General features: G+C 43.4%; 1 protein-coding gene and 1 non-coding gene across 7 annotated transcripts; both read right to left on the bottom strand.

Moving 5' to 3' along the window:
- Positions 1 to 5,659: 5,659 nt before the first annotated feature.
- On the bottom strand, positions 5,660 to 5,732 carry Trnav-cac (transfer RNA valine (anticodon CAC)). The gene has a single exon. It is a non-coding gene; the product is annotated as a tRNA-Val (tRNA).
- Positions 5,733 to 30,120: 24,388 nt separating this feature from the next.
- Positions 30,121 to 111,208, bottom strand: E75 (ecdysone-induced protein 75). Of its 6 annotated transcripts, none has more exons than XM_070661940.1 (5): positions 110,189 to 111,208; positions 45,816 to 45,904; positions 38,170 to 38,314; positions 34,896 to 35,137; positions 30,121 to 34,508 (listed from the first exon to the last, which is right to left on the bottom strand). In XM_070661940.1, exons 1-5 carry the CDS (start codon positions 110,379 to 110,381, stop codon positions 32,532 to 32,534), a joined length of 2,646 nt encoding a protein of 881 aa, XP_070518041.1. In that variant the 5' UTR covers positions 110,382 to 111,208; the 3' UTR covers positions 30,121 to 32,531. The 6 variants fall into 6 exon arrangements, with proteins under 6 accessions (XP_070518041.1, XP_070518043.1, XP_070518045.1 ...); XM_070661942.1 differs by lacking the exon at positions 110,189 to 111,208 and adding an exon at positions 96,160 to 96,205; XM_070661944.1 differs by lacking the exon at positions 110,189 to 111,208 and adding an exon at positions 80,364 to 80,559.
- Between the last annotated feature and the right edge of the window lie 8,991 nt (positions 111,209 to 120,199).

The raw sequence follows: 120,199 nt of genomic DNA, 5'->3' as shown, positions 1-120,199 counted from the left end.
CCTTGCCGCACCCGCGTTTACGTGACCCACGACAGACGGCTGTACGTACTCGCTTCAGGGGATCATTAAAAATCAAATGACCCCGTTTTATCAAACAATAGTATTTAAATTATCGTACTTGAATAATTTTAATTTTTTACTGACGCCCATGTGAGATATTCAGATCAAAATTTAATAGTTTTCTGTGATTTGTCGTGTTGTAATTATTGTAATTATTGAGATTGACGTAAATTATCATATATTGTTTAATCGATGACAGACTCGATATATTTATAACGTGTGATTTTCTTTGATGTTTCTATAAAGAAATTTAATTCATCCATTATTCTGTAGATTTATACGGAAATTAATATCTTTTCATTATAAAATGGACGTTAATATATAAGTATCACGGAGGGAGGGTGGTGCGTAAGCTCGGTTGTATCAACGGCAGGTGGTGCGGCACGGGCGATGGTTGACCTCGAAAAGGAAGAACTGTTTATTCGCCACCTTTGTCCGCAGCCTGCGGTTTACTGCATCCAATACTTTGTTGAAAATTAAAATTTTAACTAATAATCAGGCTTGTACCTTTTAATTCTCATGGCGTATCATAGATTTATTTTTTTTTTATTTTATATTTTTTTTTTTACGGAAAATAATTTCGTCAATCGGATTTAACGCGCGCTAAATACTGTTTCCAAGCACAGCCTCGATTTTGGACAGGTGCTCGAAGTACGATATTCGTAAAATATAAAAAAAAACTTGCCAGCCATTTTTGCAGCTCGTATTTGATTTGAATGCGCGTGCAGCTTTTTTCGGTCTTGGACCACCCGAAAATCGTCCAATAAAATCCGAGTAATTCGACACCACGTGTCGCCCATATTAGTCACTCCATATATCTGTACGTGTCTTTTGTCTTTATAAAAAATGCTATTTTATTACATCGGGTGGGAACAGTTCAATGGGAGTATAGAAAAATTTTATTTATTAAGAATTAATTACTTGAAGTCCCTGAAACGATAGAAATAAAATTTCTAGCGAAAAATAAAAAGTTTAGAATAGTTTTGTAGATTTGTATCGTTAAATTCGGCACGTACGCTCGCGGTGGAAAGAAGTCAGATTGAAACAGACCGTCGTCATCAATTGAACGATGCATATTTTATCGGCTTTCCATTTTCAATGACGCTGACCGGTGCGAATCGATATCTGAGAACGTCCGCACCGGGATCACGGTATTTTCCATAATGAGGGCTCGAGTTTATTCTCAGTTAGATCAACAGGTTGGACTGACGCGAAGGTGCGTCCACGTCTCAGGTTGGATGACTCGAGCGCGGGGTGAAGGGTCGGTCGGTCGGTCGGTCGGTCGTTCGTGGCAAGGGTAAGTCCGATCTAATGGCAGCAATGAAGGGGTTGCTGACTGACGTCAGAATGACGTAATTTCAAAGGCTGCCGGCGTTCTCTCGGCGGTCGCATCTGCCCTAGGGCTGACATTGACACTGCTCGGCGCATCGATTTGCTCTTCAACAAGGTAAGAGCAAATCGAGGGTCACCGTGGCCGTTTTACTCGACGCTTTTAATCGGAGGTCGTCCGAGTGATTTACCTTCTCTGTACTCTATTAAGGGAATCGCTCTAGAACGATGAACGATCCTAGAAGGATATTTACTAGGCTATAACTCGCGCGACGGTAAAACGCAGTTGGAGCCCCACGTGCTTGTCGGGCGTGTTGGTTCTTTGATTGGTCTACTTCGCGGCAATTTCTGCTTGGTATAGGAGAAACTTGTAAAATCGGGCGCGCGCGTAGCGTTTTAGCTAAAGCTATTCTATACGACTGATCGATGGTTCGTAGCGTTGTCTGTAGGACAACACGTGCAGCTGCCGTAACGCGAGCTTTAAAGGTAGATATAACACCGCTTATGTTATCGATTAACACCGCGTTAAGCCTAACAATGCATTAAAATTAGATACGGACGAAGATAGCGCGCAAATCTATAACGAGGTACACCTTTCGCGGATTCTACGATTGTAGCTAATCGACAAACAATCGCACGTATTGCCGTATTTTCCTCGTATATCACGCATAATTGTGAAGTTACTCATGTCTTGACTTGTTGTCGCGTCAGTATAAGCTACGGACAGTATAAAGAGGTAGTTTAATTTATTTCTTGATAACCGTTTGAAACCTTGACCTTGTGCGTCATAGCTGACCATATATTCGGATTATATTTCTAGTGACTCATATCACGAATCATCTTGAAAGTCGCGACGTGCAACGCGACGTCCAAATAAAAATCATAACTTCAACAAATTTTCTCTTTCTAGAATGTTTAAATTATTAATTAAGTTTATTAATGTCGTTTGAATATAAAAATTGAAACGTGATTATTGCTTTTGTCTGTCAAGTCGAAATTTTCGAGAGTATTATTTTAATGTCTTTTATTTATTTAAATTAGATATCGCTGTTTACTTCGTTATCTTGCAGATTCTTGTAAAATATTGTAAAAATCGTACGTTTATTTGCGCATTATTAGCATTGTCAACAGAATGCATCGAGTGTGCGATCATTTTCGATATTTTTAGAATCGAGCCGGGACTCGGGATTAACGGTCGGCCGTTCGAGAAATCTGCGATTGACGTCGCGTCGCGGGGAAACAATAGCGTTCGACCAGAATACACTGTTCTTAGGCCGGCACATAATAATTTAGAGTGAATCAGAAGCCCTCGCGTTAGCGGAAAGAGACGCGGGAAATTTATCCACGATGGCAATTCGTACGTTCTGGCAATTCGAGTTGAAAGCTTTGATCCGCCGTTCTTTTTTACGTACTTATTTGCGTCGATAGCGAGTGCATTGTCCTACAGCGGTATCAGTGAGGAGATAAGACGGTCAGCTGGACAGAATATAAATTCATCTGGATCATTGGCCTCGATATTTACGACTGTATTTAATACGAGACGTAATTAAAGTTTAAAAATTAATAAAATCTCCAAATATAATTAGAAAATACTGTTTGCAAACTAATTAAGAAGGTTAATTCTTATTTCAACTGGTTGTTGACCTAAGTCGTTAAAGTTAGTCGCTATCGGATGACGTTAATAGTGAAATACAATTTTGAGAATTTTAATGCTGAGAAATTTTGTCTTTATTTAATTATCGTTGAGTGAAATTTTTGTCAAACTTCTTATATTATTTGAATAATTAATTAATAGTTGTGAAAATAATTTGCACAAATCTACTGCTTTTGTTTCGTTAGTTTTCTTAATTGGATAAGAAATGGCCGCGACGTTGGTAAAAAGCTCTGCACGGGTTACTCGACAATAAAAATAATTTGACGATGAATGAGGGTAGACGATAGTCAGGAGAGAGAAAGACTAACGTAAGATATTTTTATTGGACGTCTGCAGTCTGGATGCACCGCCGGTCGTTCACCCGATGCACTCGTCGCATTATGCCAATCCATATCCTTGCTCTCAATTATTCCTCTCTTCCTTTTTATTTCTTCTCCGCGTCATGCGGTGCATATGATCTAAATCCGTGATCGGCAAACCGTGGATTCCACACTCACCGGTTCTCTAGTTTTTAGCTCGTTTATTTTTTAGTATGCCGAGATCAATCGAGAGATTAATCAAGTAATTATTTTCATACGCAACTTATGTTGTTTTCTTTTGTTTTTGTTTTTTTTTTTTTTAATTTTCAATAAGGTCAGAATTTATTTTTCATACACAAACACTTTGAGGATTTACTTGATTTCGAAAATAATAATTATTTTATATGCTTGGAAAAATTACTTTAACTTGATTGACGTTTACACTCGCGTGATCAACTTAAATCGTGAGATTTCTTTGCGCGGCCCTGAAGTCGAGCAAGATCGGTCGCGTGGGTGCATTTGTCCCGTTGGAGGGGCTTTGGATGCTGAGGGGTTGTCCGAGGTGTGGGGCGGGAGATGGTCAACCATGGAACGGACGAACCAACGGACAGGGATGCACCGACCTTGGGGGGATTTTTGTGTCTACCGTAGTGCGTTAACCCCGGGAGCCGAGAGAGCGAGTGTGGCGTGCAATGCGTTAAAGGAATGAGGGCTCTTTCAGTTCTTTGTCTCCCTTTCCCTCCTTTTCTCGCAGACCACGCCGCCCTTTTTCCCGTCCTACTTGTTCTTCGTCCAGTCAAGGTTCGGCCTATCCGGGCTCGCTGAGAATCGGTTATCTCAACCCCCTCGTCTCTCGAAACTGCACTTAAAATCACTTCAAGAATCAATAAGACAATGTTTATTACAGGCAATCTGCAATATTATATTGTTATAGGAATTAAATTGGCTTTTATAAAAGCTTATTCTTATTTAATAAACGACAGCGTATTTCACCCGATCGAATGCAGGTGAGAATATTATTGAAATATTCCTCGGATAGAAATTTTTCAGCTTTTTTCCGTCTCTCCTCTCCTCTTTTACAATTGAATAAAACAATTTGTCGTGATTAATGGTGCTGCCTATAATTTCGAAAAAGTTCGGTCTGTTCGCCGAAGCAATTTTGTCCCTTTCATCGATAGGACCTTGATCCGCTCGTCATTCCCCGTTGCGTGTCCAATTATGAAGTGATTCGGTATTTCTGGAGGGCGAGAGAAGCGAAGGGGGCACACGTTAGTGGACTTATCTTTCTCTACCCAGCGGCAATTAATGCAATGACAATGCTCGTCGAGCTTCTTACACGAATTAAGACTGACCTTTTAGTCCGGTGGAAAAATTTTTTTTCGACACAATTAGGACTATTATATCGCGATAATTAATGGAGTGATTTTTTTTTAAATCACTTAAAAGAGAAATAGAATTTTATACAATAAAAAAATTATATTCCTATAATAACTGTACGGATTATTCTGTAACGAAAGAAAAAGGAGAAACGAAATATCGATCTGATAATAGAAAGTAACGATGACTAATGATGTTAAATAATTAGTTAATTAATCTACTTAGGCAAAGATTATCATCTGCGAATTGATTCGTCTCTCGTCTCGTTAATCTCGAGCGCCTGAAACACAAAGAGGCTCCCCGGCCGTGTTGACTTGTCGAAGGAAAAATAAAGATGCGTGCGCGAGAATGGGATGGCATGACCTCGAAGGGCGCGGTCGAGTTCACACTAGACTGAAGCTGCCCTTGTGCCTAACTGGCCTTGAGACGGCTCGACCTGCCCTACCCCGGCGATCGGACGTTCTCATAGCACATATGCGATTTCTCGTGCACACAAAGATCAGCGTTTCCTAAATTCACCGGTGAATAGTCCTTGACGCGTAAAACACGCCTACCGACGAAATCTCACGGGAGCGCTAATAATTTGTATCTCATTCTAAGTGAGGCCCGGCAGGGTTTTTGAATTCCGAAACTCGGAGTCGCGCAGCATATTTTACGTCGAACGTAATAAAACAATTGAAATGCACACGGAGAAAAAGCAAGAATTTAATTGAAAAAACCTTTTCAGGTTATTTTTTTAACGTTCATACATTTTTACAACAATAGAGCATTTTAGAATTTTCAGTAGTGTGGTGATTATCACGTGTTCATTGTTCACGAAAACTTCACGCTTGATCCCGGCGGTTTCGATCCCGGACATACTTTGCTCGGCGCTATACTTTCGAATAAATTTATCGGAATAACACATGTAAGCAAAATAAAATTTATGCCAGGCAAAAGATGTTTCCGCCCGGGATCGAACCGGGGACCTTGTGCGTGTGAAGCACACGTGATAACCACTACACTACGGAAACGTTGAGGCTCTTGCTGTTAATTTTAGAACCTGAACCTAGGACGTTTACTCTTATCTCGCACGGCGCGTTAATAACATTCATATATGCTAAATGTTAAGCAATTTTCATGCGCGTAGCCACGTTGTCCTCACGATTTGTACTTTAAATGCTCACTGTTAGATATTTACTAGTCGCGGCAATAGCTCTTGATAGTTTCTAAAATGGATGATAATTAGATCAGCGAATTTTTTTTTATATCCGATCGTAAGAGAAAGCATCATGAATAAGTAAAATATCGAACTCGTTGAATACGCATTTGTCGCAGGCGATATCACAACTCTTACTTTTACTAGAGAGAAAGTGCGCGCTCGTTTTTCTTAAAGACTCTTCAGTAGCTTTACCAACGCGTCGTTACATGTTACAATTATATGAAATTAAATATGATAATTAAACGCGTGTTTTAACGCCTTAATATAAATATTAATTGCACTCAAATTCCCGTGAAGCATTTTAATTCTCGTTACGTTCGGTAAAACTCACCTTACCTTATCTATTATCCAATCCATTGGCTTTGCTCGTTTCTCTCTTTGCAAAACATTCTTTCGGCGGTCATAAACACGAAAAATGGACAGTTTCACTCGAGTTAATTTCCTGGTCGCGGCAACGACGCGTTGCGTCACGTTATTAGTTACGTCGTTTTGCGGTATTTCTTGAAAATTAAATTCTAATTCATGAATATAACAGAAAGAATTATATTCAGAGTCTAACTTCTAATTGTGACTGTAATTGGAAAGGGAACACGGCGCTTGGCGTAGAATTAATATCAGACTCTTGCATAATTTTTTTTTTTTTCTTTTTTTTTTTCCTATCAAATTCTCAATTTTATTTGCAATTTTATTATTATACGTATTTTACATATTTCTTCCTGGATGTCAATCGAAAATGCTCTTAATAATCGGCGCAGAAATATATCTTGGGGAAAGTGCGCTTTCCGCGCGATTCGAATACTCGCGTCGGTATATCTGTGATAACGAACCTCGCAAATGAAGTTGTTCCACAGATAATATTACAGTAATAAAATGTAGAAATGAGTTTCTCGCGCTGGATTACAATCCATATCGGAAGCGGAGCGAATGCTTTTCCCAACGAGCGTAATCTACATACTTCGCCGTGAAATTGTAAAGTACTAATTATCAGAGTATTCGTTGTACTCCCACGTAATATCACAGTCGCTGTTTTCGTTACCCTCGAGTATCGCCCTGGGCGTTATTATCTCGTTATTATTTCGAGTTAAATGTATTTTCGTTTTAGATGCACGCTAAGCTTGATTAAGATATCGCGGAGTCGCTGAGGTTTCGCACGTTGCGAAATTACGATATCGCCTAATATCATCCCGCGACCAAATGATTCAGAATTAATCGCAAGGCCACTTCGGGGAATTATTTATTTCAAATTAATCGATTCAAGGCTGCACGAGTCGTCCACACACGTAGTCCAAGGTTACGATATATGAATTACAACTCTTATCAATTTTTTGCCCGACAAGGTCAGGTCCTTATCTTCCAGCTTTATTTGTACCGGCGTGGATTTTGTTGCGCGCATTAAATGAATATGTCACGCGGTTTGTAAAACAGATAACGTAAATAATATAATTAAAACGCAACATAATTAGCACAATGTATCGCGATGATACGTAATTAAAAGCTAGATTTGTTCATAGCGATTCTAAAAATAGCACCAGCTTCGCTCCGATAGCGAATTTTATTTTGCCACATTGTTTTTTTTTCGCCCGAGAGTGGATGCTGACTGCTAAGTATCTTATCTTCCGCGCCGGTCAATGTCAAAATAACTTTATTCGACAGTTCTGTAACTCGCGTTTTATATAACTCCGATAGCCGACGTTTATTATCCTAATTTTCCATTGCAGTCGCCGATATCGCGCGTCGTGCGCGACATTCGAGAGTGGAAAAAGAATCACAATGCAAACAGGAAGTCGTAATCGTGCGATAGGATGATTAATCCGTGAGCGGAATTTTTTTTTTTCTCTTTTCCTTTTTTTCTTTTCGGCCGACGGGCCGAGATCGTGATGTAATGAAGCGGCGCGGCGGGCCGAAGTGAGTAAAAGCGGGAGAAATAGGCGCGACCTACATACTGTTTAGGTTCGCGTTACACAACCTGCATGTACGTACGACGACACGTAGGAGGGCAATGACCCGGGCATATCGACGCGGAACAGGCCGACTACACGCTTGTGAAAGCGTGAGACGGCGGCGGGTAACCACGTGGCCCACGTGAATGGCCGCTTTCGAGTTTCACGGCGCGTACGGCACGTGGGCGAATATAGTCGCGGCGGCCGCTTCCCGATCGCAACGTCACCGACGCGGGACATACTAATTATCCCGATGCTAAACTGGCGCGAGGGAGCACGGCACGTGCCAGAAACCTCAGCCACGACGCCTGCCTACGTATGGTTTTATTGCGGAACCACGTGTCACGCGTTCGACTCATCTTACGTTTTTTAATCTGTCGACCATACCGCGGGCACATACGCAAGTAGGTATATCGCAACCGGTCTATATTTATTAAACAAAATTATGTAGATACCTCGACGACTGTTGGGGCAATTGTACTTGAAGTTACGGAGCTGCGATATACGTTTAACGGAGTGAGACGTTGATGCTAATAATGATTTGTCAATTGTATGTTTGGCGATTCTTCATTGTTTAATAAGGTTAAGCGAACGATTCATTCCACGCCATTTCGCCACCGTATATTTTGCTTGTAATTATTCTGGCATTGACTCGCCACGGGTAACCAGAGCACGTGTCAAGGGCGCCGATCGATTAGGGTTCCACGCGTTGTTATTCAAGATTCTCTCGCTTCTTTAGATTTGCAACCTGTCTGATCTAATAGAACACGTTCGAAGAAATTTACGAGTCGTAATAAATCAATGGTTGATAAAAAGAAAAAAAAAAAGACTCCTGTTATCGATGACATTACACCCATTTCTCTCGAGCTTAATGAATTATTCTCTTCTCGTTTAATAATACAAGTTTTAAATAAAGCGACACGTACTTGAAACAAAATTTTTATCAATGCCTGGATTGAAATAAAAAGCAGCGAAAGTTCTTTTTTTTGTAGCGATGATTTTTATTAAACTTGATATAAAACGTATCAAAAAAATGGTTGAGATCTTCCGCATTCCGCTAACGTAAGATATTAAATGGTGAACATAATTATAGGATAGATGATTGATTTCTTTGAAGCACTCGTACTTGCGATATAAGCAGCTCTTACTCGTCGGAAATCTATGTTTATCGCGGAGACTCGGTGAAAGTAAAGTAGATTATACTCCCCATCCTTTCCCTCTTCGCGTCTTATTACATTGTCCATGGCGCAGTTTTACAACACGTCGTTGCAACAGCTGATAGGCGAAACTTTCTTTCTTGGTTGCGCGAGTCTAGACTCTAGACTAACGACCGGGTTTATTCAAGCTTCTTTCAAAATACCCTTGGTATTACACAAACGTCATCGGTGAAATTGAAATATTTAATTATAGGCGCGTAACGTTAATAAATAAAATAAAATACGTAAAACGTATTTCAGCCATAACAATTATTATAAATTCTGACGCGTGCACAAAACAATATTTTCATGAAAAAAAAAAAAAGAAAAACGCATAATAATCCTAGGTTTTTCGTATTCGAGTTTTTACAAAGCACAGACGCGATCGTGTGTTGCCGCCAAGAATGGTGATCGTAAACTTGTCAACCGCTGACTTTTTAGAGAATTGCGCGGGCAATCTGAACGAGACAATCGTCTTCGCGAAACGTGACGCGTCTTTTTTTTTTCCCGTCTCTTTCGGCTGGCTCCGTTACAGGGGGTACCAAAAATACCTACCCGCGCAGTCAAAGCTCGAACAATGAGAAAGTCGGCGTTTATACTCCTCGCCTTATTATTATGGCGCGATCGACCGTACTCTGAAGGGTACGCGTGGGCGAGGACCAGCGAAAATGTACCGGCGGCTGAGAGGGCGCGCTGGAATAGTGATGGAATTGATCGAGGAAAAGAGATCCGGTTTGAACGTTTACCTCGGCATTAAGCGTGCTCCTCGGCCAAGAGGCTCCCGAATAAAATTTCACGCCCGCTTTACCACCCGGTTTGTCACCACGCGAAATTTCTCCAGTCGATTTAGGGCCGTTGTTTTTCGCGACAAATCACGGCGATCCAGAGAGAGAGAGAGAGAAAAAGAGAGAGAGTTGACGACGAGCTTGATCCCGTCGCACGGTTGCGCACGCGGCCGAACGCGTCTACGTGCAAATGTCAATGACGTCTAAAAATAGCGGCCGAGTCGGACCAAGAAACGTCTCCGGGCCGATATACTGGAACGGTTAACGTTTAACGGCCAAAGATCCTAGAGTCCGAGGACACGGAGGTACGCGAATCCCCGAGGTCGCCCGCGCCTGATCGTGGAGATTAAAAGCCGATCTGAATACGGAACTGAATACAAATTACGGAATTAAATTAAACGGTTGAAAATTAATACCTTCTAATTGTGCGATAAATTAAGGGAGATTAGTTGACGTTTGCCACCGAGAAAGCGAGTCCTGTACACGATATTGGCGCATTCTTACGGTCAACCTTGAAGAATCGCCGTCAGAAATCAATGTGGAGTCGTATTGTTCGTTTAAATAAACGCGTCACACGGCCTTGAATCCGCCTTGGTTCTTTGAATTATTGGGGCAACAAATGTCGAACGATCGATTTTAATTGGCTGAATAATGCGATAACGCAATCTCGTTTCCACAAGACGAAACCTGGCTCGTTTTCCTTTCGTTACGTCTTCATTAATTAAGTGGCTCAGTTTTTCCAAATTATTCTTGAGAAATATACGCGGCGCGTAAAAACTTGGCAAAAGTTGTAAAAAAAATAAAAGAAAGAAAAAACATTCTCTTAGTCTCCAGATTCTATTCTAACTTCTATTTTACATGAAAAGAGATAATAAAATAGAAAAGGTACAGTTGGAAAGTTGCGTCAGTCTGCAACACGTCATTTACAGCCGCACTATTCTATGCGCATGGCGCGTTGATTGAAATGTTAATTCCGTTGTATACTAAAACGTCTGATAAGCTATGAGTACCTGCACAACAACCGTAAACACGTGGCTAAAAGTCAAGCGTTTGCTTACACGGCGACCTTGATCCTTCAAGCTCTACATTAGTTTTCCAAAGCCAAGTATTGGTAACGCTCAAAAATAAAATTGCTTATTATATTCGCCGGAAAGCGTTGCTCCGCGTATCTGACAAAATCGTACGTTATATTAAAAAAAAAAAAAAAGAAAAAAAATTATTAAAACGAAAACTTAACTAAAATCTCTTTAATATCACATTTTGTCGGTTTCGTTTACGCGACATTTAACCCCCTGTTTTTTTTTTTTTTTTTCCTAATTTAAATTGCAACTTGATGGATCGGGAATCATTCAGACGAGAATTAGTCATCGACGGAAGTGAAGGGGCCAATACGCGGCAGACCTTGAAAAAGTTTGCGTATGTATGTGTAACGAGAGTTTGAGCATTTTTCGAATACTCCGCGCTCCTCTCTCCGCGAGACACTCTAGAATCTGCTTCTCGGGGTGGAATTTATACAGCGTACGCCGATCTAAAGACACTTTCCTGACAAACAAACTTCTTTCGAGACCAGGCGGTTTTTTCACGCGCAACAATCGCTTCGTCAACGTGAAAAAAATGGTTTTCAAGAGAGAGAGAAAAAAAAAATACGAATTCCGTACTTGATCCCGTGTCTCTTTATAACATGTTAAACGCGTGTAAAAAGACGCGCTGGAGTTTTGAAGAAGCGATCTTGCGATTATCATAAACTATTGAATTCGTCTTGGGCATCGACATTGTTACTTCAGCCTATTTAATTCGCAAACGAAACGACCTCTTTACTCAGGTTACGTCGTTGTAGCCTATGTGTGTCAAGGATGCAAAAAGTTTTTAGTCGGAGTAACGTTAGCTTATCCCTTCGTGTCCCGAAACGTTCCGACGATAATTTAACCGCGTTCATAAGAGCAAAACGTTAGATTTATCACCGTGAAAGTCGGAACGTATACTTTTACGTGACATTAAAATCATCGTAAATTCGTTCAACGTTCTGCCAAAAGTTACGTTTTTATTCTATTTAGTTAGACATTGATTAACGTTATAAAAATTCTTATTATAATTTAGAGCGAAGCATAAAATACTTTATAATTTTTTTTTTTTTTTATTTAATATTTTCAGCGGACTTTAATTTAAAAGATCGTACTTATTTGCGCTGTATCGCCACGACGATATTATGCCAATCATGCAACATCGTTACAGTCGCGATATGGATGTAATAGTTAGAAGAACTTTGCAAGGTTTCGGATCCTTGACTCTTCAACCGCAGACATTACTGTCATTGTGACCTCAAGCGATAACCCATTTGTTATGAGTTCAAACTTGCGTAGAGAAACCTTGCATATAGGAGAGTCCCTCTGTTCGTGAACTAGATCGAATTTAGCATTTTAACGTGCGGCGAACTGGTCTTATGTTAAAATCTAACGTAGGCTGCTGTGAAAAGATGCGACACAGTAGCACCTTTGCCAAGAATAAATTCTCTCTAGGTGTTTCGTTCGATACATTATTTTATATAATATGATATAATTATATTAAAAATTATCAGAGCTCTAAAGATAAGGCCTTATAACACATTCGAAGTAACAGTTTTTTTTTTCTTTTTATTAATTAGCTTATAAAATTTATTAAAAGTTTATAAAATATAGTTTTAAATAATTTTTTATGAATTATTTTTTATTATATTTACAAGCAAAGTTATTTGACGAATCGACTATGATAGCAAATTTACCTTTATTGCGCTCCACGATGTAACGAGCGGCGGAATGTCAGTTGTAAGAATTACGGACGATTATGTTCTGGCAAAGTGATTCTCAATAACATAATGGTCTTTTACGGTAACACCTATTTGCAGTAAATTGCATTGTCCGATGATCTATCGTGCGATGACGTGAGATGGAATCGATAAGTCGGCACACGATTTGCATCGACTGACGTCAAGTGACCGCGAATGTACGAGCGAGGTCGTTCGACAAACAAATTGATGATATTTTACTGGACTCGGCTCGATCGTCGGTGCTATTCGACAGGGAATCGAGAAATTTTTCAGCCGTAGCGCTACTATTTCGGTGTCGGTTGCCTTGGTCGAATCGAGACGAAATCTTTTTAACGACGTGTTCGAATTCGCCCGGTAATTTACATAGCGCACGTGTGTAATACTTGTTATGTAGTTATGTATCGCGCGCGTGGCCAAGTCCAGCTGATTAAAGCGGCGAGCTTGAAATTTAGCGCTGAGCAACCAAGGTCTCATCTAAGGTCGCATTTATAACGAACGTCCGTGATCGAATGATCGTCAGGCCGGAAGTAATTAACGCACGCTCCTAATAACACGTTGTTGTATCACGCAATGTACGACGTATGCGGACAGTATCGCCGGAGACAAATTGAAGTTAATCTTAATAGACGCGGAAAGTCAATAGACAGAACCGGTGCCCTCGCGAGTTTTTTTTTTTATAGCGCAAATGATGTCAAAACAAATTAAAAAACAAATTTATTATGTCTCATACTTATAATATATTTCACGTAATTATTTTATTTGTTTTATTTTTTTTTTCTATTTTTTTTTCTTTTTTTATTTACGTAATTATAATAATTTGTTTTTTTAACTGACGTTTTCGCGGAAAAAAATGGCGTTTCTTTAATTTATCGCAGTGGAATTGTTCTTGTTTATCGGGTTGGAAAAAAAAAATTAAAAACTCGGTTCTTTTTCTGTTCGAGCGACACGGGAGAATTTTTCAGCGTCCGCGAGCAAAGATGCACGTGGCGCGTGCGAATACGGAAGATAAAAAAAAAAGAAAAAAGAGGAGAGGCGAAACGGAATTATGCCGCCGTGTTCGCGTAATATTATGCAATCTTTCTACAGTGCGGAGAGACGTTATTTCCTCGTGCCAAGGTCGAGGGTGCGCATGCCCGTCGTTGCGGATCTTCCCGCACTTTTCTCACATTTCTGTCGAGGCGGCGGTTTAAATTGCAAAACACAATGTCTCTAACCTCGGTACCTCGGTAAAAGAATCAAGATTTAAGCCGCAACGTTTTTAAAATTTCGGATCGGAGGGCCGGGATCAAAAATTGTGTCTTTGAAGCTGATCTCCCGTTCTCCGCTTGTCGGCACTTCAATTATATGCAATTTGTATCTGCATTATCACGTATGTCCGATATATTTGCGCATGCCATTATTATCGTATCGGCGATAAGAAGTAATGTTCCGTGAAGTATTGAGCATCTCGGACTTAAAGGACCTCTCTCTCTCTCTCGTCCGCGATATCGAGACGGTATCTCGCCGCGCTTGGAATTGGCCAAGTTGCGCAATACGCTTCGAGCGCAGTTTTAAGTGAAGTTATTGCGCGCGACTCGCGCGAATCCAAGGATCAAAGCTCAAAAGACGACAATGACGCGTGACATAGTTTTTCGAGCGCGACTACGCCGGGCTGATCGTCCGTAATTGATGCACGCGATGCGATCTAAACCGGGAATACGTGAGAACCAGTTGAAATTCAGTCCCTTACCCCGCCCGCCGCACTTGCACCGGCTGATAGTCGCATCGATCGGCCGCCAAGGCCGCGTCTTATTCGGGCAAGGCCAAGGTCGTTGGCTGGCATTGCCAACCGAGGTGAGATTGCAATTTCTCACGTGGGGTTGCACCAGAATTGCAAAAAATTGCGTTCGGTAAACAGTTTGCATAATTAGCAAGTAAGATATAGAAGCGAAGAAAGGCTCGGGAAAGGCTTGAGGCTCTGCGAGTTTCGCGATAGGCTCGGCATCGAGGAATCATTCGCTTTTTCAACATTCATCGATGCACGTACCATAATGTCCATTCATTCGAATTCAATTAAATGTGCAGTTCTTCATCGATCGCAGGGACTGACTTTGTTACACAGGCTATATCAGGGATATTTTTTCTGACCGAGACAGCAATCGTGTAATCACCTTGAAATGATTTTGTGTGACTGAACGATGCGATGTGCCACACGCTGACCCGTCCATCGAACATATTTCCCCGAAAGCTGACCTTGCGATAAGACAAATCAAGGATAAAAGCGCGCGTTCTTCGTCTTTTATCGACCGTTTCCGGGTCTAGTCCCCAGCCTGAACTCGGTTTCGTATCGCTGATATAAGTTTCCGGTCTTAATAAAGTGACAAATAAGTAAGAACTTTATACTTGGCGTCGACATTGCACGCGCATGTTACACCAACAAACACCGAGAGAAATACAATATAAAAATAAAGTAATCCAAACATTGCGTAATTTATTTTTCTTGTCATTTATCTTGTTATTTCTGCGCGGCACCGCTAAGCTGATATTTTAAATTTAAATAGGCAAGCGTCGTGGAGCTCGCTACGTAGAAAACGTTTCTAAAACAATGTGTACGATTTTGTGCACCTTGGCAATAAGTCAATGCATGCGGTTATCTCTGTTAAATTCGCTGCAAAACTTCTCGAACCCTGAAATATTTCAGTCTAATCTCTCGTAATTTCCGTTGGCACGGCAGTGCGGCACGTGGCCTTCTACTACGTTGTCGTATAAACGTGAAATCTGTTCGCAGATAATTTTTCAATATCTATTAACCAGATCGCTTTTTCGCAAAACATATTACGTATTACGTAATTCTGTTTGCGTCCGAAGGAAACCGAAAGAAATTACATTACCTACGTAAATCTCGAGAGCGAGCACGGATCCGAAACGCAAAGTAGAGGGTGAGGCTATTAAAATGTAAATATTTTTAGAAAAACGTTGAGCATTTAGGTCAGTGTTAGGCGTTTTATTTAATCGGCTTAGCCTTAAACGTAATGATCGCGCCGATGAGCGAATATCGGCTGAAAATGTGCGAAAAACTCCGAGGGTAGGTGGATCGATCGCTCCTCCCTCGGTGCTAATAATGGCCAAAGGATCGGCGCATCTCGTCCTTTGTCTCGCTACCGCGTTGCGTGGCCCTGAAAATCCCACGAGACCGCGACGTAGGGTCAAACGACGTGTGCTGGTCGCACACATCGGGCGGTATATCGCTCGGTCGTGATACAGGAATGCGCTCGGTGGTGGTAGTGGCGGCGGCAAGAGGCAACGATGATGACGGGACCCGGGGATAAGAGGGAACGGGGGCCGCGACTAGTAGTCGATATATATCTATACAACGTGTCCGCGCTCCGGCCGCCCGTGACCATGTGGCCTTGTCCTTGTACGACGTCGCATCGAACAGCACTACGTGCCACCGACACTCGTCGGTCGGTGGAACCTTCCTATAATGAGCGCGTGGTAAAGAGAGGAGAGGAGGCAAAGCGTGTGGCACATGTACGTATGTACGAGGCACACACGCGTGACAATAAAATAACGATGAATTGTAGCGCCACGCCGAACGAATTTGCACAAATGACTAATGCGGAAAAGTAATTCTTCTTCTTGTTTTTCTTTTCTTTTTTTTTTTTTTTTTTTTTTACGGTTAATGTTTTGCGGGTGAAGGCGATGGAAAATCTTGCCGATCACTGGCTGATATCACGTATTGTCGCTGACGAAATATGCACTTTTCCAGGTGGGATTGTTGAGTCTGCGAGATTGCGTTGTAAATTTGTTTTCGAAATATCATTTGTTGACGCGGAGTACCTGCGTTAGTTGCTCGTATAAAATCTTTTGCAACGCGCTAGTCTCATTCTTTAAAAAAATCGTATTGCTGGTGTGCATACGTGTTACGTTTAGATTCTTTGGTATTTTATTAATTCATTAATGTAGCGTCGGTATTTTTTCCCGAGACTAAAATTGCCAAGTGTTAGAGGAGGTTCTTTTAAGAATAGAATTTTCTTGCGTGATGCTTAATATCGCAATAATTACATAAAACATGCCGATATGTTGTAACGTACTGTCGTGCTAGATCAAACGTATTGCGCGTTTCTGAACGAGCGCTTACCGAAGCAGAAGTCGGAATTTTCGTCTGATTGCACTTGGCTAGCACGAGGAAGGTTATCTTGTCGTATGCTCGTTGTTATCAAGACCGATGATAATGCGTTGAGTGACTCAGCGAGATGAGTTCAAGTACATATCCAAGTGATCTTCATCTTGAGCGGCGCGATCTACTCATTTGCGATATTCACGACTAAATATTGTGGAGATTCTTTATTTTGATTTTAATTAATTTCTCTTGTACATTTATCATTTAATTGTTTTTTAATTAATCTCTTTTTCAAAGATTTAAATTTACAACAACAATTGCGCCAGGCTTTCCAAGAATTTTATGAATTCCATGAATTCGTACAGCGGCTTGTGAAATATAATGAAAATCGGTGAAATTAATATTCTATTTTACTGAATAAATGAAATAAAATACAATATGTTAAAATATCGTACGTTATAACGGAACTAAAAATCTTGTGAAATATTTAAGCGACATATTTCCCGTGGAAACGTATTACGATTGAAGTAAGTTTCGAAATTCAGAAAGTGTAATCGCAATGAAAGAGAATACATACAACGGAAGACCGATACGAGTTCTTAAATAAACTTTGTACAATGCTTGCATAATGCCGTTCGCGACGAAACTTGGCTAAACAAGGTTTGCAACAATGACGCCGAATGTTCATCCTCAATTGTTCCACTTTTAATATCGTTACCTATTGCGCGTGAAAACTTTCAGTTTTTATCCCACCTGTTCTACGTTACGTACGAATTTCGTAGAGTTTATTCCGAGCCTCGAGCGAATTCTTCGCGTTAGATTTCTCGGTAATTCACGAACTCGTTCTCCCGAAATCGGCAATTTTTATTTAACTTTCCTCGGCGGCGCATAGTCATTATGTCAGCATTATGTATAGATAGCAGCAGACTGATGTTCGATCTTTTTCACCAGAAATCACGCCGAAGGCCAAGCGGCCGAGCACGACGGTGCGCTTTGAGACATCGTCTTTGGTCTACGTCCTTGCGACAGTTTTAGTTTTCGAAAAGTTGGACTCGCTGTTGCGAGGGAGGCATCGGTTACGTGCTACGGCTAGTTTACATTAGTCTTACATATAGCCGGTATAAGGTTGCTCTCTTGCTCGGGTGTCGTGTGCGAGAACACCCAGTCGCTTAAAATTAGAGACATATCGAGCAGGAAGGGAATCGCGAGGCGAAGCTGGGCAGTGAAATAGTTGAGCGGGTAAGCCTCGCACGTCTATTCTCGGGCGTACCTCACTTCCTGCGAGACGTCAGACCGATAATTTAACGTAACGACGAGCGGTGTCGGGTTACTTTGTGAAAAATTGGGGGTTTACTTTAGCGCTATCTAACGATTTCCTCCTTTCGATCGATCACTCGGAAAGTATCGTGATAAAATTTTGGCACGTCTATAAAACGAGCGCCGACGTACCTCGGAATTCTAGTTGACAGTTTGCTCTTGTTGACAATCTCGCGGTGATCGCGGAGGTGGTAGCGGCGGCGTCACAAGGACGACGGCGCACACATCGATGTGTATCGTCACGCATATGCGCAGCATGTTACTACGTGCACGCGTATATATCTCCGCCTCGCGGATTTGTCGCAATGTCTCGTGTCGTTCGGGAGAGGCAGAGCCGGGAGCGAGCGCGACGAGACGAGACGCGGACGCGGCGAGGAGCGGAGCGAAGCGGAGCGGAGCAACGCGACGCGACGCGACCTTGTCCTTGAGCATAATCTTTCCTCGTTATCGGACGGCGTCGAGGCTGCGGTCGCATCGGACCGACTGCGAACGATTAGTATAGCTTCCAGCCGTGCGTCAGCCTTCCTTTTTATATTTGTGAATAATAACGCGCTTGGTATCGAGAGTACGAGCGCGATAATGCATACAAGCGACGCGTTAATCTTGGAAAGCGCGCTCGAAAGAAGCCCCATTGTTCGCAATTAACGTCTCGTACTCTCGTCGTTCTAAAGTCGCTCATCTCGGTCGCGATAACTGATAGGATAACTTTTAATTAGTCGCCTTTGCATTTCCGCTATAAATATCGTCGGTCGCTCGTGGAAACTGTTCTTTGGTCCAGCGGTGCTTTTTTTTCCTGTTTTTTTTTTGCGAAGGAAGATAATCCGAGTAGGTACCTTGAGCCCCGAGTCATCTCGCACGAGCACCATTGGTTATCAGCGATACCCCTCTGATTCTAGGAAGCGAGGCTGCTATCGCTGACCTTGACTAGCGAAATACTTAACGCAGCGGCACGTGTGCGACGACGTAGAAGCTGACGAGGCACAAGAGACCCGCGGATAACGAGCGAGGACGCGCGAACGAAAAGGAGCCTGTAGTTCGCGCGATGTTTAATTAAGTTGACATTATCTATTTTGATATACAGCGCGCGAAGCGTTTTGTTATATGGATTAGAATGCGCCATCGATTGCATCGCTAAATAGCAAAAGCAATAAATATACATTTCTATCTTGTTTTACCATCTTATCGACGCGCGCGTGGACGTTATTATTTATTTGTCACTTCGAGGTAACGTTTCGGAGAGATGAAAAATTGAAGTGACAACGTACAAGCGGACGAAAAATAAAATAAAAAATAGAAAAATTTGGAAAGAGCCAAATAAGAGTTCCAACGATGTTTCCGAACATTACGAATACGCACGCTACATTATTATTAGCCGAATTGAAAGCAGACGCGCGCAAGTCAGCTCTCGTGTTTCATTCCTTTATATTTATTCTACCCCCTTGCCTCCCTACTTCCCTCCTCGTTCGCCGTTACACCCGCTCTCTTAATCATCATCGGGCGTATAAAAATGAATCTACCGTGTTTTTTTATAGACTCTCGTTGATGACAATCGCACGACGTGTTCTTCTTTCGTTCTAGCACGTGCCTCGTCCACGTGCCCGCGCTAAAAAGCTGATCATTCATTGTTCGGAAATGTTCGTGGAAAATTACATGTCCGGTTGATTATTAAAATAATTCCAGCGCGTCTGCGTGGCCTCTCAGTTGTCCTATCGAAACGATAATTAGAGCCATTTAGGATAAATTTCGTAGACCTTGACGCACCCAACTGGTTTATGTGGCGTGACTTCCGGCACGCTTTTATGAATAACTCGTCCCTTGAAGGGCCTCCTCGTTGCCTCACCTCAAACCTCGTGATGGCCAACGTTGTATCGCACGATCGTCCATTTGTACTCCGCGATTTTATTAATCTACGCAGTTTGTACGTATAAACACAACGACATCGAGGGGTTAAATTATTCTACAGGCGAAATTAAAACAAGCTTATGAGTTCAAGATAAAAAAATAATTTATTAAAAAAATTTTTTTTTAACAGTTGCGATATCAAAGCTTTGTACAAAGTCTTCTTTTCATTATTCAAAATCTCGGCAAGTTTGCTCCTGGCAAGGATAAAAAATAAAGTTCATCCAATCTTTTTTTTTTTTATTTGCAAAGTGACGCGGTTATTTGCAACCTCGCGATCGCGCAATTACGCAATTATTACGATCGGATACCGATCTTTTCCGGAAGAACTGGAGTTCCGTTACGATGCAACGAACTGTAGCCACGGCGGGTAACTGTAAAGGACTCCGGTGTGCTAACCTGTTGCAACAGTCAGCAAGGACGCGAGAAATACACACCGTGATTACGGCGAATAGTTTTATGAATCCCTTTCGGTATGAATCAGTTGGTTCGTTAATCGGGCAGATTAGCTCCGCGCTCGTAGCGTCCGGCAATCACGGTAGGTGAGAAAAAGAAAGACCTCGCGTATCTCGAATCCGAGAAGATCTCAGGCGATCCATTTGTTATATAGTGTGCACTCTCGGTGCGAGCGATACGGTAAAAAAAAAAATATCAAACGATCGCGTGTATGCGTACGTGATCGCGATAGCGTTGCCGGTGTCGCTTCGTAACAATCAGTGGGACGCTCCGTCGTGAAATAACAGGAAATCGGATACCGGCAACAGCCGAGAACTGATGTCGTCGTAGCCGGAGGTCTTAGTTTGGTAATTGCGACACCCTCGTCGCGATAGTGCCGACGACGACAGGTGATCGCGCGTATCAAGTGTCTTTATACATCCGTTATTCGCGGCACAACACTGCTCTCCGCGGCTCGATTCGTGATAAAACCCCGGTCGCTCCGAGCTCTTACGATAAACACGCAATTGATATCAACCCGCGGAGTCCTTGAGAGCAGGAAAACGATTTAACGCAATCTCCATACGCGAATCGCTCGCTAATGATTAAAATTATGCGTCACTATCGGCTGATCGGGATTCAATCGGCCGGTTTAATTGGTTCTCGCCGATCCGGGCATCAATCACTGTCACGCATCACTTAAGAATTCGGCGATGCGTATTTTCACGTTAATCGCATTAATCGCTCAATTTTACTCAAGGACGGTGGCTCCGTCGTGAAACGAAAACAGCGTTACGTAATTTGACGCGTTTCAAAGCATTTATTGCCTCGAGAGGTCACGGTGCAATTTTATTGTTCTCCGGAGCTGTCCGGGGCTTACCGGGGATAATGAGACGACTTTATCTAACAAAAAATAAAAACAGTTGCCCCGGTGCACGTTTAAGGTGATGCATTACTTATACATTTTTTTTTTTTTTTCCTCCGCTTAATAATCCCCAAAAATGTTGAAGAGTGAAATCACATGGGCTCGAAATAGACTACTTTTGAGTGAGTACGGGGTTTATTTAACAGCGGTAGGAATTACCGAGCGGCATCGGAGCATCGGCGCTATTTCTGCGCACACACGTATACGTACGTAGACAAGTGTCAACGGCCTCGTCACTATTCAGCGCAAGTACGCTTCGCTGGTCAGGCATTGGCGCGGACAAGTCGAGGCGAAAGAGTGCCAGAAGTGCGACGTCCAATTTCCTTCTCGTTCACGCACGAGGTCGAGCATGAGATTGTGTATAAAAATATAGGTAGACGGTCGAGTGTCTGGAAGCGTAACGCAGACTTTTCGAAAGTTTTACTTTATTAAATGATACAACTTAATAATAGCTTTTCTTCGCCGAACATTTTCTATAGAGCGATAAGAAAAAAAAGAAAGAAAGAAAAAATACAAAACAAAAAAACAAATTTTTACGATGTAGGAAGTAACGTAGGAAGGAAGAGATGAAAAAGTCGGATCGGAAAGATTGTAATAGCCGAGAGACGGTGGCGAACGAGCCATCAACTCGTTTTCGAACGACAGACCGTATAATTATGTACGCTCGTTGCGGTTCAATCGACAAATGGGTCCCGACGGTATCACGTGACGCCTTCAAATTATGTCATAGTCAATCTCCCTGTTCCTGCGTTTATTGAACCATATAATGTATTCGAGCCCGCACGGCGATATACGAATTTATGCGTCTGAGATTATTAATATAAGAGTGGAATGCAATTGGTTTTACAATTTATTATTTACATATCTCACTTAGATTTCGTTGCGAGTCGAGATAAGTGAGAGTAAAGCTTGAAAGTAGCATAGTGCTGCAGATAGTATTTTTATCAATGTAATATATATATCTCGGAATCGTTTAAAAATACATTTTCCAGCACTTATATCCAAAACTTTTTATTACGAAAAATTGAGAAATATTCGTAGGTTTATTATATTCTTAGCATTGCTGTTATTCGCCGCGACGCAGGATTAACAATGTTACACACCCTTCGATTATTGATATTTCTTTCACATGTAACTTGAAAAATATCCAGAGAAACTGATAGCGCACCTTACGGCGATGCTATCGGGACGAACGATACGATCTATGAAAAGTAAATACGAAAAGAAAACAATAAAGTAGATATGATAGCCGAAGAAAGTGTACGAGATCAGCTTCTTGATAGAACAATTATCAGTTAGATTCTTATTAACTACATGAATTTATTCTGTATATATTCTTTTTACCGCGCCTGTATTCCCGGCGAAATAAAAAAGTATCGCTCGCTATAGATACTCGCTAATAGATATTAATGCCATATTAAAACTAAAATAGTTTAAACGAGTTTAATTTTAATCTTTAACGGGCGCTATTTCGCGCGCAGAAATGGAATACTAGTTTGATAGCGAGAGGTCAATGATTCCGCGGTCCTGCGAAGGCGGAATAATCGTCGAGCAAACTAGCGCCAGTTGAAGCAGGCGCAAATGTGACCTAATACGCACGGGGGCAGTCACCTCTGCTCGTTGTTATACCGCTGCAATCGCGAGAGATTCTATTTGTATCTCGTTACTTCCAAGTCTCAACGAGCTCATCCTATGAGTATACTCTTTCTCGGAGCGCGCGGAAAAGCAGTAGAAAAAAATAAAAAAATAAAAATAAAAATATATATATATGAATTATAATTATATTATAAATAGGATATCTGGCAAGTTATTTCCGATAATTGAATATTATATGGAATGGAAATAGGAAAAGTCATTTTAATTTTATTTACCGTCGTTCGGAATGTTTCTTTACACAATTTCTACGCAACGTTTAATATTACAACATTGTGGTAATTATATTACAGGTTTCCAGATTTCGTAATAATAATAATCTAGTATCACTTGTTGCCTTATTTTTCTAATTGCGTTTCGAAGGAATGAGTTAAAAAACGACGGTTTAGCACAGAGTAATTGAAATATACTTAAACCAAAGATAGATATTTAAATTAAAAATTAAATAATTTAGCAAAATGATCAAAGTGATCAGCTAATCAGAATGTCTAAATATAGCGTGTTAGGAAATCCCGTAAATTTTGCACTTTTTTTTTTCCACTTCTTAATAGTTGATAAAAATATGTTCTCAAGGAGAGCGATACCCGGCCCGATTGCATTGCGGGCGTGGAAACGAACCGTTCTGAGATCGATATCGCGCAACGAAACCGATGATCGCCTCCCACCAGATAAACTCTCTCCTTGCAACGTTCCCGTGGTTTACGTGTATCAGTCTTGGGTTCAACGGCCGACACGATTTCGCTCGCGTTCGCGCCGCGCCGCGCCGCGCAGTACGTACGTAGCTTTACTCGACCGGCGAAACGTAAAGACCCCGGGACTGGCGAGCGTTTCGGGAAGATGACGAAAATATACCAGTTAAGGAGCACGGTCAATGACCAGCTCGGCTCTTCCCGCCGTGTCGCCAGCGCTACGTAATCCGATGACGAGTTTCCGGACACCGAAAGCCATCAATTAAAAGAAATGCAAACGTGTTCGTTCTCTCTCTCTCTCTCTCCCTTTCTCCGTTCTGCAGCTAGTACAAGTTTTCATCTTGCTTATTGACATGGTCCAAGCGATTAACGTCTCATCACGAAAAAAATTAATTAGTTTTTATTGAATCTTACACTTTCATTCATTTTCTTAGAAGTTCAAGTATTGTATAAGAATCCAGATCGCGAAAGAGAATATAGGTGATAAGTATGGCAGTTTTATATTGCGTCATGTTGTACATGTGATAAGAGTTACGTGTTCGTAACGCAAATGAAAGTTAATACGTTACAATGAATCGAAATTAAACGTAATTAATCCTCTTTTATTTTGTGTGAGTGTCTTATCACTTATCTTTTCGTGGATTTGTCAAGGTCTATATCGCTCTATATATTTTTTTTTCTTTTTTTTATATCATTGACCTCGAAGGGAATAGCGACGATGCGTAGATGGTGAAATCATTTAAGAGAGCGGTCATTTACCTCGATGTTCTTGAACTTTCAGGGTCGCTAAACGCGAAGCGCTCGACATGAGCCTTATCGTTCTCAGCAAAATGTCGGCTCGAATTACGGCTAGCTTTTTATCGTATCGCCACGACTATTTCTATCAAGGACTGTGCTTACGTCGAATACTGGCCGACACAGTGGCGTACGGCCGAGCAACCTAAATAAACAAGATTTAGGGCCGGTTTCATTAACGGTGATTAGCGTTGGCCGTAATTAACTAAATTTCCTTGTCACGCACTCTACGATCAGGGCAAACCTAAAAAAAAAATGGCACGAAATTGCTAATTAGGGCTAATATTAGAGGCCATCGGGGCAATTGACTTTTAGTCTCGTACGAATTGGTATTCACTCGCTGTATAGTCCGGAGAAAAACTCCTTCGTCGCAAAAACTAGCCTTACTTATATTAATATCAGAATTATGCAATTAGGTATATAAACAGTCTCTTACATATGCAGGTCGTGCACTTTCCCCCCTCGTAAAAATTTCGCAAGAGACGGTTTAATTATTGCCGATAATCGGAACAATCGGCTACTTTCGAATTCGCGGAAGAACACAACGCGGGGATTTCTCGAGGTGGCTCTGGAACTGGAGCAATGACCTTCGAATTTGGTTCGGTCGGCAAGGTTCGTGAACCCTGAAAGGAGTTGGCAAGCCTCGGGAAAGATGGTACAGTTATACCCTCCTCCATCTGCTCTTTCCTCGTTCCTCCTCCCCCTATCTTTCTTCCACCTTCTGCCTCTTCCTCCTCTCTAACAATAAACGCGCGTTCGCGCTTACTCCCGCGCTCTTGCCCGACCGAAAGGAAATACCGTATGGTCACCTCGGCCTCGTCACCGCAGCGAAGACAAGAGGAAATCCCGTGGCGTTCGTCGACCCTGAAGTCATATATGACTTGAATCGAAAGGATGACTGCTAACAGTAACGGAAGCAAATTTTTTTTTCTCCCCCTTATTTTTCACACTATCACGCGCCGGTCTTTGTTACTGAAAATTTTATATCTCGCCGTATCATCGCTGTTCGCAAATTTTATTTTCCATCCCCGCGATATGATTCAACGCAAGGCAAGATAGAGTTTTTTAGGCTTTTGATTAGGCAAGCGAAAATATCACGCGTACGGTGACGCAAAACTCGCGGAGGTTATCGAACCTCGGAGGATATAAAAAAATTGCACGTAACAGCGCGCGAAATTGTACGGTAACACACGAAATGCGAAACTTACCCGAAAGCAACACTCGGTTGGAGGTAAATAGGTCATTGATTCGGATTAGTCAGGGCCACAGTTGGAGCCGATATCAACGAGTCTTAACGGGACTGTGAGTAATCGACTTGTACCGTAAAGATGCACTGAAATGAGTTTCGGAGCGGAAGAAATGAAGGAAGTACTGCAAGGATGTAAAAAAAAAAAAATAAAGCAGAAGAGAAAAATTATATTCGATAAGCGTTAAACCTGTGAAAGTTCTTGAAACTAATCTTAAAGAATGTTTTATCCAACTGAAATTATCCTGAATTATTTCGCTTGTGCTATTTGCGCTACTTATATTGATTACTGTATATAGTAATCGTAATGCAGTAAAGCTCGTATTTCTAATAAAGTAAAGATCTAAAGGTTGACGGCCTTTGCAGAGGAAAGAAAGTTATCGAGATAAATCCATTCCACGAGTAATTACGTTCCTATCATTGTTGTTTTTCCCTATTCGATTGAAATTTCATCCGGCTGCTACGCAAATTATTAATACGCAGATAACGCTCTTGGTATAATTAAATTTAAAAAAAAACCCGCTACGCATTTTACATCTCATTAAATTTTCTTTTCTTTTTTAATGTCAGAGGAAAATTAGCTCGACGCGTTACTGTTAAGTTTGGAAAATACCATAAGATTTATCACTGTTTTTCTTTTTTTTTATTTTTTTGAAAAGGAAAGAAATGCTTCGTCGATACACCTCGCGTTGACGAAATCGATTTACAAATTCTACCTACGCGAGTTCCATGGCGTCGCGCGGAATAAGCGTGTTCGGTATCGGAAAAAGTGGTTCACTCGCGAGAGTGAAAGCGCTGGAAAAGTGAAAACACATTCGTTGCATTCATTAAATGCGCGCCTGCACAGCATATTGCAATTAAATTGTCCTTTCAAGAGGTTCATATTCGAAAGTACGACCGAGCCTCTCGCACGCGAGGCACATCGCAATGCGAAATGACATGCATAATAGTTTAAACAAACTTGACATAACGCTATTTCACTTACTCATTTACCACGCGCATTTTTTTTTTCTTTTTTTTTTCAAATCGGTAATGTTTTTCTAACGTCGGTCGCGTTAAGTAAAAGCTTAACGGATTTCGCGATCAGGCCGAGAAACGGTAGAAAGTGAGAGGAGAGAAACTCTTGTCATTTGACATTGCTCGTGGTTGATAATGAGTGTTTGCTCATTGTCGGCTCAAGGTTCCAGCTTCCCTTCGAAGTGACTACTCTTTATGCGCTCCATCGGATACAAATATTCATCCGCGCTTCGTACGATAGCCAAGGATGATAGGTCAAGGTGTAACTCGTTGCTTCCTATGTGAAGCTCAAAGTCTCCTTTTATCGTAAATTAGGTTTTGATTCTACGAATAATAAGACGGGTTGACATTATTTTGTATATTAAATATCTACTTGAACAAATACATTTTATATATAACTGCCTTTAAATAGTATCGTTATTTCAAAGAATCGCAATTATTAAATTTTTTTCTTTAATAAAATATTTTCTAAAAGTTAGTTTATTACTTAAAACTTTAAGTGACGTTATTTATAAAAAAGTAAAAAGAAAGAAAAGCTTAGTTGTAAGCTATGCGTATTTTTCGCACGTGCGCAATGAGTTTAACAAAGGTAAATTTAATCAAAGTGACTGTAGCACTAAATCTCGTAATAAGACCTATGGTACGTGATCTCGATCTTAAAGGATATCCCAAAAGAATCCCGAAGCATGGCGGAGGAGAAACTCGCAAGAAGGGTAATCCACGTGCCTCTTAAAGACGGTCGAAGGCCATATCCCTCGTAAATTTTCGGGTCGCCGAGGGGTGAAAAAACCCGGGCCAGGGCAAGCTTACTTCATGTGTAAGAATGGTGTGTTTTTCATGAGGGTCGCGACCTTACTACGCAGAAAACTAGAGCGTGGAAAGAGCCGCGAGGGGTGGAGGTTGGCGGGATAAATTGACGAAGGACGAAAGTGCGTTAACCCGGAAGAACATTTCGAGTATAGTACAAAAGTGGCAAAGTATTAATAAAATTAATAAAAATTTAATATAAACTATGTTGCATACTAATTAAAGAAAAAAAAAAAAAAAAAAAAAAAAAAAAAAAAAAAAATACATATATATATATTTTTTAGTCATATTGCGAATTATTTTTAGAAAGGTTCCAAAAGTTCCAGGGATTAAATTAAACGTTTTAATTTTATAGAGAATTATAGAAAATATTTCCGCGCGGTTTAATTAGTGACATTGCACGAAAGTTACGATCGCGGGGCGAATAAATCCGCCGGGAATGGTCCCGATTGCGCTCGCGATCTATATACATTTGCGGGCCGGCTTTATACTTAGAATCCAATTATCGGAGAGCCACGATGGTGGGCATTGTCTTCGCGATGGAATCCTACCGGCGGCGCAGCGGCGTACGCGGCTCGAGGCTGCCTTCCACTGGTGTTAGAGAGAATACGCGTTGTCCCTGGGCAAGCAGAGTACATTCCCAGACTGGGTTTCAGCCTCCAGGACGCCCTCACATTACGAGCCGCGTATCCAGTCCCCGCGTCCCCCGCACTTCCGTCCCCCTTTCACGCATAAAAGCCTTCGCACTCCGCGTCTCGGCTAAGGAGCGCGTTCAAGGCTTCGAGACCGCAGACATATCCAATGAGATCGGCATCCCCCTTGCGATAATGCTCTTCGCCACCGTTCAAACTCTGAACGGAGACAACAATGAACGACATTTGAAACCTGATTATTTTTATTAATTTTTTTTTTTTTTTCTCTCCTTTACTATTAAAAATGAATTAAAATAAAAATGAGCGTCAGTATCAGTAAAATTTTCAGACACTTGTATTTGAGAGAATTGAGAACGGAGGGAAATAACGTCATTCACGAGCCAATATTTTGCGCAATCTACCGCATAGTGTTTATTTAATGCAGACGATGGCAGATTAATTTCACGTTAATCGCTATTGACAGGAAATTCAGTAGTCGATTGTTATTCGACGACTTGTTGTCCAGCCCATCCGACAGCTTCCTCCGTGCTTTCTTTTTGCTCCGCTTAATCTCGGCGATACGCTAACCGGCGAATAGAAGTGCAGCTCGATACAAGTGCCCGACGTCTGAGAATTAATGTGGATTAACAGCCGTTGCAGTCTCGCAACGCACGGCGCAAGCGAACGGTTGCGCCGTGGTCGAAACTCGCGCCGTGATTTATATGCTAGTAAAAACAGTACAAATAACAATTAAATAAATTACTCAACGGCAATATCTCTATTTTTAGTTCACCACGTCACTGAGCACTACGTTCTTTACATAGCTATTACTGATGCCGAAGCTAATTAGATCGTAACGTATTTACGCCGGGCGATATCAAATGTCGCGGCTAAATCAGAGGGGAATGATCAATTTTCGTAATCTAGTAGATATTTTTAGGCAACGGCGCGTTTTTCTTGTCCGCATTATTCGGAAATAACGCCTTCGCGTGACATAGCAATTATGATGAAACGCATCGACACCGGTGATGCGGTGGCGGCGAAGTGCAGAGTTCACGATAGGACAGTTCACGTTAGCGGGAACTAGGTTGCGTGGCAACCGACGCCCACGGGGTGCCACGCGCCTCCAATGTAGGTATTTACGCGAGAGAGCGGGGTGGTTGCCGTTTCTGTTACGCCGCACCTCACCGTAGGCGGATTCGGTGGATCAACGAAAAACATTGTTCGACGTGTCGGGTTGCGCGCTGAAAAATTCACCGAGGAAACGATTACATAATTCTAGATCATTAATCGCGCTCTTGTCGCAATTAATTTCTGCATGTTTATTAAACTCGTGCAGAAATTACATTTATGCATGAAACATAAACGCGACGTCGCTTCTTTTAATTATTATCCTTTCAAATAAAAATCAATAATACATGATTATATAAAAGGCGAAAATAAATATCCTTCTTCCGTTTTATTAATTATTTCGGCGATAGAGAATAATGTGATCAATGATCTTGATTCGAATTTTTGCGATTTAAATATTATATTTACCGAGATTGTGCGAAAAAAAAAAAAAGAAAGAAAGAAAGAAAAAAAGATTAAACGTCAAGACGTTCCGCTTAAATGTATAATATACGGCATGATTACAGAATCGCGCAAGTCAAATGAGAATTTTAATTACGTGATGTAAATTGCTTCTTTTGTGAAAATTTTTTTTTTTTAATTACGACATTTAAAAGATCAGATTTTTATTTGTTAATAATGCAGAAGTTGGAAAAATAAATTTAGAGATATCGATACCGCGATACAATTACTAAATTTGTATGAATAAAATAAAAGTAAATATAGCGCAAAGGGGGATCGGATAAAGATTATCGGATGAGAGGCTGGAGTTGAAACGGAATAGGATCTTAGGTTTCTTGAAAGAATTGGAAGGGTACGCGGATTCCAGGTAAATAAGAAGACCATATCTTTTATTTTATGTATAATTCACCAGACAATGTTTATTCAGACGACCTCACAACTCCCAAGCGTACAAAATGACGTGCTCACTGGGCAATATGCGGGGCTGCATTTCTTGCAATGTAGTAGTACATTTTATCCATATTTTTTCGTTTTTTCCACCAGAAACAACAGCTGTGTTTGTATTCTTCTTAATGGATAGGGAAATATATCATACTTTATGTATCGTTTACTATAATAATTATGTGTAGTTTATGCATAACAAGTATTACGAATATCAACGCTAGGTTGTCTGCAGGGGGGAGGGGAAGGAAAAAGGACAAGAATAAGTGTGTTCGCTCGGTGTGCACATGTGTGTGTGTCGCTGTCGTGTGTAAATGTATCCATTTTTCGTGTGTATTTGCGTGTTCTTGTTAGGATAGTCGAAAGGATCTCTACGAGAATTCACTCGGACAAACAGGGATGCGGCTTGTGGTACACGCGACACGGAGAAGGAAAATGCATTCTCTCTTTAAGTATAATAAATACAGAGGCCTCTAAGCTGGGGGGAGAAGGGATAAGGATACTCTGGCTAGGCTATACTCTAGCCGGAAGATTGAATGTATTTTTAACGCCCCGATACTCGGCAAGTACTAGCTTCCCTTTAATCCGACCGAAATCTTTACTGCGATTTTTGTTTGAATCGTTCTTCCGAGAACCGAGCCAATGCGAAACTCAAAGCGGGCACGATTAAAGCGAGAGCTCCTTCTAGGTCAAAGAACCAAAAGGATTTCCAGTTTGCCTCGAAAAGGGGCATAAAGGGTTTTTATTGTTTCAAGATCGGTTTTATACTTCGCTGACAACTCAGCGTGTGGTGTAGGTAATGCGTATTCGATGCGATGCCGTTTATGCTGAAACTGTAGGGGGGTTTTGCAGGGTGGTTAAAAGAGAGGGGCGGGGCGGACGTCTCAACAACACGTCGGCGGCGGCCCGCCGCGTATCTTCGAACTTTTTTTTTTTCCTCACGATTTTTTTTCTCGAAGCAGAAGAGGTTCACTCGCGCCTACCAAGACATAGCCTTACGAATCTACTATTTACATTGCGTTTCGCCGTTTTCTAATCGGAACTCCGCTTCGCTCGGGCGCTTCGCGGCTTATCTCTTTCTCTATCTTTCTCTCTCTCTTTTTTTCGCTCCCTTTTATCATATCTCTCCCTTTCTCTCTTCCTCCTCTCACTCTTCCTATTTCTCGTTTTCTCTCTTTCGCGTCCCGTCTCGATCTATCTAATCTGACTTTCATGCATGCACACACGACACATAATATTGTATAACGCGTTTAAGCGGGCCTACGATACCTATCTCGCTATACGACGCGATTAGAGGATATAATTACTTCTCGCATCGCCTTCACGACGAAGAGACGCGACATGTAATATAAAGGTACGGTAATTGCAAACTGGTGGCCGCAGCGGGCCGATCAGTCTCATAACAAAACGCTTAATTCTTTATAAAATCGCACGCGCGATTTTTTTATATTCGGTTGCCACCGCGGTCAAAAAACTTTTCGATCTGCCCCGACTTCATTTGCACAAGCACGCTCATCCGTCATTTATTCCTTTCTTTTTTCTGTGGTTTTTTTTTTGTCCCCTCATTCATTCGGTGCCTGCCTCTCGTCATTCGTACAAGAGTATCATACGCGTCTTTTTTTTTTTTTTCCTACACGTACACGAAATGATAATTTTTTTACGGTTATGATACCTTACACATATTACAATAATATTAATTAGTTTTATAATATTTAATAATTATAGTAGAGTAGATGATCAATGAATGAGGTGGAGACTGTACAGGATGCGCGATTTCCATGATTATCACATGTAGATAGATTATTAATTTCTGTAACACTCAACCTTTTTTTTTTTTTCTTTTTCCGTCGCAGACGCTCTATCTTCTAGATGTACACCTAGAGCAAATAGATTTTAGGTAGGTAAACAGGTAGATAGATAGTTTTAGGTGGATAGGTGGCTCTTCTACACGGCACAGTTGCTTCTTTAACAGAACGGCACTTTCATACAAGTGTCCGGCCATCGTCATTGCGCGCACTCAGAAAAAACAACTCGCCACTGAACGTCTGTCTCTTTCGTGATTTTACCGGATATCGGAGATGTACCCTGTCCGTTTTTTTTTTGTTTTTTATTTTCGTAACCTCCACCTCTCTTCTCGCGCGATTTTAGCGATAAGTAGTTTAAATTAATAAATTATTTGGTTTGTCACGCGCTCAGAGCGTCCTGGCACTTTCGTTTTTAGTTAAGGGCCGCGGAAAATTATACCGCGTCACGGTGACGAGGTCCCGTCGATTCATGATTAATGGATCGAATATCCTGGTTTCGCGCGCGCGCACGTCGGTGCATATTACAGGAAATCACTCGAGCTCGTGAGAACACTACGCCTCGAGAGAGAGAGCCTTGCAGGGCCCGACGAGCGGTCTTGGCGACGGTGATGGAGACGGCGACTTCTTAGATAGATTCAGCGGTTGCTGGCTGTCCGCGATATCGACTTGTAGCTCCATCATGTTGCTCGGGCAGCCCGATAGTACCAACGTAGCTGCCGTACTCGAAGTTGGCCTCGGACTCGTGCTTGTACTACTAGTCGCCGCCGCGGATAGGTATCGCGGTGACGAAGCCGGGGAATTTACAACAGCGAGATAGTCCGTGGAAGACTGCTGTTGCTGTTGCTGCTGCTGCTGGTGCTGCTGTCGCGCACCTGTCGTCGTCGTGATCACTGAGGTGGCCGGCCATCTGTTGGAATAACTCGTGGTGGCGCATTGCAGGAGACCCTGAGATCCTTGCGTTGAGCGTGTGGTCGCGGTGGTGGTCGATGCGCACTGTTCCGCGGGCGATGGCGACGCCGTCGGCGATCTCGGGCTAGCCTCGCCTCGCATTATGTAGTTGTGTATGATATCCGTGCGCTTGAGTTGTTCCGCCGTCATCCGCGGGCCTTCCATCAAGCTTCTCGCGAGGGTGGAATGCGTGCTGCTTAATAAACTCGCCGTTTGCGGACACTGAGGTTGCGTCGTTTGCGTGGGTGGACTGCGCGCTGGTGGAGAAGTCAGATGCAGATGCAACTGAGATTGCGTGTGTTGAACTATCACGGCCGGCTCGGCCTCGGCGCTGTCTTTTTGGCGCAAAGCGCGAAATTTCTTGTGAGGCTTGTAAGCCTCGTCCATCAATGAGTTAGTATCGTAGAGAGGTGGCGCCTGAAGTACGCGCTTCAACACCGGCATATCCTCGACTTCTTTATCCTCGGAACGTGGACTCGAGCATACAGATGTAGGCGCGCTGCTAGCACTGCTGCTGGCCGGTTTGTCAGGTTTCTCGGTACCGGATTCGATTCCGCTGTCACTCGGTGAATCTAATTTGCGAAAACTGCGACACTGCGGTGGCTGTGGCGTCTTCGACATAGTAGAACGATGAAGTTCATCGTCCCCGGAACTCGTACTACCAGAGTTAGCGCGTCGTCTATGCGGACAAAGTCCGCCGGCTAGGGTGGCAGCGAGAAGAGGCGCGCTCGACGCGTGGTGACCGCTGGCTGGAGTTACGTGGTGATATTCCGTCAATGAGGCAACTTCACCGCTGCAAGTACTTTCGGTGCTCGACACGCTACCGAGAGGGCTCTTTACCGCTTCGTCTAAAGTTACGTCCGAAGCGGAGCCCCAAGAGGCCGGAGGCTCCTCTTCCATCGGCCAATGCGATTGTTGCTGAGGAGCGATGACATGTTGCGTTTGTTGCTGCTGTTGATGCTGTTGTTGTTGAGCTTGCAATTGCTGTTGCTGTTCGGTCATTTTGAAAGCCAGAAGTTTCTCAGAGTGTAGGGTATTCAAAGTTTTTAGGTCGGGTATCTTCTTCAAAAGTTCACGAAGAATGTCAGGATGCTGAGGATGATTCTGCGCTAGTACCGTCTGCAGTGCGTTTCGAAGTTTATTGTGCATACGTTCAACCAGTTCGGTATTACGAAGCCCAGGTCTGTCGGCGGCGATTACCACGACCGAACAAAATAGTCCCAATTCAGCATCGGATAATCGCAAGGAGTTAACTCTCTCGGCGAAGTCGAACATTGAGTCCATTAGGAATCGCGCGTTACTGCTATTATGGATGGACTCTCGTTTGAGCACTTGGCCGTTTAAGCAAATCATACTGTTCGTATGAGCATCGAACATGCAGGCTAATCGCACGAGTAGCACTTCGAAAACGCCAGCCTTCAATAGAGTGACCTGATCGTCCTGTGCCAGCAGGTTGAACCCAGGTATGCGCTTCGCGAACTCAACGACTCCGCGTATGGCCGGGGAGAACCTCTTGGAAAAATCTTGAAGTAATTCTTGCTGGCCAGTCAACGGTTGTGGATTAGGATTCAAGGGGCATGCCTGTAACAAAAAGAACGAAAAATCCGAGGTGAGGAGATGACGAATCGTTAAATCGTGCCGAAGGTCGCCCAAGTCGCGATCGCCACTAGGAAGAGCGTACCAGGCGTCCTCGCGTGGCGAGACGAAGCACGGCAAGGCGAGGCGAGACGGGACGAGAAGAGGCGAAACGTTTACGCACTCTCGTCGGGTCTCGCTTCCTCCTTTGCGGCAACCGAGGTCGCCTGGTTCTCGCACGATTTCCGCGTAGAACGCTTGGAAGATCAAGACGGCCCAAGGCCCGCGTAGTTATTGACGTCAGCGTAGATGCCGACCGTTCAAATCTTAAAACGACGCGGATGGCTTGCGTAACCCGCGGCAATGTCAAGAGAAAAGGCCGAGCATGTTTACCAAGGTCGGTGGACACGCAGTGTAGTTAGGAGTCTCGCGAGCTCTGGCGAGAATCGGAGCGACTTTGTCCCTGGTGAAGTCGCATGTGTCTAGATGGGCTCGCACCACCGTCGTCAGCAGACGCTGCTCATCCTCCAGCTCAGCCGCTACTGCCTTCTCCTGGGAACGACTGTGGGAGCTCTGCTGCATAGCAGCCAGAATTCTGGCCTTCTCACGCTTGGGCACGCGGCCGAATCGTACCGCTGTAATCAGAAACGGGTAAAACGGATTAGACGTGTGTCGCGAGCCTTGTACGTCGCACGCAAAAGGAAGGACGACGATAAATAGTTAATGCGATCAATGGGTGAATCATGCGACGGACCCGACCGCTATCACGAGCTGACCTTCGCGCGAACGAATGTCGGTATTCGCGTGATGCTCGTATCAGCCGCGCGGGAGAGTCGAAAGAAACGCCACTCTCGATTACGGTAAAACCATCGACCATTCAAAGCGTGAGTATCGTCACACCAGATATGGTTTCGCGCCAAAGGTGAAAAAAAGTCAGAGGGGAAAGCACGCGACTTTCTCGCGGGAGAGATGAAAGTGCCGCGCGCGCAAACGCGTTCCTTGCCTCGCGCGCAATTCCTTGCAGATCTTCAATTAGAAAGTACGTTAAACGTTCGATCGTTATCGAAAGCACTTTTTTTTTTTTTTTTTTTTTTTTTTTTTTTTAATGACACCTACGTGCATTGTGATAGTTGACTACTCCGTTGAGGATCCCTTTTAGAATTGGCAACTCGTCTCCCATGACGGTACAGGGAAACGCACCACGTTAGGTGTCGGATGAATTTTCGGTTCTGTCGCACTTTTCACGTGGTCGACTCTATCGGCACCACTGCCACTCGAAATTCTCTTAAACTTTAACTCGCGCTCTTGACTGATAAGCCACTAACAATCCTCCTGGCTGACTCGCGGATCGCGAGTCACTCCAAACGGTCGCACGGCGCGAGATAATGCGTGCTGCGACGGAGGGATTTGCCGCTCGGAGTTTAAAAAACGAGCGCGACCGCAGTACGCGTGCAAACACGAGACAGCATCACCGCCGACTGAACTGAGTGATGTTCCGCGGTTGCGTTCAACAGCCCCTCCACTTATTCAACCATCAACGACTCCCACCATCGCGAGCGAATGTGGCCTTTGCCGAGCCTTTGGCCTTGAACTTGGTTTCAGCGACAGCCGCGCGAGGCGTACCGCCGACCTATATACACGATATAGCGAGCAAATGTACGACGCGTCAAGCTGTAGCACCCGGCGCGAGGAGCGAGAGAGACAGTTATATTTCTCCATGCGCAGATGCGAGCCTCCTTTGTCGGGGGTAACTTACCCTCGACGACCTTGTGCAACCCCTTGCTCGCTGCCCTGTCACCAGCTGTCGATAGCCAGCCTTATCTATTTGCGGACTATCGATCCTTAATACCGGGAACGTGCCGGTCTCAAAAGCTAAAGTGATTCGGTTCATTTTCATATTGATAAACTTTCGTATCATTCGATTAGTTTGCTCGCTCGAGATCAAGTAACGGAGCATCTCGGCAGAAGGTCGCATCTGACGTAGCATGATGTAACAATTCAGAATCGCATAAGAAAATGCTCGGCGCGAAAGGCAAGGCAATTCTCTCTCGATCGGGTCGTATTCGAAAGCGCGGTTTCTTTTTATAAAGCTTAAAATATGTCGAGGTACGCGCGATCGTTTCTAACAATCTCCGTCCCCGCGGGGCGCGAAAATGTATTTCGTCGATCACGTCTGCAAAGGTTTCCGCGATCGAGAATAGAACGGTCATGACGAAAGTGGTGCGGCGCGACGATGTGCGATTACGAGTTATCCTCGGCAAGGCGTGAAGCGTTATAACTAGCCGCGTACAGCTCTGACCAGACGGTGGCCCGGCGACGGGAGCATGCGCTTACCCACCCAGGTGAATTCAGACGGCGCCGAAGGGAGGGAAGCTGGTGGAGTAGAGGAGCATATTAAAAGGAAGGGAGAACGTAGTTAGGAAGCAAAGGTTCGCGAGGTCTCCACACGGAGTGTAGCGCCACGCGACGGCGCGCCGTCGCCGTCGGTGGGGGACACGGTGGCGTTCCACGACCGAAGAAGCCAAACGATCGTTCCCCGAGGTGGGGAACGAGAAGAACGGCGATGATACGCGGCAACAGGGAGGCGCGCTGCTGGGAAAGGAGGGTGGAAAGAAGGTGGGAGGGTCACCGGAGGACGTAGCGGCGAGTAGCGGTACTCTTTCTACGGGCACGAAGTCACCCGCTGCCAGACGAGCAACGGCCGTCTATTGACCCTGCGTATCGTCTCGATGTTGCCGGACGCGCTTTTCCACGCTGATCTTTCAAACAAGTTAATGTTTCCATACCGCGCGCGCTGTTTTACTTCCGATAAATATATCGATTGTATTTTTTTAGTTATGTGCGAATTGTCGTGGCTATAAAAAAAAAAAAAAATTTCTGCGGTACAAATTAATTTTGAGAATCCGATAAAAATGTAAAGTTTTGCGTTTATTTATGGAAGAGTACGTTTTAATTTTGTTGAAAAAACTAGATGTGTATATATGTACAAGATGTATATATATATAATATATATATATATATGTATACTGGCACCCGAGCGACATGTCGTCGACCTGGGTCAATGATCCGGGCGGGAGATGCTGTGCAGCATCCCGCGCAGCTGCGTTACCGGTTATTTGGCAAACAGCGACTGGAGTTTTATTCATCGAAAAGAAAGCAAAATCTGATTAATAACGTAGTAATTGAAAGATAATCACGATTGCTTTCTCAAACGGCGAATTGGCCACTTTCGCCCGTTGCGACACTCGGTCGTGTCGCGGGGAAAGACGTTACGCAAACGGTCAATGACCCGACAAATTAAATTTTAGAAACTGTTATAAAAAGAATATGCCGCGCGAAAGGAGGAAGAAAGGAACGATCTATGGCGCTTTATCTAATCTAATTGATACGACGACGAATTTCGAACGGGGGATCTTTAATTATAAGCTCGCGAATTACAAAATTGGCGATATAATATTTTTGAAAAAATTTAAATATGCTATCTCGTTACATTAAAAAATGCTGCTCAATGATTCAGCTGAAAAGAAATTTATTTAAATTATTCGGAATAATTTTAAGATAACGTTTTCATTTATTTCAACGGTAAATAATTTCGCCAAGTTTGATCGCAAGATTTATAACGTTCTATAACAAAGTTAACTCGATGTAAAAAATTGAAAAGGCTTACCATCACGACTCATGCCGACGGCGATGCACTTTTTAAGACGACAATACTGACAGCGATTCCTGTTGATTCGGAGGATGCTGCACTGTTGATTCTTGGTGCACGGACGATACTGAATCTTTTGCTGGATGCTCCGGCGAAAGAAGCCCTGCGAATCACCAACAAAACCCTCGTCAATCTGACCGTCGCTGTCCGACGAAGACCCCGATGAGCAATCGGTCCCCGAGCGCGGGGCGGCCAGATCACATTCGCACAAGCACCCCATTAATTCACTCCGGGCTAAGATAAAAATTTGCACGGCGTGTCTGAGCGAGCCGAACGTAATATCACTTGCTACGTATCCTTCAGTTTGAAACTAATGACGCTACCTAAGTGAGAGTATACTCTGCGAAAACGGGAGATCTATCTTTGGCAGCTGGTCACTGTCTTCACGTAATCCGCGTTCACCAAACCCGGCGTCGTCGAATCCCTTCTCGAATACTCGGCTTCACGGTGGACGCACGTATCTAAAGTGCAACGCGAGTTTCGTAGGGGAAAGAAGCGACCGTTTGTATCGGAGCTTGGCTGTGGACTGGCTCTTTCTAGCACAGAGAACATAGAGCCTCGGCACATTGCCTCTGGCGTACCGAGGTGGGGGACACTGTGACCTAATTCCCGGACGTTCACCCGCAGTTCACCGCGTGAAAGTGAGAGTCCCCCTTGCGCGGACTGGCGCTCCTCGGCCGTCTCCCTCTTTCGGTTCTCTCTTTCTCCAGTTCCCAGTTTCTCTCTCTCTTTCTCTCTCTGTTACTCTTTCTCTCTCGCACCGAAGTGAACCTTAGATGATGTCCTCTTCGTCGTATCTACTACGAGTGCTACCATAGAGGCTCGCGAACGCTCTACTAACGGGTTTCTTCCTCCCCTTCTCCCCGCTTACCAACCGGAGGAGCCACCCTCTCCGAACGACCTGCCCTACCTCCACCTCTCGGTTCCTACCCTCGCGTTGATACTACTTTAATATCTGTGAGTATCCGCTCACAAATCAACGCAAATATGCTAATTCTCCAGGCATTCGTACGCAACTTCTATCTTTACTTCCGATTCTATTTTATCGCAAGGCACGGCGAAGATGATGCCAGATTAGAACCGAGTAAAAATTGAGAAAGGGGTAGGTTAGTGCGAAGGTACTTCCCGTTGTGTATCGGTCAGCGACCTCGCGAGACGATTACGTAACGCGGAACGCGTGGGGGATCCTTCGTGAAGCTTCTATGCATTTCTGTGTTCGTCACGTCGTCGTTGTCGCGTCGACGGCCGCGGTTGCGCGTCGACGCACGTACGCATACGAAAAGTTGGCGATGCTCGTCGCCAACGAGTAACTCCACTGTGACGTCAAACGCGCGACCTCGCCTACCTCAACTTCGTGCGGTGCTCATCGAGAGAACGATGTACCGTTGCACCTCCGCGCCCGGGCTGTCAATCGGCGCGAACGTTTGATACAAGTCAATGAACTGTCAGCGTTGCCAATGTTAAGCGTCGCTGCCTTCGATCATTTCACCGACTTCGGCGACGAATGATATCTTAAATCCCGTCGAACGAGAGAAAAAGGACGGCTAATGAGACCGCGTAATAATTCGCAACGATAATATCGTGTAAATAAAATATTACAATTAGTTTCAAAAATTAATTACAAAGCTTCTAAAAAAAAAAAAAAAAACGAAGCATTTCTGTATATTCACGCACGATAGTTAGAATTAATTCTAATTTAAGATCGGGTTTTTTTTTCTTTCTTTTTTTTTTTATTTTACGAAATTTTATTAAAATTGCAAAGAGCGAAATCGTGGCTACAAGTATCGTCACGGATGCCCGGACGAAGCCAGCAACCCCTGTTGAACCTTTCGGTCGGCGGGAATTCAACGAGCGAAGGGTGAAGGAGGAGGTGTGTGGGGGAATGCGGTGCATCGATCTTTCGAACCGTGCATGGCCCGTGACGGGTCAGAGGGCGACCACCTTCGTGCGCTACCTCAAGTAGCGAATATTCCTTTGCGCACGCGTCTTATTCTCAAAAATTTTTTGCGATAAAATTTGCGAAGCTCGCGAGCAATATTTTAACTTTGCTAATTATTTCAGGTGTCATTTAATTTTGGAACTTGTATAATTTTAAATACCGACGATAAAGATGCTTTTTTTTTTTGCCTAACAATTCGAACAGCTAACACTGAATTCAACAAGTTTCGGGGAAAAATGCGTGGAGAGGAGAATCAAACGAAACTTTCGCCTGTCTGAGAAAGTTCTGTTATTCTTCGTTCTCAATTTCGCAATAAGAAAAAGAAAAAAAAATTTTATTTTCGTACGATTTAATTAAGTAAAAAAAATTATTATCATTGTATCTCTGTAACCGCTGGATTAGAAAGAATCGTAAGAAAAGAAAAGAAAAAAAGTGTTCAAGTAGCTGACATTGAAGCTGAGATCGACGTGCTTTAACGCGACTGATAGAGATTGACATAGGCTTGCTCGGATTGAATATATCTATATAGAAATCGCGAGAAAGGATTATTCTGCCGATTTAGTGGAAAAGCCGTCCGGCCACCGGCCGTACAAGTTCCAATTTGATTCTACGTGCAAGTGCAACGACGACACTAGTAGCGAGTAGAAGAGACATCGGCCGGTGACGATGGTACGGGGTTGTATACGCGTTGTACGCTTGCATATACGTGCACGTATATAGGTGAAGAGAGTGTAGGATATATACACGATGTGGTCGCGGGGCCAACGACCGGAGCGCGCGACTGCTGCAACGAACGAGGGGGAGGGTAAGGGAGGGTGGAGGAGAAGAGGGATGGCGATCTGTCCGAGGGACGGTAGGGGAAGGTGAGCGTATCTGCTACCACGCGAAGGGAGTGGGAGCGTGAGGTACCATAGTAAAAGTAGGAGGCTTGATGCCGAAGAGGGAAAGAGGAGGACGCGAAACGGAGTAACGGTGACGTACGTAACCCGCGCGGGTACGCGTGCGCGCCGCTCCAGCAGTCGCGACACTCTCCGCTTTGCTTGGGGGCATTAACCGCTCGCTCGTTCGTTAGCTCGTTCTAGCACTCTCCTACGACCCCAAGAATTTGCCGTTCCGTTCTGTTGCCCGGGCATCGATATCGGTAAAGTCGATCGCAGAGGTCAGAGATGGCTGCTCCCGTGCGCGCACTTTTGTACCACGCTGCTCCGCTTTTGTACTATCAAGCTGCCGACGCACCGGCGATGCGATTTCATTATAACATTACCAAGTTAATGATCTTAATTGTCGGCGCGTAAACAAAACGCTTGACGCGGCGCGTCCCATTTTGAGATTACGATTCGGTCATTTATCAGTATTCGTGGATCGACCTAATCGATAAGCTTTGTTGGTACTCGCATTTCTGTTTATTTTACTTTATTTTATTTTTATTTTATTTTATTTTATTTTATTTTATTTTTTTTTTTTTTTTTGTAGAAGCATTATTTTTATTTTTTGACTATTAACAAACTGTCCTTAATTAATGAAACAGGATTCACTCTTACAAAGTCAAAATCTTTTTAACAATTATTCGCACGCTAATGTGGATGACGCACGTCCCCGAATGGCAGGAATGATCTATTGTGCTTTTCGCCGATAATATTGCGTTTCGCGGATTTATCGGGTGTAAAAATTATGGCGGTCCGATTTCGCCCTGCGGGGAAGCGTTATCTCGAAGAGCTCCCGCTTCGGTGGACAAATACCACGTCGAGCGAACACCTACCACGATAATAAGCGGCTGACCCGATTCTAAAGTAGATGCACCGGGGTCGGTAACCTCGAGCGAGCACCGAAATACTCGCGCAATCAAATGAAAATGAGATCGCGACTCGTTACGACGTCAAAAATGACGGTTACCCGAGAGAGGAGAGGAGAGGAGAGTGGGAGCAGGCTCCCCGCGGGAAGGGATACGCGGCGAGGGCAGCGAGATGAGGGAGGAGAAGGAGAAGGTGGAGGAGGAGGAAGAGGGAGAGTGACGTAACTGGCTCGGAGGGTCGACGACCGGAGGGTTAATGCACCAGTCGCCTGATTTCAACCCTCCGGAAAAAGCGCCAACATGCATCTCCACCGATTGTTTTATATCGCGGAAATTTAAAGAGGAGCTTTACTCTTTCAAAGAATCTTATTCCCTTCTTAAATAATAATTATTACACTTCTCTTCGAAAGATTAATCCTAGCCGCGGCTCTTCGTTACGGCATTTAATCCGACGGCAATTTCTATCGCGTAACACTTTAATTTCGTACTCGCCGATCTCAAAGTAAAAAGTTTTCTTGCTAAAAAGCCGCGGGTTCAATGTTAATTCGTACTCGGATTGTTAAAAATATTTCACGGAAATTGAGCTGCGCCCAAATTTCGTAATTCACCCAGAGCATCTAAAATTAATGGAAAATACTGTAGAAATTATGTTTATTTTAAATCTAATTTGCTGCGATATGGTACCGTTATGCTGGCAAGAGCAGAGCAATAAATAGTGCCATTTCGACTATTCTCAAACTGCAATCGATTTAATTCTAAATTGATCTAAAATATTCAAAATACTGCATCTATTTTATTCCTCCGCATGGTCCTTTAATAAATTGAGAATATTTATTCCCCGGTAAATTAAAAAAAGAGAATAAATTATTCGATATCTCGTTATCACAGCTCTCGTAGGTAATTTTTATCTCATACTGCTTTCTGGAATTTTTGACAATTTATTTCTTCCAAATTTTTATATTTTTTAATACTATTTTTGTCATAGCTTTGAAAGCGTTTCCAAATTTATTAAATAACCACGCGAAATTATTGCACCCGGGCTCACTCCACAGTTATGCGACGGCTTCTCGCGTTATATCGGCAAATGTTTTTTTTCTTTTTTTTTTTTTTCTTCCGGCGAAATTAATATTTCAATATTGCAGTCTATGACGCGCGAAAAGTGGCGTTCTACTCTGATGAGACAGTAGAGCGAAATAGTGCAACTGTGTAGTAGTGTGACCGAGCGACCTAGTCTTAAAGATATCCAACACTCTTCCGCGTTCTCTTCCCTTTCCACAAGTCCCTCTTTCCAGTACCTTAAGACGCTCTACCGCTAGCGGCTAGGTCACTCGGTGGAGACTCGTTCGACTTAGTGCCCCTTACGGCTCCGCGGCTATAAGTTACTGACCTAGTCAACCAGTCGGGGGGCCATGACTCTGTCCAAGCGATTAGTCTCTTCAGTGAATTTCAGTCGTTGTCAGTCGTAGCAACGGCGAGGAGAAACGAGAAAGAGAGGAGTCCGGAAAAGCCCTTAGTCAGGTGTTTTCAGGTGTTACACTATACGATCGATATAGTTCTTTCTTTCGTTACCACAATAGACGCAATGAAAGCAGAAGAACCTGCTGCTGCGCTATAGATCGTGAAAGATCTTCCCCGATTACTTTCGCTTTCCTGGGGATGCAATCATCATTTTGGTTTTTTGGTAGGCCCGGCTCTCTCTTTTATTTGCCTTCTTTAGGAATCCCGTCTGGTTTCTTCGCAGCAAGATGTCTATTCAAATTCTGTTACTTTTTGTACGATTATTTTCAGTGAGAAAAGCCGCCGAAATTAAATTATTTATGTACCCGCAGTACACTTTCAAAAAAGATGCATTTAAATAACATTCGAGTATTATTCTTAGTACAATTTTACAATTTCACGTTCCGTGCATTTGAATGATTGATTTTGCGAAACGACAATGAATATAATTGTTTAATAAATATTCGAAAATTAGAATTACAAATATTAAAAGATGCAAGTTTTACATTGATTTATCATGATTATGTTACAAATTATCTATTATTTAAATTTTTCTTTTTTACGAATATTAGAGAAAAAAAAAAGATAAGTATTTCAATCGTTTGTTTAATGTTTTTTTTTCTTTTTTTGTCAGAGAAAAACGTATTTCTTTGTTATATATTTCTTTGTCACAAAGAAACTTTCCCTTAAATGATTTTTAAGTGAATATTTTAATTAATGGGATACGTTTTCAAAAGCCGGTAATGAAGCGATTTAGAGAAAACATTTGTGGAATATTTTTGAAACAAATATGTGCTACCTGAGACATGGCATAATTCGTGTGACGATTTTTTTAATTTAAATAAGTTAGATTTTGTAAATAATTGCATAAATGCATCTTATGAAAAAAAAAAAAAAGATGAATAAATGTAAAGTAACTAAGATGAAACGGGAGAATGGAAGGAACGACGACGGTCGAAAGTTGCCGCGCGAGTGGTCTACGTCGATCTGCGAGCGCGAACGATACATGGTACCTGGTAGCGAGGCCACCTCGTCCTCCACCACATCGCGTGGTTGATGGAGGTGGTAGAGTCGGCACGGTGGGTAGTGGCGCCGTTCCTTCACTTCCTAAAACGCGCTGATAGCCGGTGTTGACCCTACTATCCGCTTCCGGCCGACTCGACGCATACAAATGAAATAAAAGATGCCGATCTGGCCGGGACAACTCGGCAAGTCTTTTGTAACGACGAAACTTTAACGTCTCTTTGATCACGTCCAGACATCGAGAGGATAATTGAAATGCGAAGTAACGCCAGACTGCACGACATTGTCAGAATTCTCTAATCTTTGTAAGTCTCATTTACAAATTTTCGATGGTGCGTTACCTCGAAATATCCATTAATAAAAAAAAAAAAAAAAGGACTTTCGACATGTCTAACGAGAGGAATTTAACATGTCGTCTACCTGCTCCTTTCGGACCTTTTTTTCCCGAACGTCATTGAAACGGAAATACCGTACGGTACTAAAAAAAAAAATTTGTCACATCTTTTCCGCCTAATGTTATCCCCTCGTCGACCATAATGGAGAATTTTTAACAGAAATGGCGACGAAACAGAACCGACATTGACTAAAGTCCACTAAAAAGTGATTGATGTATTTAACTATGATATATCGGACGCTTTATAGCCATTAAAAAGTACATGACGATCGTGATGACCCTGACAGTACATAAATCGAAGGAGACCTTCACGAGATCCTCTGCCGATGGAGAGGAATTGCTGGATCGTGAAATAACTTCAAGGACCACCTCAAATCTCTTATGATTTCCGCGTGACCAAGGTTACCCGCGCTTGGCCGTTCGTATAGTTTTTATATAGCCTTGGTCTCACATCACCTATTTACATTCACGCACATTCACTCTCTGATCGCGCCGCGCAGCATCGCGCATCCGCGATTTCGATATTTTCAAATAGTTATAACACATCTTTTGCTACGTGTTGAATTAACGTTAACTCTTTAAACAATTTCACGTCGATCTCGAATAATCCTGACGAAAATTTAGTTAAGTTCTATTTATTTAAAAATAATTTTTTTTTTCATAATACTTTATTTTCTAAGTATATTTGTGAAATATTTTTCAATATTAATTTTTTTTTTTTTTTTTTTTTTTTATGAATTAATTGCCGTTTGCAATAAAATCAGATTAATTCTGTCGACCAAACTGAAACGAATTTACATATCGAAATTGCTTGACGCGAAAATGTACGGCACTTCCGATTGCTCAAACGAGATCAGATATTCCGTCGATATTTTCGGTTAAACAGTCAAACGGATTTTCAAAACGCGATTGCCGAAAAACTGATCGCGATGTAATAAGTAAACGATATTGGCACTCACCTTGCATCCCTCGCAGGAATGAACTCCATAGTGAAAACCAGACGCCTTATCACCGCAAACCCGGCATAGCACAGTGGTCCCGTCGAATTCTGAAAAATAAAAAAAAGCACGTTCCGTTAATGCAGGTCGCAACGATATCCTCTCTCGCGGCATCCTTTCTTCTCGCGCTGCGCGAGAGAAAGGTGGGAGAGAAAGAAGAACACTTTCTCCTCTCTCGCGCGTGTAGCGGGTTACAGCATCGCGCGGCATTACAACTTTCTGCTTTCACCCACTGTCGCGGTATCGCGATTCCGCCCGTTTTACGCTTGTATATCAATCAAATTTTATTATCTATCCTGAATTTATTTTTATTAGAAAAAAAAACAAAAAAAAAAGAAAAATAAAGAGAGAGAGAGAAAGAGAGAAAAAGTGTCGCGTACCTATATTGAGTTCGGGCTCGGGTTTAGCGGACGAAACAGTCGAATCCATCGTCGGCATATTGGGACTTAGACGATGATCCGTCAACTGCATTACATGATACGGACTAGACATGCCCTGGCCGGGTACGCGCGGCACGTTAGACGCGCGGGAATCGTGCGATACGCTGGGAATCAGTAACTCGGATGCGGGTAACGTGGCCAGCGTGTCCTGCGCGCTACTGTCCGGAGTAAGAATCATGTTTGTTCGAGAGAGTCTCCGCCGCTAACGCTCTCTTTCCAAACGGATCTAGCATCCGTTTATTCACAACACTACACTGAGAAAACAATTGCAAGTTCACATATTGTTCGAAAAGTTTACGATACCGTCCCACTCGTTCTCATATCGCTCTCACTGGTCACTAGGACGTTCACTGACTTAAATCACCAATGTCGATTCGCGCGCGCGTATACTCGCGTCCACGTGCGAACTGCTGCTCGAGAAACTTTTCGAATATTGATGCGCGTAAACGATCGGCGTGATCTGCGGCTGTGCAAACGTTTACGAACGTTAGAGCGAAACTTAGGCTGGCAACGCGACGGGATCGGCAGAACCGAATGCGAGCGAATAGTAGCCTGAAGAGAGAGTGAAAGTAAGTCTTCGCTCGAGGGAGGTTCGCGTTGGTCTGACTCTTGTTCGGCGCTGCCGAGTGTTGGTTACCTGGGGCCGTGCAGCCCTTACTCTGAGTAACTCTGAGGTGGAGGGGAAGGATTGATGTGCCCGCTCGGCTGCCAAGCTATCAGGCTGCCTCGACCATCTACAATGTCTACGCCCTGGCTACCTAGTATGTAGTAGAGGACACTCAACACATCGCTCGGTGGGCTCTCTTACAGGGCCCCCCGAGAGAGTTCATCGTATTTTCAATGCTGGAGGTCACTGACAAGTCGCTGCGGGCCCGCCGTGGCCGCGACAGCACGGCATACCGCGACGGGCTTAACCAATCGGACGTCGGCCCGGTAGGCCCTGCAGCCGCACGATTGGCCTGGCTCTTCCCTACCATAAACGACAGAGTCTCCTTCCTCCCGGTGGAGGAAGTTCATCGGCCGAAACCTTGACTGAATTACCCCGCAGCAGCGGCCAAGGCCATGCGCCCTCTCGCTCGAGCTAACCGCGAATGTAGCGATTGTCGCATCGCTTCTCTTTCTCTGGGCCCCCTCTCTCTTTCTCGTTTCTTCTTTTTCTTCTTGTCTTTCTTCTTACGTCTTTTTCTATTTCCCTCTCTCTCTCTCTATCTTCCCTCGCTCGTTCTTTCCTCTCTATATCGCCGCTCTTCCCCTCCACTCTTTTCTTCTTCTCTCTCTTTCTTCCTCGTCGGTATACCGCGCGAGTCTCTCTCTTATTATTATCTTTTTTTTTTCCTTTTTTTCTTTTCGGCTATATGTCGCTTTGTTTCTTCGCAATGTGTCGTCTTATTCCCGCGAAAGATATTGATTCCCGCGTGATTTGCGCCATGACCTTTGTGTCATTGTTTTACAATCCAAAGGATTATTCGGAACGATCTTTAACCGTAATAATTTTATTCATTAATCGCAAATAATAATTTAATTTAAAAGTTCTGCACCAAGAATATTTCGCATTCGCCAACGAAGCGCATAATCATGTGTCTGTTTTGCGCGGACAAAAAAAAAGAAAAAAAAAAATTTGATGACGGCTCGACGTGTCCGCTGAATCGGCTGATATAGGAGATCAAGTTAGCCGCGGGTATTCTAACATTATAAATTATACTCGGTGTCCCGCGATCGCATTCTCAGACTGTTTATCAGTTTTCTTACCTCGCGTTAAATTACTGCTGATAAAACCGAACACGATATCAAACTAGTTATCGAATCTCTTCGAGTATGCAACGAAAACGGAAGAATTTCGTGTAAATATTAAAATAAACCGATGTATTTTTTTTCCTCCCCCTCCCTGTTAAATATTGTTGCCGCTGCAAATTATTATAAAAGATAATTTATCGCTTCTGCTTCGAAACATATAGTTTTCCACTTGAAAATTCTTATCCGCTTGCATGCCGGTGAAAGTTAATATTTATACAGCAAATACAGTCCATGAAATAAAGACAAGCATGGATATTTATGAGGCCATGTTTTGCGAAGTGTCTCGGTAGGGTCAGCAGTCAAGTCCCAGGGGGTTGATTCTGGCGCAAAGGAAAGAGTTATACGATACTTTTTTTTCCCATCGATTTTCTTGTTTTAAGAATCGTCGTAGCTCTTTTCGTTACTTAATTTTTTTTTTTTTTTTCTTGCAAAAGTCCGTTTGCAAAACGGACAGACGGACGTATTCGGAAGAGAGTTCTTCGATTAATCGTACGTTTGTTATTCACGGGAAAGCTTCGTCTCTCTGTGAAACGGATGGGATTTATATACATAGATGGTTCGGTAAATATTTCTTTACACTCTCTTACACGACTACGAACTCGGACAGACCTCGAATGTAATGGCCGCGACGACGGAGGTCAGACGACGGCGTTTCCTTGAAATCGGGTAGCGACCTGTAGCCACGCGCATTTATATGCAACGAATACACCATGGTCCTAGCGTCTATTTTAATGGATCGTAACGTATAAAGATTATCGCGGCGCATTGTCTTCGGGTATAGAGCGCCATTTGCTTAACTTTTTTCAATGTTAATTCAAAATCGCGGGCTAATTTACTTTTGGTAACAAAGTTCACGGGGGCATTGAATTAATTTGTTCGGGACGTTACGCTGGCAATTATTCACGTGCGACGGCCGACAACTTTCACGGGAGAAACGAAGCGGTAAATGCATTTTCATTTTACATTCGACATTGAAGAAAATATTAATAACATCGCGCGTATGAATTCGCGTCGCTTCACTTTGGTTAATTGTTGCCCTCGAATTATATATGACTTACCGCCCTCGCGTACGCTCGAGCCGAGCGAGTATATCAGCAATTATGTTAATGGGGATCATCGGTGTTTGCATTGTACTGGGGCGGCTCGCCATTCTTTCTTCTCGCTATAATGGGATAGTAACGCGCAGCGATGCATATAGGGAGGAGAGAAAGACAGAGAGAGAGAGGCGCGGATAAAAATGTAACAAGCAGGAGCATAATTAGAGGTTGCTTCCTCGCGGCAACCAAGACTGCATTGTCTACCGGCCTTGGCACTGAGCGACCGGTCGCCGACTTGATCATCGCTTTGGTGCTTCGGAGACTCTCAGTTTCCAGTTTCGTTATTGAACGGCGCGTTGAAAAGGACCGGTGCCGCGCTTTTCGGCGTAGAGATTGCTCTACACGGGGCATAAATGACATTCGAAAAATTAACGCGCGCGTCGTAATAAATTTAACGAGATACAAAGTTATATTCGATACGATAGAAAGGCGTACGATGCTCGGTTATATTCGCATGTACGCGCGCATCGTTGCACCAGGCTTACAGATTCGCATTTTAACGCGGGTAAGAAGAAGAAAAAAAAGATAGAGAAACGGTTTTCGATCTGGTCGCCGCGCGGATGATTGCGAAAACGCTCGCGGGTTAACGGCGAGCGTAATCGCAGATACATAGGCTCGGTGCATCAGCATGGGCGCCGATCGTCGCGTATATGTCGTACCGCTGAGTAATATGGCGATACTTCCGCAGTGGGCGCTATGGGGCAGGCTATGGGCATAACGGTGCGCACGGCGCGTCACGCATATGCGTGCGTGATGTCACTGAACCTGGAGCAGCGACTTGCAGCAGCAGCAGCACTAACAGCGGGTGCAACTCGCAAGAATACCACGCGACTCTTCTAATTCGACGCTTCGCGCGCCGCATTATGCTTCACTGAACTGGATTCTGCGCTGCACGTGCCGCTCATTAATTTTTACATCGCGTACCGAAGATTGTGTAACGGGTAAAACGATCGCGAGACTCGCGGGATCGCAATTTGATTGCTACGAGCGCGCGTTTGTCGTTCGAAATGTCGTAGATTATACGAGAAAGAAAAAAAAAAAAAAGAGGAGGGACTTACGAAATAATTCAAAAGATGTAGACCGGACTCGGAAGTGTAGGAAACCTATTTAACCGAATGCGTTCCCCCTTAGCACGCCGTGGAGTCAGTTGTCCCGAAAAAGAAAAGAAACGGAAGGATCGGTGGGCGTGGAAAAAGCAGCTGCGTTGCATCACGTGTGCACTCGCCGTGCGTGCATTAACATGCGTGTTGTATTTCGCCGGCGTAATCTTTTTAATGCGGCGCGTGTCTTCGATCATATCACGCCCGGAAAGCAGAGTGACTCAGGATATGTGTCAACGATGCATCGATATGTCGAATGAATGCGTAGGCATCGAGTTCCTCGTCCATTAAATGCACACGTAATATCCATTCCCGATTATTAATTTTATGGAACGTTAATGTCAATATTAATTAAAATTTTTTCCTAACTTCATTACATTACGTTTTGTCAATATTGATGAAATTTTAGTCAATTTTAATCCAAATACGATTAAATAAAACTTATTATTATTTCCCTTTTTCTTTTTTTTTAATATGATAAAAAATAAGTTGCTAAATTTGCTTTTCTTCTGCGCGTTCTGTGCAAACGCGTCAATACGAAATCGGCGCGAACGCGATCGCTGCTCGTTCACTCGTTCGAAAGAAAAATGGAAAAAGTAATTTCTCTGCTGGCGCCTCGCGCTGGGTCGACCGATGGACGACTTGTGCCGCGACCTGCAAAGAAATGCAAGGAGGCCGCTTGACCACTTTGTTGCGCTCGCGAGCGAGCACATGTACACGATCGACTCGTATCTATAAATGGTCGCTGCCGCGAAAGAAGCAGCATTGCGTCCAGGTGGAACCTAGTGGAAGAAACGAGCGGACGGCACATTACGATAGGACGCGAGCTATGTAGATGTCTGCGTCGAGTACAGTTGCAACGAACGGCGATGCGAGATGAGCGCGAGTCCGAGACGCGTTCGCGATTCGTTCGTGCAGTTCATGTTAAAAGAAAACAAAAAAAAAAGCAGCGAAAAAAAAGGGGGGGAGAAAAAAAAAGAAAATGCAGTACCATGTGCCATTCCGATTGTGCGTCCTAGGAAGACTTTGATTTTCAAAGCCTCGGCAACCCGAACCGTTAGATCTTTGATGAACCGAGATGAGCAAGTTATAGCAAAGCACTGTCCCGGCCACAAATTCCCGTCGATTCGGTACAAAAGGAGAAATAGAGCATCGTGATTGAGCATCTTACGTTCATCACTCCTGATCACGGTGCCCGCGAAGATTTCGATTTTCAAAATCTCATTTCCTTAAGTCATTATATATTGTCGATGGAAAGGAGGGGGGGGAAAAAATCGCCGAGCCATAATAGATTGCCGGCGATAAATCGGATCGCGCGGGGTTATGCGAACGCAAGAAGTAGGGTGCCGTGTTATCCTAGCTGTATTCTAGGAACCAAAGAGTGTTTCAACCTGCCAAGTCTTTAGCTCTTTGAACCGTTAGATCCTGCGCTTCTTAAATATCGCGAATCTTTACGTACCCGAGTGTAGTCTGCGCAATTGACTCTTACGTCTCGACATGTTTGAAAATTTACAAATGTTAATTCGATAACATTGGAATATAGCGAACAGTCAAGTCGCCGCTTCGGCCTTAAATCTTTCTTTTCGAGCTATCATCGAAAGTGGCATTTGCGATATTGTTAGGGTGCCGGTTAAAGGGAGAAAAAACATTTTCTACGAGGAAATAACGCGTAACGCGAAGCTTAAAGATGCCGACGCCGATAAAGAAAAAGAGAAAAGTAGAAAGAGAAAGAGCGAAGAACGTGTGCCACTGGGCTCGGGCTGGCCTGCTTCGCGTTGCTACTTCGAGGTGCAAGTTAATTACGGCGAGTATCTTTACCTTAGTCCCACTTCCTCCCGTAGACCGTCGAACGGATGGTCGCGGTAAACTGCTTTTTTTTTTTTTTTTTTTTTTTTTTTTTTTTTTTTTTTTTTCTTTTTTCTTCTTCTTCTTCCACAATTCATTGTGAAAAGCGAGGAGAAACGTGGTCGATTGTACGCGCCTCCTAAGTCGCTAACTGGACCCGTTTAAGAGAACGACGACGGTCAAGTTTCTAAGACTTGATCGCAAGAGTTGGTGTAATCGATCTTACTTTTTTATTCGCACATCTCACCGTGCGTTGCGATTGAAAGAAAGAAAAATTACAAACGTATCTCTTCGTAATTGTAGGCATTCGAAATACATTCCGCGGGTATAAAAGATATTTTCAAAACTTGTCCACCTATCTATTTATCCGTTTATCTATAAATATTAAACGAACGACAGTAAATTACGTACGATAGGTAATAACGTCCAACTGATGAAGCCAACCAATTGGATTCCCGACTCGCGTGCCAAAGGTTAATGCATTTAACGTAAACGAGCAACGAAGAGGGGGGGGGGAGGGGAAAGGTAGTTAAGATCCTGGATTCGCGGTCATCGATCTTGGAACGGCGAGAAGTCCGTTCGCGAGGCGTGGTCTCAAGGAAGACAATGGAATAGGGAGTCGCGCGACGTCCTCGCAGTGCGTTGACCCAGAGAGTAATCTAGATACGATTAATGGGGCCTTTACATAACCGGCCTTGTCGCTCTCGAATCTCGCGAGGCCTCGTCCGCCGTGATCTCGCCCGACGATCCAGCTCGTCGTCTGGCATCTGCATTGTGCGAACCTGACGACAATACGTTGCATGGGAACCGGTTTCGCAAAATGCGGGTACAGCGGTGCACGCCGCGGACGCCGGGTGCATCTGTTGCACCGAACGCAGAGCGAAGAAGAAACTGTATATACCAGTGAGAAGAACGTTTCTGATACATACAATACGGAGATGCTATCGTTTTTTTTTTCGCTTTTTTTTTTTTTTGTATAACAGCACAGCGAGGGACCGTTTCTTGCAAAATTATATAGAGATTTAAGTACATTCGTTTGCTTGACAACTCGACATTTCTTTAATGCCGCGTAGCGATACGGTGAAATTGATAAATGAAGATGAATACCCGTGCAGATCTGGAATATGAATGTTTTATTGCGGGCTTTGCGAGGAAGCCTTTCGTGAGCCGCGGATCATGAAGAAGGCGATCCATAAATTACCGATTGAATGTACAGTAAATTTAATTGGAGTAGAGAACCGTGTCGCGTCTCGATTCACTGTCGATGGCGGCTCTCTCGCCGGGGTCCTTCACCAAGTGGGCCGGAAAGCGAAACCAATCGCGCTCGGCGCGGCGCGGTGCGGTGCGGTGCGGTGCAGTGCGGTGCGTTGCGGCGCGGCGCGGCGCGGCGCGGGCAGCGCGGTCTCAAGTACGGCCGAAAAGCTCAGCGCGATAAGATTCAATGACCTCCGCCGGTCGGAATGCACGGCTTTTCGCGAACCGGCCGATGCAGCAGTCGTTCCTTGAGATTCCGCCGAGCATAGGAAACGGGGTCCTCCACCTCGGCAGCGCGGTGTAATTGGGTATGGCGAAGGGGTAGGGGAAGGTCGGTCACGGGTGTATCGCCGCGAGTGGTTGCTAAGTCAAAATCGGTCTATCCGCGAAGCGAAGCTTCGCTCCGGGGACGGAGAAGAGGCCGCGGGCGCGAACAGGGAGGAGGACAGCGCGCGGCTTCCGCGAATGTTACGGGACTGCATAGCGACGTGGGAGTGCAGCGACTGCACCAGCGCGGCGCGTCTTGCACCGATGTGCACGCACGTGCACACACGTGCACACACGGCCGATCTTGGGAGTGCGCCGACCCCTACCAGCTCGCGAAACGGTCACTGACCTCCGTGCCGTTCGTCCCCATCTCACCCCGCGGCTCACGGCATCGCGCCGCGCCGGGGACAAGCACCTGCGTCTACGCTGACGAAACGACGCCGTGCCGTAATTGCACGAGCGTCGCGACGTCCACCGGCGAGCTCTCAGAAGTTGCCGGAATACGACGGTTTCTTTACCCTTTGACAAAGTTATGTCTCGGTCACCTCATTGACGCATAACTTCAAGTTCGTTTTCTTTTTTTTTTCTTTTCTTTGTTTTTTTTTTTTTTAATATTTTTCTAAAAGACAAAACGAAGCAGGTCAGCGTGACGGTAAATTTAGAGCAAGTCAAAAAAAAGCGAAGAGTTAAAATTGTAATTGTAGAAAAGAAAAATTTCGCACGGTTTACTTCTATCATTCAAGGGGGTCTCGTACATTGTTTAACAATTATTATCCATCACAAAAATCAAATGCCAATTAAACAAACGGTCAAAACTGGACGATTCAGATGTCACCACGAAAGGCCGCGGAGGTCAATTACATTTAGCGCGAGCTTTACGCGGCGCGAACAAAGTCGGAGGAAGAAGGTGAGTTAGTTCTTTGCCCTCTCCCTTCGGCCTCGTTAGATGAACGCGCTTTTGCTTCCCGGTGCTTAGGAACGCTGGATATGCGAACGTGGCAAAGAGAAGAGGAAAAGGCCGTTCGAAAAGTGCGGGAGGGAAAGGGGGAGGGTGGTGGCAGAGGCAGAAAGAGAAGAAGTGCAAGAGGAGCAAGAAGAAAGGAGAAGCAGAAGAAGAGGGGAACGCATCCTCGGGGCCGTCCTAACGGTAGGGCGGGTCACTGCACGCGGCTATGCGAATGCAACTCTTTTGCAGTTGCACTGTGAGCGCCGGGCAAAGACTTCCACCACCGTCTTGCGCACCGGTGCAATGCCCTACCTAGGTGTAACGCTCCCAGCTGCCCTTACATGTATCCTCCGCCGTCCACGCAGAAACGCGTGCTCTTTTCTCCCCTCCTCCCCTTTGGTTCTCGCTTCGTCCTCCGTCTCCTGCGAGTCCTTGAACTCTCTCTCGAAGGGCCCCGGCTCGGAGCACAAAGTGGCAGTCTCCGATAATAGTCTACGAAAACGCTCGTGAGCGCGCCCGACTTCGCGCGACCCTTGCGCGTCCACGTACGAACGAGCGAAGCTGTCCGAAAATAAATACGATCTACGATATTTTTTTTTTATAAATATAAAAATGTACTACGCCCACCCGTAAACTCGCGGACCATTAGGTCTTCGCTAAACAGATCCGTGTCTAACGTCCGCGGGAAAATCTGATCTTGGAAAGACCACGGCCGAAAATCACGAACGGTTACGTCTTGAAAATATGTGACCCGTGTCACGACGCGGACGACGATATGATCTCACGAACATCTCGTCGCCAAGAAAATTCGTCGTCTTTCGTGGCTATGAAACGCGTAACAGTACTTCCACGTTTCTACGCTTAAGTACGCTCAAGTCCACGCGCTCGTACGCTCGCGTAGCAAGAGGTACGTGCGTGCGTAAGAGCATGAATGACATAACGATTGTGGTGTCGGCCGTCGACCCTGGATCGTCGGTACACTATCGGCGTCGCACTAGCTTTTCCGTGCGATTGTATTTCTTTTCTTTTTTTTTATATTTTTTATTTCTCTTTTTTTTTACCCGATTTCTGTGCGAGTGAGAAGGTACAATCGGCGACGTCACGAATGATCAAATTCCGCAGCGTGCCATTTTCTTATCTCCCTTTGTCTCGACCACGTACGCGTTAGAGGACGAATGACACACGCGCGTTCGGCTGTTGACCCTTGGCGAATGCGCTATGCATCACGTTTAAAGTTTCCCATTAAATAAAACAATTTTTTTTTTCTTTTTCTTTTAATTTTATTTTTTTTTCACTTTTTTTTTATACTACAGCGTCAGGTGGGAAAAGTTTTTGATCGTCGTAAATGCAAATGAGAGGACATAAACTGATTTATTCAAGTCTAAATCAAAACAGAGCTTCGTTTATTTTACGAGAATATTTAACATGGCAAATAGTCCGATAATTCTGCTACTAGTCGTAAATGGGCGCCTTGTAGCGAGCCGTACTTGGCGCGCGAAGCCTGTTTTTGTGACCCACATTGTCGAAAGTTCGTTGCCACTGTAGTATAGACATGGCAGTTACCTGCGCAGTTTTGTTAGATGAATGATCTTTTACGTCATTCGGCGTGACCACTGTTTTCGTTGATGTAACGTTCCGTGGTAGTGGAAAGACGTACAGCCGCCGTTACGCGCGCGATCGCAAAGTTGCAAACAATTCTCTAAGTCTATATATAGATTTATTTATATATTTATAAAATATATTCTACATAGCGATATTTTAGAATTTAGACACGAGAATGTCGCATTGTCGTAATTGTAGAATTACATTTTACAGTATCATATACGTAACTACACCTTGAAGTACAGTAACTTATTCTAGTCACTTATTCTTGGCCATATGGCTTTCACGGCAGCCCGTTTTTTTTCGATTTCCTTTTCCGGCAGCTTTCAATGAAAAAGCGAGTCTCGTTTCGCGACTCGCTCGGCCATCGAAGATTCTCGATTTCGGGGCACCCGGCGACGAGAAGGAGGCGATGAACTCGGTCATCGGGCAACAAACTGCAAGCCCCACTAGCTCGCCACCGCGGTTTCCTCTTTGCCTCTCGCTTCTTCCCTCCCTCGATCTTTTACATCGCATTTCTCTTCCTCCTCTGCTCTTCTCGCTGCCTTCTCTTTCCGATTACCTGGCGTACACTTGCGTATATCCTCTATACACGCGGTAACGTTGCTTCAAGGGACGCTTGACCGTGAACTTCTTCAATGTTTCTTCGAGGTTTCTCGTACGGAAACGAGAGGAATCATGTCGACCGCGTGACGCTTCCTTGCGATTTCTTATCGTTATATCGCTTGGAAGAAAAGCGACAGAGTGGATACCAAACGAATCGTCTGGTTCTCAATAATGCGACGTTTCAAGCCCATCAAATTTTGAGGAGAAAATAAGTCTGCCGGTATTTTTTTTTTTTTAATTTTCGCAAGGTTGAATTTCGAATCATTAAATTAAAAAAAAATTTCTTTTAAATAAATTCTGATCTGAATTTTGACCTCATTAATGTGTAAGTAAATTTTTTTTTGCGTTAAGTCGATTCTTTTTTTTTTAAATCCTTAAAATGTTATTCTTGAAATAGAATTTAAATATTGAAAAAATTCTCTGCAAAAAAAAAAGGAAAACGTATTTATAAGTACTTGTAATTCGCAACTTCATTAAATCTATTCTGATCTAAAACGACTGCTGCCATTTTTGGTGACCCAACAACATGGATTGACCATTAACGGTATAATTCGGTAAAACGTGATTTCGATATGAAACTACTCCGCACTTTAGTATATTTCTTTCCCTAATCTTTCTTGTTAACAGATAGACTCGATTGACGTACAAAATACAAATCTTTTTCTCTTTCTCTCGAATAAGCGATAAAAGACAGTTTAAATAATTTAACTCGTTCAATTTAATAAATTTCAACTTTAACGTACAATTACAAATAGTACAAAAAAATTAAAAAAAAAAAGAAAGAAAAAGAAAAACGAAGTACATTGTGAGATTTATAACGCTCGTTCTTATCTCGGCAATCTTCGCAAAATTAACTATAAATTGATAAAACGCGTGGATGCCGCCATTCCCGGAAGAGTCGGCGTTGACTCGGCATCGAGGTAATTCCCTGACGAAGGATGTACGGGAATACGGGAGAAAAGGACGAGGGAGACCGGGGGAAGGTGGCTAGGCAGAAATCTCGTGTGCAATTACTTCAAGGTACACCTAACCAGGGCTATGCACTCCGCGGGGCGAGGGCCTTCTGACAAACGGTGAAAAAGCCCGTAGCGTAACCGTTGCTGTTGCTGCTGCATAGCACATTGACGTCGTTGCTAGTGTGGGTTACCTGGTTAGTGACCGGCCAACCGAGTTCACTGGCATCGGCCCTCTTCCAGGTTGGCTAATCTTGCGATGAACGGAGAACGCCTGCTCGCTTGCTCGCCTCGCTCCTCCGCCTTCCTTCTCGGGCCACCTTTTCTTCTTCCTTCTGCCTCTTTCTCCTTGCTCCTTTTGCCTTCTCTTTGATGGGAAATTCCCTTGACGATTTCTGCCGCGGTTTTCATTGTTTCCGAACGCATACCGAACGCGTAATCAACGATCAGCCTCATCGTGCCGTGCAATTAAATTCACGTACGTATGATAAATTTGATTGCATAATTATTTTAATTGTACGAACGTATAATTAAAAAAAAAAAAATGTCTTGCTATACTCGAGAGCCACGACAGAGACTTATTTCCAATCCGCCGAAGGTCTTCTACTTTTTCTTTCAACAGTCGTCGTTGTTTTTTCATTTTTATTAGTATTGTCCTCGAATTAAATTTACCAATTGGTACACCATCGCAGAAAAAATTTTTTTACATAATTATTAAGCAATAGCAAGACCCGGAAGTCCGGTCGGACGATAAAGAGATTTCGTATGCGTGAAATTCGATGTTGAAGAAACTCGTGTCTTTCATCATCTCATGTTAATCGGTTCGAACTTCGGTGACGCATCAGGTCATACGCTTCAGCGTTTATAGCTTCGCACGTTGCTAGCTGTACGCACGTGCGTGCGACTCGTTACAAGCAGGCTGCAGGTGAAATAGGTGCAACGTGTGATATCCGATTTACCGTACGCGCGGAGTCAGGCCATTGTGGTCCAGCGATCTTTCGCGAACGAAGAGCTTTCCTCGTTTTCAATACGGAGACTAGGTTGACGCCAACGTGACATAATTTTCAAACTGTTGTAAAGAGAAAAAAATAAAAGCTGCAGGAACTCTCGTCGCAAAGTTTTCGCCGGGGAACAACACGCAGAAATGTAATTAGCTCGTCCTATATAATTCCTCCGGTGTTAATTACGATTTAAGCAACGTAACGACTCGCTCTTTAATCTACCATCCAGTCACAACAAGCATTAAATTAAACGACGACCGTGATTCTACTTTTTACGTAATTTTTTATCTATCAGTCCTTGAAAGTCGTCTACCTTGAAATTCGACGATCGTCTCCACGCGAGTTGACCTCGCGAGCGCAAGGATCTGAAAGGACATCAACTACCAGTTCGCCTTTATCCTTTTTTTTCTTTCCTTCCTTCTTTCTCTCTTTCTATACGAGACTTCGATCTACAGATTTTTATCGTATTGTACAACCAATACGGGGAGTCTAGACAAGTTTTTAGTCACTTTTAGATTTAAAACGTAAGACCCAACTGAGATTTTGTAATTTTCGGTCAATGAGATTTATCAAGTTTCTACTACACGTCGAGCCTTCGGTGTTATTAATAGGTACGGTCTCGTTTTCGGCGACTGCTTGCAAAAAAATGTGGAAGTTTCAGCGCTGGGGCGAGAAATGACGAGGACAATGCTCGAGCTGAGCCGCATCGGCATCGGTCAGTGGCCGTGCCTTGGACGGTTACGTATCACGTATTCACAACGCGAACTCTTCTTTGATCGGTCATCGGCACGACCCTCGACCATCGTGTGCACACGCGCGAAGCACCGTCAGGGCGGCGGGTCTCACCAATCCGTACGCATGCACGCTAATGCTGCGTGCGTTCACCCTGCAGCGGCCTATTAGGGGTAGTCGTCGCGTCTCCCGTTCGATTATTAAAGCGCAGATTTTATCACGGGGAAACGACGACTTCTCGCTTCTCCCGACGTTTACTCCGATGACGATCGCGAGACTTCGCTCGCAACGTTTCCAAGTATCGATTTTACTTTCCAATTTAAAAACGAGAAGCGAAACAACCGATTGAAGCGGGCCAAACCGCTGGTTACATTCGTCGATCTGTCGAAACAATGTTTGTTGCGCATAGACTAACGCGGGGCCATCGTCTGGAGGGATCGATTTACGATAGCTATTGCAAAGAGCGAGACGGACGGCCGGAGGAAAAAAATAAAAAATCTCTCGCGAGGTGGGGCGAAACAAAGACCGCGTGCACGGCTAAACCTGACTATGCTCCAGATCTGCCGGGCGCTCTAAATTCATAAGTACCGGCGGTGCGGTGCAATCGAGTCCACTCGGGGCATCGAGTGCTCGCTTATTCGCGTGCTTGGAGTGCTGCGCGACGAGCGCGAGCGCGAAAATGGGAGGAGACCAGCCGTGGCGGCTCGCGGGTGTAGAGGAACGGGAGGAGGGAGGTTAGTGAACGCAACTGGACGTCGGTCAGTCACCTCCAACCATATTGCTCCACATCCAGCGAAGATAAAGCGCGGCAGGGCGGGCGAGAAGGGGACGCGGTGGCTGGACTAGATGATAGAGAACAGGGACAAAGTTATGCACCGGACAAAAGGATGCGCGGCGAGACCGGGGCCGCGCCGTAATCGCGCCAGATTTTCGTTACGAATCTCGTCCCCGTCCCATTTTCGAAAATAGGTTGCCCTCCGGTGCTATTTTCTGGTAAATCGCCTTTCGCGAGCGGCAAAGGAAATTAAGCGGCCGCCGCGCGTCGACCGTCGGCCCCGCCGACGTATTAAGTTACGCGTCTCAAAGATAGAGCGTTTGTATAATTACACGCCGCTTCGTAAGCGGCGAATGCTCGCTTCGCGGCGAGAGTGTCACGAAACAATGTGCGATAGCGTGCTGGAGAAAGTCCCGTGAGAGAGTATATCTGGGAAAGCCAATCGCCGTCGCATGACGAGTACGGTTTGCGACGTGATATGTTTTTTTCTTTTTTTTTTTTTCTCCGAGATAGCGCCAAAGACAGAGAGACTATTTTATTTTCTTCGAACGTATAAGTTCGCGCGGCGGTGGGATGACTATTTTGTTCGCAGAATTAGGGAGCCAATTAAACGAACCTGAATTTTTAAGATGCGAGATGCACTAAACTCGCATGGGGCAATGAGTCGGGCTTGGGTCAGCCGGCGAAGCCGGTATTTTAAATTTATGAACGGCCTATTCCCGTTTGAACGAGAGGACGGCAGCGTTCGCGACTTTCTGCTCGCGAGCGCGTTCCTTCCGGGCTGTTAGGAGGCCCGGTTGCGGTAACGAGCGGCCGATGGGACGGGCACCGGTCGGTCCCCATGGTGCGTTGGCGTGGTCCCGCATTAGCATCGATATAGCGAGGGTCAGGTCGAGTTCACTGAACCCGATGCACTGTGTCGGCGCATCGTGCGAAACACGGCGCGATGTCTGCGCGAAGAATGAAGAACACTGGACGGAACGTTAGAAGAAGCAATTTGTGTGAATTCACCCGAGGAACCACGAGAACCGCGTGGACTGTAGAATAACAGCTGCATTGTAGAACATCGAACGTGAAGACACAATTTTTATCAAAGTGCATAAAAATGGATGATATCACGGCTGAGTTATTCATTTTTAATATTTTAATGAAATCAAACCGGTACGATTTTAGATACTGCACGTTAATAAAATTGAGAAGTTTCAACGCGATTAAATATTTTATTTTATTTTTATTTTTTTCCCGCGGAAAAATTGGAAAGTGACATCCTTTTTTATTCACTTTTTCTTTCACGCTCGGCAGTAAATGATTGTTAATGCGATTAATTATTATTTTTATCAAGAGCCGTAAATGTATAGCAACGGGTAGCACAATAGGATGTGTAATGGGACACATTTGATTGCCATATAGTTTAAAAATACTTTTGAAATTGTAGTAGAGCTGCCTGTGTCAACACGAGAGCACGTGGCGCCTTGCAAAACTGGCCCGTTCTGTGCGCTCATTGGCCCGCGACGCGTGCTGCTGACCGAATAACCAAATTTGCGCTTGCCTACTTCGATCGTTACGTAATCACGTTGTTTCGACTGATTTCGCACTAGCGGTCCCGAAGGACCTATTTTAAACAAGTCTCACATTTCATTATCTATCTATATATTACGATCGGTCTTTACATTCCAGTACAGAAAACTTTAATTTTTCCTAATTACAATAAATTTACAATTTATTACAGCAACAAGAGTGTAAAATGTAAGAATCTAAGGAAATATCTGTAATAATTTTCCCTCCTCCTGGATAACACAAGGGAATATTTTTATCGTATATTTATTAGAAGAAAAAAAAAATTAAAACGTTTCGCGAATTTCAAGAATATAAAATAAAAGAATTAATTAACTTTACTGTTTATATTTTAGCTAAGCAATTTTATTTCTATTCTAATCGAATTATATCCGTCTTCCTATCGGAGAAATATGCAAATTGGAAAAGTTACAGGAATAGCAGAAGCTCATCGGTTGAATGCGGCGAGTCTGCGTTCGCGCATATACATTGCGGTTGCTCCTAACGATGCAACGACCTCTCACCATGTGGCATGTGCACGGCTAGTGCACGGCAGATCTACAGTTAGACGAACCGAATTCGCGACAATGAACGAGGAAGTTAGCCGCGGCTTGTCGACCTATTTTTAGATCACTAACGGATGATTGCATACCGATTTAAACGCCCTATTTTCTCATTTCTATCCGCGGTCATTACACTGCAATTTATTTCTCTGTTACAGCAAAAAAAAAAAAAAATTTTTGTTTTTTTAACAAATTAATTTTCCATAATTTTCTCCGCTTCGTTCAATAAATATTTCTCGACGTAATTCCTTGTTGAAAAAATTATATAGCCAAGTACAACGTTTTTACGATAAACAAGTAAAAATGTGCAATATTAAAATATAGATCTGTGCAGCCATGAATTTTTTACACTTTGCGGGTTTTGTTATCGAATCTCGTTCGCAAATCAGTTGTTTTATTCACGTTGAGACTCGCAGTCCCGATTCGGATTGACCCGCTTTGATCGATTCAGCTTCAAAGCGAGTCCGCATTAGCTCTAATGTACCGCCTACGTGATTCGGCCGACTTCTTTGGCAAAAGGGCACCTGCTGCCAGCGAGATCCTCGATACGAACGAAAGCGAATTCACGAAGGCTGTACGGAGGGATTGTGTTCGGCTAAAGAATTAATCGCGAAATAACTAATAATTGGTGCGATCGCGATTATGAAAGAAAGGAAATTACCGCAAAATGTCACGTGTTTTTTATTGTCATAATCGGTTTCGAGTAAACAAGAAAGCGGGGATATTTTGTAAGAATCGTGGTCAATAAGCGAGTGAAATACTATCGGGCCGCGAGGAGTGCTTACCGAGGTGTAATCGTCTCGGTATTTCGACATCGTAATTCGGTACGATTCGAGAACAACAACAACCGTCGGAGGCCCTTGACCCCTCGCATGACACACTACGCCGAAAGGTAGTTCTTCATTCTGCTCGGTGGCGTAATATATCGAAAGAGTCAGTAGCCCGACTGCGAGCCATTGACCTAACAAGGCCGAACGGAGAGTACCGTGGAAATTTCGTTGTAAATTTTTCAACTACAGTTGCTTTGATTGGCATATTTTTCAAGTAGATTCAATCCCCAATCTTCATCCGTCGGGAACGTGATGTAACCGTCTCTATCTCCTCAGCGATTATCTATTCGGGGTGATTTCACCTACATTTGCGCCATGAGAACGTCCAAACTCGAAATCGGAGTTCTTCCTGTCTGTCGGCGCGGTATTCGCATGTCGAATTAAGCCACGTGACTCGGCGGAATCGTTTCCTTGGCGCGTTCACGCGGCGCGGCCTCCACGCGGAGGACATTGTCGAGGATTTGGCGAGTCTGCTCGGAGCGTGGCGCGAAAAGAGAGACAGAAAGAAAGAGAGAAAGAGAGAGAGAGAGAGAGAAAGAGAGATGGTAGGAGAGGAAAAAAAGAGCGTCCTCATCACGAGGTGTCACTGACTCCCGTACGTAGGTGATCGACCTCCATAGTCTCCCCGCCTCTCTACATTCGTCCCTTGCCACCTTCTTACTCCGTCGCTGCTTCCCGTTGGCACTCTTGCCCCCCTTTCCTCCTGCTTGTCTGCAAACGCGCACCGCGATGACGTAACGCCGGTTATTCAACCTGGTTGGCCAGTGACGAAATGCCAATGGCCACGATCCGGCTCTGCGAAAGTTCTCTCCGCCTCGTGTACTCGCCATGAAATAAGACGCGCTCCCGTTTTTTTTTTTTTTTAATTTATTTTTTTTTTCTCTCCTTTCCTTTCTTTATTTCCTCTCGAAGGAAGCGTGTGTACGCTGTCCGATTAAGTATCAATAATTAATCGTGAGACTGCATTTTCAGAGATCCACCGGGTACGTACGATGAAAACGTAATTTGCGTCAAGCCGGCGCGAGAAAGGAGCAAGAAACAAACTAATTGCAGTACTACTAGAACGACTAAATAGAAATAAAGTTAATTTACGGACGATCTACGCTCGTTGAATTCAACTCGCGTCGCGTGGACTAATGTTGCGAAAACGGCTTCGCAAAGATGACTCGATGAATCACGCCGCGGACCGAAACTTTGGCCGAAAGTGCTCGGTGTTTACGGTGTTGCTTTCGCGCGTTTCCAACCGCTTCATCGTGCTCTGATTAAACGGTGGCGGTACAACATTCGATTGTTACTCCCATAATAGCGGCGAGCCGTACATTTTTTATCGCGTTGAAATTAATCATCCCCGGGAGCACGAAAATATCACGCCGGTGCAGAAACCTCGTCTAAATATTATCGGCTAAATAAAAATGTTCAACGATCTAGACTCGTGCTGCGCAATTTCGGCGGGTTCGAAGTAACGAATATCGAAGGCTACAAATTTTGCCGATTGCATCGCGCGGAGTTGTAAAGCAGGCGAGGTGTTACAATCGTAACATTAATATGAATCAGTTTCACCTCCCCCCCCAATTGCGACACACGCTCGTATCTCGATCGAGATAAATTTCCGGCGGGGAAGCACCTGCCGTCATTGATCAATACGCACGGACTTTACAAATAAATTCTGGCACGTGTGCCTCCACTAAACGAACTCCGGGGGGATTCCGTTATACGTGGAATCCTGGGACGCGAAGAGAGAAGGTAGGTGCACGCGTCAAGGATAACGCGTGGCGTTCGCTGCTCGCTCACCGGCCGTACGTGAGAGTTCACCGCGTGTGGAGGAGAGAACGAGGCGCGCGCCGGTACACGCGCCGGTGAGTGACCTATGGCTCCTCTTATCCCTGCCCTCCGCGAATATCGCGTGTCAACGCACTTGACTCACGCACGTTGAAAGGCAGATATGACGACGGCAGCTAGCGAACGTGACTTTAGCGTCTTATGCGTCGAGTTTCACATGTATCGCATGTATATACCGCGCCGGCCGGTTTGCCGATGACTGATTTCTCCCCGTTCTCTCATCCCCTGCCTCGGTCGCCTAGGATTACGTATGTACGCTAGTTACTAGTCGCCGCAGAAAACGCCATATCTGTTCTTCGGCGTACATGAATCGCGGCGCGATGGTGTACGTTGATCGGGCTGGACGCGCCTTATCGACGAGTCTTTATCTCACGCGCGATTAGATCTCCGGTCTGTCGGAGCCTCGTTTGTCGCGCGACGAAATGACCCCCGCAGTGCAAGCTGATAGACCGATCTGCGATCGTCCGGCACGCGAGAGATCGCCTCTAAACACCCGCCGCGATTTCAACTCGCGAAGGGTATCTCCGAACAAAATTAAGGCCGAGCATGCCGATCTAATAGAGAAGTAGGTTACCGTTATTGAATTGCAAAATAATAGGTGAAAATTATTTAATACATTTAAGCATCTCGCGCGTATCAGCCGAGAGTAGGTACGTGCTCGCGATGAATAAATTAATTCGGAAACAACGCGCGTTGCATCGATTTTGAAGTAATTGAATATCAATTACGAATGATGCGAGTCATTGGATGAACGTTACAGCGCCGTGGATAAAAGAACACGAAAATAAATACTCGCGATATTAATGTGTGCAAAACTAAAGCGGATCCGAGGATGTTGCTTGTAATTTTATTCTTTTTTTTATTTTATTTTATTTTTTTTTTGTCACGCGTTGGTTTAACGGTGAATCCTTGAGCGAGATTATAAGGAGGCGAAGTTGCGGTTCACAGTGTCATTAGCACGGCGAGATAATAATGGATTTTATTCGCGAAGATCGGTCTAACAGAATGTACGCTTATCACGCAGCGGCCGATGCGCTTAGGATACGTCCGCCGAGGCGAACGAACCCGGCCACAAAGAAGGAAGAACAAACGAGCATCGTGTTAATGATTTCTCCTCGTCATTACGTGTAATCGATATAATCTCGCCACGTCGGCCAAACGTGCGCGGAGAGAAGTCTGCGTGATGTCTGAGAAGTTCGACGGCATTTTATTGCCCCCGCGTTCGCATAATGTACAAGTTATTATTCTTATCGCGCACATAGTTAATCGCGTACACGGTACAGTCGTAGGAGCTATCGCCATTTGTCTCGCTTGTGTACTCGTTAATTAATCTGGAGCGCAATAAGAGTTCGATCACCTCTTCTAAAGCCTTTATTTATCTTTTTGTTTTTTTTTTCTTTAAACGAGACGCGAAATAGATTATTCGATTAGCTGCAATTAGGCGTACAATTAAAAATAAAATTAGAAAGATCATATCTTTCCGGCTAGATTGTTTTTTTAAGGGCGGTGTTGTATTTTGCACGGCCCGACGACAAGGGAGGAGAAGCGAAATAGGGGAAGAGCCGGGCTGCCGAGTTGCCGCGCAAATAGGTCGGGGGCAATGACCAGCTCGGCATTGCTGAACTGAAAATTTATTGAGGACGCTGTCGCCGCACTCTCGCACATTGCGCAAGTCTCGTCCGCCGCGCGGCCTGTATCGGACAAGTCGCCCGCGCTCATTAATCGTAATTGAATCCCGGAGAAAAGCAAGAGCGCGCGCGTCTCCGACGCCGAGGCCTTTCCGCGACAAGTCGCCGCCGCGTAAACTACTTTCGATTTTCACTATCTCCGAAAACTTTCTAACACGGCTGGCAGAAGTATCCGCGGACGGGCGGACAAGTCGGCAAAAGTATTACTTCATACAGTCCGACGCGGGCGCGAAGAAACGCGAGGAACTTTCCACGTAAAAGAAGATCGGGGGGGGAGGACCAGAGTTAGAATACGGAAACGGCGGCTGTCCGACTCGCCCCGGCCCCGTTTCGAACCGGCCCGCTGAATCTGGCAGGAAATATTTAATAAATATTCAACGTAGGAAACGCGCCACGACCGTATGTCTTTCCTCTCGGAACCGTACTTTGATAATAACGTCATTTTCATTTTTTTTTTTAATTAATTTTTTTTTTAATCGCTGGGCCATCTCGAACGCGATTTTCCGTTCACCGTTTTGCAAAAGTAAGTGTCGCAAAGGCGAGCAGGATGGACGAAGAAAGGTGCGAACGAAAATAATCGTGCAGGCCGGTTTCGCAAGACGACGCGGTCCAACGCGTAAAGCAAGGCCATCGGGTCGTAGGCATGGCCTGGTTGCGTCTGTTGCCGACACGAGGAGTACGAGCCACTGTTTACCGCAGAGTTAACAGAATACCAGGAGGAGAGGTCTCTCTCCTGACATAAGTGCCAAGTTATTCGTGCTACGTGCGTAATAACCGAAGGGCAAAGAGAAGTTTGACGGTAAAAGACGATTTTTCGTACGCCCTATCGAGCGGTCTAACGTTTTTAATCCCTTAATTACGAATTTAATTCTTTTTTTTTCTGATCAGTTCCATTTCTCTATCGCTAAAATTTAAGACGGACTTTGATCTAAAAAAAAAAAAATTCCAAGACCGCCGATTATTTTTATTTAGCAACACGCGTGGAATAATTAACAGAAAGACCGTTGCAACAATGGTTATTTAGCCGGCGTTGATTTACGCCGATCGTTTAGGTCGATTTGCACGACGTTACGTTCGTCATCGATACGTGGAGTAGAATAAACGCTGTCTAACGCGTGAAAGTAAGAGCCAACGGCGTCGGTGTACCGCGGCCTTGATTCGGCCGGGGTTACCGGCCGACATCCAGGACGGCCGAGGTCCGTTTGCTATTGCTCAACACCGCGTTGGGCATACTCGACTGTAAAAATCATAAAAACGATCGTCTTCACTTATGAGACTGTCGGCGGCGGAGTTCCGCTCTCCTTCAACAGCGCTCTTCTTCAAAAGCGCTTCAAACGCGCTCCTCGAATTCGAGTTTCAGCAGCTCGAGATATACTTAGTCCACGTTTACTCGAGCGGGCCGCTAAAGTGTATCGTTATCACCGCCTGGGTCGTTGTAAACGTTATTTACGAAACGTGTTACGATTAAGAGATTTAAAAAGACGTAACTGTTAACAATCTCGGTCGTTGGCACGTATCAGCACCTGCCACGATTTTGTTTTTCTAACTTGCCGCTCCAGATTAATTTCTAATCAACATTAAATATGCGCGTACGTCGACTGTTCTTGTTTTAACTTCGGAATTTAATTATTGAAAAAAAAAAGAGAAAATAAATAAACAAATAAATTTTGCAACGCGTGACGAAACGCGATTAACCGACGGCGTACTTGTGGCGATTGACTAATCGTTCGCGCTAAGTCGAGAGCCTATTGGATTTTACGAGGAACGCGCTTAAGTTCGGCGATGTGTTTATATAAGCCGGCGAAAAAAGGTGTCACGCACGCGGATAAAGTCCGGCAGAATGTGCGACGGGGGGAGGGAGGGCTACGAGACCGTGACGCAACTCCGTAGGTGGGTCGACAAAATGACAACAAGTGCGCGAGAGGATCAGCGAGGGAACGGGGGAGAGATCGAAGACGGGAAAGAAGAAATGTCGCCGCGAGCGCGCGAGGTCAGAGCTGCAGCTTTCTCCAAGTGGCAGAGGTAGCGCGAGCCAGCGATCGAGAGTAAAAGCTGTCAAGGGGAGAGAGAAAGAGCAGCGCAGGCAGGAGGCGAGTCGCACGGCCGAGAAGCGAGACAACGCTAGAGAGAAAGGTGAAAGCACTCTCACCTCGGCTCGCGGCCGCCTGTAGAGAATCCACGGATTTTTATCGTCCGGGGCGGTTTAAAAAGGAACACAAAGCCACAAACGCGCGACAATAAAAGTCTTCGGAGGGTCTCTGACCAGTCGTCGTTACCTTTTTCGACGGCAACGCTCGAGTCAAATTAACGCAAATGGATACGTATCAACTGAACGGATACGTTATTGAGAGCGGATGTAGACTTCGCGCTCGGTCAACATAGAATAACGCAGAACAACGGCCATGAGGCCTTTGCGAGCGATTACGAAACTTGCGACGGACTGGTACACACTTTCGTATCTATTATGCTAGACGGTTTTTTCTTTTTCTTTTCCCTTTTTTTTTTTCTTTTTTTTTTGCGCTCAGGGACGTCGGACATAACTTTGCGAGTATAACTTTGCGAGCATAACTTTGCGAGCATAATTTTGCATGGAGATTAGATGTCTGAAAGGGAGAGCACTTACCGCGAGAGTAAACCCCTGGGACTTGATAAAAATTGTAATTATTGGCGCAAAACTAATGCCTGTTTGCCTTCGCGTAATGACTAATTAAGATATTTCGATACATCCTTGAAGCGAGAAAGTGCGATAAAAGGGGGAAAAAAAATAGGGGAAAGCGCATTAAACGACTCATTATTGCAAATGGGTTTCTGAAAACAACGATAAACAATGAAGTTATTGTCGGCACTTAGAAAGCCTATTCGACTTGACCAAAGCGATTGATTTAAAAAGCGATTGATTTAAAAAATCTTGGAGTGCGTCTAAGGGAGGAACTTCATGTAATCGACTCTCAGAGGGTCGATGACGCTAAGGATGTGCCCGAGAAAAAAAAAAGAATCTACTTCCACAGCTATTTAAAATTAATAATAATTCTTTTTCGCGCTTCTGCAAATTAGAGGAACGATATCTCGGACGTAGTGGCTGCCATCGCGCGGTATACGATGAAAGTTAATCGTCAGGTGCATGTAAGGTTCGCCGTCGACAGATGGCAGGCCCGCGTCCATGCAAGCCCGCGAACAATGTCAATGTCAACGAGCACGTGAGCTCTCGGCTCGAGGTAAAATCGATACAACTCAGTGTCAAAGCTTTTCCCGGAACAGGCGACACATTATAAATGCATTTAATTGCGGAGAAACGGTGTGGTCCTCTGGTCGAAGAAGCGCACTAATGGGTGCTCGTAGTAAAAGCTAATGGGATAACAAACTCAAACCTAACGTTCACGATTACTGCAATTAACGACGGAGCCTTATTTATCCCTTATTTTATTTTATTTTATTTTTATTCATTTTATTTATTTATTTTTTTTTTGCGGTAATATGTAGCTTACTAAATTCACGTAATAGAGGTACTTTGAAGAAATTTAAAACAGCATCCACGATCGCTTCCGTAGCTCGACATACAAACGCGATTACAAGTGCAGGCCACGATTCGCATTCGCGTGTTGAGAAACATCTCTGATATCGCGTTATATAGTACGGGAGAATTATTAGACCAGTCCAATTCTACACCGGCGATTGATCCTGCGCGGAACGGCGACATTGAGCAATATCTTTCCGGCAAAGAAGTGACCTCGTCGAAACGAGAAAAAGCAGAGATAAAAATAACCAAGTAATTATAACGACAGGACTTTCTCCATGATATTAAAGAACAGAGAAAAAAAAAAAGAAAAAAAAAAATTAATAAATCACCGCTACACCGAGGAGATAAACAGTCGACGACTTTTTCACGATCGCCCGAAAGGTCCAGGGTATTTAAAATCGCGATATCGTGCCGGAAGCCGGTACGCTTATTGACGAACGGTTGCGGGTGAAGTAGAAGGGACGAACCTTTGACGTGTTGATGACGTATCTCGGATTTCTGCGTCTCGGTGATTACGATAGCGGTTGTCTCGGTGATGATTATTGGACCCAGGCTCTCGTATCCGACGATCGGCCCGCGAACGGCCGGCGCGTTATCGCTCGCGTGTTTACGCATCGCGATCGTCGACATGGCAGCGCGTTAAAACGACGGGAAGTTAATGCGTACTCGAGGGTTGATGTGACCATGAATGATGCGGCAGGGTGAACGCGGGCCGTTTCTGCGCAGACGCCGGCTAGGTGCCCACGCTATTTGGGGGAGGCTTATCTCGGATCGCGGATGTGCGCGAACGTGCTTAATACTTTTCCGGATTGTTGCAAAATTAACGAAACGCGGGCTGAAAGCGCGCACGTTGGCCTCGGACGAATTAACATCGAGTTACTCTTACCGCGACAAAGAGAGAGAGAGAAAGAGACCAAGAAGTCTATCGCGAAAGACATTTTTAATTAATTATTTGCTAGTCATATAATCACGATCATTTACCGCGACTCATTCATTTTTTACGATCCCAGATCCCACTAACCGCTGATGCACATTTATAACATCTGTTTACGTGCGATATAAATCTTGCGAGAAATAGCGGCGGTGGCGGTAGACAAGAATAGAATCGAAGGCTATAAGCGGAAGTCATCAATAACTAACATTAAACTGTTAGTATTAAACGCAGGAACAATAGAACTTTCGAGGATATTAATCGATACCGCCGTCCCAGATAGTATCTACTAACGCAGAGTTAACGATAAATGCCGGTGACGTTTTGAAGAAAAAGTAGCATTGATTCTATTATTATATTTTTTTCATTTTTTATTTGCTTTCTATACTACGTGTAGTAGCGCGCGGGCTTGTTGATTGATTTGCAATAAAAAGAAATATTTAAAAAAATAAAAAAAAGATAAAACTAATGTGTAATTTATACGAAAGTATGCGGCAAAACTCGTAACGTGCTATCGAAAGATATAATCAATTTAAAAGTTCTCGTTAAGACACGTCGATTTCTCGCGCAGGTGAATACCTTTATATCTCTCCCGCCATTATCACAAACTTGTATGACCGTACACTGTCGCAAGTGGGACAATCCCACCCGACACTGATCAACTAAAAATAGATACCATATGCAGAAATGCGTTCATCTATAGGTATTGCGTAAGGGTTTAAGCTTGACGTCAATGTATCGCGCAAGTCAGTGTTCTAATTATTTTCTACATTCACCGACCTTTCGCTACATCTGTCCAAGTCCTTGCTTCAAACGATTTTTCCTTTCTTTTTTCTTTTTTTTTTTTTAACTATACTTTCTTATCCTTGATACAACGCGGTTGCATAAGTAAGTCAAACATGAAAACTTAATAAAAGCTCACGTTACGCGTTAATATGAACTTTAGTTTTCGATAGAGAGGCACGGTTACTTTCGATAGACATAGTTGGAATAAAATACCGCGTGTTTGGAATTTGGCCGAGATATTTAAATTATTCCCTTCCTTCTTTATTTTTTTTTTCTCGTATGTAACGTTATCTTGGCTGTTTTATCGTATCGATACCGACCCGCGAGATGTGAATTCTCTGTTGTACCGACTTTTCCGCGGAGATTCGCGAAAGGCAGTGGCGCCTTCGTACGGATCGCACGCAAACCGCGATTGTGTGTATAGGAAATTCGCACACATGTGTATTATATGTATATATAGCAGACGCACACTTGTGCATTTTATAGGACGATTCAAAATTTTAGATAAAAACTTATATCTTCTTTTTTTTTTCCCCTCCGGCTTTGTCATCGGCATATAGCTTTGATCACGTTTGAAGTCGCAACTTTTTATCAGAATTTTATAATTTATTACGTCCCGCGTTTAGTATATTACTAAAATATAATCTGAAAAGGATATCTCGCAGGGTTAGTTTCCCGTTTAATTTTTTTTGAAGAACAAGGGTCACGTAGCTATTCGGAACAAATTGGGATTTTTTTAAGCGACGACACCTTTACTTTCGGTTGAATTTTTAGATTTGATTTATGACGTCGGGCAGCAACTTGTTCTGTGAATAACGCTGCATCTATTTCCACAGTCCCGATAGTTAACTTTTCGTCGCTGGTAGCCTTTTACAACAGGACCACTTCGACGCAAAATGTCTTTCTAGAATCACCTAATACAAGACGATTCTTGTACTTTAAAAAACAAACATGCGACATACGTGACGCATGTAACGAAACCGTTGCGTAACGAGATGCTCGGGAAAAAGTTCGCGACTTTCGGTGTTGCGATATTACGACATAGATTAACGAATCTTAATTTCAGTAAATGTATTGAAGTCAAGTTTATCTGTTGCTAAAAACCGCGCATAGATCTGTTTTTTCCCCCCTTTTTTTTTCAAGATCTTTTTTTTTTTATTCAAAGTGATAAACTTTCATGTTGCGCAGAATTAATAAAATTTTACCGGCGACGTGTAATATCTAATTTATTCATTTATTCGATTATTATTAATATTACTATTATTTTACAAACTTGTGGCATAAATGCGATGGAATCGCGAGCGAGCGCGCATATAGCGTACTACCTTGGAGCACCTACTACATCTACCTACGAGGTCGTTGACCGCGCGCGAAGGAAAGTGGGACGGTGCGAACGCTACCGAACGGCTAATGTGCGAAGGCCTTGAGAGATCACTGACGCATGCCTCCGCACACAAACAAACGCGCGTACATGCACACGTGTCCTCTCGCTCTTTTTTTTTCTCCTCCTTCTCCCGCTTCCCTACCTCCGTTTGTCTATCTATATATTTTTCTCCATTTATGAAACAGCTATTCGCTGACGAAATTCGCCCCTGACTGCCGATATTTTTAGAGACCAGAGGGAGACGAGATTAATTATATCCCGAATAAAAGTAACTTTTCTGCGTCATGGAAACTCTGACGTTTACCGTCTCCATACTTTTCCATCTGTTCGGCGCACGCTTGAATTTTGCAATAATAGAGATTAAATTCCGCTGATTACGGCCGTGGGGGAAAGGAGGGGATTTATTTGAAATTGATTTATTCGCGGGGACATTAGCGGAGACGTATCAAAGTTCTCCGTTACGTTTGAGATATATCGGTCCTTGTTGGCCGTTTCCGGCCTCCCGTTGTCCCGCGGAAATACCACCACGAATCCCGGGGGTTGGCGGTATCGGGTCGTTGGGGCAACGATCTCACCACGATTCCTAACCCGGTCAACCGCGACATAGATTCGAACGCACCAGCCCTCCACCTACCCCTCCCTCGATTATGTGTTGCCGTAACACATCGATTGCTCGGCAGAACATTCGGAATTACCCTGCGGACGATAGCGCGATTTATGCAGATTACGAGGACAAAACGTGATTACGTATCTCCGTGAGATAGGGCGATATATGAAACAGGCGTGAGGCGAGATGACGACAAGAACCTGGCGAACTTGATACAACCGTCCGAGCAATTAACATGAAACGGTAAGGGCAAGCACACGTGCCTATTTCTCGCATCGCGCGCAAGCCTGCGCGCGTAGATAATTAAAAATAATGGGGGAGGGAGAAAAAAAAAAGGAAAAAAAAAAGGGTTTAATTGAAAAGAAGTATGACAGTTCTGGAGCAACTTGCATATTATCGCGCGCCCCGGCTTTTATGCCGATCGTATCGCTTTATCGGTAAGCGGCGGTATTATGCAACGGTTATTATCATATTTATAACTTGCCCAATAGTTGCAATTTGTGCGATTAGCGTCCGCGTAAGAGACAAACGGGTATGCAAATCGTCTCGTGCGCCGATATAACGGCCGATTTGTACGTGAAGTTCGTCGCGGATCGGCGCTCTCGTGTCCTTCGGAGCCGGAATCCGCGTCAAGTGGTTCATCGACATCGAACGAGGATAATCGCTCTGTGTACGCGGCACCTTCGACGTTCACGCCGCCACTCGATCGTGATTCAATATTTTTTTTTTTTCTCCCCCCCCTTCTAAGTCAAACGCGCTCTCGGCGGATACTCGCCGTTGTGATTAAGTGTTTACACGTCACGGCTCACCGTCGTGCGATGCATTTTATTAGCCGCAGATATGATAATCACTTGCAACGTGGAGAAACGCGCGCGTTAAGGAGCGCAGAAGGTAGGCACGACGCGATAAATGTATTTCGTATTATTAGACGAGAAGTAAACGCAGCTCAGTGAAAGTCGCGATCGAAATCGAATCCTCAGATTTGTAACTTTCTCTCTGAGAAACACACGTTACTTTGTAACTCAATTCGTAGGCACTTTTATTTTTTTTTTTTCTTTTTCTTCCTTTTCTTTTATCCGCGTTTCGAACGATTAACAACGACACGTCCGGTCGAAGATAATATTTGATTTATTTTCTCGACGTGACGCATAGTTTCTGATATACTGCTATCAATTAAATCGATGCGGGTCAAACGTGTTGCAACACGCATGATATCTTCCAAATCGATAATAACTAAAGGGAATATCCATTGAAAAACCTAGATACCAAATGTAAAGCTATTTCGTTCCGAGAAGAGTTACGAAAGAGAATAAAAACTCGGATGAATATATGCTATTTCGGAATTATTGCGCGTAAAAGTGAAAGGCGCGGCATTATTTTGTTTCGCTTTTTTATGAAAATTCTCGGGAAAATTTATGACAAAATTATGCTAACCGTAACCCTTTTCTAAACCTTTCACAGCGGCAGAAAAATCCTTTATGTAACTTCGTTTGATCTTAAAAAAAGAAAAAACTATCAGGCAGAATATCTGCGCGATGCGTGTCGTGAGTTTTTTAAAAAAAAAAAAGCTTAGAAATACTGAGGAAAAATCTGAACTAATAGAATTTCAAAAGGACTATTTAATCATTTTCTTTGTACCAAACTTGAGAGGTGACTTTTTTCCTTGATCGACCTTTCGTAAATGTGTGAAAATTTATTGGATTAAAAAAAAAGTTTTAACCAAATTTTGTGCCATAAAGTTCCCTTTTTTTCTACATGATAAAAAAAAGTAACCATTGACTCGCAATTAACTTCGGCATTTCTTCTAATTTTCTTCACACTTGTTACCTTTAACTTTTTTATTGATCCCCGGAGGAAGCTATTTCCAAAAAAAGTTTCGCCTCAAATATAACGGACCCAATACAACTTTCTGCCTAAAATCTTGCACAAAACGAGCGGCAATCGTTGGCACCGTCGTCGTGAAACATTTTGTTGATTAAAACTCTATAATTTTCTTTGCAAAGTAAAACGGGGAGTTTCGTATATTTAAGACGCTGATTTGCAGCTTAATTTCCGGCCTGATCATTGTCGTCATAGTAACGGATGATATTTTCGCTTTCAGTAATAGAAAAAGGATTCGGTCCGCGGGTGTATAAATGATACAAGCGGCGCGAAGTGGTAGGTTGGTTCTCGCCAAGCAGGGTGGAATGACCTCGATAGCGCAAATTATCCCGCGAAACGTAGGTGGCCCGTGTATATCCGTGTCGAGTGGCCCCGCGAAAATAGCAGAACCCGTCTCCGAGAGGTTGTGCGCTCTGGTGGGGACGTGATTATATCGGGTGGGAGAAACGGAGGGAAGGACGTATCCAAGAGAAAGGGAGGTAACAGAGGGAGAAAGAGAAAGACAGATCTGCTGGCCTAGTTAGGGTGAGTGCCACCCTCAGCGGTCGACGACCTCGCGACCTCGACGCTCGCGAATCTTCTCTCGCTCGCTGAAGGCAGTGCATATGGTAGTTCGCCAGAAAAAAAAAAAAAAAGTAAAAAAACGTACGTTATACGAGCAAATTTATTTGCGAGAGAAAATTTATGGAATACTTACTCGATATTTAATTTTAATGATTAAATATTTACACTCAAACGAATAATTATTCTCGATTATTTCCAATTATCGAATATATTTTTGACGAATAAAATATTGCTCTTTCTTTTCACGATCTATCGGTTTCATCTCCGCTGCACGTTTTATAATCTCTCTGTTATAAAAAAAAAAAATTAAAAAAAATAAATAAAAGAAGTTTTTGCGAGATTAAATTTCGTACAACCATTTAAAACAGACGTTTCGTAACGGACAGGTGTATTTTGCGTTATAGTTTCGCAAGCTTATAGCAAGAAGAGTGGAATTAGCGAGTTTTCGAAGGGATGGGCGAGCTGCGGTACGAAGAGAGGGATGCATAAAGTTGGGGTTGATATAATATCTGTAGTGTAGGACGACAGGTTGGTAGAAATGCTATACTTAGCATCGAAGGGAGGGATACCGGGGCTGGTTGGTGGGTCAGAGTTCATTGGCCTCGAGGTTACCGGCCCTCCCTTCACCCCCACGACCTTTCCCTCCCCACACACACCACCTACGTGTCGAGGGTTGGGGCGCGTGAGTAATCGCTCAGTTTGAATTTCCGTAAAATACTTGAGATCGTAAATGGTTATTCGTTTCGCTTCTCACTGATATAATCGAAGGAAAATGAATCGAGTGTACAGATACGAAAATCGAGAACGCGGAGGGTGGCGAAGTGACGACGATACGAGACCTTCGCTCAATCGATTCGTGACAAAAATCAAACGAGATAGATTCGGCCGCGACGTAACAAAACACGAATGACGGGTTAGAAATTTACTTTTTCTTTTTTTTTTTTTTCTGACGGCAAACCGAACGAGACACCGGGAAGAAAGTAAGAGTGGTCTGGCTAGGAAGTTAAGGCAGCGGCGAAGGTGGCTCGTCCGGATGCCAATGAAAGGGAAATACACGTACGAGAAATAAAGATCGTTTTCCTTTTTCTTTCTTTGTCACGCACATTTCACTCCTTTAGTTTCATTTGCGTTACTCTCCCTGAACTACGTACAAAAAGTATGTTACAAAAGGACGGCGAAAAGACGATAGTGAATATCTTTGATTAGTCGATAATTAAAAATATTAATCCGCGCGCTCGGCCATCGAAAGAGAAATCTATCTCAATTTACAAATAGCCGCCGTTGCTCGTTTGATTTATTATCGATCTACGCGAGGCTGTTTGAAAGTAAGTTTCCCGTTCTAATGGATTGATGTTATCTGCATCGAGTCTCTTGACAAAAGCGTGGATATTTACTGCGACTAGTCAAACTGGGTCGTTCCTCAAAGTGTCGCGATACTTCCACTTCTGTGCGTTTAATGCAGGACAAGCGTTTAGCCCGAGAACGCTCGCGTTACGCAGAGTGACCGAGAAAAATTGTCAATTTTTCGTCAGCGATTTGGCGAACTCGAACGTATGTATGCTTACTCGATAAGGGTTCCGAACTTGCGAGCGATAAGAGTACTGACATGATTCGAGGTTGTTCACCTCGGCGGCGGGAGGGAATGAGAGAAAGGCAAAGTGGAGAAGGGAACGAGATGAAATGAGATGAAAGAGAGAGGGAGAAAGACAGCAGGGAACGAAGAGAGAGTGAGAGAAAGAGAGAGAAAAGGAAAGAAGATGCGTGTACATACATATGTGGAAAAAGGATGAGGGAGATCGTACTCTTATCGGGCTTCTCGTCAGTTTGGCGTAGGGACGTTGCGAGATTAGAACGACCCCGAGAGAGCAGCCCGGAGAGTCGACGAACCGGCCTCTGATTGGGCGATGTCGAGTCAACGCTCCGCTTAGAGGGTTACCGGGTGGGAGAAGAGAGAAGGGAGAAGGTGGACTGGGAGAGGACACCGCGCATCAATCGAGGTCACTGGGGACCGGGAGGAGGCCAGGCCATTGCCCGCGTATCTTGCTTTTGAGGTTAGCCAACAGTCGGCACAAACGCAATTAGAAAATATCCAGCCGAGGATGGATACGATTTTATTGTGACAGACTTTTTTTTTCGTTAAATTCAAGTGTTGTTCCCCCGTTCTCTTTTTTTCTTTTAACTGACATCTTAAAATATTCTGAAATAGCTGCTCTTAGCGACTGCTTTCGTTTCAATGTTTTAAGAAATTTTAATTTATAACGTTGAACAATGCAGATTTAGAAACGCGGGTTTTAAGATAATTTCTATCTTAGAGCGTTAAGGATTCGGAAATTATTTCAAATAAAAATTTCAATATTAATAAAATACACGCGTGGAAAACGTAAAATATAATTTTTTTTCATAGAAAACGTAAGAGAATTTTTAAGAAGAAAAACGTGTAAATTCGCGTTTATCATGTTAAAATAAAATAGTAGCAACTCGTGCATTTGACATACTCGCGATCAACAATTCGCCCTTTGCGCGCCGCGTACGGTAGATCAGTGCTCCGAAGACGATAATAATGATGCATCGAGTGGCGAGAGGATGACCGCTCGTGAAGAAACGGTGAAAGCATTCTAGCAGCAGCGAGAGTGATCACAATCCAGCGATGCAGCTAGCTGATACTTTCTCCGTGTGTAGCGAAGACAGTCGGCCCGAGGAGCGTCGAAGGAGGGAAAGGGACGAGAGAAGAGAGAGAGCGAGAAAGAGAAAGAGAGCAGCGGGGGAGAGGGAGGTAAGAGAGATTGCGGCGAGAGGTAGCTTACTGCCGTAATTCACTATCGTGTATGGTTACGTAACAAAACCCATGCCGACGAGAATTCTCAGCCGATGATAGGCTGATGGTGGCGCGTACGCTCGTACGTACATACGTACGTCACCGAAGTACCACCGCCACCGTCGTCGTCGTCGTCGTCGCGCGCTCGTTCTCTCGCGAAGTCACGCGTCATGCACATCGCTTTGGTGTGCGCGTCGTATATGAGAGCGGTTCGGCCAATCTTCAACGCGTCGACGAGACGTCGTCGGTGGTGTTGGTGACCTTCGCTAGTGGGTGTAGGCGGGGGAGGCTTAGCCGTCGACTAGCTAAACTGGGGTGGGAGAGCTACCGGGTAATGGGGCAGGTGGGGAGACCTAGTTGGAGTTCGTTGAACTGGCCCGACAGCGATTGGCCACACGAGTCGCGGAGTTCACCAGCGGCTCTACTTGGCGGACGGCGGGACAGGGAGAGGTACGGGGGGGGAGTCGGACTGCTCGGTTAATTTCATCTTGCCCCAGTTACGGGGCAGGCAGGGTGAACGAACTAGCCTCGCGCCAAGGCCCCGTCGACCCACTTTCCTGTCGGAGTCGGGAGAGAACGAGACGGCAGATCGCGAGCGCGCGACTCGCCAAGAGAACGAGGAGGCGAGAAGGGAAGCCGCGGCGCGAAAGAAAGAAGAGAATAGCGAGAGGAGGAAACGCCCGCGCGTGTGTGTGCGTGAAAGAGGGTGGGAGACTCTAGAGAGGTTCTCGCACTATCTAGGCTAGTGCCGTGGACGAGAGGCGCGTGTGTGGGTAACACCAGGCGGGGATGGAGGAAAACCGAGGGAGCAGGGAGGTAGAGAGAGAGAAAGATAGATAGAGAGAGAGAGAGAAAAATTGCCGGAGCGCCGAGTAGAAGGCCGCCGACCGAGGGCAACGAACTCGGCCTCGTCCCGGGCCCCGCGACCTACATTCCTGCCCGCGCTGGAAAGTGAAAACGCCTCTTTCTCCATTCCTTCCTACATGAATAGCGATTCGTGTGTTACGTTAGGAATCTTTCCGCGTGTCCGTTAGGTGTACTAACGGGTTGAGACCCGCGGACGACGCGTAATATAGCGCGCTGGAGCATCGCCCGTGGGGGGGCACAAACTCTCCCTTTCGTCAAGTCTTTCACTTACCGGCCAAGACGCATCCCAGGAGATTTTCGCTGTCCTGCGGGCCAGTTCCGCGATAGCAATTCCGTCCCGACTGCTCCTTGTCATTTTCATGGGTTTCGCCCGACGGCGAGAGGATGTCCGACGCCGAGGGTTGTTGCTCCTCCGCCGCGGTACCGCGTGGTTTGACCTTCTGCACAGTCATCGCCCGGCACCGGAAAAAAGTCGCGAGTTGCGCCCCTGACAGTCGCGCTATATCGCCCCAATGCGCGCCTCCCTATGACGCCTCGTCCACCCGAACGTAAACAATAGACGGCTGAAGCACATGCCACGCCACGGGGACACGCGGGACCGTCCCGTTTTCACTGACTAGCGGGGCCGTGACAGGTCCAAATCTCACTCAGGGGTTGCCCGATGTGCCCACGCACTTGTCCGTTGATCTCTGCGATCGCTGGATCCGATTAGCTCGCGCGATCCAGATATCGGATTCAGTTCGGTCACTATTTTCTCCTCTTTGATCCAACCCGGTCAATTTCTCACATCGAATTTATTCGTCGGCGCGACCGCGTGGCCGTACTTTGCAAATCGACGCTACTCCGCGCTCGTGGTTTCGTTGATTAGTTGGTGTGCTGTGTGTGCCGTGCGATGCAGTACGCGAGTGAGTTCTTCACAGCGTGGTGTGCCGCCGCGCCGTAGCGCCTGCGCGCCGCGAGCCGCCGGGATCACCCAAGTGCCACCGCCGCTCGTCCACCCCGCTCGATCACTCGCTCTCGTGAATCACCTTTCAGCTTCATCCACCAGATTCCGAATTTCGATTTAAAGAACCGTTCAAATCGGCAAATTTATCGGCCTCGAACTCGATTTTCCGAAATCGCTCAAAGTATTCTTCACTTTCTTTTTCCCTTTTTTTTTCCCCCTATTTCTTTTTCGAAGAATAAATTTTACTGAACGTTTCATTAAAACGTATTATTTTTAATCGTCTTCAATTCGTTTTAAATGTTTAAAAGTATGTTAATCGTTTGCAAATGAATTCGCACGATGAATACACGCAGATATTGAATGCGTGTCGTTCTCACCAACTGGACATAGAATCGATCTTATCAAATCGAGATTAAACCACATCATATCCTCGGAACAGAATTGCTTTGTTCTTACAGCCAATTGGCACAGTCATTAGGATCAAGGATCTCAGCATCAGACAAATTCGATCTAGGTTTCATTGTATTTTCACGATTCCAGAAATGATTACGTTACCCCATTTAACGATGTAATAAAAATTCGGCCCGAACCGCATTAACGATATTAAAGTCATTGAATTGTTTTATTACCTCAGTATGTCAGGCATTACGATTTTTCAACGTAAGAATACTTGTAAAATATTATACCAGATATCAGTTTATCTCAAACATCTACTCAGAATTTTTTTTTTTTTTCAGAATAAAAATTTCCGATTAAAACTTTAATTTAAAAAATTAAAAAAATAAAAAATAAACCAAAAATGTTGAAAAGCTTTTATAAAACAGTAAACTGTTTTACTACGGCCCTGCAGACGTTCGGATAATATAGTTCCCCTGCCAAGTTATCGTTGACTCACCAACACTCAGAGAGTGAAAGCCGTTTAAACCCTTGCACTAGCGGACACGCGTGTATGCGCGCGGCGAACACGTGGGTTACATCTACGGAAAATACAAGTCGGATCAGGTGAGTGGTGAGACCGTAGCGAACAACGGTGCACGGATGCCATTGTAATTTAATTGCAGAAGCCTAACCTACCCTACCCGAAGCGTAATACGTAAATATAATTACGTGGCTTCCGAAATAACTATAAAAAAAATTAAAAAAAAAGAAATGTCTCGTTACAGCTTAACACACTCTAAAATAAATCGATCGCGAGTAACTTCTCGAAAGGCGTTATCATTTTGGACATTACGTAAATATTATTAATTAACGCATCAGTTCCTCAAATAAATTAAAAAAAAAATTGTTATGAGTTTGATGAAGCTTATAAAGTTACGCGGTTTCAAGATTGGCAAATAGTCGAGTGGAGAAAGAAATTAATCGAGCAACTGCAGTTGGAGAAATTTAAATTCATCTTGCATAAATGTTATCCGCGTATCGGCATCACGGGAGAGACGATTTTATTGCATTCCCGTGCCCAGGCCTACTTGCAACGCGGACAATGGACAGGGCTGTGATATGCAGCCGGTCAGAATAGATGTCTATGCAATGTCAGCTGCCTAGCAAAGTTTGCGTGGGACACTTTCCGCGTAGCAATCGCTGCCCACCGTCCGCGAGAAATTTTTCAGGTGCAGTCCGCGCCGCTCGATACACGCGCGAGATAATGTCCTAGAAGTAAGCCTGGTAATTACGAAACTCGCAGCCCAACTCCCACGTGCGATGCTTATTGAGAAAGTGCACAGACGTCTGAATATCTCGCGTCTGATTATTGATTTGAAACTAGTTCCCTGTTTTTTTTTGTTTTTTTTTACGAAGCCTCAAACGGAGCACCGTGGTAAACATTTTTATCATTTCTATCACCCACAAATTGTCCCACGCCGTGCATTCGCAACGCATATTGCGAACGTGTGTACTACGACTCGTACTGTTTCTGAGAAAAAAAAAAAAAGACCGAGAGATAAGACGACTGTTTCAGTTTGTGAATTTAAGCGTATAGTTGCGCCTTTAAACGCGCAAACAAAAACGTAGTTTAAAAGAAAGCGCTATTTTCTGACATTATCGAAAAACTTCGATTTCTTTGCGTATTTTTATGCGCGGCTGTTCGTATTGTAATATCTCGAAATAAGAACGCCAAACCGTCGATTGTTTAATTAGCGAGCAATATCTGGCACAGAATGTGGGTAACTGGGACTCGTACTTGTTTCGCAATGTAACTACAATATAAGAGTGTAGGCTACCGAGGTAGGTTGACTGGAACGATTAGGTCGGGAAAGTCTATCCTACATCCAAACTTGGAAACGAAGCGAGATGGAAATGCATCGGCCAGCAATTTTGCGTGGACTTGGTATAACGAGCGAATGAAATATCTTGCTCGTAACAAAATTAATTTCAACCGCGCTCAATTAAATAAAAAAAAAATTAATTTTTATACGCAGAATAATACAAACATCGTAGATTCTATGTTTCTCTAAAAAAAAAAAAATATTTTTATCTATTCTATCTATTCTTCTTCGCGCTCGTTGCAAGTAACATTGTTCGGCCTACAATTTTCTTCTCTATATTTCACAATCAGTATTCCCAATCGACAATGCGACATATAGAAGCGCGTGAGAACACGCACGCACGCCTGGCCCCACGCGGTTCGAAAATATCCGCGAGATTGTAAAAACAGAATCAATTTGATAAAAATAAAATCGAGCGTAAATATACAACGAGTACTATGCGACAGTCATTAAACGAACTGCGAAATGCAGCATCGATTTCGCAAGAGAAGGCGAGACCGCTTTAATATCGTTGCAAAGCAGATTCGTAATCGTGACGTTGGATTTCCATTCTATTCGTCTTTAAATAGCGCACATTCCTGGGCTTCAAATAGACTGAGGGTGACATAAGCCCCGTTGCATGGTCAAACGGCTCTTGCCGCGCGAAAAAAAAAAAAAAAGAAAAAGAAAGAAAAAAAAAAGCGGCGATAAAACTCAGAGAACCGGCCGAGCGCGCCAGGAGAAAACGGAGGAGGCGAAGAAATTCTCAGATAGATAGGCAGATAGGATATGTCTCGCCAAAACTAGGCCGAAAGTGCAGAAAGCCAGACGTCGTAACTCCTCTACGTAATGCGTTAGCGGGCGTTACGTTATACCAGACGTTACGCTACCGGATAGTCGCCGGTTAGATAAAGTTCCTTCACCCCTTGGGCTGTCAACGGCGCGTTGTCGTAAGTGCGTTTTCACCGCCTTGCAACGATCCGGCCCCGCGCGGCCGTTTATCGACAGATCGAACCGCGGATTTATGCGACTGTCGAAACCCCCCCTGTGTACCAGCCAGTTTCGGTTGCACGGCTTTAACTAGCGCTATCATTATGCCTGTCAATCTGTTCCGCTGATAAAAAAGCGACCCCGCTTTAGGTGGGCCCGGACCCGGGTGTAGTAACGGCCGTTAATTGTGACGCAGTCGAAGATAAAATGCATCTCGTGCAAGTCCGATCGGGCTATCGCGAAAAATTACATTTTCTCAATACCTTATTTCTATTTAAAAAAAAAAAAATTTAATTCGATATCCGCCGTTATTATATTTTTGGTTGTACGCAAATATGAGACTTCGTTTCTACTTTTTTCAGTTGCACCTTGTTATTTTATTCACGTTATTTCGTTACATTCGTTTAATCTATTTCTATTTTATCGTCGAATTTACCGCAAATCGTTTAATCCTTGGTATTAATATCAGTGGCGGGGCGTCATTAAAAAGCGAATAGTAACGCGACATTATTACCTCGTAATACTTATAACGTTACACTTAATTTCAAACGCATCAAGTCCTTTCACTGCGTACCTAACGGTCTTCTCGCGTTGCAATCGTCATGCCTGCGCAAGAATAACAGCTATCCTAGAATTATTTATATGAAAGATACCTAAAGTAGTATTTTCTAAAGAAAAAAAAAAAAAAAAAAGGAAAAAGACAAAAGTAAATTCATTGGAAAAAAATCAACAGAAAATATATAAAGTTTATAAAATATTCGTATTTTATCTAGATACTTAATCAGATAAGTAAAAAAAGTGAAATCTAATTTTAAGTCGTCGTAAGAGCTTTTAAATAGAATAAAAAAAAAAGAATGTATAAAACATTAAATTCAGCAGTAAATCCATTAGGGATCTTTCTCAAATAAGTACCAGAGCAACGACGAAAATGTAGCGATACGCTAATGATTTCGTCAACTCTATTAGCCGCCGTATTTATACTCGCGTGCAGTGTGTCTTATATTAGATACGGTCAAAGTGCAACGTCCTCCGTTCTCCGTCGTCGAGGTCGATCGCGCCGGCCGAGAGCACGGCGTTGGAATATTCAGAGACGGGTCAGAGTATATCTACCCGGCGCGGCAAAATATTTCTATTAAATTTAAGTACAATCGCGCGAAGGCCTCAATAACCGAGAAGTAAGTCAAGTGCGCCCCTTTTTTTTTCTCTCTTTTTTTTTTTGCCGTAATAATCAATCCGATCGGTCGCGAGAAACCTTAGAAGTAAGGCTGAACACGCAGGGAGAAAGGTAAAGCCAGTTCGTTAAATCTCACGTTTGGCTTTTTGCAATTAACAATCCTGCGGCCCCGTGTTATCGCGGCACCTCTTTTGGTTTCCACGCCCGTCGGGAGAGAAACGTGAAGAGATAAATCCGAAAATTGAACTTTGAACAAAAAGAAAATTTTGCAACCCGGCGAAGTAACTCGACTGGATTTTCTCAGGGATCTCGCGGAACCTCGCCTCCGATCGGAGATCTTCGACTCGCGGGGGTGAATGTCCGCGCACTAGGACAGGCTACATCGAAATTGCATACGCGGTTTATTCGTCACGGAACGCAGCCGTGCGCAGGTAAACATGATCCGCCTGAGCAATTGATCGTCCACCTCTTCTCGGTCGGGATTCGCACGTTGGGCCGGTGACCCTTCGCTATTTTTGCGCGCGCAGACACTTCGCTAGAACGCGCCGCTCGATCTCGTTAAAATCCTGCAGCCTTTGATACAAATGGAATATTAATGAAATCATAGATTCGAGACGTTATCTTTTGTCGAAGATTAAAAAAAAAAAAAAGAAAGAAAGAAAGAAAGGGAAAATACAAGAAAGGGAGTTGCATGTGCTGAACCGCGGCTCGAGAGCCAAGTTGGAGAAAGGATATCGCCGCCAACAATTGCCTCATGATTCTAAGAGTTTTCGAATGACAAATGGCTGCACTTTGTACACCGCCACACCCGCTCGAGAGATTAAACTGACGCTAATGCGACCGATGTGTGGTTTAAGACGCGCACGAGATACACGGACAGATACGCGGCGCCCGCTCTCCAGGAAAATTATACGTCGGGCACAAGTGACGCGTAAATTCTAGTGTAACGTCAGCAGAAGGCGGAGGAAAAAATAGAAAAAAAGGAGAAAAAGAAAAAAAAAAAGATCTCAATTACGTTTCGTCACGATCCTTTTCCTCTCCCGCGCGTTACACGTCCCGATAATTACATGCTAAACTAGATAAACGGAATTCTATCATCGCCTTCGCGCTCATAATGAAAATTAGATCCGTACGATTTTCAGTTTACAGGATAGCGACACACAATCGCGCTACGTTATTAATAAACTTCCAACGATCGTAACGTAAGATATATAATTTATCTCTTTCATTTCGTCATCCGATTAAACTTATTATTATAGGCAAAGAGCAAGGAGAGAGAATGTATAAGATATCTGTTTCAATTTATTGGTATACCTTTACTCGATTCGACAAATGGATCGAGCTCTATCTGATTTTCTGAATACGCGAGCGAGAACGACGACTGTCCGGCGATAAGTAAGCGCGAACGCGGGCGGATCGCGGCGAAAGATAACGCTAAAGATTCTCTCGGTACGAGCGTGGCCGCGCGCGAGCATCTGCAGTGAATGCATCTTTGCACTTGACGTACATGACACGCGATTCCGCGGTGGCACAGAGACGCCGAGAGTTCACGGCGGTACATTGTTCCACTGGCGGAAGGTTCTCTTCACCCTTCACCGCGGTTCCACGATCAAACGATCGCGCGCGGTGATCGTCTCCGCGAGGCAGAGCAATTCGTTTGATTAAAAATGAACATGCGCGATCTATAACGAGAACAATTGAGGTAAATAGCACATTTCAATGAGAGATTAGGTAACGCGTTAATCTTCCAAAAAGTCACACGAGTCTCTAACTGGCGTCTCGAATTTCTCGAGCTCCCCGAACCTCCGAAATTCGGACGATCTCACGAATCTCTCAGTTTCTCGGTAAACGATAGAAATATTCCGATGATTCTCAGATGATTTAAAGTTCCGCGAGACTATATTTAGAATATTTTTTTTTCAAATCGATAGGCTCGCCGATCTCGAATAAAAGAACGAGCGGCGCGATATCACGATTCTTAAGCCCTTTGTGGTCAAGACGATCGCACTTCTCGGAGTACCTGGGTGACCTAGAGCATTATTAGATGATATATCGGATTTCCGAGGCTGTAACTCGACGGCCTCCCACGTTCTGGAGACGTGGCCCAGCCTAGCCTAGAAACGGCTAGACGAAAAGCGCACTCGACGCGGAGAGACCGAGGGTACGACCTCGGCGGGCCATCGGCCTGGCACACGGTGACCTCCCTCGATCTAGGGCGCTGCAACTCCGCTCTGACGTCATCTTCGCTCGCTCACTCAACCAGCCGAGTCAACCTGTGCGCATTCAGCTGCACGATGCATGCTTTCTCGAGTGCTGCGGTACAGCTACGTGGCAAATCGACTGATTAGAAACGAGGAAAAGAACAATAGCGAAAATGACGTCGCCCGGTGAAGCTGTCTTCTGGCTCAAGTCCGTACTACGTTAATTAATTTCGCGTGCTCGCGGATAATGCAATTGTAACGTTTACGGCGTAAAATAATCTACTATAGTTATATTTAATGAGCGCCAAATATATATTCAAAAGTCATTAACGAGACGAATAAAAAAAAGGGAGAAAAAAAAAAACTTTTTGACGTATGAAAGACAAACAAGAGGCTTCGTTTAATTTAATTAATTTAATCTTATCTAAGCTAATTAATTTAATCAGGCCTAATTATTAACGTGAAAATTAAGACGAGTGCTAGGGGTCGGACACGCGATGGGGAAGATCGACGAGAAGAAAGCGATTTGGTGTGAGGAGTGCCTTAAGACCGACGGTTAGAACAGATCATTCCGTTGACCGACACTCGGTGCGTTGCCCGAGCGGCCTTCGAAATCGGGGGCGCATATTCCATTTGCGATTAAGGGGTTTGAAAGGACATTGGACACGGACGCACACACGGACGAACGAACGTCATCGACAATGATAACGCGAAGGCGAAAGACAACTTTCGCGCCGTGGCGGCTCGCGTTGCCGCAACCGTGACTCGCGGAAAAAAAAAAAAAAAAAAAAATATGGCAAACTTCTTTTCTTTTCGCGCGGCATTTCAGCCCTACTTTTCAACGCCCCGGCCTCGGTGCCGCCATTGATTTATTCGGACAACCCGCGTCCCTCTCGAGTCGTTACTCCGCCACGGCATATTTGTCGCGTAATATACATTCGCACCATCCAGCTACATTGTGCGCGCACTTCTGACAACTATACGCACCGCCGAGTTATTGCGGAGGAGAGCCGCGGTATACGAAGAAGGGTTGGAGAGAAAGAGATCCCAGACAAATATCGCGGACGCGTACACGCGCGTACTCATCCGCGCAATTAACTCTCAACATCTGAATCTACTTTCGGATGATATAACACCGCCGGGTTTTAGAATTCGCTTAGCACGGCTCCGCGAGCGCCGCGCTTCGCTCGTCGGGTCGTTGGTATAAAACGACAAGTCGGATTGCATGCGATGCGTAACCATAATGTCGCCGGCACTCCGCTTCGGAACGGCGGTAATCCGTTGAAAGCCACTGGCCAGGACAAGGTCTTGCCGAGAGTGCATTGCGCCCTGATAGCGAGGCGGGCAGAGCTCTGCTCCATAGAAGGAGAAACGGATATGTGTATACATATACATGTGTTGAATTGATTCCATCCTGTCTTTTCTGCCTTCTTTCTTTCGGGCTGTTATTCGCGACAGTCGAACGAACCGCCGAGTGAAAACTGTCCCCTTGAAAATATCCTCCCGGTGGAGCCTTCCTTCTTTTTTTTTTTTTCTTTTTTTTTTCCCGGTGCCTTTATCTCGCGTCTTCTCGTCTGTCTTCTTCGCTCCTGCTATCTACCGCTCGTTCCGTCCGACTCTTAATGTCGCTGTCGCCGTTCCTCTTTCGGATCCACGAGACTGCTTGCTAGCGAACGTCCCCATTTCCGAAGGCCGTGCGCGGACGACGAACCACCGCCGTCGAGGACGGGGTGAGCGGCTTGGCCGCGCAATTCGTTTTTGCGCCTTAGGGTGCTTTCACAGTCTTACCGTATCGATAGACAACAAACGTAATTTTTTTTCTTTTTTTTCCTTCTCTTTCCCCTCCGAGCTCGCGTTTGAAACTATTTCCTCGGCCCTTTGCAATAATAAAAATAACTCGAATTTATTTTCGAAGATCTCGAGATGGTTTTTGATTTGATTTGAATGTCTAAATTATAATCTTCACGACCTTTTAAATGTCATTTTTTTTTTTAAATTACATTTTTAAATTACTATCATTTTTATTGTTACCAGATGGTAACGTTCTACTTTTAGAAAGACCGATTTATCCTAATGTGAGCGCGTATCTAAAAAATATAAAAGAGTTTGTTTTGTAGAGCACGAAAGCGTATCACACACGACGAGTGCGATATCCGTAATATATGTACGTGCATGTGATTACAATGTTAGATATAGCAGGAATTACACATCATCGAGTGATTTATTGCAGATACTTTCTTGCCGGATCCTCGAAACTTTAATTACGACGATAAAAATATTAAAATTAATAATATACCCGTGTACCACTCTAATACTCGAATAACATTTAGCGCGGTGGTCTGTTATTGTAAGATATTTGCGTTGTGACGTAAAACGGTAGCAACGACCGATAACGAAAATAAATGATATCTCTATGCAATATTATTAAGAAAATGGCATTCGAGACGGAGAGATTCAACGAGAAGAGGCAGAGCAACGTTTCATTTCTCAATATTTAAACCTTCTAGTGAAGTCATGCGGTTTCCTCTTTTTTTTTTTTTTTTGCGATATAGAAAATAAAAAGAAAAAAAAATTATTAAACGACCTGTCCGATTAATTCCAGAATATTAATCCAACGTAAATGTTTTGCTCGCGCACCGCCGAGATTTATGCGCGACTGGCGTAAATGAATAAAGGCGAGCGGCATTGAATGGATATTCATTTCTTCGCGTTATCTAAGCGGCAGTTTTAGCAATAAGATTGGAGCCTCGCGATCAGGCTTGCGTGCCTGCATTCAGCCGCTAATGAATTTCACAACGGCTGCCTGCCTGTTTCGCGACTACGAACCGCTTCGCCTATCCGTGGGCGGATTTATCCTTGGTGCTTTCTAGCGCGGATGAAACTCAAACGATGAATGCATTGAACAGAATCCGTTTCTCGTAGAGCACTTCAGAAGCGATTAATGTTTACGATCCTCGTTATCTCGTTTGGCGCCTGAGAGAGACCGGGAGAGAAACGGCGGGAGGGCTTTGAAGACGCGGAATCTTGAAATATAATAGAAGATCGAAATAATGATCCGCATTATAATCGAATAGCCGATAACGGACGAAACAATAATCGCGGTGCAAAATTAATAAGTCTATCACTTCGAGAGTGAATTTCTTAGAAATTCGCTGTGGTGTAACAAACGCACACGCGGACTCGAAAGTTCCTGATTTCGTAACGTTGTGAACGGACTTCGAGTTCGACGTCCGCGCTACGGCATGAATTCGCCGTTTCATAATAGTCGATCGAGCACCAACAAATCTATCTTCCACCGAGCGAGAAAGCCGGAATAAGTATTCGCGATTCGAAGCGGCAGCTTACGATTCCGACGGCAAACATTTTTACGAACGACTTCCGCTCTCTTTAATGATACGAAGACGGCGACTCGTTCGATAAACGCATTAATGAAACCGGAATTTTTCAGCTCCGGATTAAAAAGATCGTCCCGAAAAAAAAAACCAACGCAAATCGGTACAAATAAACTATTATACATCACCGTTATTATTTTATTTTAGGTACGTGATACGCTTTTTTATTAAATAAAAAAAAATAATTATTCGATTTCAATTTTTCGATTCCAAATTTTCTCTAAATTGATTTTTCGCAGCTCCACATTCGCGCGGCGTTACTCTCGCAACGAAAGTGTTGGCAAAAACCGAGCGAAATTCTCCGCTAATTCCCGCGAGCAAAACGGGTCGGGCTTGTATCGAGCCGAGCGACAACGACAGTACGTTATTAGAGGCGTTTGATGACGCAAAGTGCGGAGGACGGAGAGGATGGGCCGGGGTACGGGGAGAGGAGAGCAGGGATAGCGAGAGAGACTTGCCAGGTCGTTGTTCTCTCGCGTTAGTGGGACACTTTCGGCGTTACTGGCACGCATCGCGCATACGTACACACGGGCTCTGCTCTCCGTACTTTCCTTCGGCGCTGCGCCGAACTCGCCCCGCTCGCGAATCGCAACGATTAATTCATTTCAATTACCCTCCCATAACAATTAATTAATTGCACGTTTCGGCCTTCGTTTGAACCGAGTGACCGAGCTTGATTCGGAATAGGAAGACTGGGGGGAGGGGGAGGGGGTGGATCATTTCAAAGGGAGCGTAACGACAAATTCGAAGCGAACGGTGCTCGTTTAGAAAATTTTCCAATTCAAAGTTCATTCGTTTGAAAATCCTTGACGATCCTCGATACACTATCCATTCGTTCGCACTTGCATGCACTCACACATCGCACCGGAGCTGATACGTACGTACCGACTCGCGTGTGTTAATACGCTCGCCTTTCGTATACGCGGTGTGTCAGTGAGCTGGCCTAGATTCTCGCGGGTTCAACATTCGCTATCGAGGTGACTGCTGCTCGCTCTCGGCTTGCTCAACGCAACCCAACGACCGAATAAGCTCCCACCGAACGCAGCCACTGTTCGTGAAACGGTGTCCAACAGGACCTCCTCGCTATAAGCGACCGATCGTTCGCGATATCAACGGAAAGTTCCAAATAGTCTCCCAAGGTCTGGAAGAATTTGAGGCGCACCGCGATATAGAAAGATAGATAACAAGAGATAATCAAAGGAATAAAAAAATTTACATAAAATTTCGGATAAGAAAAATAATTAACTGTTACAATTTTCCTGCCGCTTTTTTTAATAACGGCGTAAATTAATGCAAAGCTTGAGGAAAACGTTCAACCTTTGTTTTTCAATGAAAGTTTAATCTATTAAAAGCGTTCGATAAACGACTATGAAGAAAAAAAAAAAAAGAAAGTAAAATAAAATAAAAACTTGAACTCCGAGGGCTTTCATTGATTTTAAGGAGTAAAATGCCGATCAAGTATTGCCGGGAGGTTGAATCTTTTGGGACGATATGTCTCAAAACGTTCGAGAAATTTCTGAAAGCCAAAGCGAAACTGAACTACAGTTACCGGACTGATTGCTCAACACGGAGGCCGGGGTAACTCCTCGTGGTGCAGCGACCGTTCGAGGACGCGTTTCAAGCAGTTCAACGCGTGCTGCCCGCCTACTTTTACTTTCGCGCGCCGGCATCGCGTTCCAACCGTCGTAACGGGGCTACAGAGAGCTATCGATCCTTGATCAGATCAATTAAACCTGAGGAAGCATGATAAATTTTAAATTCTTCCGATAACGGACGCGGGGAGATGTGATTTTACCCGATTGTGACGTAGCGTTAAACATCGTAAGCCCGAGCACTGGAAAAAAAAAAATACTCGGGCAGCTTTTGCATACAAAGTTTTTTTCGTACGTATACGATTTTAGAAAAATAAAACGTTATATTCTTGCGAAGAAAACGCGAATCATTCAAGATTTATACTCGCTCAAAAAAATTTTTTTTCTAATTTATTAATTCCTTTTTTTTTTTTTTTTAATGAAGATTCTCAGGAAGAAATACATATTAATAAAACCAGAGAGTTTGCTCAGTTTTCTCGGCAGCGCCGTTTGACGATTCGATATTCCTACCAATTAGGGATGTAAAAATAAAAAAATCGAGTGTCGATCTCGGTTATATCACTCTACATATAGGTCCTTATGCAATTGGAAGTGTCGAAATTGGGAAGTAAAATTCCATTACCTAACAAGACAACGAATAACGCGGGAGCGTAGTCGACTGTGATTGCGATGGTTGCACAATTTCCGGGATAGAATCCCGTAAGATTAGGGCGCGTTATAGATTTGCGCGGTGCGCGATTCGAGCGCATATCTGTTACATGTCCCGGCAACTCGCGGCGCGTTTCGTCATCGATGGGTGCTATCGATTCGGCGTCTTTATATCGTAAAAGCTTTTCTCGTTTGCATCTTCGCGAAAGTAACGCGTCTACACCCGCGATTGCAATCTACTGTTCGAGAGTAATTTGTTTCCCTTCAATCTTCCGCGCGTCCGCTGAAGTTAATGATCGTTAGAGCATCGTAATTGGCCAGAATGGTGCAAGTAATTATTTCGCTACGTGATACACGTAGCGGGTCGTATTCCGCAACGTACGTACGTCCGTTATATGTCTTGCGGCTTAAATCGGTTACGTTCTACTGTTTTCACCGCGAAAGCGAAAGAGAGTGAAAGCGTTTCATCAAGTACATTAACCTAATGAAGGAGTGGCATCTTGGAGAAATTGCACGACTCGATTGCAACTCGGGGGGGTAAAATTTAGTCGCGCCCGATGACGTAATAAATTCGCAAGCGGATAAAATAACAGCGCCTGGGCGACAAGTTAGTTCCCTCAATTTCGTGCGGTTTCCGATTCGATAACAGGGACAGATATGATAAGAAAAAGATTAATAAATAAATAAAAAAATCTTTCGTACATGCAGGAACACGAGGGAGAATATCTCGCGGAAATTTGACGTCTCGTTCCTCAACCGATTAATAAAATGTCGCGGTGAGTAAAGGTGTTCGACGATTCCGGCGAACGTGACGTCGCGAGACTTTAACGAGAATGAAAGTAAAAAAAAAAAAAAGATTAATAAATAAATAAAATCCTGCCGGTTGAGAATCGCTGGCTAGTGTGTAATAGTTTCGATCGAAAGGAGGTTACGGAGTGACTGAACTTTGACTTCGCTCGTGTGCGAGAGTCGGTTACGTGCACGCACACGCACGCAGGCACGTTTAGCAAATACCATCGCAGACCTGAACAAACCAGCCGGCGCACTGACATCGTATGCACACCAGTGCATCGGAATCTATACAGTTGATCGGCGAACCACTCGAGTCGCCACGTGCCGCGAGTAACTCATAGCGTAAAGGATTCGCAGATGCATCTCGCAAAGCTGCCCGGCAGCCTCCAACTTAACCGTCCGAGACTTGTTTGCGAGATCACCAGGCACGTGTCTCGATAATGTAACATAAACCTAAATGTTTTATCGGAATGCACACATATGCCGTCTTGTGCTTGGAAATAAAAAAAAAATAAAAGAAATAAAAAAAAAAGGAGAAAGGGGTAAAAAGGAAATCGCAAAGTGAAAATTCTATCGCCGCTTTACGGCCAACTTTCACGTTATTAACTGAATACCATTTGAAGAAGTTGCATTAGTAGTGCCTGCGAGCGTGTTAGCGCGAGTGATTGAAAAGAAAGGGAAACTTCACACCGAAGTCCGAAGCGTGCCGTTTAGACTATCCAATCGAAATAATAAAGACGTTAAAACGCGAGTGGTTGCCGCCACAGAAAACAATCTTCGCTGTTGAACCATAATGTAAAATTGCAAAAAACATAAAATAAAATAAAATAAAATACTTTAAACTCGAGCTAAATACGACGCGAGTGTAAGACTTGTGTCGAATAGAAACTCTATGTTCAGTCAAACTGGAACTTACTTAAATTACTCTTTTCTTCTTTTTTTCTATATCGTGTACGATTACTATGTCGATTATAATTACCAGCATAACCGACAAACTCATTTGATAGCGAAACGTTTTCAGTTTCGTCATCATATGAGTTTGTCGATTATGTACACGTGAAACCTGTTGCTGTACAAAATGTTTAGCGTTTGAACAGTCAGTATACGTGCCGAAAAGCAGATGTCGCTCAGCGATACGACGCTAGCAGACTCTATCGGATGTATTGTAAAACAGAGCGATCTGGCAAAGCTTCTCAAGCGTTTTCTTCCCTTTCTGTGGTCTGAACTGTACTGCCACCTATTCGTTCAACCGACCCGTTGAAGCAGTAATCTGCTCGATATAGAAGTTACCTACCCGACTGACTTTAGTCTGATTTTACACGCGCTTTGTTCTTTATCAGTCGCGCGAACGTGACAATTTAGAAACTAATCACATACACGCACCTTTTCCTAAATTATATACTATCAATTTAATAATTAATTAAAAACCCGTAGTTTTATATTTTATTTTTTTTTTTTATTATAAACGATAATACGCTATCACGTTTTTTTTTTCCGCAAACGATAAGAAGTTAATTTGTTACATTTTTATTTCATTAACTTGCTTTCCAGGACGGTTCTTCAGATCGTCGAATTAAATTGTTCTACTTAGGCGAGAGAGATTAAAGATAGCGTTTATTTCGAAAATAGAATTAATCTATCGAAACCTCTTCGAAAAGATTTAATTTATCCTTATCGGGATCTATTCTATTGATTCTATGTAATTACACTCCATACAATTCTCTCCGGGGAGCGTTATTAGCGAGTCGCAATCATTTCTTTCGCGCCAGGTCAATGCACCCGCCGCGCCGCAAACTCTTTCCGTATTGTTGACGAAGTGAGAGGATAGACGGTCGGATTAAGTATCCTTACTGCAAAAGCACATTGCACAATTGCATTGCCGCAAATTGCGTGGTGCGCTACGCTGCACGCGTGTGCGAGTCTCATTTTAGCTACGAACGACCCTTAACGTTCTCGCAGATTCGGTATTCGCGATCGCCAGGCAAAGCGCGTATGCGCGGCAAATTATTCATAATCACGTCAATTTTTACGAGAAAATAAGAATTAAGTTAAGTTATGGGACAGCGTATATTCTTCCGTATTCTAAACTTACTTTTATTAACGCCTTTAGCGGCAACGGTCATCGCTTGAATGCGAGCCTTTCTTTAAAGGCAAAAAGAAGTCATCACAAACTTACCTGAAACAAAAAAAAAAAAGAAAAATTATATTAAAAAATTGTTACTTAATCGTAAATAATTTTATAAATAGAGATATGAAAATTGTGGCTGTTATTGTAAAGAATGCATTATTTTTGCATTTTGTAACAGGAGGGCGGTTGAGAGAGAATGAGAGAAGAGAGTTAGAACGCAGTTTCCTACAAACACATCGGTAAAACCGTGTAACGCTACCATCTTGCGACAAGCGTTGAATGCTGCAAAGGGGGGAAACTATATCTGCATGGAATTGTAACTACGATACCGCTTGCTGTAGGTTAGGGACATCTCTGTAAAGCTCTGACGTCGCACTATGGAATCATCGTTCGCAATCAGCGGTTATTCATTTAATTGTAATGTAATACGTCGACGCAGTCACAAACGAGCCCACCGCTTCTCTCTCGTTTTTTTTAAGAGAGGACACGTTCCTCGGCTCTATTCGAGAGCTGCTTTAAAATTTATTTCACGATATGACGCGGCAAGATAACAAAGTATTGCCGGCTCCAGCGTATTCGCAAATAGATGTAGGCTTCTGAAAGCGAGGCGCGAGAGCTCGAGGCTCAGAGTTCGAGGACGCGCCGCTGCTGCTACTCCCGACCCCCTTCTCGACCAAGTTCGATCTTCCTCTCCACTAACCGCCCCTAAAGTCCCCGGCGCGATTCCCAACCCCGGAGACCTTCACCCCATTTAGCCTTCACCGAGCTCGCCGAATTCCGGGCTTTCGAACGGCTATACATCAGCGAGGAGACTTCTTTGTCCCCGAAACGTCGCTGCCCCAGACCGAAATATTGCGCGACACGTGGGGGCCAAAAACAAAGAAAGAGATTGACTACAACCTCACAAGTTATTCCAGGGAGGTGTTCTCACTTCGCATTTTGCTTGACAACGTTTATTTTTTTTTTTATTTCTTTTTTTTAATCGATTATTCCCTTGAAACAAATTCTTTTCTCAGGATTATACTACTTGCTTTATTATAATTCTTCAATATACGTTAATCAAATTTATAAATCACACCGTGGCAAATAAAATTTTTTTATTTTATCATTAAAGTGCAAAAAAAGAAAAAAGCAGACTCTCGCTTCAGGTACTTCTTTTTAGAAACAGTTTGATCGATTATACGTCGTTTCATTACCGAGCAACCCTTGGCGAAATAAACGCAAATCCCTTTCTTAAATCTCTTTTCCATTTTACTCGAGTGTATACGAATTAATATCTTATGCTTGCAAGAATAGGGGCTCGAGTTTTCCGTATGCTTCCGGCCCGATATTGCGATACGTTCTCCCCCCGTCACGGTGGCGATATCAGTAAATTCGAGAGACGAGTAAATCGATTGAATATTTTCAATATTTTATCTACGCCACTTCTTATCTAACTCGTGACAGTAACCTAAATCCCAGGAGAACGTCCGAAGTGATCGTCGCGCGCGCACATTTCCGGGTCAGTAGACGAGGAGGAACCAAGGCACAGCACGTGCCGCCGACTATACCGTTGTCAGGGTAACGACGACCTTGTCCCGCGCAATCAGCCCCGGAATCCCGATGCCCTCTCTCTTCCGGTATCCTTGCCAATCGGCGAAAACTCGCCACATGGCGATAACGCTTTCGAAACACCGCCATGCCGGAAGAAACTCATTTCCACTCTAATAGCGATATCATCTACCTATTATACTTCAGCCACCTTCTTTATTTGCCTTAATTGTTTAGCGGGAATAAGAATAACGTAACCGAGAAACTACAAAAAAAAAAACAAAAAAAAAATCAAAGCGAACCTTACGCGTGTCGTCGAATGGAACAAAGCGTCGCAATCGAATTAGGAATTGTCTTTGTTCCGAAGATGCTTAGGGACGCCGACGGGAAGTCAACCGACCCTTGCCTCGCACGTCGCGAGGGACCAAAAGTTTGATTCGAGAAAAAAATAAGATTGCTTCGCTCGATGTCTGGAAAGTGGAAGTGTTAATCACGGCGGTACCGACAATATCGTTTCTTTAAATAAATGTTAAAAATATTTAAAAAAAATTATTATATTTTTTTATTTTCTATTATGTACAATATATAATTTGGGATAATTATCTGCGCACGTATGAAGGGCGTACAATGCATATACGTGCGGAATACATTATTTCAAGTGACATTAAAACAGAAGGGGGTTGACTACGGGGTTTGACGACGTTCTTCCGGCTAAAGGCAATGTACGTCTGCACCCACGTCTTTGTTCATTGTCAGGGCCCTTCGTTCTGTCGGTGCAGCCGCGCGACGCAAGTATATATATGCATCGTAAACCGTCCTATAAAAGCCGCGTATCACACAAGGGCGAATGTTGCAAGGGCCGAAGGTAGTTTTACGGTGTATTCGCGTAGTCATAGCAACGCGTGTATACCTTCCAATCGATAAAGTGCAACATTCAAGCAGCCGCGTGAGAACGCTCGATTGACTGGCTCATTTACGTTCCTAATTCATCTTACGAGTCAACATGTATTAAATTGAAGTTTTATTTGATATTCAAATGTTAAAAATCACGTGGCGAGTGGTGTCGTCTTATCTACTGTTACGAAAATAATTCTAGCTTCTTATCTAGGTCTAAAAATATGTTGAGTTATACGCAAATTATTTCATAAATTTCTATATGTGTACATAAAATTATGCGAGTATAAGAACTTTTTTATTTCTTTTTTCTTTTCAACGCAAAATATTTTTCTTAAGAGGTGAATTTTATAACTTTATAATTAAAATAAAAAAATTTTAATATAAAAAATAATTAATTTTCAATTCTGATAAGTAGTCTTGTTGCGGGATCTATATCGTTTTCTTTTAGGACGATTGCAAGCGCGATAGCTTTCGATCGGCCGAGACAGAGGGTGGAAAGTAGAAACGCAGCCCTCGGGTGGGCGTTGCAAGGGTAGTTTAGTGGCGGTCGCTATGGAAACCCCGAAAAGCCGATGTTCACTGCACCCCCGTTGTGGACCTTGAATGAGAATCGAAGGGCATATCGCGGAAAGTACAGCGAATTCGCGAGCATTTTTTTTTCCCCTTCGGCTTTGACACTTATCATAGAAATATTACAAGCGAAGAATAGACTTCTTTCCTTTCTTTCTCCTAATTAGAATCGTCGACTGTATAGATTGGCAAGCTACACCCGAAGTACTTTTCAAAATCTTTAAACGGGTAGGAAGTTTATGGATTAAAATTGATTTGAAATAATAATTTTAATCAATTTTCTAAAATTCGATTAAATGAGGAGAAAAAGTTGACGCTGATTTCATTCAAAATTCAAGAATGCCTTAATTTATTAAGACCGATACCTTCCGCGAATTTCGGCGCAAATTATTAATTTCATCCAAAAGTGTCACGGGACGCGTTCCTTTTTATCGATGTATTACACCGCGCGAATGTCGTAGTCCTCTATTTCGCGGTCCCGAGTAGTCCACGGAGGTCTTTCGCCTCTTCTGAGGGATCGACGTCCCGGTCACCGACATCGGGTGCAGTAACCAAGGAGTAGGTTATCCGCGGACCTTCACCGCACGACAAGAGGTCGAAGACCCTACGGTACCTTCGTCGAGTGATCGATTCGTTTTAACCCTTTTGAGTTTCCTGATAGTAAATGTCGCTACTGCGGTATTACAAGCTTTAATGCAATAATAATGCATTCAGAGCGCGAATTAATAAGTAGTAAACCGAAAGAAAATTATTTTCTGTCGAATCAAGATTAAAAATTAAACAAAATATGTACAATTAAAATTGCATATAAATAAAATTAATTTTGCACAATAGTAAGAATCACAGCTTATAAAAACGCGCTGTTATTAAAATAAAATAGATACATAAAATTTAATATTTGACGAAATTTTGCAAAACTGTGTATAAGTATATGCAAAAGTGGAAAAGCAAGCAAAAGGGCGTCTCGTGTCCCTAGATGGGGTCTCTGTCCTTAACAACGTAGGTCGAGGACCTTCAACGACTCGTGCAGCCTTCTATCGTTCGCCTCCTCCTTCCCCCTTTCTCTCTCTCTCTCTCTCTCTCGCTTCTTTCCCTTTCTCGCTTATACTTTTTGCAATCTCTTGCTCGATCGGCTGTTACCCAACTAAACGCCGACGCGAACGCTCGAGGACAAATCCGAGTTCTCGATTACAATTTAATAATCGCAAAGGCTCCAAGGTCCATCATGAATACTAATCATTTCTCTACGAATGGAACGACTCTAATCTAAATTAGACACCGGAAATGCGAACGTATTAAATATATGAAAATTAATCGATACACCGAGATCCTTTCGCAGTTTGAATCGGTCGATCGGAGATGGCCTACAAAACGAGCGGCATGCGTAGGGGTGACAAACGACATTCAATATACATAAGCGTGGCGATGCATATTGCCGATCGTTCATTACCAAAAACGCCGTCGTATTATATCGCTACAAAGAGTCTCAGCAATTCAAATGGCGATGCAAATTGCGACGTGCAGTCGGGCTCTATATGTATTAATGGGTCAGTGGCATCGCGCGAACCTTGCTCGAGCATTGCACTTTTGTAGCTCGTCTTGCCTCCTCCGCTCGCGGCATTTCGTTCCTTTCTATTTTTTTTTCTTTTTTATTTTTTTGTCCTTTCTCTCATTTTATGCTTATTTTATTTTTCTTTCCCTTGTATATGAAAGGCTACTATCTGCCGAAAGTTTAATATTGACAATATTAATTGAGAATATTGAAATCAGACCACGCAACTTTTATTGAAAAAATAAAAATAATAAAGACAATTAAATAATTACATAAAACTGCCGTGGTATTTTTACACACCTAATTTAACATGCTCGTAAATCAATCCTAAAAAAAAAAAAAAAGGTCGAATAATTCGACACTTAAATAGCATTACTGGGCTATGACTCTCCGATTCGCTACAGAAGATTGTGCTGACCTCGATTTATTCCGAAACATTGAATCTAATTTACGAGTCCACGCCGTTTACACTTTTTCCTTCTATCGAAGCTCTGTAAATTTTTGTAACGTGACAGGTTGATCCAGTTATTAGTTTGACGAAGTAAGATCGACAAAAAAATCCCCTCGAGCATCGAACGTATCGAGTTTCCACGCGATCAATGAAGGTGGGAATAGAGATATGAGCTCAGAACGCCTCGATGACGGTTACGTTCGTATTGTGCCGTAAAAATAAACCTATAACCCCTTTCGTATTTCCTCTTTTCCGGAAAAGAATAAAAAGCCCCGGAGAGGAGATCCGTGAAGGTTTCGGCCGTTTTATCCGAAGAGGATGCGCGAGTACTTCGATGCAAGATCCAGCTGCCGAAGATTCAGGTAAACTCTCGTAGGTACCTTTTCAAACGTATTATTTCGTAAATTCGGAACCCTTTTTACGTTGATCATCGTGATCGCGCACATTTTGTGCTATCGTACCTCTCGTTGAATTTCAAGGTTTTGATCCGTACAATGAATGAAAAAAAAATCTAGAAATTTAGTTTTAACGAGTAAATAGAACAGAATTGCGTCTAATAGAGTGTAATATTTTTATTGTACTGCCGGAAATTTCAGTGTTTCTTTTTTTTTTCCGACCATCAACAAGTGAAAAAGATTTATACTCGCTATAGAATTTTATTTCACAAAACATATTTTCCTTTCAAATTTGAATAGACGGGTTAAAACCATAAAAAAATTTAACTCCAAGCTAAAAAACGGAGTTAACGGTAGTTACAGAGTACCTAACATAAAAATATATTTTCACGCGTTTCTAATCTATTCATTAAATGTCCTTGAATTTCATTCCTGAGAGATAAAATTCTCAACTAACGACAGGCCCAAACGTTTTCAAGTAAATCATAAAAAAGACTGGAAAAGATGAAACAAATCGATTTCTTACACAAAAATTGTTTGCTAAATTTCTCACTCTTTTTCATTTTTTTTTACTAATACGAAATAAAAGCTAATAAATTTAGGTGCCTTTTTCTTCCTTGTACTACGTATATTTTATGTCCTCGAATTATTAATCTGGCCCTAATCGCATTATCAGCCCTCCATCGAGAAGAGATAATTTTTTGTGAGGGAAGACGTTCTAGCTGCCTAACTAAAGGGAGAGCAAGGGATGATCCACCTCCTTTGGTCGACGGGGGTGGTTGCGCGAGCGTAGCCAAGGTCGGGACCGATAAACACAACCGTTTCCTTGGTAACTATCCCTCGAGATTGTGTAACCTTGAACATCTCTCGGAATCTCGAATCTTTCCTCACGTCACATTCAACCAAGGACTTCTCAAATCCGAGCGTCTACCGTCACATTAAATCCCGCCAAGAAGCTAAGATTTAAACATAAAAGAGTACGTTCTAATTAAAGTAGTATATATAATTATCAATATAATTAATGCTATTAATTAAAAAAAAAAAAAAGTAAAAGAAACTTGTTGCTAATTAAATATTCCGTTTCATATTCGTTATCACGAACTGTTTCAGATACCGTCGCTTAATCTTTTAAAATAATATGTATACAAATATAATTTTATATTATTTTATGTATAGCTGTGCACATTTTAACGTTGCGTACTATTTGATAATATGACTTCTTGATCACCCTGTATACAGATAAAGCGAAATGAGAACGTAAGAAGAACCGGGTTCGTTTACCCGCGTAGTTATCGCAACAGGACTCTTTCGGACATAATCGCGTTCTTGTATCATGCAATTCTTTTTGCACACCTCGACATGTAATGTTCAGCTTGACAGCAAGTGAGCGATCGCAGGCTATTATAATGCATCGAATAATTTTAACTCAATACATGACTTTTGAGCTTATTTCGTTTTGTGCAACAGAAAACTAAAAAACAAATTAATAAATAAAAATTATGATAATATTATTAAAATGCAAAAATTAAGTATTGTGATGTGTCCGTAAAATATCTGTAATATGCCAACTGCATTATTGGGATAATTAACTTTTTTTTTTTGCAAAGAACGAATGATAAAAAGTCTCTTCGTTAATTTGACAGAAGTTATATCACTCAGGAAGCACACTTTTTTTTTTCTTTCTCTTTATCGGAGACAATTCAGTACATTTTGACAAAATTTGAGAATTTTTTTCAAACAAGCAAACAGTTTAGATACAAGAGCCGAAAACAAAGATCTTCGGGCACGAAAGCGGAGCCCTGCCAGTCGGAAGACAAGCCGTATTCCTTTCGAAAGGGTTCGGCAATGGTCGTGGAGTAAGGAAGGAAGGAAGAGAGAGAGAGCACGAGAGTAAGAACGAGAGAAAATGAGAAGGAACGAAAAGGGAAAGAATGAGCTAACATGCACGAGAGGGAAGAAAGAGGGAAAAAGAGGATGCAGACGGGGAAGTAGACGGAAGAGAGGAGGAAATAGTCGTCGTGAGACAGGGAGAAAAGAGAGAGAAGTCGGGTCCGTGACCGAGCAGGATCAATGCACGACGCGGACCTTGAGAGTCCCTCCACCCTTCGCCCACCCCCCCGGCCTTAACTCTCACCCAGCGATCCCGCCGCCCTCCTCGCGTGTCGCTCGCAGCCCTTGCACGGGCGGGACGACGACGAGGGCAAGAGGAGGACGAGACTGGCCTGGGAGGAGAGGCGCAGATTGCATCGTGCACAGCACCGCTCTGTCAGCCACACCGACAGCGGTATAACCGCACTAGCACATCGCCGTCGGCCGCTGATATGCAGGCCGATGCACCGCCATGGCCCCTTACTACGGCCAATGCTCTTTCAGATCTTCCGAGGCTCTAAAAATTGCATTATTAACCCCTTAACTGGTACGAGGCACTCGCATGATTTCACGTACAATTAATTGCTGAAACCGCTGCTACTCGACTTCCTTCATAGACGGTCTTACCGTTGTTCTTACACATCCCCGGCCTCCTTTCTTTTTACTTACAATTAACGATAGTTTAATCTAGCGTACTATGTGCACGTGATAAAATAACTCAAAGTATACGGGACAGATGTTCGTCGCTGAAAGTATTATTCTGCCACTTCCGGTAATCCTACTTTACGAAATATATGTACGAGTTCCCAAACTAGGAAGTTACGAGGCAGCTGCGTTCTGTCAAGTCAGGTCAACCCTTTTCAAAATCCACGACGAGTCTCGATACACCGGCGGGTTTCCGTGCAATGGATATTTACGTAAATTCTCGCGAGAATGACGGAACATCCTTCGTGCGCGAGATCCCGCAGCAGCTGGACCCCGAGCTCCGATACAAATATGCATAGGACCGAATTTATCTCTATTGATACATTTGCATCTGTCCGAAACCCTTTTCCTCAATTTTGTGAACCAGGATGACAAACTCGAATCGTTTCGCAAATAACACGCGATACCGTGGGATGCAGATCAGCTGTCCCCGCAAACGATGACGGAGTCGCGTTCCACGTGCATCTAAATGTAATTATCGAAATCCAGTCATATAAAGAGTCATACGAGATAGCGATATCTTATTCAACGACGATCACAATTCATTATCGTACTTGAAAATGATCTAACGATTTTTAATGTTCAACTTTCGATGACAGAATAAGTCTTGATAAATATGTTATTTACTGTATCTTTTCCTGTAGAACAGTTGAGATATGCTTTCGACCAGATCGTGACAAGCATCGAGATTGATTATATCGGATATCGATAACAGACTCTTGCGCGCACGTGCATAATGAATGGTACGAAAAGACGTGTGCACGCTTTTCCCCTTTTCTGTTATTATATAAAAAGTGACATAAAGTTAAAAAATTTAGAAGGCGATTTATTTCTCAATTGTAAGATTCGATCTGTGCGTTTAATTTTTTTTTTTTTTTAATTTTATTATTTATTTTACTTTATTTCTTTTTATTTTAATCTCCCGGTAAACGTAATTTTTTTTCACCGAAATACAGGCGACAAATTTTCAGTAACCCTGCCGGCGTCTTCTGTCGACACAAATAGATTTATGCAACTCATGCACCGGTCCAACTGTGTGCCGACGTGTTTACAGAACTCTGTCACGATGCATCTGCCGGGATCGGTAAGACGAGAACGCAATACAGCCCCGACGTAACGCAAAAGTTTTTATACGAGTGATTTTACGTAACAGATGTAACGATGTGATAATCTTTCACTTTCGTTTGAAAGCACCGGAAGGAAACCGAGGCTTCTTACAAAGCGCTCGATAACGTAATTACGCGTTAACATTATCTTTAAATTAAAAAAATTATTAAATTCTTGAAAAAGAATATTAAAAAAAAAAAAAGAGGAAGAGAGAGATAAATGCGTGATCAATCTTAATATCCGATTACAAATAAAATTGCACATTTGCTTCATTTTCGAAGGGCAATCAAGATATAATTAAAATCAACACCATAATGAATAAATTGATTGTTAGCGTCACTGAGTAACGATCAACACCGATATCGAACGTTAACCCTTAGAGTGAATTTTCTCGTAGTTACCGAAGGTGAACGCTAGGGGTTCCTGGTTACCTCGCGAGCGTACTTACAAGACGAGTTAACGCAAAACGCGGCGCACGTCGAGTGCATTGCACCCCCGTCTGTCCGACGGGGGTTGGATCGATCGCGGGCGTTGGCGCCGAGGTCACCGGCTCGCCTTGCTCGGAGTAATGACCCTCACCCAGTGCAGAGCAATGGCATCGGCAAGCGCGCGGCACCTTTCCTAGAAAATCGCGGGGGCGGTTGTCGTGGAAAGGGTGCCCGATCGACGCAATGCGATCACCATCTCGAATGCGGCGACGCAGGCGAGGAAGGGGTAAAAACGTTATCGCGTGGTCTCATCGGCACTGCGAAACGCGTGGTGGTGGCACCTTCCATCTCCCGCTTTATACTCCACCTACCCTCCTTTCTACGCCGTCGCCGATGTTGATAAACCCTCGCGCAGGATCGCTCGGGACCTTAAACTTGGGGAGGAGGTCGATGATCGAACTCAACCTTCGCGGTGGCTGCGATCCCGACATATTTCCGTTTACCGATTTGCAAAAATAATCAGATAAAATTCTTTCCTCTCTCCCAAAGAGAAGAGGTAAAAGACTTGAGATTTCAATGTTACGGTATTTAAAACCCCGCGAAAAAGCTTCTCGTTTACTAAAACGCGAATACTTCTGACCAAATATGTTTGAGAGGGAAGGAAGTTAAACTTGAAAAACTATTACAACTAGTTTTCCAGGCTAATTACAAAGAGGAATTTGGCAAAATTTCGCTGCAATTAGTTTCTTGATTTCGCGACCGGCAAGAGAACGCGAAAACCAATTATCATGGGGGCGGCAATTACTGAAATGACGCACGTACATTCACCCCTAGCGGAGTCCCACCGGAAGTTTGCCAGCGCGCCAGAAAGTCTCGATTACCTGAGAGTTGCAGCTCACGCAAACTCTCTCCCCTCGACTGCAGTTCTACTTTTCCCAGAAACGCACCCCCGCATAAAGACGAATGGAGGGAAAAGATGATGCCGTTGGTGCGACATTGCATGCGATAGCAATCGTAAGGATAGGGGGAATACAAACTGACTGGGTCATTCCACCCTGCTTTACATTGCCTAGCGAACGAGGGTCATCGCGAAACGGTGAACCTTACGGATGCCCACTCTTATTCCACCACTTTCGATCCACTTTAACGACGGTAACAATATGGCAACACGACGGTAATAGCATCGGAAACAATTGAAGAATAATTCGCGTGGCGCATTCGGATCGGTACGGGAATAAAATAACATTTTGTACTTCCACAAAAATATATGTCGCGTCTGCATTTTTATCTTATTCGACTAAACAGATACGATTGTTATGGAATTCGGCCCGGGCGTAATTCCGAAAGATTTAAATATAAAAAATCTTTAATATAAAATCACTGAATTATAGCCAAATGCACACGCATGTATACTAGCTGTCTTTTTCAAAGATAACCGTAGGCCATACATTAAAGAAACTGGAACAACTGCCTTTTCCTGTTTGATTTCGTCATTATACGCTGATAAGATACGATAAAAAATAAAAATACTGTACAGCATATAATCGTAATCACCTGAAAAGCGTAATCGCTTAAATCTGTTTAAACTCTCAATTTGTTATCAACAGGAAAAACTGACTCAAAAAAAAAAAAAAAAAAAAAAAAAACATCTGCAAACGATTGCCAAATAATTAAAGAACCGTGGTAAGAATTTTTTCGAACAACTGCATTCTTTAAAAAAAAATTCCTTTTCTAAAGTTCAAATGTAATTTGACTAAACATTTAACGACGTTTTAAAAATTATATCTCTAAAGACGAACTAATAATCGCGACTAGTTTGTTTCATTAACGATACATATACGAAATAATTTTTCGTATAAAATAAAAGCCATACAAATGCATCGTAGATAATGCTTTTTTTTTCCAAGTTCATTGTGACACGTCCGGTTGAAATTTTATCACCGTATCAACTCGTTTCCGAGGAAGTATCTACACGCGCGGTTTTCTTTTACGGGGACGGAAAAAGGATAGAGACCTTAGGTCCCAACTGTATTTGCCCTTCTTATCACAGCGCATACCGTAGCGGGCACTTGACGCGCACATTCTTGCGTGCGCGCAGTCAACTCACATCCACATACGGCACACAGACAATTCTAAGCTGAAGGGTGTCTGCATCCATGGTACACGTTGCAGAATGTAGCCGAATGCACACCCTTTCATATTAATGTCTAGTAAAATAATTCTCAATATTTCACTAACAAATCTGGAATTGCTTTTTTTAATTTTTTAATTTTTTTTTCTTATTTATTTTCGTATAACAATCTTTTTGACGGATATTTTAAATGTAGCAGATTCGAAAGAAAAACGTTTTTCTCTTGGGAAGAAAAAAAAAAAAATAAAAAAATAAAAATTAATGGAAAAATTCTTTTGCCTTCGTCAGCATATCTGTCGAAATATGATGACACATCGAATCGTCACGTTACTGAGCCTTGGCCTCAAGTTTGGAGATAATATGGAGCTCGGATAAGAAGCAGACTATTTTAAAACATAATAACTTGACCCACTCGGGATCAACGACGGGCAGGCGGCTACATGCGTTTCGTTTCTACCTGATATCCCTCCGTTTAAACAACCCGGTCGAGGTAGCCTATCGTTTTCTTGGCGATATTTTTAATTATTCGAAACGAAATAATAAAGATCCGACGACTTCCGACCGGTCGCATAAATTGATCAACGATACGGATTGTTTAACTTTCTCCAAATTAAATATGAGCACACGTCGAGTACGCGCGAGCTTATGGCTGCAAAAAGTGGATGACATCTGTCATCGAAGTGTCTTTACACACGCATCCGCGATTGTGCTCGGATACAAAAATCATTTCTTGCTATCGTAAATGTTATCATCGCGATAAACGTGACCCCGTTCAAGATCGCCCGACGTATTTTTACAATTGTGCGACACCGCCGCCGTTTTATCTGCCTTCCATCGATTCATCGATAGCGAGAAACAAGGAAAACCGTCTCTGTTGTGAATCGACAACAAGTTTACACAACTAATATGTGCACTTGTAGACGAAATGTGCCGTTAAGTTACACGTTAATTCTTGCCGGTAAGGAATTTCATGGAAGTAAAGATCTTATTGCTAATTTTATTAAATCGCGTCAACCAATCTTTTTTTTTTTTTTTTATTCTTATACTGAAATATTCAACATTTGGGCCGCTCCAGCATGCAGCTCGGACAATTATCACGCGGTCGGACAGATTACGCATCTTTATGTATTGATAGGAATATCGATATACTGCACAATGCGTCGGGCCGGTCTCTCGGAATACTTTACGATATTTCTCACGGTCAAGGCTACCCTTTGCGTCACTGACGAATTTATATTTAGAAGATTGTTTTAAAAGAGACCTTTTTCCGTTTCCATCGTATTAACATAGATCCACGTAGACGTCCCAGCGGCCTCGAAATTTTACCGGAATCAACGCGTATGTGAGCGCCGATTTGTTTCACGATCGAAATCACTTCCAGCCAACGGCGACGCGAAATATAGAAGAATATATGCACGTTTTGTAATCCTTTCGCCACAGACAGCCTTGAGATCGTTCGCGAGGACAGATCAGCATATTCCGGGATTAAATTACCATGAAGGAAAATTATTATCTGTTTATTTCCTTACTGCCTTAATTATTTTTCGACTTTAAAATATTTTTTGTTTTATCGGTTTAATATTTATTTCCTTATATATAAATATATATATATATATATATATATATATATATATATATATATATATATTAATTAAAAAAATTTTTTTTAACGTTTTATCTTTCTTTTTCTAATTTCTTCGTTTCTTCACTTGATCTATATGACTGCCACAAACACACAACAGTGCTTAGCAAGAATTATCGTTAATGAACCTTACCAACGTAAATACAGTCATATCATCTGGAATATAAAACAGTTCTGCGAAGTCTGACGAAAGAAAGAGAGAACGGTGATTCGCTAAAGAAACTTGTCGTCTACAACCGACCAGTCGACGCCTTAAATTTATAGCCGTCGTTGCATCGCGAGATGCAAATTTTGTCCGGATCTCCCCGAAGTTTATCTTTTTCTAAACGGCTTTTTATGGGCCGATGATCTCGTTAGTTTTATACCACACAGTAGCGCGTAAGCCCTGCTTGTATAAGACATTACCCGTGAATAAAGTGTGAACGTACTCGCGAAATAAAGTATCGATGATATTTAAAATCACACATTAAAAAAATGTGAGAGCTCTATATTAGTCAAAAGTGGAGATAAAAAAAATAGTTTAAAAACCACAAAAATGCAGTCGACACGTAGTCATCGAAATATCTTAAATAATTAAAAAAAAAAAAAGGAGTTTAGACAAAGACTAAAGGTGGAAGATAATCGTTTGATTTTACGAATCCTAGGCGTTCGCACGTAGATATAATTAAAAGCGCATAAAAATGACGAAAGGGAAGAGGTACCATTATGTTACATACCGAGATCGGGAATAGAACTAGTGGGTTCTTCGTGGTGAGCTTTGCTCTCGTTGGAGGTCCTCGCTCTCGGAGGCGGCGGTGGTGGCGGCGGTCTCATGCTGGAGGTCGAGCTGACTACGACTGTCGCGGGTGGCTGCGGAGGCGGACCGCTATTTCTTCCGTGATTACCGCGTATTTGAGACTGCGGTGACATCAGCACCGTTTCGCCCCGCGCGTGCCCCTGCGGTGGTGGCCGGGGGCACCAGCCATGTAACACCCTTATGGCGCTGCGCACTTCCGCCTGCAGTTCGGCGGCCCTGTCTCTGGCCGTGTGAGCCACCTTCGTTACGGGAAACCCGCGTTGTCGCGGGTTACACGAGGATCACGCGAAAGACAACACTTGTCGGGGACTAGACTCGGTACGGTCCACTTCACTCACGTAACACGTCAAGTAAGATTCACCGAAGTCACGTTACGTGTCTTGTTTAGATTAGTCAGCGAGTCTTAAAAAGGCATCCCTACCTAACGCGACGCGTTGCGAACTGTTCTCATCTCGGCACTTGAATATTTAAGTTCCTTTTTCACGTTCCACCGGCGGTGCACTTTACGCGCCTCTTCGCTACGCCCACCAGTTAATAATCCGATTTGAAGAACCCTCGAGATTAATCACTATCCGAACGTATGTCCCCCCCTCTTATCGGCTCGGTCGAGTAATATTTCAGATTCGAGAAAATCGTTGATCATACTTTTTCGTTACGCGAATTATTTATTCGACGTACTTTCAAGTTTGCGGAGGTTGCGAATTGTACGTAGATAACACTTTCTCGGGCGATATACGGCCTGTCATCGTTTCACGTCGTCGGTCGGCGACTTCGCCTGGACCGATATACCGTCTCTCTCGCGCGCACTCACTCCCGCCGAGTGTCACGGTCAATGTCTCATAGTGGCGGCGCGTGGCAGGTGTCCGGCTGGAGGGAACTCTCGTTCGCGACAACGCTTTCCGCGTGCGAGAGCTTGAGAGACGCGAGGCGAAGCTAAGCGGAGCGGAGGCGCGTTTCGGAGCTGTCGATCGTATGAATGAACGTCTCTTAGCCGTACGCCGAAAACAACAGTCTTCGGCACGCGCGTCGTCCCTCGCGAGAGTCCTTCCCCTCTCTTCTACCACCCACGCACCCACCACTTTCTCGTTCCCTCCCGGCGCGTCACTCCACCCCACTCGCTATCCCCCCCCTCCCTCCCGTGTCTCTCACCCTCGTGCGCGCTAAAGCGAAAGAGACGCGTGTATCGCCTTCACCGTCTACGCTCCGTCGGTGGCACAAAGGCGCGAGTGCGTCAACCCCTCACGAGTCACGGTAATCACGCTGTCAAAACAATGCGCCTGACTTCTCTAAGTCGCGTGGTCACGTCGACGGCCGTGATTTAATTACGTGGCTGCGCGACGGCTGGTCTAGTCCGATCCCGGCCAGTCAGACTGGGACGTACGGACGGAAATACGGGAATATACACGCGCGCAGCGGATTACGTATGCGCGAGACCGCTGATGCACGACGCTCCGGCAACGACTAGGCCGACGATACCGAGACGCCGAGAACCGTCATCGGCCCCGGCGAAAGTGAGAGTGTGCACTGTGCCGGCCGTAGAGGATTCAGCGGTGCATAAGCGCGGCGGGCGCCGTCATCTCTTTCTATATCGTGCCCCGCCGTTCTCCCTCTCTTCCGATCCAATTTCCTCGCTCTCTCGCTCTTTCGGCCTCTCTTTCCCGTCCCTACGGTCAGCCTATAGCCGCCGGCAAGCAAAAGCGTGCACGCTCTCGACCTATAGCGTCCGATGTGCCGGCGTGCTATCCGGTGCGCCTGTATATAAAAGCGACTGGCTTGTCCGCGATACGACCCCACACGCCAGACCACGCAACGTAGTCTCCCTCCGAGAGACTTCGCCCTTCGTCCGCCTCCTTCTCTCGCCGTACTTCTCACCACTCGATGCCTCTCTTCCTTCCGTACGCGCGAGAGATTCGCATATTTCCGACCCCGGAGCCCGGGCGCAACCCTTTGCCATTAGATCCGCTTCTCTCGTCAGCAGAACGTTCGCTCGAACGTGACGCGGCCACATACTGTTATTAACGGAATTCAATTATCAACTTTGCAAGGCCTTTTAAAACGGAGATAACTATCCCGATTATTTAGGTAACCATGTCAATACGTATGAGATAAGAACTCGTAACCTTTCGACCATGCTTTTAGGAAGAGTAGTCTTCCAAAAAAATATTTTAGCCGTGATAAAAAAAAAAAAAGAAAAAGGAAAAAATATAGAGCTGTGTGGCGCGTTAATGCGGCCCTGGGCCAGCGATAGGCAGGGGTGGTTCAGTGCGCGGCGCGGTTGCGCGTCTGCTATCATGTGGCCTTGTCCTTGAATGAGGCTTGTGAACCCGACGCCGCTTTTATCGATCAGCCCCCGCATCCCGCTTCGACGCACTCGCTATAACCATCCATCTATCTCGTTGCAATGGCGTATCTAGCGAGGAACGTTCCCGACTATGTGCACCGTGCTTGTTTTTTTTTTCCGATCGACCCCTATACGCGCTCCGCGTTAAATGTTAAATCAATTAAATGCAATTATCAAGTTACGAAAAATGTCTCTGTAATTATATGCTCTCAAGATTTAGCAGAAAGAATCAATACTAAAAAGGTATTAAAAAGAATAACGAACAAAGAGGCACACGATTGCACGAAACGCTTAGACAGAAAACAAGTCAAATGTAAGTTGAAATAAATGAAATTTGCATGCACTCGTGTGCGCGCATCGTATTTTAGGGTCGAAACGAGATCCGCTTTTTAACCACCGCGAAACTCATAAAAGATTCACGCTGAAACTGAGCATGCCTCGAAGGAGCCACTAAAGGGTTAAAGGTGCCTAATGTCCGATTCCACTTTTCGTCACTGCGAGCTAAACCGGACATGCATCGTGCAGGCGACATCCGTCGTGTCTCTGTATTCTTAGGACGAGGAGGACCGTAATTTCTAAGACGGGTCCCCTCCTCTCGAGTCGCGCCGCAGAAGAATGGGACATAATAAGTAGAATGGTGTGAGCATTAAACCCTTCTAAATTTCGACCGAGAATCCCTTTGGACGGTACCTTCTGGGTCGGCCCGACCAAGACGAAGGTCTCCCAGAGATCGGTAAAAGTTTCGCTATATCCCGCGCGCCTCGTCCACCGACACGAACCGTCCGATCCACCTCGGACTCCCCGCGAGAAACGAACAAACATTAAGCACGAGAATGCGACCGAGCGTATTGAGAAAGGGCGACAAAGCCCTTTAATCTTATCGACAGCCTACGACGGACGTTGATCTACGATTTATAAATCTACCAACGTTCTCGGATCGATTCGATGATCTTTAACCTGAAGTCGAATACAATTAAGATATAATAGGAGCTATATAGAATGTATAAATAATATAGAATTAACACAGTGGATAATTAAAAATCGCCCCAGACGATGACCAGACACTTGCCTTAAATCAATCGCCGTTGTATATAGCTAGCTGTAAATTCCGGTCAACAAGAGGGGAGGCTCTTTTTTTATGCAAATATCAAGTTCAAGGCGAGCCCGAATCCGCCAGCCGTGACTCTCCTCGTGCGACATTTCAAAACTATTCTCACGAGGAAGTACATAAGTACCATGTCATTGTCGTAGGTATGTGAGGAGAGAGAATCGCGGGTAGCGTATTACGTGACCGGGCTCGTAGTTGTTTAGATCTAGATGAACCTGAATCATCAAACCGGTCGGAGCGCACGGCCGCCGTCGTGATGTGGCCCAGCACGACTCTGTTGTATTAGGTTAGGGACAAGACGTGCATTATAGTACGCATGAGTTCAAATAGAGAAAGAGTGACGGTCCGAGAATCGAAAGAAAGGAATGCATACTACATGTCAGAAAAAGATAGTCGTGGGCGTATAATCGTCCTGCGTTGTTCCCTCTCTCTCTCTGTGTATGTTAAATAGATACGTAAATTGGCAGATAAAAAAAAAAATGATAATCAACTGGAAATCGAACAGAAATTAAAAACAGTGAAATAAAAAAAAATGATAAGGTCAGAGGGGAAAAGAGAAAGAGAAAGAGAAAAAAAATTAGATTTAAAATTATGCCCGCAAGCTATTTTTAAAGTAATCTGCATTTCTTTCGTCGTATTTTAAAATATGAATTTATAAATTAACCGTATTGTAGATTAAAATTAACTTATTTTCTTGCAAGATCTTGAGCGGTTCTGATACGTAGGAGCAATAAATAAAAAAAATTTTTTTTAATGACTTAGTTGTAATCTTTAATTACACGTAACCTCTGCCTTTTCTTATCTTGTATTCTAATAGTTTGCATAAAATCCAACAAATGCATATATCGCGCACTATCTATCGGTGCTATAAACAAGGAAGGCTTTCTCCAGTAGCCTTGAACCTCCACCGTAGCCCCGCAGCTATATGAACTTGAACCAGTCTTTCGCTCTGTCCCAACAACTACATTCTAGATTGAATTTCCAACACTCAGTAGACAATACGAATACTCATTATATACTAATACACATTAAATAATTAAAATCCTGTTATTTAATTAAAAAACTTTTTAAGTAATTAAAATTTAAATTTAAATGAGAAATTTAAATTAAACTCAAGACTGCACGCTTCTTTTTATATATATATATATAATTTAATTCATATTTTTCAAACTATCGTGCATCTTAATTGAGATCTTACTAAAATCTAAATTTAAAAATATATAAAATGTCAAGTGAAATATTTAATTTAGGCTTTCATCGCCTTGGTATCGAGACATTTGCATTTCGACCGAGCGCTCGTCCAGGTCGTTCTCCACTTTCGTTCTGTGTTTAAAAAAACGCCGATGGCGATCGCCCAACGAAAGCGAATCGCATCGGCGAGAGTTTTAGAAACCGGATCGCGATCAACGGGGGTCCATGAAAAGTCGTCACGAGGCCGGCGAACGTCGAGAGCGAATGTGAGAGCCGCTCAAGAAAGTGAAACTTTGTTTCTCCTTGCGCGAATCATGACAAACCAGCTTTGACTTTCATCGCTATCACTCGCCGAGACCAAACCGGAGGAGAAACCATCACGTTTCGCGCTAAACAAGATCTTCATCTGTACCAAACAGAAGCGCGAAGCATGCGTGAAAAACTGCACGATTAAGACAGGATTTATTAGTACATTTGAAGATTCCGCCTATACACAGCAACTTAAAAGTTTATCTATCTAAAAGAAAAAAGAAAAAAAAAAAAAAAAGAAAAAAAAATTAAGAAAAGCAATTAAAAAAATAACTAAATTCAACATTTGATTTTATTCTAAGCTAAACGACTCGGCATTAGACCTAAAAAGATTATACGTAGCCTGCAGCTGTAAACACATTGACATACGTGATACTATGACCTACTTCTACGCGCACACATACCACTCGGCTTTCTCCTTTGCACGGGTCAGTTCGGTTCAAAACGAATGAATTATCTATCTTATTCTCACACGCATGCACACGCACACACGCGCAGCTTTGAACCTGGTCGAAAGTGCAAGTGGATCGGCATCGCGGCAAACCGTGGCAAGACGTTGGGTAGGGAGAGAAGGTAGGAGAGATCGAGAGAGACATGTACAGTTGCTGCCCACCGAAACGGTTTTTGGTCGCCTTCGACGAAAGCGAAACGGCCTTCGGGAAGGAACTCGACGCGTGCATATGGACGCCATTGAACTAGTGACCTTCATATGAGAACCGGTCTTTGTTCAGGGCCCTTAGAGTTAGCGACCTAGCTCGTCGCGGGCCTCACTACTTAGGCCTGCTCTTTCTATAGACAACGAATCATTTACATGTGATCAATTTGGATAAGATTATACTTTATCCTTTCAACTGATCGATCGTCCCTGCGCTTACGACTTCAAAATCAGATCCACGTCGGAATCTTCTCTAAAAATTGATAATTACGATAAAACGTTAACGGCGCATATTGATTTGCAGTTTCATAAATTTGCTAACAGTTGTCTCACGTTTAAAATAAAATTTTAAGCGATGTAAAAGTGAGAGTGATAAATTCTTCTGCGATAAAGCGTCAACAAAGTCAGGGTTGGCGTCTGCAAGGTTATCTAGGATTTCCATACTTTCGGCGATTTATTCATTAATAAAAAAATTTTAAAAAAGAAATAAAAAAAAAAGAAGAAGAAAAAATGTGTGCAAAACTTATTCAATTTTCTTCTTTCAAATATAATACAAATCGCGATGTATTAACTATCTTAGTATATGCACATCGCAGGTGTCTTTACGAAAATGTAGCCACTGCTTTCGCTGCAATTACATGCTTACGATATATATCTCGTCTATTCTCAGTATCAGAGTAAATTGATAGAAAGTATCTTTTCCCACACGTATATCATAATTCAACAAAGCACGGAGGGACTTATCTTTAAATCAAAATTAGCAAATTAGAGTAATTAGATTTTTAAATATATATATATTGTATATGTAATCAAGCTTTTCTAAAATAAATTAAGAGAAAAAAAAAAAATAATTTAAATCGTGTTTGACCCAGTATTAAATCGAATTAATAAAATATTATATAAATTATGCAGATAAGATATTTTCAGTAAAGATAAGAAATGTCCAATTTAATTTGTGCAATGATAAAACACGATTAATACAAGGAAAAGTATGCTAAAGAAAGATTGATAAGCTTTTGATTGGCAGATAGCAAACCGTGACCTAACACAAAAGTGTCTCCTTCAGTTTTAATTAGGCTTCGTAATATGAATACACATACTTTTCTTATGTAACTTATTTATGATCAGTACGATTCGTAATTATTTTGAAGCCAACTTTTCTTAATGATTTTAGAAACTATTTCAATCGGATCTTTATCTCCTTCGTTATCTCTGCTCAGATATAATTTTTGTCTGCGCGCCGTTGCACGAAATGCGAATTCGCAGCGGCTTAAACGATTATTAAGATAATACAGGGATAAATCGACAATCCAAGACACGAAATCGCGAAGACGTTAACAGGATTAAAAATAAAATTAAATAAAATTAATAACCGCAACGCGCGATTACGAAACCACCGCCGCCGTGTAGACGTCGGTGTAAGCTGTGTCGTATCACCTGCGATAATTTGCGTTAACATTGAAAAAGAGCATGCGGTCGGTTAGAGGACGGTCCTACTGATATCGTATCTACAGACGTGGATGCATTTCGTATCAATGTTTTTATTTCCTTAACCTCGTGGTCTTCATCTGTTTTAAGTAGCGAGTATCTCGCGAATGGTGACAAGTCCGACTTATTTGCCACACAGTTCAGGTTTAAAAGATATTTATGGTATGCTGGGAGTAGAACTTTTCATACAGTTTCAACCGATAAACACAAGTAAATTAACCGCGATAGACCGCGCGCTAAAGAAAGTTGCATAAACGTGTAGCAATTTATCTTTATCGCATTACGCGGGCTACCATTAATTTCTATATACGTGTACTTAAAGCTTGACATAAATTTTATACACCTTGACTACCTAACGTAACTTGCTAACATTGAATGGCGAGTCGTACATGTCCAACGAGGAATGTTAAAAAAATATTGTAGATAAATGACAGGTATATTTAATGTTAAATATCAAACGACAAATTAAATTGATCACCTTGTTGTCTTAATGAAAGTGGGAATTTCAAGTGTACAGTCTCTCGAATATTACATGAAAAATAGCCTGTCGTGAATTGTAAAGTTCCGACCTACGACAAAATGACGTGATACAGAGTTAACATAAATTTACTTTTTTAAATTGTCGTGTGATACCATTATATCGCATTCCGGCTTTGGCATTGAACTTCTTATCAAGTTGCTTGGGATAGTCTGCAAAAACAACGATTACTAGAGAACTACGAAGGCCGAGCTTGAAAATCAAAAAGTGATAATCTGCTGACGGAAATGCAGATCTTAAAGAAATGTCGAAATCACTAAAGTATAACGGAGTTCTTTTAATATTAATTTGTATTTTTTTTTTTTCTTTTGAAATATAAAATTAAAGTATTAAGTTATGAACAAATAAAGTATAAAATTAATGAATAAAAATATGAATTTGATTCTTCTGCAGATAATCCATAAAAAATTATATTTATTATTTAACAATGTAAATTAATCGGGTTGATTTTTTTGTTACTTTCGTAGAGAAATATCTTGCACATGTATAGCACCGATAGCGAATGCATTACCACAACGATAAATCGACTCTGTGGCAGAAAGTCGATATAATTTTACCCTCATACCGTCTCCGGCGACGGTCTTTTTTAGATACTCCGGTTGATAACGCAGTAGCTAATTCGTTGGAAATTATGCACGCGCAAACTGTCGCACCATTGACTATCGTGTAACGGTTAGTCGGCCAAATCGGGTACCAAGATAACAATAATTTATTCGATAAATTATTTAAGCCATATACCAGAGTCGGAAAAGGCGATATAGTTATTATCAATGACTATCGCGAGGCACGGAATATCAGTAAATGATAATAAGTGTTTTTTTTTTTTATTAATTAAAAATTTAATTAGTAAAAAACGGGTTCTAGCTTGTTGAAAATTTTTGCCGGGAAGAAAATGCATTCAGGAATTCAACGTAACTACTTGACAGTGACGTGACCGGATTCTTGTCGCGGGGTGGAAGTTTCGCTGAGGGCGATTTGGCGAATCGTTGTCGCCGACTCCCCCGCCAACCGTCGAAGTCAGACGACAGCACACAATGTGCTACACATCCCCGTGAAAAGAGCTCGCGGTATAGCCTTGACTGCACGCGGGGGTTGCTATGGCGATAACCAGGTCCACACATACACTTGCCCGGCGATCGCGCGTAACAGCCACCCCCGCGTGAGTATAACTTCCCTGGTCTGGCCCTCATGTCGACTCCCTCTCTCACGAACGGCGACGACCAAGAGTGTGACCCCGACCTTTCAGGTGGATGACCTCCGCTGCATCGTGAATGCGCGCGCAACGACGGACCTCATCTAGACGTGAACCACCCCCTCTATTATCGGAGACACCCTTTGGTACGGACTACGCTCGAGAACAGGGTCGAAAAGACTCGCTTCTAGACGCGTTCGAATTTTCATAAAGCACCCGATGCTTCTGACCAATTGTTCTAAAGTAAGTTGTATTTCAAGACGAATGAAGAAAAAATGGAAAAGAAAAATAAGAGAAGAAAGAAAAAAAAATAAAAAACGAGAGTGAAAAATACTCTATATTAATGCATTACGCCGCGTTGGATATATTTATGGCTATCATATTTAATAGAAAAAACAAAAATTACAAATACTTTAGAAAATTAAAGTTTTTGCGAGTTTATATATTTTATAAAAAGATTTAATATAAAATGTCTTGTGAGACGTTTTAACTAAAGATTCAAACTTTTTTTCAAAGCAAACGCACCTGCGCCTTTCAATGCGAATCGACAGGTGTAGAAAAAAAAAAAAAAAAAAGTTTATTCTCGTTGGGTATCATTGACCCGGTCACTACCCGATTGTATACGCAGTGCACTACGCCTATGCGCCAGACACCGAGGGGTTGCTCACCCCTTTCTGTCTGCACCCTCACATGGAAACACGACTGAGTCTTTTGCACGAATAGTACCATTCGACTCTCTTTCTCTTTTACGCCATCCTCAATATTTCTATCCTTCTTTTCCTCGATTGATTACTCGATCGTATCTCAAGAAATTAAAAAAATTAATAAAAAAATTTTACAATAAAAATACGCACCATTTATAACTTTAATTCATTCGTTAAAAATACTTGTCTAAAAAATTAATTTAAAATTATATAAATACATGCGATCGTAATAATCAATGTTAGAAACTCGTGTTCTTTATCGTTACAATTTTTATCGCAAAATTCTATCAGAAGTTATTATTTCTTTAATAAAAATTTTTCGCATTATCGTCATCGGAAGAGAAGCACTCGAGCAAGGTATAATTGCTTTTTTTCTTTTTATGTCATTTCAGACAGCAATTTTTT

The sequence above is a fragment of the Cardiocondyla obscurior genome, linkage group LG09, assembly GCF_019399895.1.
Source record: "Cardiocondyla obscurior isolate alpha-2009 linkage group LG09, Cobs3.1, whole genome shotgun sequence".
In the NCBI taxonomy this organism is placed as follows: Eukaryota; Metazoa; Arthropoda; class Insecta; order Hymenoptera; family Formicidae; genus Cardiocondyla; species Cardiocondyla obscurior.
This window is presented reverse-complemented; position numbering and strand designations above follow the sequence as displayed.

Excerpts from the sequence above, each read along its gene's own strand:
- E75 (XM_070661939.1), bottom strand. The coding sequence starts at position 46,472 with ATGATTCTTACTCCGGACAGTAGCGCGCAGGACACGCTGGCCACGTTA. Across the intron at positions 35,138-38,169 it reads CGTCGGCATGAGTCGTGATG|CGGTACGATTCGGCCGCGTG; the intron begins GTAAGCCTTTTC and ends TTCTGATTACAG. Across the intron at positions 34,509-34,895 it reads CTGCGTGTCCACCGACCTTG|GCATGCCCCTTGAATCCTAA; the intron begins GTAAACATGCTC and ends TTTTTGTTACAG.